Source organism: Podarcis vaucheri (assembly GCF_965113315.1).
Source record: "Podarcis vaucheri genome assembly, chromosome: 3".
NCBI lineage: Eukaryota > Metazoa > Chordata > Lepidosauria > Squamata > Lacertidae > Podarcis > Podarcis vaucheri.
The window spans coordinates 68,115,298-68,238,771 of NC_138761.1; the positions used below are offsets into that span (position 1 = coordinate 68,115,298).

Consider the following 123,474-nt stretch of genomic DNA (forward strand, 5'->3'; position numbering starts at 1 on the left):
GAGATCCAGTCACAATCTTCTCTGCCTCATCTAGTTTAGTTTGGCTTTAAGTGGTGTTGGACACGTCACTCTTACCCTCTGTCCTGGCCGGCCCAAGACCTTTTAGTGCCTGAGGCAAAGTGCCACTGAGGTTCCCCCTCCCCCACAGTTCTGGGCCCATGTGCCTGGGGGTGAAAGAAGAATGCTGCCCAAGGCAGGTCGCCTCAGGTCACCTCCTTGGTGTGCCAGCCATGCTAGGGCAGCAAGTTAGCTTAAGGGCTGCAGGGCAGACTACGTGGCACACATTTCTATTTTTAAAAAATATTTTTTTATTAAATTTTACATAACAAATTTAAATTCAAGCATTAAACATCCACATCAGCATTGAGGATTCCCTGAATCCTTCGACTCCCCTCCACCCTTCCATGGTTACCATTATCAATCTTCTCTTCCAACTGCTTCCCTTATTTTCTCTATTTTTAAAAGAAAAATAATCTATTTTTATCATAGGTTTTTTTTTTACATTACAAGCATTACTCAAATCCTGCCAAAGTTTTTAGTTGTTTACAGTGTTCTCTTAAATACATTATTTTTTCCCCCATTCTTTCTTAAAATTCTTCTCTTCCTGGTTTCTAATTTTCCCAGTCAGTTTTGCCATTTCGGTGTAGTCCATCATCTTCATCAACCATTCGTCTCTGGTCGGGACTTTATCTCTTTCCATCTCTGGGCCAGTAGTATCCGTGCAGCTGCCGTTGCATACATAAATAGTCATTTCTGTTCCTTCAGAATTTCTGTACCTAAAATACCTAGTAAAAAAAGCCTCTTTTTTCCACAAATGTTATTTTAATCATTTTTTTCAACTCATTGTAAATCATTTCCCAGAATGCTTTTGTTATCTTGCGCATCCACCACGTATGGTAGAATGTGCCTTCCTTATCCTTGCATTTCCAACAAACATTGGAAGCAGTTCTATACATCTTTGTTCATTTTACAGGTGCTAAATACCACCGATACATCATTTTCATGCAGTTCTCCTTCAACGCACAGCACGCTGTAAATTTTAAATCTTCCCTCCATAATTTCCCCAAAGATGAAAATTGGATATTGTGACATGGCAGGCCTTTCTAGACACTTTCTTTGTTGGCATGCGTCTGTCTCAGGGGACAATGGAGGAGTTCGCCTTTGGGGTGAAGTCAAACCATTGGGGAGTTACAGCGCCTGCTGTGCCTATAGAGACCGATACAACTGCGGTGATGCAGGTGCACCAGAATGTTTCTACTTTCTGTGCTCCTCCCAGCAGTCATTCTACTTTTCATCCCTCATAATTTGCCGTCTGAGGCAGCTGCCCCACAGTAGGGCCAGCCCTGCCCTCTGTTCCCTGATTATTATTTTAAACATTTTTAGGATAGGAATTTCAAACAGGAAAAAGAGAAACATAAAGGATTTTGCATCAGAAACTTTCATAATATGAAAACAATAGAAGAAGAAGTAGTATGCCTTTTGGTTGCTTTAGTTCCAACGTTCTTTGGAAAATATGCTTTATTATAATTCCAGTGAAACTTTTACTACCACGATTAACAGCCTGATGGTTCTTTTAAAGAAGAGGTTGCTGATCTTTCTATGAGAGCTCACAACCACTTGTTTCAGTCCAGTCTCAGGAGAATAGCCGTGTTAAGCTGTTGCAGAAACAACCAACATTTATGTTGGCGTTTATATTAGCCACACAGGTCAGTTTCTTGGGGGGGGGTGTGAAAAAAGGACACAGAACATTAAAAATAGTACATAGGCATAAATTACATTACACTGCAGTAATGGAGTCCCATTACAATTTTCTTCACTTTTTCCAAAACCTAAAGCTGTGGGGCAGATTACATCTGAATAAACGGTCAATAGAAAGTGGTCCCTCTGGTTCTTCTTACCTCAACATGGCCTTCTGACTTCTCCACATTGCTTTTTCTTTGTGTGGGAAAGCAATAACAAAAAGGGGGCACTGGTTGTTTTTTCCTGGCCAAAAGTATACCATTGGAGGGCACAAAATCAATCCACAAGATTCTTATATGCAATTAATGGTCCCAGTTCATAAATTTAGGAAACAGGAAGGCATATGATCAGAAAGCAATTGGTCAATCAAATGATTAATTAGTTCATGAAAGCACAAACCATGCCAAACTTGCAAAATTCTTAAGCATGACAAATAAAACTTTAAAAGAAACCCAGAACCCTTTTTTATGCTTTACTAATCCAGGCTACTATTATTCTAAATACAGTATTGTCCCCCTACAGACTTGTCTGTGTAGAGACAGTGAAAAAGCAGGTGTTTGCCCATCTTATACTGTATCCCTCCGAAATGTGACTTCTGGAATAAGAATTGGGACAAGGGGAGGGAAGCATCTTAAAGATATTTAGAAATGTTAAGATGTTAAACCACAAAAGTGCTAAACTAAGATGGGGATTTGGCATTTCAAAATCTCTTCCTATTCCTATAAAGTCACAAGGCATAAAAGTGTCTCTTCCTGCAACTTTCAGAAATATGCTACGAATATAAATGATGAAGTTTTTTCTTATCAATATGGTACTTGCATTAAAGTATAAATCAAGTATAATATATGGTACTTGCATTAAAGTATAAATCAAGTCAGATGGACTCCCCCTCATGTCCCCACATAGTCTTCATGCTGTTATAATCATGAATTAGTTCTTCTGAAAAGGGGGAACACACATCCATGTAGATTCAGAACAACTGTGTTGTTAAACACTTACCCAAATCCTGAAAAGTCCAGCAGTAGTGCTATAGGGCTTGGGCTGCAATCCTATACCGACTTATATGAGAGTAAGACCCATTAAACTTCCCAATGTGCAGTTTGCGCTGTTTCCTTTGGACAAGAGAACAGGATGATGCTGTTGCAATATCTTTTTTATTGACAACTTTACATAATGGGAGGAGATGAGCTCCAAAATCAGGCAGAACTACTGCTAATCCTACTTCAGATACCTCAGACTGGGAATCTGAATCTCCCATCAAAACTCACAAGTTCTCTCTGTCTCAGTCAGTGTCTAAATCAAAATTGCCAAATGTTTTCTTTTCTTTTTTTCAATAAAAATATTTGAAATAAAATATACAAAGGTTAATATAAAATATTCATTTTTAATCAAAGATTTAAAAAACCTAATCTAAATATAAACACAAACCAAAAGGTTTGTCAACTTTGCCATCTCAGCTAAGTCCAAAAATTTTACCAATAATTTTAACAACCATTCCTCCATCATAGCTAATGACGAATCTTTCTGTCTGTGCATATAAATGTCTCACAAATGTTCTCATTTCTCACATACAATCCAGGAGACAAGAGTCTCAGACTCTACCCAGAATATTGGTTATTCCTTTGAGGGGAAATTGTCATACCGGTAGCACTTGAGGAAATATTAGGCATTGTTTCCTCTGAATTAACTATCAGCTTAACCAATGATGGTCTCCCAGAAGCCCTCATAACACTTTGCTTTTATAGACTGTAGCATCATATTTTCATATTTGTTAACAAATATGGATATCCAGCAACACACTGCAAAACTATTTTAGTGTAATGCATTTTAGTAGGGTGCTGCAGGATTCTATCCTGGGCCCATTGTTGTTCAATGTCTTTATAAACAACTTGAATGAAGGAATTGAGGGGTGTTCATCAAATTTGCTGACGACACGAAACTGGGAATGGTGGCTAATGCGTCAGAAGACAGATTCAAAATTCAAAATGAGCTTAACAGATTGGAGAACTGGGCACAAGCTAACAAAATGAATTTCAATAGGGACAAATGAAGGTTCTATATTTAGGCAGGAAGAACCAGCTGAATGCATATAAGATGGGGGACATCTGGCATCCTAGCAGTACATGTGAAAAGGATCTAGGGGTCTTGATGGACCACAAACCTGAGTAAACAGTATGATGCAACAGCAAAAAAGAAAAAGAAAATAAAAGAAATGCTATTCTAGACTGCCTCAACAGAAGTATAGTGTTCAGATCAAGGGAAGTATGGTAATAGTACCACTCTATTCTGCCTTGGTCAGACTACACCTGGAATACTGTGTCCACTTCTGGGCACCACAATTTAAGAAGGATGTTGACAAGCTCAAAAGTGTGCAGAGGAGGGCAATCAAGATGATCAAGGGTCTGGAAACCAAGCCTTATGAGGAATGGTTGAAGGAGCTGGGTATGTTTAGCCTGGAAAAGAGGAGACTGAGAGGCAATATGATAGCCATTTTCAAATATCTAAAGGGCTATCACATGGAAGATGGAGCAAGCTTGTTTTCTCCTGCTTTGGAAGGTAGGACTTGAACCAATGGCTTCAAGTTACAAGAAAGGAGATTCTGACAAAACGTGTAGGAAAACTTTCTGGCAGTAACAGCTGTTTGACAGTGGAACAGTCTCCCTCGAGAGGTTGTGGACTCTCCTTCCTTGGAGGTTTTCAAGCAGAGGTTGGATGGCCATCTATCATGGATGCATTAGCTGAGATTCATGCATTGCAGGGGGTTGGACTAGATGGCCCCTTGGGTCCCTTCCAACTCTATGATTCCTTCCATTCTACATATCAGCCTTGCTCCGTGTCCCCCCCCCCCAAAAAAAAAATCTGGTAAAAAGTGAAGCAACAAACTAGGAAGCCAAAATATACCGTATTTTTCACCCTATAGGACGCACTTTTTCCCCTCCAAAAATGAAGGGGAAATGTGTGTGCGTCCTATGGGGCGAATGCAGGCTTTCGCCGAAGCCTGGAGAGCGAGAGGGGTCGGTGCGCACCGACCCCTCTTGCTCTCCAGGCTTCAGGAGAGCCCCGTCGCCAGCCCCGCAAACTCGGGGGACAGCGGGAGAGGCGCAGCGCGCCTTTCCCACTGTCCCCCGACTTGGCTAGAAGGCTGGCGGGGGGAGAAGCCTGCTCCTCCCCGTCGCCAGCCCCGCAAACTCGGGGGACAGCGGGAGAAGGCTGGCGGAGGGCTTTCCCCTCCTCCAGCCCCGCAAGCTCCCAGAGCGATGCCAAAGCTGCCAACGCCGGAGCTTCCCCAGCCCCACGCCTGGGGGGGGATAATTTTTTTCCCTTTATTCCCCCCCCCCAATCTAGGTGCGTCCTATGGGCCGGTGCATCCTATAGGGCGAAAAATACGGTAAATTGTCCTGTTACCTATGTATCCTTTGTGTGTGAGATAGTTTTGTAATAAATTAGTTTTGTAATAAATTATGTATTTAAATTTTACTTGGGTTATTTCACTATAAATTAACAAGTGCAATAGAAATACATTTTTCATATCCATCTTTATTTCAAGGATTCGTTGTGGGTATAGGGGAACAGTAGTTGAGAAATTCTACTCCATCCTGGAAACAAAAATGCAGGCTGTCATGACAGCTAACAGGATAGGTCAGAGACATGGTGTTGTCTTACCTCTCACCTTTAACAGAGTGTCACTCATCACAGAGAGAATTATTTTCTAGGAGAACAAATAGAGAAACTTTGAAAAATAATCTGCTCTGCGTATGCTGCAGTGACTCTATCCTCACCCCACCCCCGCCGCCACCCATCTCATGCTGATGTGCTGCACCCTCTGAAGAAGACTAACTCGGACCCACTGAGATGTTGTGGCACTTTTTTTCCACACCTTGTCACCGTTTTGCTGAGTGACAGAACTGGTTCTAAAGGACCCTCTCTTCCATAAAGGAAGTGTCATCACTGCTCTAGATTTCAGATTTGGTCAAGTATAGCTGAAAGCAATGCAGAAGAGAATTAAGGTTCAATTCTTGGGTCACTCACCAAGTAAAGCCTATCAAAAAAAGCAAACAAGCAATGTAAAATCTCTCAGAATATCATTATGCTTAATAATCTGAACTGCTGCGAAGGCAGGTGAAAAGAGCCTATGTTAAAAAGTTCACTGCAAGGGCCATAAGGTAGATCAGTAGATTTATCATGGCGTAAACTATTTTATTTTTATTTATTGTGACACTTACATCCCATGTTTCCTCCAAGGAGTTCAATGAGGCATTTATGGTTTATCCTCAAAACAACCCTGTCAGGTAGGCTAGACTGAGAGACAGTGACTGGCTTAAGGTGTAAAAAGCTTGTTTCTCTCAAAATATGCATTTTTAAAGAGCTGAAACACTGGGGAAGTGTGGCATCTGGTGAAATGTGCAGGTCAGGTTAGTTTGATTGATCAGAATTCACAAAGACTGAGTGTCGTAACGTTAACAAGTGTTGTAGGATGGTGCTGTATTTAAGCAAAGGTCACACTGAGACTACAACTGTATATCCATTTACCTGAGAGCAAGCCCCAGTGGACTCAATGGGACTTCATTCTGAGCAGATTTAAGTCACCGTAAAATAAAATTAATTGTATATTGTTATGTTTGACATTTACATATGTAACATTTACCTACCTACCTATATCCTCTACAATTAATTATGTTAGTGTGCATGTTTTATTTATTTTGTTAAACAGAACCTTCTGAAAATGGAATTTTTGAATATTAAAAATGGAGTATTCTTTCATGCAGTTAGAATTCCAAAGCCCAAGGAAGAGATATAGCTAACAACTGAGATTACCAAATTATCCTGTGTTTATTTATATTGCCTCAGCAGATAAGAGCTGCAAGAATACTAGATGCTGTGGGGCCTCAGCATTTCTTTTGCCAGGATTTTCAGTTTGAGGCTTCCAAACATATACTTTAATCCAAATTAGTAGGAGCTTCAGAAAAGCACTTTGGCAAGGTCACAGCTGGAAGGATTTTTGTCATTGATTTTGCCAAATGTAAGAAAAACAGGCGTTAAAAAGGAGGCAGAAAGGAAACTCTTGGCACTGGCATTCCTTTTACTTTTTAATATAATTTTAGAATCAGGTTTAATTATGAAACATTCCATAATTTTGTTCACTCCATAATCTTCATGCATTGGTGAAGAGGCTGTTAAGAAAGCTTCTTTCTTTTTAGAATTAGGAATAGTTATCTTTGTATTGTGTAATAGCAATTCATAAATCCAACCTCTTTCACACACCTTTTCATTTCTGAAAGGTTGTTCCCTGGATAAAACTTGTATAGTTAACTTAATTTTCCACCCTCACTGTGTCAAACCTGGAATTCAATTTGATGGGCAGACATGTACTTTCATGTGAAACCACTGGTAAATCTGTAGGGCAATCCAAATGCATTACTTAGCATTACCTGCAAGCAATCTCAGTTAATAGCAGGTACTGATGAAAATTTCTGAGATCCAGCACAATTAACAAAGTACGGTAGGCCTTCGCTTCCTATACAGTACTGTGTAAGATTCCCTTCCACCACCAGCAGTTAGGGTCAGATCCTCCTGAGGTGGTTTTGGGTCCATCTCAAGCGACATAATGCAGTTCCCTGACTTTACCTCAGTGGAATGAGCTTTTTCCCATTCTATTCCAGTCACATCAGAAGAGCAAAATCACATAAAGAAGCAAAGTTGCCACTACACTTAGGACCACACTCCACAGTTATGACCCAAACTCTTTCTGTCATTATAGACCTGTCATAACCTGGATCAGGGGTCAGCAACCTTTTTCAGCCATGGGCTGGTCCACCGTCCCTCAGACCATGTGGTGGGCTGGACTATATTTTTTGGGGGGGAGGGGGGGAATGAACGAATTCCTATGCCCCACAAATAACCCAGAGATACATTTTAAATAAAAGGACACATTCTACTCAGGGAAAAACACGCTGATTCCTGGACCGTCCATGGGCCGGATTGAGAAGCAATTGGGCTGCATCCGGCCCACGGACCTTAGGTTGCCTACCCTTGACCTGGATCATTTCCCCAACTCTTCATTTTCATGGGTGGCCCCCTATGTCATGCAATTGTCTCCTCACAGAGGTGTGCCTCACATCTTCCTTATGTACGTTCTATGGTGTGCTGAAGAACCTCTTTACCCTCACTTTTGGCATGTGTGTGTAGGTAAAAAAGGTAAAAGGTAAAGGATCCCTGGATGGTTAGGTCCAGTCAAAGGCGACTATCGGGTTATGGTTCTTATCTCACTTTCAGGCCGAGAGAGCCGGCGTTTGTCTACAGACAGCTTTCTGGGTCATGTGGCCAGCGTCACTAAACCGCTTCTGGCGCAACAGAACACCATGATGGAAACCAGATATGCCATTTACCTTCCCTCTGCAGCGGTACCTATTTATCTACTTGCACTGGCGTGCTTTCGAACTACTAGGTTGGCAGTAGACCCAGGTGTGTCTCAGAAGAGATGGCAAGCAAGGCATTTGGACTTGCAGCATACCATTGATCTCTGTGGCCATGCCAATAGCAGCACACTGCAGCTTTGATTAGATAAACTGCCACTTTAGCAGTTAGGAAGGACACTCCCTGTATTGTCTTACACTCCTTTGTCCATGTCAAAACAGGATTTTCAGTGGGAAACTTAAAGCTCCATTTGCCCTGGTTAGCTATGGCAAAATAGAACTTCTTGAGCCAAGGCACCATTAACAGGACACACAAAATGGTGGTGGGACTGCAGCACCATGCTTTGTGGACTTTTCAGAACCCCCACACCCACCTAAAGCTCCATCTTGGAAAAGTAAGAGTTCAGTGAACACAACGAGACTCTTGGAAGAGTGGCCTCGTCAACCTAAAAATGCTAGTTCTTCATCCCTAGTGGCTAGAGATGAGGAAGGGATTGAAGTCTCAAAGCAACTACAGAGTAATGGTTTTACCAGATAAGATTTTTTTAAAAAAGCTTGGCAGAAATTGGACATACCTTGCTCTCTTGATAAGAGGGCAAAAAACCTTACTGATATTTGCCATTCTCTGCAACAAGAGGGCCAAATCTCTTTTCTTTCCTTGCATACGGCAGCAATAAAAGAGCAGTAAGAAAAGAGAGAGAAAAAGTGGTCCAAAAACAATATTTTTAAAACATTGGAAAAATCTTCAAAGCACCCCAAAGAACTGTCAAAGACAATGATTTCAGAGCAGGCTTCTGAACAGAGCGTCTCCGCCAGGGGTAAGAGGCTGGAATTTAACACAGGCTGGAGTCAGTTTGGCTAGGAGGCTGCTGCAAATGACCAGTTTCTGGCAAGGGAAAGCATCTATCCATCTCTCATGGAGGCAAGAGGTCACAGAGAACTTGCAAGGATATGAATAAGAGAGGCCCTGATTCAGGCACTTTATTTTTGAGCAAAATAAATCTACCGCTGCCCAAGGCAATGCTTTCTCTGCGGTGGCACTGCTGATTTGGAAAAGCCTCTCAGGGGAGCCCACCTTATTGCTTTGTTTTAAGAGTGCCACTAAAACCTTATTACCAGTAATTTCAGCAAACAGGTTAAGGTCCTTTTCTCTGTCGTGCTAATGTCTTCTCTCTCTCTCCATCACTGCTGATGGCTGCCTTCAGATATGCTTACTGTATGGGGGATCTTATTTTGGTTACACCAACACCATGCATTTAAAGCACATGGCTTTCCCTGCCCCAAAGACTCCTGGGAAATGTAGTTGCTAAGGGTGATGGGATTGTAGCTGTCGTGGGGGAAGCTATGATTTTAGAAGTGGTATAAATGTGACTTGTATCTATCATGTCCTGTTTAAGAGAAGCAAACAATCAACTAAAAGGAGGCAAAGCCTACCTTCCATTTCTCTCATGTCAACCTATTCTTCCTTCCCTGAAAAGCCCGCCACATATTAGCACTAGGAGACAAACACATCGTTCATTCCATTGTCCACCTTACCTCAAAAAATCCCAAGTTAAAATATTAATTGTATTGCCAAAATACTTACTTATTCTTTGATATCGGTGCTATGCCTTGGGGATTACTCTGCAACAGTGGGAATGGATCTTCGGCCTAGGATTCCTAGTACTGATTATATTATCTTAATTTATCCTTACCTCAAGTCAGAAATTAAGGTTATAACTGCCCATGGCCATGAAAACCACATTACAACTGCCCCTAAACGAACATAGTTGAGGGGATGGTAGCTTTTCCAGTTGCCAGACAAAAGGTGGTGATGATTAAGTTTTGCATAAGCAAGTTACTACTGGAAATTGATTTTCAAACTGTGATAACATAAAAGGTACAGCTAGCACCTAGTGAGACATGGAAAATGGTTAGAAACAAGAGTAAATATTTATAATGCAGACTGGAGCCAATTCAGCTAGGAGACATAAACTCTTATACAAGTAACTAGTTTCTGGCAGGCAGAGGAGAATCTGTCCATCTGTAATGAATGATACAGAGACCAAATATCCATGTTCTATGTATTGTGCATGATTTCTTGTCTTACAGCCAAAACTGTAAAAAAAAAGGGTCCAGTGAGTCATAGGTACCCAGCATTGATATAATACTGTAAAAGCACGGATGAAGAGTGGTATATAAATTTAAAGTGAAATAATAATGTGTGGCTTAAATTTTCATCATTGCCAGAACTTATTCTTATCTGATCACATCACTGCTGCCTGAGAATCTTATTCCATGTTTAGGCAACTAAGGGCAACTAGCTTGCACTAAGGTTAGATTGAGTGTTAAATACATAAAAAGTCATAAACACAATGTTTAATGCTTTCCAGACATCATAAATTGTAAGTATCAGATAATTTTCACTGAAAAGCAAAATCTTCTTGCTGTTGTGTTGACCATCATGATGCTGAATTAAGCCAGCGAGCTCACATGAATGTGCACTGTCCTATATAGCAATAAACTTGCATGGGGTCCTGCAATTCATAGAACAATACAGAATTGTTATGAGCCACTAAATTTAAATAACAGTGATGTAAAGGAAACTGGAAATAATGTATTTTTCCAATATCCCATGGGGAGATAGGCACAAAAAGCAGAACACAGGTTTCATGGTTTTCAAAAGCAAGATGTTGTTATGGATTCCTTATTCCAGATTTGAGGAAGTATTAGTAAGCATTCACTGGCCGCATTTGTACTTACTAATTTATCAGCTTCCAATTCCAAATGCAAAAGTAGACAGATGAGCTTCAGGTGTATAATGGATTGAAAAAGTTTAATAGCCTCTGGATCCTAGACCTGGGTGCGGGAAGGGAGCGGGTTTATGGTCCCAGAAATGTTGGTAAGAAATGATAAACTGCTGCTGTATGCAACTCAATTTTTAAAATGCACAACAATTCTTACTGACTTTATTGCATATCAAATACAAAAAAGAAAACAAATGAAATCAATCTTCTTAATAATAAAATAATCTTAATCATTGCATTATGTCTATTTAAGACTTCCAGATGTTCACAGTTTAAGAAGCCAAACAATACTATTAGTTTTTTTCTAGAGGTAATGGGTTAAAAAAAATTGTGATAAAAAATGTAGTCAATTATCATTTGAACTTTAAGTACAAAAATAAATTAAATAAGGGTCAAAAAACCTTGTGCAATAATCTGGTATAAACAAAGTTAATGAAAAAGAACTGTTCTTAACTTGTGGTTTTTGCTTTGAGTTTTTAAAAAATTCAAAACAGTATTTGTTCTCTGAAGTATCCATATAATGTTGAGGTCCAGATGTGCGTTCTTTGCTTTTAGTCATATATATAATTATTTTTGGCTGTCTTTTTCTTCCTTGGCAATCCTCTTTGTCACTCCACTGAAATATTTCTCACGAAAGCTATTGTGACTTTTGTATGGCAGGTACTGGCTGTCCAATATGTGAGAATCACGGTCTTCATCCTGGTGTTAAAATACATTGTTTAGACATACAGTATATATTGCATCAGTGCGACTCAACAATTTTCTTCAGAATTTATCTACAAGATCTCAAAGGAACTATTAAAAACAAGCTTGTAGCTTGGTCCTAGGAACTGCTGTAATGGCAAATAACAATTTTGGATGGAATGTATGCCATTATATTATCAGCACTGTCACAAATTTTGCAAGTCTCCACCCCATGCTGTAGTCAAATGCACCTGTAGTTGGATCAGGCACAAAATCTGTTGTTGTAAAGGCACAACGACAGCTTTGCCATGCATTTTCTGTGAATCAGTGTGCTACTTTTGTCATCAGATATGGGAATCATCATCATCAAATGTTTCACATATATTATCTCAGCAATCCTTGCAAAAATCATGCAGGTAGGTCATTATTATATACCATATATTGCAGGTGATGTAATAATGCTCGCCCAAAGCCACCTAATGAGTTCACAGCAGAGACTAGATTCAAATCCAGCCCAGCCACTCAGACACTATGCTATCATCAGCTTATTTTAGACTGAGTTTTTGAAGGTTTGAAACTTATTCCACTCCCATCCTCCTTGATTGGTCTAGCTATGTGACTTCTTCCTGCAACATGTCTGGGTCTTCAACTGAAGTCTGTTCATCATGTCAAATTAAGCCTCAGGTCCATTTAAGCCCACCAGTTTACTTCCCTGACCAAAAAAGTAGGAAGGTTATTTGTTTATGTGCAGTTTGGAAAGACTGCAGTGATCCACCACTCATCTTGTTCAGCGGCATTACTTTACCTTTAGAAAGCTTAAGTGCCAAGTTATATTCCAGTCTTTTGACTTTATCAGTAGGCAAGGGCTTCCAACATACATAAAAAGGTAAAGGGACCCCTGACCATTAGATCCAGTCGTGACCGACTCTGGGGTTGCAGCGCTCATCTCGCTTTATTGGTCAAGAGAGCCGGCATACAGCTTCCGGGTCCTGTGGCCAGCATGACTAAGCCGCTTCTGGCAAAGCAGAGCAGCGCATGGAAACACGTTTACCTTCCCGCTGGAGCGGTACCTATTTATCTACTTGCACTTTGACGTGCTTTCGAACTGCTAGGTTGGCAGGAGCAGGGACTGAGCAATGGGAGCTCACCCCGTTGCGGGGATTCGAACCGCCAACCTTCTGATCGGCAAGTCCTAGGCTCTGTGGTTTAACCCACAGCGCCACCCGCGTCCCTTCTAACATACATACTCTTGAATAAATCAGTTGACAGCTCTTGAGCATGGTAGATTTACAATCCTTTCATCAACGTCTGGAGAACACCACACAGACTACCCTGGTTTACTAAAACAACTTCAAACCTTGGCTTATTAACCTGGCGTATTTCAATGAACTATAAAGATTAATGACAATTCATTGCTGTGTTCAAATGTAGCCATTAATTTTACGTCTGGTCGAAAAACATTGCTGGAGTTTGATGAAACACACCCCAGAATAAGTTATAATCTGCATAAACAGAACTGCTTTGTTTACTTATTGCCTTTATATTCCAACTCTTCTCCAAGGAGCTCATGGTAGTAGTGTACATGGTTCTTCCCCAACCTCATTTAATCCCCACAACAACCTTGAGAGGTAGGTTAGGCTGAGAGGCAGTAGCAGGCTCAAGGTCTGCCACTCAGTGGACTGGGGATTTGAACCCTGGTCTCTGAGGTCCTAGTACAACAGTCTAACCAACACTGTAGCTTTATGTCTAGGCACTAAAACATGCTTCCTCAACCTTAGCCCTCCAGATGTTTTTGGCATACAACTCCCATGATCACTAGTTAGCAGGACCAGTGGTCAGGGATGATGGGAATTGTAGTCTCAAAACATCTGGAGGGCCGAGGTTGAGGAAGCCTGCACTAAAACTTAACATACATGGATTTTATACTCAAGGGCTACAGCGGACTGGGGAGTTAATGGGGAAAGCCCAGTAGTGATTGCCTCTTTATCCTTTGCTTTTTGATTTTCAGCAAACTCTAAAATTAAAACAAAACGCCTTGAAAAGAGCAGTTTAGAACCTAGCTTTGTTATTTAAAAAAACAACCCTGCTGCTATAAAAAAGAAGAAGAAGAATTTGGCAATGATTTCTGTTTATTTAATTTCACCAGAATTTCGGATACATACATGTACCTCTAAGAGATGTACTGTTGCAGTTACACAGGTTTATATGCTCAAAGCAATGCAAAGTGGTTTTTTTAAAAGAGAGACTGAATAGTGAAACACAAATCTATTAAAACAAAACAGAAGAAGAAAAAACAATACAAAAGCCAGTTTTTCACCCTCTATCTCAGTTTTCCTGTTTTTGCAGTATGTATATTCAAATACAAGTGCTTAGAATAGGTTACTGATGTGAAAAATGAAGGTTTTTATTTAAATAAATATTTACAGTGTGCTAGTCAGGTGTGTATGCACATTGCATTCATTCATGAGTTACAGTAGTAATAAATCAGTTCTATTCCTTTAAATTTTTAAATGTTTCCTTCTTTAATTATTCCTGAGCTTAAACTGCAGACAAACGCAAATTTCACTTAAGGGAATAAAATCTGCAAACGCTCACATCTCTCCAGGCACTACATCCCACATGCTTCTGAGTCTGATTTCTGAAACAACTCATATGCTGAGAGAGGTTAGAGTCAGCAGAAAAAGGATTATGTGGCTAAATCCTTGAGAGAATGCAGAGTATAAAGGAAACTCAACCTGCCAGTCAAACGTTCTCAAGGGAAGATTATTATGTGTTTGCTGCCCTAATAGCAGGCTCTCTTGTGCTGAGATCTCAGAATTTGATCAATCAACACAGATACAATTTTCAAGTGAAGTAAGGAACCACTCTGCTTTTTAAAACAATCTCTTTCAAAACTGTATTTACAGCCCAAGATGAAACTAGCTGGTGTAATGGTGGAATACCTCCTCAGCAACCTTAGCATAGCGTTCACCAAGTACTACACTAGGACTACTCACAAGGAGCCACCTCAGCTCAGTATAATCGGGATAGGTATGTGTGCATAAATATATGGAAACTGTTTCCGTGGTATTATAGCTGTCATATAAACAGTAACTTAAGACAGCAATACTCATTTATTATGCTCAGAGTGCCAAGAGTTTGTCTGCTGAGTTCGGTGCAATTTCTGACCATGGGAATATTAATCTCTGCACTATGTTCAGCAAGGGCTTGGAATGTTCCATAAAATGAAGCAAAGGCAGAAGTTATTCCACCAACAGTATAGGCAAATAGTAAGGTAGAGGGACCCCTGACGGTTAGGTCCAGTCGCGGACGACTCTGGGGTTGCGGCGCTCATCTCGCTTTACTGACTAAGCCGCTTCTGGCAAACCAGAGCAGCGCATGGAAACACCGTTTACCTTCCCGCCAGAGCGGTACCTATTTAGCTACTTGCACTTCGTGCTTTCGAACTGCTATGTTGGCAGGAGCAGGGACCGAGCAATGGGCGCTCACCCCGTCACGGGGATTCAAGCTGCCAACCTTCTGATCAGCAAGCCCTAGGCTCTGTGGTTTAACCCACGGTGCCACCCACATCCCTAGTATAGGTAAATAGTTTACTGCTAAATATGCCATGTTTTGGACATTATCAAACAGACCCCTGTGCATTTGTTGCAATATTTTCCCTTCCAAATACAGCTTCTCGTGATGTAGCAGACGACCATCTAAAATGTCCTTTGGGGTTTATTTTACGAGCTACTGTGCTGGAATGAGAAAGTTTTGGAGTGTGACTTTTAGGATTCTGTTCTTGTTGTCCCTACCATGCATTTCCACGTATAAAAACCATGTATTTCCATGTATTAAAGTTGGATAAAGAAGGCAAAATAAGATAATGCATGGTTTTATCTTTCCATTTTAAAGAAAATATTGTCACCACATCTGCAAAGGAACATGCATACATCTGAGAGTGCACATATCTCTTAATAAAATCTCTTAATAAACTGCATTAGGAATTGATGTGCTGGTATGCCCTTGTAGATGAAGGTAGGAACTGATGGTCAACTATCAGATAAAATCCCAGTCACAAACAGAACACAGCAAGGATGCATTTTTACTTGATATCTGAGCAGTGTGGTAGTTTATTTAGAGGGAGGCCACTCATTTCCAGAAAAAGTTGGAAACAGCTGACGCTGTCATATAATTCATGTTCTGTTAAATGTGCTTAAGGCCAGCAACACTGGACATATAGGAAACTTTTCTTGAAGTATTACTATGGGTTTGTGTAATTTAATAGTGGTGTAGAAGTTGGCATATCTCTTCACAGGGTGTGAATCAGACATGAGACTACAAGGCAATTCTATTCTGATCATTATTGTTAAAGTTTAGAAGGAATGCCAGCCGTGAGAAATTAATGCATTTACTGGCTAAACGGGTAAGACATGTTCAGAACTGCAAAATCAATTGCAATAGCTCTGGAAAAAGCATTCAAATTTTAACAAATCTAGAAAAGGGTGTGCAAGTGAAATTTCTGGTTAGGGTTATTCATCTGTATTTTATGAACACAGCCGTAGGAAGTGTCTATTTGTTCATTATGCTCATTTGTATTTTATTTCTTTTTCAGTATGCATGAGTTTATTTTTTGGGTTATAATGATCCATATGAAACTAAATTGCTGTAAGATCTTTTTTTTCCCCCTCCCAGGGAAATTGAATAATGGCTTGTTGCTAAAAATGTAATAAAATATTGTTCTAAATCTAAAGAATCTTTTCGTCAATGGGGCCCAATGTATTTGGGGTGTGGACCAATCATTGGGTGTCTAGCAGCAGAGGGAGGATGCAAATACATCTGGCATGGACCAGGTAGTGGATGCATCCTCTTTTGGGGGCTGCTGTCAGAGGAAGAATCTACCTCCGATGACTCCTACTGATAAACTTATATTCTTCTCCATTTGTGTTTACTGAGATCTTAATTATTTTTTTATCCTGATAATTTCTGGTCGCTTTTTAAGCGGTCTATTATTATTTATTTATTTTAAAAGGGAACTTCAAAGCTGATAATCAGACCCTTCACCCTGTACAAAGCCCTATCTTAGTGCTGCATTTAGACGACCCCAAAATGTAATAAAAGTTGCTGAGGGGAGAACAGAGGCTTCAAGGAATGTAGGACTAAAATCCATACAAAATGCAGGAATATCCTCCTAACTGAACTTTAAAATCCAGCTAGGAATGGACTGGAAGCTGTTGTTCACCTTTGACTAAAAAATGCTTGCAAACTGCGCTCCTTTTAGAAGACGACAACATTTATTTCTTTATGCTGCATTGCAAAGTAATGCTCAGATATGTATTTTTTTTTTCTTTTAAACTGGGCTTGCTGTCTTCAAGGTGAGGGGCACAGAAAAAATACATAGCATGAGCAGTTATGCATATTGACTAAATAGCAGGTCCTATTTGGGAACTTTGAGCCAAGTAACACACATGGTTTTCTGCATATGATAATGACGATGATTGATTACCTACCCTTACCAGGGCGGGTTACGACAATGAAAACACAATGTTAAAAACAACGTACATAGAATAAGGTGTTTCACTCTCTTCTACACCCCTAGCAGGTATTTACAAAAATATTTCTATACAGAAGTTTTACCGATTTCAGTGGGGCTTGCAACTACATCTTGCAACATAGTATAATAGAAACAGCAAAATTAACCATTCTCGTTACTTCAGTTCTAACCAGGCAGCACCTCAAAACCGAAATAATAAAAATAGAACAGGAAATTCCCCTGCCTCAGTATTAACAAGTTTACTTAACACACACATACAAGTAAGACAAGTGTCCTTCAATCACATGTACATCAGTGCAACAAGTACTTTGGCTTCCTGTTTTGGCATTTATGACTCTTTTACAAACCTTCTAAAACCAACTTATAAAAGTGCTTTACGGCACACTGAGTCTGGTATGGTGAATTCTCTCCGTTTCTACAGTAGAAAAACCTGTTCCGAATCTGACAACTGCTATTTTGCGAGAAAGCCATCAAAACAATTACCTCAAAATCTTTCACTTTTTCCATGGTTATCAGGTGTCTCGACGTGTGGCTGGAAAGCATCTGTTCACAGTTGCTAATAAGTTTCAGGCATGGGTGTCGGGGTATAATCTCTTCTGTATATCTGGAAGAAATAAACAGTCAAAGAGCTACAAGAGCTTAGGAACTGTAATAAGTGAATCTGAAACAGAACAGCCAGAGGGCTGATTCAAACTGAGTTAAACTGTACACTTCCACATGGTTCACGGCCTTATTAAATTTCCCAGAAACAATGTATGCTAATTGCTTTCAGAATCCACAGCCACATGTGTAGCACAAAGAGAGAACAAAACAAAAGACAGGATGCAGGTGAAAGTTTGGCTGCAAACAGGAAAAGGACGTTTCATGTGGGTTTCTCTTGCACTTCAGCACCCAAACCATTTAAAGAGATTATGAAAAGATGTCTGCCAGCAAGCATTCCAATCAGAACTGTCCTCTATACAATGCTTAGCTGCTTTTCAGCTCTACATCCAGCAAATATACTACTGCCATCCTGAGCTCTTTGGAGGAAAGGCAGGATACAAATGAGATAAAAGGCAGACTGCTCGGTCGGTAAATTCCTTACCAAACTACCCCCACCCCCAAAAAAATGACCACCAGAAATTATTTCATCTGCAATTAAATCTAGCCACACCTAAATTCCTTAGCAGTCACCAATGTATCCTCAATTCCAAAGCAACCAGTACACTAATATGCAGTACAAATGTTTGTCACTCGTTCTGATACTAGCTAGTATACGGTGCAGCATAAAACTGCTAGCACCTTTGCAAAGCTAAGAAGGGTCCAGAATGGTTTAAAATTGGATGGGGGGCCATGTGTTGAGATTCCTGCATTTTCAGGGGTTGGACTAGATGACCCTTGGGGTCCCTTCCAATGCTACGATTCTATAATTCCATGTCATCCACAGAGTTGAGAACGACCCCATTCTTGCTGCTTCCCAACCACTGTCTAGGACACCCTTTCCTAACCTGGGGCCCTCCAGATGTTGGATCGTAACTCCATGATAACTGGTCATACTGCCTGGAGCTAATGGGAGATAAATGCTACTTGCTAAACTAGCTCATGCATTTACCATATATTATTGATATGTTATGGTACCCTGCAGACACTATTTATTTATTAATTTGTTTGATGTCTTTAAATCCCACCTTTCTCCCACATTGGGACTCAAGGAGGCTCACAACATGTTTAAAACATTCTTATAAAACCCGATGTAATGAAAACAAACTAGTTAAAAACAAGAGTCAAAATAAAAACAAAATGTATCTAAAGCCAGCATTAAGATAGCAATTGCCCTGATATCAGTTCAGTGGCCAATATCATCTGCTCCTGGTTTTCAAAGGGCTGTCAGAATAGGAAGGTCTTAGCCTGCCAGTGGAAAGATAACAAGGAGCGAGGCAAGCTCACCTCTCTTGGAAGGGAATTCCACCGTATGGGAGCAGCCACAGAAAAAGCCTTTGGCTCTCTCTCATGTCACGAGCAACCGTGCCTCTGATGCTGATGAGACCGAGAGAAGGTGCTCACTTAAGGATAAGTCTGCCCCAGGGTTCCCCTAGACCATGCCCATCCTTAAAGTCTGCAGAAGTTACCATGTAACATATTAAAGACATTCAGTGTATCTGAATATATACATACTCTGGTTTATACACAGGAAGCCAGTAGACCAGTCTTCCTCCAAGTACCAAGTATTCAGCTGCAAATTTTAACAGGTCGAAAAGGATGTCACTCAGATGATAATTGGAAGAAATTGAGATGTGATTTTCTGCGCTGGGTAAAATTTTGAAAAAATAACTAATTGGTAGCAGCTTCATTGTTATTTTGTACTATTTAAACACAGTGTGCTGATTTCATAATAAGAACAGAACCTAGCGTATAGCATCCATCACAGGTTTGTCAGGTCTCTCTCCCAATTTTGCTAAGGTTAAAAAAAAATACATTGAAATATGACCTAGATTTATGCTGCCCACAGAAAGAAACCAGGATTGCACCAGAACTTCATATAAAATTATTACTGTGGGTAAAAACAGAAAGCAGTTCTAGAGGGGAAAACAAAATACAGTGAAAGCAGGGATTATCAGAGTTGAAGCCTGACAAATTCCCACAGGTTCCAAATCTGAGTCAAAAGTAAGCTAAAGACAACATTGTATGTGTGGGCAGTTGCATGGTAGAAAGGGAAGAGGCAGTGCATATTAAAATAAGGCTGTGTTGAGAAATGACAGTACAATACCACTTCGTTTCAATTTCAGGAAAACTGCCTTTCTGTCCAAGTTTTAATGCAATGCACCATCACAGTAGGATGCAGATTATAATGCGAAATATAGAACTGGGCCATAGCAAACCCTGATTTGGCAGCAGGCAGCAGGCACTGTCCTCATAATTTACTGAACGTTGTATTAGTTTAGTTAATTAATTACATTTATCGCTTCACACAGCCTGAAGGAGTCATAAAGCAACATACAAAAATAATGAAATACAGTCGTACCTTGGAAGTCAAACGGAATCCGTTCCGGAAGTCCGTTCGACTTCCAAAACGTTCGCAAACCAAATTGCAGCTTCTGATTGGCTGCAGGAAGCTCTAGCAGCCAATCAGAAGCTGTGGAAGCCCCATTTGATGTTCAACTTCCAAAAATAGTTCACAAACGGGAACAGTCACTTCTGGGTTTGTGACGTTCGGGAGCCAAAACATTAGGGAACTAAGCCGTTTGAAAACCAAGGTACGACTGTACAAGAATATAATGATGTATCCATCACAACAATAGAGACAGACTAAAATATTTGGGATTTCAGGCACTAAAAGGGTTGCTACCTGCTATCCCAAGTCCGAAAAGCCACCACGTCATAGTGGCGAGGCATGGGGTTAAGATTCAGAAGGAAACCTCCACTGACATTACAGAACAACTTTCCCCACCAGTTTTCTACCTGCTACTGTGTAACTGCATCAAGAGGCACACTAGGTGCCAGACTCCGATGTCAAAATCAGAATAAAAGAGGCTCCCCATTTTCCATATGGGAAACATGTAGTAGTCAGATTCCTAATCCCTGTGTTTTAAAAACTCGAGAGACACACTGACAGAGTGGTTGCTACGTACATACAAGCAACGTAATTAAAAACAGCCCTGTCGGATTTGTCGCTGGTTTGGCAGAAGGCTGGAATGTTTAGCAAAATGCAAAAAGGCTTCTGAAGCCACAGCTGTTTTTCTATTCAGACACCTGCATTCTCAACCCACCGTTTACCTACCCTCTTTCTGCCATCTTTGCCATTTCCTTCTGCGAACCGGTTCTTCTGGTGGCTTCTCGTATGCCGTATGGAGCTGCACAGATCAAGAATGTACGACACGTATCCATCAGTACAACCTGTTCAGAAACTCTAGCTGGGGCTGAAGGCAACAGTGAGCGTTCAAGACAAAGCCTGATCCCTGGAGCCTGAAACTATGCTATCTATAGAGGTTTCAGATTCATTTCAGCCCAATTCAAGACACTTTCAAAGCCCTCCATGCCTCCTCCCACACATGAATGGGCGCATCCACTCAGGAATAGGCGAATCTCCACATCTTGCAGCCATCAGAGACACGACTAATGGTGATGGGAGAGAGGCAGCTTTCTCTATAGTAGCATGGAAGTCTGTCGCAGAAAAATCTGCTTGGCTTCTAGATAGACAGGGCACCAACACCACCCTGTAGCCTTTTTATTTCTTTTCAATTTTTTCAGCAGACTATGTTTTTATCTCACTGTTAGTACTTGGTTCCTTCCTTTGTTTTTCAGACTGTTGTATGTGATATGTTGCTTGCCATTCACATTTCATCATTGTGTTTGAGCTTCGGACAGCTCAAATGATCTGGCAAACTAAGATACAAATAAAATAATTATCATAATTTATTCACCCTTAAAGCACAGGGTCTCATTAGATGTATAGCATAAATCTGATGCCTTTTCTTTCTTTTTAGTAAATCTTAATAAGTTGTGCTTATTAAGAAATTATAAAATTTATTACAGTATTAGATTGCTTTTACATCAAATGAATTATAACACTTCAGCAACTGTAGACAACGCCTCTTAAACTTGATGCAATGATTAAAATGTGTATTTTTAACAGATCACACGTCCTACTGTTGGAAAAGCATCCATGCATTTTCTAAGCTATTAGTATGTTTTTCTCCATCCATAGCTAGTGTACTGTTTTATTAAGAAAATATATGCCTTTCATACTTGTATGTGGAAACTGTAAAATTTAGAAACTTGGTATGTATTTTCTTCAGATATTATATATTCCATGTTCAGATATAACTGCATGGTGTCAAAGTGCTAGCTGAACATTATTCACAGTCTTAAAAGCTGCTTAAGGCTTTCCAAAGACACTTGGGGGAATATTTTCGGAGTCACTAATTAGAGAGGGGTGTTTAATTCACACTGACTTGCAATTAACATTATGAAGTTAATTTCCAGTTCTGCATCTGAAGAACATTTCTCTGCTTCCCAAATATTGCCAACACCTACAAGCATTGCCTTGTAAAGGCTGTGTATTCAAAAGAAGGAGATCAAAGAGTGAATTCTCCTGTTTGATAAGAAATGGCATATCTTTTTCATGAACAGCTTCAACAACCAATACATAGTGAGAGATGGTTATGTTTTGTTTTCCGAAGCTTCCTGTTTATGAATAGGCATGAAAGAACATTTAAATTCTTTAACAAATTACTGGCAAGCTAATGTATAACCAAACTGGAAACCAAGAATTTTCAGTATGGAAACACTCCAGTAAGCAACTGTCTATTAAGATCACTGCCACATTTAAAATGGCTTCAAAGTGCTAATCTCAGAAACAAAAAAGAGACAAATTGAGTGTTTCCCAAAAAAAGATACAACTCTTAATAATATACACATTCAATGTAAAGAAATTTACATTTACATAAAAGTTTATTCAGTGAATACTTGCAGGTGGTCAAACTACAGACCACAATCTTTTTTTACAATGCGAAAGCTGCCAGCTTCAATATAAGGGGTCTAGATGTCAGTATGAGATTTGCGTTTAAGGCTACACAGAAGCATGTTTATATCCATTATGAGGTTGAGATGCAATCAGGGAAAATATGCTTACTCTCAGGGGAAAACGCTATTTTAGCACTACTAGTCCCAACTGCTCCTGCAAGACTTCGTTCTTCGTAACATAAAAGATGCATGAACTGAGGGGCAATTGGCTCACTACCTCCTTGCACACAAGTCAGCAAATTCCATTCAGTCTGGATGTTATTGCTCTAGCATTCTCTTTGGAAGAGCAAACTGTATGACAAGCTTGCAGATGTTTCCATTATCACTACAAACTGAATTTATGAATCATACATATTTTAGGCTGTGCATTAACTTACGGTCTGTAATTACTGCATCAAACTTCACCCCCTTCCTCCATATGGCTTTTGATGCATCAGAAACTAATACGTCAAGGTAGTGCTTCTCCAAACCATACTGACGGAGGTTCGCTCTGATATTTTCGTCAGGTCCTCTCCACTTCTGGTTCTTTCTGCTAGCTTTGCCTGGGAGCAGTGGGGAGTAAATAACGCCAACTCAATTTCATGCCATATTGGATTCAAATGATTACCTGTGGCCTTCAATTCCTGCCATAATTTATTTCAGTTCCGCTCATATAAGGTATCTCTTCCCATTTTTAATCTATAACAAACACAGCTACTGAACACATCCCATATCAGCAATAAGTACAAGAAACTTAAAAGTTATTCTAATACAGTGGTACCTCAGGTTACATACGCTTCAGGTTACAGACTCTGCTAACCCAGAAATAGTGCTTCAGGTTAAGAACTTTGCTTCAGGATGAGAACAGAAATCGTTCTCCGGCGGCGCGGCAGCAGCAGGAGGCCCCATTAGCTAAAGTGGTGCTTCAGGTTAAGATCAGTTTCAGGTTAAGAACGGACCTCCGGAACAAATTAAGTACTTAACCCGAGGTACCACTGTAGTGTAAGAAAAGGAAGTAAATGTCATGGACATAGTTTGGATGCCATTTAACCCTTAGAGCTGCAGCTGTATTTATCAAGTGGCTTTGGAACTTCAAAAAAGGTAAAGGACCTCTGGATGGTTAAGTCCACCAGTCAAAGGCGACTATGGGGTTGCGGCGCTCATCTCACTTTCAGGCCGAGGGAGGCGGCGTTTGTCCACAGACAGCTTTCCGGGTCATGTGGCCAGCATGACTAAACCACTTCTGGTGCAACGGAACACCGTGACAGAAACCTGATCGCATGGAAATGCCGTTTACCTTCCCACCACAGCGGTACCTATTTATCTACATGCACTGGCGTGCTTTTGAACTGCTAGGTAGGCAGGAGCTGGGACAGAGCAACAGGGGCTCACCCCATTGTGCGGATTTGAACTGATCAAGCTTCTTATCAGCAAGCCCAAGAGGCTCAGTGGTTTAGACCACAGTGCCACCCGCATCAAAGAAACATTGGCAAAGGTAGAAGTGACTTCTTCTTTGATAGCGGTAACATGAAAAACTGGAACTCATCCATCCCTTTCTCTGCTGTGATATGTGAGCTCAACACATATCTGTAATTTGTGTGTCTTCTGGACAACCTAAGCATGAGTTCTGTATCTTGGAGGTCATACATCTCATCGTGCAGCAGATGCACAGGGATCACGTAAAAAAGGAAACTCCAACATGTGCAGGCATCTCATAGGGCAATCACGTGTAGGGATCTGTACATTGTGACTGCAAAATCCATAGGGAAAGCTCTACAATATAGTGAATGCAATATAGTGTGTTCTCTTGTGAAAAGTGCTACTCAAAATCAAAGCATTTTAGGAAAAACTTTAGTAGGGTTTTTGACAGTTACCTTAATTTCGTCTTAGGTTTGGGTGTAGGTAGTTACCTGACAAACGCGAATCAAAAGCAAACCCCAAGAAAACTTGCACTCTCATTTGCATCATCCACTGCAGTGCCATTAAAAAAAAAAATCCTTTCTGCAGTCAACTTGCCTGTTGCCCATGATCCACTATGCCCAGGAGCGCATAGATATAGAGGGTAGGTTTAAGTGAATGCGCCCGTCTCTGACCAAGCTTGAACAGGAAGATCTCTGATTCTTTTCCAAGATCAAGCAGTTGCTAAACTTGTGTAATAAACCAAATAATTACATTTTCACTGCTAAGAACTGAAAGCAACATACCCAGTCCATGTACGGTGTTATAATCTATATCTGTCCCACATACGTACGCTCCAAAGTGGGCTGAAGCAATAAGAAGTCCACCTGCAAAATAAAGAAAAAAATCACTCGGTGCTGACGATGCAACTATTTGGGAATACAACAGCAAAAGGTATTTGATACATGTATTTCATATTGCAGAAATACAGCAGAGAAGCAAATAGATGTGTGCCAAAACAAATAACGCCCCTCAATGCCACATGTTGCCTGGCATACACAACTGTTTCACACACATATTATTTAAGAAGGGTGTGAAGCGTTGCCGGCTAGAAGGACAAAGGCAAGAGCCTATTTCTGAATCTAAATCAAATCTCATACTTGACATCAGCCCCAAACTTGATACAGCACCATTTGCCTTTAATCCCTTGAACGTCTTATGTCTTCTGCCAGAAAGCCTTCTCTTCTCATATTATTGCAATTGCTTTTAAACTCCCTTTATGCCCATTGCTACTTGTGGTTTATCTTGTCTTGAAAATACACACACACACACACACACACACACACACACACACACACACATATATATATTTCACAGAGCTGCTTCTAAATGAACAATATAAATGGGATAAACTCGCCCCCTGCTGGTATATCAGAAAAAGGTCATCAAAGGAAGAAAATAGGTTTTCTATCAAGCCTACAGAATGTGAAGGAGTATTTCCTGCCTACAAACCTGGAAACATGATTGCAGTGTTTGTTCCTATATGTGCTACCGACACTCCCAGTCTCCAGAGAAAGCTCTGTTGAACATTCACTTTCTGTTCCTTGACTTCCAATGTACCACTTATTAGAACTGAAGTAGATGTATTAAGAGTACCGCTCCCTGAGCAGGCAAGTGAGGATAACAAAGGGCTCTATTGTTCTTTCAACACCAGAGATTGCTCACATGAACTGTCACAGGATAAGGACAGATCACAAATGGCCAAGCAGTAATATGGAACCAGTGTTGTCATGGGTGAGGTATACTTAAGAAAAACAAATTATTCTAACACGTCAAGAGAAAGGATAGAACCCAGGGACATAACATATACAAATTTGACAGGCAACTTTACACATGGTGCAGGCTGTATACAAATTAATTGGAGGAGGGGGGAAAATACCTGTTCCCACAAATGGATCAAAAACAACATCATTTGGTTTCACTCTCCCATGGTTTGCCATAAGAAAAGCCAAGCAGGCATCCATGCTTGTATTCCCAATAAAATGTCTCCTTTTTACACTGTATGACTCAATAAGGTCCCTTTGTCCATCGGCAATCTGTGGCAAGGTAAAGAGAGAAAGGAACCATTAACTTTGGTTACCAATAACTACTCAAAATACTCAGAACTGTACTGGTACCTTGGTTTCCAAAAGCAAACACACATGCTACGCCGGCTCATTACACTGACTGACTAGCACTCTAATACGCTTTCTTGTCCAAAACTAAACTTTAAAAAAACAAAAAAACAAAAAGCCCTAGAATCCTAGAGTTCAGCCAATAGGTCTAAATTTTATAAAGCATGCTAGGCATCTCTTAACCTGGGGCAGGTGGGCTGTGACCCTCAAGATGTTGCTGGATTCCACCTCCCATCAGCACCAACCAGTATGGACACACTATGTCTTTAACTGATGAGATGTAAGTAATCTCAGCTGGAGCAACTGTTTAAGAATGTAAGAACTGACTATCTGGATTAGGCCAAAGTCACATAGTTCAACTTTCTTTGCTAGACAGCTGATTAAGGTTGGACATCTGCCCATTACTGCTATTTAGTGCCGTAAATGAAAAATGTGTGTCAGAAATATTAATATGCTGATAACTGGGATGGCAAGATTTCAGGCAGGATCTCTTTGGATTCCGCCCCCCCTCCCCCAAACCCTAAGATCCACCGACAGGAACTGGGTACAAAATAATTATGAAAGCCTAGGAATTTGTTTTGTGTTATCTGAACTGAGCTTGCAGTCCTTCCACACAAAAATACACTCCTAGTTAAGCCTGTCCTCCAATCAGCTTTATTTTGGTAGTATAATTTGGAGTGGGGGTTGGGGGGAAGGGAAAGACTCGTTTTGTTGCTGCCATGGTTCAAACAATTGGGAGTTAGAAATCCTTGCTGAGCTACTTCAAATCATTCAGATCTTTGAGTAAGTCCCAGTCTGACTTTGCCTACCACCTGCTTATGGTATTAAAAAGATCTATGATCAAAATATGAAGAAATCATGCCCCACTATCAACTTATTCTCAGCTATCATTTCTCTTTCATGCTGTAACAATTCTTTAATTATTAATAAAATGACTCTACTCACCCATCTCCCAAAATATAAATCAAGGGGCTGTTCTGGGATATTGTTTGGATCCATTCCATAATCTTCCAGAAGCCAAAATATATGATTTGGTTTCTTTAAATTTACTTTTCCTTCAAATGGTAAAAATTCTAAAGACTGTATTAAGGAGCGGGAGAGGGAGGGGGAGGGGGAGAAACACATAAATATAAGTAACTATTATTGAAAAATAAAATGAGTACTGGCTTACTAAACCCAAATAATTACTAAAAGTATTCAGATTATAGTTTTAAATATGTATATGGTGCCTTTCCAACAAGTTACCAAAGGAGGTGTGAAAATCAAAAACACTATCACTCATTAAGGAAGAGCACAAATATAAGAAATGATTTCAAGAAATTGCAGTCTACTTACATCTATCTTCTGAATCTTCTCTTCTTGTGTTAGTGTTTTGTTAAAAGTGTGAACATTTATTTTGTAAGTTAGATTGGACTGTAAAAATGGGGCCTAAAACAAAGCAAAACAAGATTTGATTAGAACAAGCAGCAATACACTATTGGGTACAACTGTGTAACAGGCTCCAAAAAGACGGAACAAAATCCAAACCAGCTTCTCTTATACAAACCATTTTCTCTGCTGGATAGTTCTTCAGTGAAGAGTACAGTTCTTCTGCGGATTTCCCATGACCCCACAGTTCAAATACAGATCTGAAAGTATTGTAACAGGTTACATTCAGCAAAGGGGAAAAAATATTCATAAATGCTTTTCCTAGTTCCCTTATAAATCTTCTGATTCAACATGCTCTTGAACTCCACAATTTTACTTTTCATGATTTACTTTCAAGTTCTAATGAAAACATTCAATGGGGCATATGCATAAGTAACTTTGAAATATTTTCAGGTAACAAGACTGAACAAAATGTTGCCACACACCAAGAACCCCCCCCCCCCACGTAGTCCTTATATTTGGTTTATTAACTTGTACAGCAAATGAGCTTTTCAAGAGTTAAAGCTCCAGAAACAATTTCTGCTTCAGCACAGAAGCAGAGCTACATCCCAAATAACAGAAGAATGAGATGGCAAAACTTAGATGGAAACTTAGGACGCAGGCTGTTTCTTTTTTCAAAAAGCATAGCCCTTACTTTGCACACACTGTTCGCTTCATCAGTCCTCTTGCCATCTCTTCTGAAGGCATGCTAAGAATCCAAAATGGAGACTGGAAAGAAAGAAAGAAAGAAAGAAAGAAAGAAAGAAAGAGAAAAAAAGATCAATAATGCTAAGGAAAAGGCACTGTAAAGAATGACAACTGGACTGCTTGTGCCACAATAGGGCAAGGATGGGCAACCTGTGGCCCTTCTGACATCGTCGGACTCCCAACTCCCATCAGCACCAGCCAGCATGCCCAATGGTCAGGGGTCATGTGAACTGCTGTCCAGCAAAATCCACTGACATAGGGAGAAGACAAATGGAACTACAAGAGGAAAGCTTAAAACGTGTGTTCTTCAGTTGTCACGGAATTGACAGACAAGCATGTCAACTAATCCAGTGTTCCTAGACCCTCTCTTCAGCTTCTGCCTTCCTTATTGTTGCCATCACTTCTACCACTTTCCCCTGCAGAAAGGTAACAAAATGCAATAATCTTTCTACCTCAGATATCTGTGTCCAGCCCAAGCAGGAAGTGGCGTTTGGCGGGGCAGGGCGGGGGGGGGGGCAAGCTAAGACAGACAGCTTTGAATATTTGGCTTTCATTTCAGTTTGTGAAGAGGGGTTCCGTATTGCGTGAACACGCTATAAGTCTCTATATTTTATGTCCGGCTTCTTACACAGAAGGCTCTATCACCACCTAGACCTTGTTTGTGATTGTGCGCCTTCTGGTTGTTTACTTAGTCTGTCACTTCAGGCCTGAATCACTGTTACAAAAAGACAGCAGGACCCTAGGATAGAATTCAAGTCAACCTCTATATAGAAGGTCCTTTAATGTATGTTTCAATGCATCCTTCACGAGATGATTCTGTTCTGCTGGCAGCATGCAGCAAAAGCTGAGTTTAGGAAATTTGGTTTCCTCTAACAAACCTTGACTATACGTAGATCGTGGTTAAGGAGGGGAGAGTGATCCCATGTCTAGATAACACACTATGTCAAACTTTAGTTTGCCTCCTATGCAACACAGAGCTAAAAATACCTGGGAAGACCAAAGTGCAAGTTCAGGATATGGAGCCTGCAAGTTCACACTAAACCATGGTTTGGCTAAGTGTTATGTGGAAACGCAGCCACTGAAAAATGAATCATCTATACAGCACAACAATAGCAAGGTAACAAAATATTGTGCAAGGTACTAGATCCTTCAGCAGACTCACGGTGTGTGTACAAGCCCTTTGATGCACATCTGAAAATTATTATTCATATTTGTTAGTTGCCTTCCTCATGCAAGTGACCCATAACAACACAATATAAACAGTAAAACCAACTGCAACAAATGCAACCAATAAAAACCTAAAAACGTATCTTTACAAATAAAAACCCCACTAAAAGAGGCCACAAGCACTTTGAAACAAAAATCGGTGTAAATGATGGGCCACTGTAGATTTAGTGTTTGGCTTTGCAAACCCATTCTTGCTTGGCTGCAAAATAAATAGTAAATCTATAGTGGCCTATTATTTACACAGATTGCCAAGTGCTAAAAGAGATAAAATAGCACATTAATTCCTTCATTGGCTCTTATATAACCATAAAGGGATTAAGAATTTTGCAGAGGTCCATGCATAGAGAGGCGTAATCTTTGCATCCTAGGGAGCACAGTGGGAATGAACAGGCAGCAGTGATATTCTAACAAGAGTAACCCCCAGCAAAAACTACAGCTAGGACACAGAACTACACTCAGTGGAATGATACTCAGGCTCATTCTGTGGGTTGCATGAACTTGGTTGCTGCATGTGCTTTGTTTGATTTCATTGTTGGTCAGGAAGCGAGTTTTCCAGCAGATGGCACTATGAATTTTAAAAACTGAATACAACCCACTAAGCAAAGATCATAACGCACACCAGAGAAAGCACTGTCCACTGATCCATCCTTATTCCTGACAGATCTCTCCAGTGTCTGACAGCCAATCACAAACAAACAATCACACCCTAGGCCAACCCCAACCTCTCTCACCACCAAAGGAACACAAGCGGCTAGTAAAGAGAACCTTCACAAGCGATGCTGACACAACCCCCCCCCACACACACACATTAAGTAGAATAGAAGCATTGCCACCTGACCCCATCCCCACCATGGCCCCTCCACCTCTTTCCCCCTTTTCTTCCTAATGTAGCACTAATGTCTCAACAAATGAAACTGATCTGTAGAAAATGTAACTTGAAAAAAGAGACATTGCACATAATTTTGTAACCAATAAATCTTTAATAAAAAATATGTTTTAAAAAAAGAAAGCACTGTCCACAAAACAGTTCAATTTTCAGCATTTCAAATAATAATAATAATAATAATAATAATAATAATAATAAAAATAAAAAATTGATTTCTGTATTCTACATTTCAGATAATTTTATGCAAAAGACTACATCCTAATATTAATTATGAAGCCAATGTAGGCACATTCAATTCTAGAACAATATCTCTTCCAGGTCTGTTTCTATCCAAAGAATTTTAATAATAATGCAACTAAGATTCAAGCTTAGCTCTAAAATACATATTTCACTAAAGTTTTTTTGGGAAATAATAAACCACACAGGAGCTGAAGATTCACAGACTTATTCACAATCTAATACTTACATTTAATCTCAATTCCTGTTCATCGCTGAATCGTCCACCACAGAGGGAAACCAGAGATTTTATTTCCTAGGAGAAAGGATTACAAAACATATATTTTTAAAGAACATAGGAAGGTCATCAGGCAACCCTTTCTGAGGAGAGCATTCCACATAGGCTCTGACCACTGAGAAAGCTCTCTCCCTAGTAGCCCACCTACATAAACTCAGTGGGACTTAGTGGCACTTACTCCAAGGTCTGCAGATACGAGAGTACAGCTCTGAGAATCACAGAGAACTGCATACAACAGAAAGCATCCAAAAATCAGTGTCCATATACACTTGGTATATATAAACACTCATCACACTAGCTAGATAAAGTGAGAGCATGCAATTTCAATGAGGTGGGCAATCCTATGCAACTGTTACTTTGAAGTATCATAAACTCATTCTGTTCAATATGTTTTCTCCTAGGTGAATGTAAATAGGATTGCAGTAAGAAAGATGCTCAGCTTTGGCTGGAATAAAAGGCTCACATTTTCAGTATGTACATTAAAGGTACCTCCTAAAAATCAAACCTATGGAAAAACCAGAGACACCCTACTGATGAGGCTATCTTTACACAAAACAGTGAAAGCTAAAGCTGGGGGAGTTGATCTTTTTAGTCAAGTGAAGACCACTAGAAAACATTCATCTGTGCTCTTTCTTACAGGCATCTAGGGAGCTTTCTTGATTGAATTTATTCACTGCAGCACATCTTGTCAAGAGGATGCAGTTCCAAATCCTGTCGTATCATGTTTCAATGTGCAGACATCAGAGTGGGAGATACCTTCTCCCTTTCTAAGCTATCAGGCATGAGTTCTTCCTTTTCCCCCCAAGCTCAAATGGGCTATCAGATCTGCAGATTGTGAACCAATGGCCGCACATACCTCAAGTACCGCCTCTCCTCATCTTAACTGACCCAGATCCTGCAGTCCTCATCCGAGGCCCTTCTTCGTGTGCCTCCTCCATGAAAGATCCAGAGGGTGGCAACATGAGAATGGGCCTTTTCTGTGGTGGCTCCCCATTTGTGGAATGGTCTCCCCAGGGAGGCTCGCCGGGCGCCTTCCTTACATATCTTTAGGCAAAAGCATTTCTCTTCTCCCAGGCCTTTGGCTAATTAAAAAATGTACGCCCCCGCCACAATCTATCATATTGGCCCGAATATAAGCTGCACCTTTAAAACTGGAAGGGGGGGAGAAAAAAGGGGGAAATAGCTGAATATAAGCCACTCCCTTCCTCGCTGTTCCTGGCTGCATACTAGGGGGGGGGGGAGATCCGTGCTGTGTTTCCCCTTCCTGTCTCCCTTCCCGGCCTTGGGTGAGAGAACAGGGGACTACGCACGGGGAGGGTACTGCTTTGCCCCGCTCCTGGCACTGTTTGCCCCGCGCTCCTTGCTGCATATTGTAAGGTCGTGAATGTAAGCCGCACTTAAACTTTTCACGGTTGGAACGGGGGGGGGGCGGGGAGTGAGGCTTATATTCAGGCCAATACAGTATGTGTGGTGGGGGTACTGCTTTTGGTTGTTACTGCGGCACAGGGCCGGATTTAGGCTTGATGAGGCCCTAAGCTACCGAAGGTGATGGGGCCCTTTATATGTCCAGCTGTCCTTTGCCAACAACAAATTGTCGCTTTTTTGTGTTGAATATATGCTATATGGTAATTTATGGACCTAATAGGTATCTAAAGCCATTTGCACATAACAAAATACGTATTTTATCAAAGTACATCCAGTTTTTTCCCCTTTAATTTTTTTGGAAGCCCCCAAGAGAGTGGGGCCCTAAGCTATAGCTTGCTTAGCTTATACATAAATCCGGCATTGCCCATTACTTACATCATAGGAGCCTACACAACACAAAATACTGTTGCTGTATGTAGGTTTTATTTTATTTTATACTTTGGAAATGTACATCCAGGTTTTCCCCTTTAATTTATTTTGGGGGCCCCCAACAGAGTGGGGCCCTAAACTACAGCTTGTTCAGCTTATACAGTACGCAAATCCGGCGCTGCTATAGCACACGTATCTGTGTTTCTATACGGTACATAGAAATCCAATGTATGAATCAACATTTCATTGGCACATCGCTGCTACCACAATGAAACTAACGGGCTCTTCCGCCATGTCAAGGAAACGGGGGTTTGCAGCAGCCCCGCTCGAGTGTGATTTGTACACGGAAGGAGGGCCTTTGAAAAGCCCGGGGCTCGTTCGTAAACAATGCATTTTGCCAGCAGCCTGGAAAGCAAAGGCTCCTTCCTTCCTTCGCTTGTCCTGTCCTTGGGGTGGGGGAGAAACAGCCGCGGCTCCGCGCGCGCGCTCTGCTTTCCGGGCGTCGCTGCGGCTCTCGCGCTCAGGACTCACCGGCAGCCGGAATTCCAGGTTCTCTTGCGCCAGCAGCAGCAGGTAGCGCGGAAGACCCGCGCTGGGCAGCGCCATCGCCACGCCGCCTCCGCCTCCCGAAGCCCGCATGCGCGCGGAGGAAGAAGAGCAGCATCACGGCGGGAAGGCGGCGCTTGAGGGCGAGGGGAGGAGCAGGGAAGCCGGGGAAGGAATGGCGGGCGGGAGGAGGGAGCCCGGGACAGGGGGCTGCAGCGCTTAGACCCCCAGGAAGTGTCTCCTTCCTTTCTTCTCCTTAAGGAGAGCCCGTCAATTATATATACGTGCTAGAAAAGCGACCGCAGCCTGCGCCACGGGATTAAGGTGAGGATGTTTGCAATAAAAATTCCTTTCTATAACACTCCTTTTTTCCACCGCGGAGTGGAAGAGAATGTGTAGCATTCCGCTACTCTACATGCATCCTTGTCATCAGCTGCATGCAGCGCTTTGAAATGCGATTCCAAGCAACGTGCATTTAGTTCGCATGTAGGAATCGGCGCCATAGAAATCAGTGCGACTTCTTATGATAAATACAGTATGCTGCAGAGGTAGATGGTTTGGAGGCACAAATAGGCAAGCGGCTACAAAGCCTGAAAACTTAATACAGCGGCTGTCAGAGGCGCACGCGCAATACGTGTGGATCAAGGCGAAAGCTAGGAATCCAGCTTAGAAAATGAGCGCCTGCTGTTTTACACAGGCTTATCATAAACTAGTTACCTGGTGAACATGCATTTAGCTACATGCTAATTTTCTAGAAATCTGAGGACTTGCACCCATCATAAAATGTTTGCTGCTATTCATGTACAATGAATTTGCACTGCAGGAGTGCTGGAACCTTTTTACTAGAGTTATAGAAACACGAATAGCTAAGCTGACGTTGGTCTGTTTCCATTTTCTACCTATTAAAGTAGGGGTTTTGAAGACTGCACTCACAAGCCTTTACAGAAATTGTTTTTATATACCTGGTGCTATCTTATATCAAGTGGAACATATTCTGTAGTTAAAAACCTACAGAAACCTCAAATAGAATCTTGTATGTGCTTTCCACCTTAAAAAATGCACAGCTGTAGAAGGAATCACCACCCCTTTGTGACAATTAATAAGGTGACTGTACTCTGGTTAACTGTGACTTCTATCAAGGAAGGTGCTACAAAGAGGTCAACAAGGCGATACATCGTAATTATTAGCATGCTACAGAGGTGACAATTCAAATTTCACTCACAGAAAAGAGGAACTCTACAAGATAAGCATATATTTAAATATAATGTTAGCTTTTCCAAGGGCACATTGATCCAGACCAAGCAATCAATACCTTTGGTGTTACCTTGAGCAAATGCACATAATTGTTTCACTTGAATATATCTAGCATGTAGGAAAGTTGGTGCAATCCTGTGCACATTGGTAACACCATTGACTATAAAGGGACCTGCTTCCAAATGACATGTATTGAGTCTGTAACCTATGTGTATATAAACTTGGGAGTAAGTGAGGAGAAAAGCAGAAGTGGGATGGTTAGAACAAACTGGGTTATGCCCACCTGAAATTTGAGGAGGTTATAGGTCTGTCTGAAAAGTGGAATGGCACCCACCACATCCTACTCCACTGGACCCATGCTCTATTTAACTTGGTGAGATTTCAATATAAACATGCATAGAATTATGTCTAAGTAACCAAACTTGTATAAAGGATAGTACAGGGTTGGCCTACTGTTTTATCTTTCAGGTCATGCAACTATACAGTGAAAACGGGTGCAACAGGCTGGGTATGATCTGAATTGCTATTACGAATAGAAGGCAAGTAGAGCACTATTAAGGGATGTGGGTTAAACCATTGAGCCTAGGACTTGCCAATCAGAAGGTTGGCAGTTCGAACCCCCGCAATGGGGTGAGCTCCCGTTGCTCGGTCCCTTGCTCCTACCCACCTAGCAGTTTGAAAGCACATCAAAGTGCAAGTAGATAAATAGGTACCGCTCCGGCGGGAAGGTAAACGGCATTTCCGTGCGCTGCTCTGGTTTCGCCAGAAGTGGCTTAGTCATGCTGGCCACATGACCTGGAAGCTGTACGCCAGCTCTCTCGGCCAATAAAGTGAGATGAGCGCCACAACCCCAGAGTCGGCCACGACTGGACCTAATGGTCAGGGGTCCCTTTACCTTTAGAGCACTATTTATGACAAGCAGATGCCTTGTGGTAACTTAGACTTAATGTGTAAAAACTACTCTTTAAGATGCTCTAAGGCTTGTTTTTTGTTGTATCAGACTAACATGCCTACTCCTTTGAATATATATGTGCTGTTTTACTACCAATATTAATTGATGCCTTTATATACCACAAAAATATTGATACAGCACAGTGGTACCTTGGTTTACGAACTTAATCCGTTACGGAAGTCCATTCTTAAACCAAAGCGTTCTTAAACCAAGGCGTGCTTTCCCATAGCAGCAGGGGACTCAATTTACAAATGGAGTCAACAGGAAGTGGAACATGTTCTGCTCCTAAGGCAAAGTTCACAAACCAAAACACCTACTTCCAGGTTTGCAGCATTCTTAATCCAAGTTGTTCATAAACTAAGCTGTTCTTAAACCAAGGTACTACTGTATACGAATTGGCTAAAATAAATGTGTGTGTTTGTTGGTATCCACAGCTGCAATTTCAGAGCTCTGCTTTTTTGTTATTTCACAGCCTCAATACATGGAAGCAAAATGCAGAGTACCAAAGCTGTAAGAACTGATCTTAGCTTTGTGGGAGAACTGGCAAGAGACTGGCAGAGCCGGTCAGAGGTTCATGCTGATTATCAGAGACGGAACCCCTTCAGCAGCAACAAGCCAGTAACTCGGCGTACTGAGAGAGGAGATCCCACCTATGGGAGGCCCCCCGAAGGCTCCAAAACAGAACGAAGAGGAAAGGATGCCCACACACACATAGGCAAGGAAGTGGAAGAATTATGCTTGGTCATAAGTAGTGTTGGAGAGAGAGGGCAAGATGGACAAGTAAGAATAACATTTAAACAGCTCTTTGACAGATATGTAACTATATCCAACAAAGTAGTAGGTGTCCTACTGAGGGCAAGGAAGCACGGCCGCGTTGATTTTGAAGGCGAAATGCTTTGGCAAGGAAAAGATGATGATGTAGTTATCACCTTACTTGAATGAGATGGTTGGATAAGCATGATTGCATTTGGCAACTCCTTTAAAAGCCTTAATCAACAATGTCGGCTGGCCAGGATGTGATGAAGAAAATGCTATCTGGTGGAAACAGGTTAAAAACAAAAATGAAGTAGAAGTTATGCATATTTTACTTGTGTCCATTCACTTTTACATGTGTGAAAATTAAAAAAGAAAATGGAAAGGAGGTGGGGTTATGGGAGAAATGTCTTCAGCAATTCCACCCACCATTGAATACAGTGTTTTGAATATACACGGTTTTGGCTTTAGGTGTGATCCCTGCGCAAGTTGCAGGCTTACGGTACCTGTCATGTTTTTTCCCTCCATGGTCATTGCCTATACAAGGGCAATGTGATAAGGGCTTATTATAAGACAACAGAGTGATAACTCTTCTGAGTGTACATGAACTGGAAATCTGTTTGGCTGCAAAGTGGATGTATTTCACACGAGTCATGGCACTGGAAATGTAGATGCTAAAAAATGGAAGTGATGTGAACACATTAAAAATATTTAGCATTTTCTTGAGGTAAGTGTTGTTGTACCACCACTGATATTCTAAAAGTATTTCTTACTTTCCAGTTAGCAACATTTTCCACTCCAAAATGGATGTTTTTAACATTACAAACTTTGGAAAAGTAGATGAGTAACTATTTTAAGAGTAGCTAGTTTCAAATTCATGCAGAAAAGCTACTTCTTAAAAGTTTGATTTTAGAAATGGTCTATAAACATTCAAATGAGTTTGGCAAAATGTTTTAAGATTATAACTAACGTTACGTTGTTTGACTAGATGGCAGGCTTATCATACATAGAGTTCCTGAGATGTTGAAATATAAAGGTGCCAGTTCACAAACAATATTCTCAAATTCAGATACAATAACATTCAAGAGGTTCATCTCTACACGTTGATTTTTATTAGCTTCTTTTTCAAACAGTATTAAGGTTGCTGTTATGTTTCCAATGGTACATAAACTCACAATCACAACTGCTTTTCATACATAACACATTTCAACATGGTATAAATACAACTACTACTCCACTAAAGGAAGACATTTGTTGATTATTTTAACCAACAGTAGTTAGAATCCAGACTCAAGTATCAAAACGAATACATGCCAACAAATACAAGGATTAAAATGCTAAAGCCATAAAGGAACATAAAGGGTTCTTGTATTTTGGCATACTTTGAACACTACGATGTAAAACTGTGCTAAATAATTGGATGTTGCTTTAGTAATGCAGTAGGTACCAGAATGCACAATTTCGGCAAGTGCTTGTTCAAGTTAATTTTTCAGTAAGAAATCCAATTAGATTTGAAATGTGCTTTAGAAGCCATTTCATGCCAAGTCTTAAAAGCAACTGCAATCTTGACATTAAGGCTGTGGAGGTAGACTAAGAACAAGATAATTTTTGTTGGAAGAGACGACTTAGCTAATGTTGTGGCCATGTAAGGTGGACAAGCAGTGTGCTATATAAGCAACTCCGATGCCTCTACTGATGGGCACTTGGATGAAGGCTTTAGGTAGTCAAAATGGGACATCTGTGAATAATGTATATCCCTCTAAAATTTGATAAACAGATTTGGATAATCTACCCTTAAGAATGGGTTTAGTGCTTTATGTTTGATTTTAAAGAAAACAGAACCAGGCGATATTCATGAATTCACATACTAATAAACTCTTTGTTGTAAGATGTTCTGGGTACTTAACTATTGTATAAATACTAATAAATAACCATTCCAAGGTCTGTCTGCATAGTGGTAGTTTCCCACAGTAGGCAATGCCTCCCAACATGCTTAATATTTCCCAAATATCCAAAGTTATAGTTATGGTTCCAAGTTTAGTTTCAGCATAAGCCTCTTATACTTCGTATATCGGATACCTTTCACTAGTAACAAAGTAAAAAGAAACCATTGCTCTGTGTAAACTTGCACTGCAATTCACCTTCTAGCTATTCTTAATTACATGCATTTAACTGGTTACAATTGTTTACAGTGGTCCACATTCAAACAATCTTATCCTAGACCAACATACTAATGGTGTGATGTCTCACATTATAAGTACAGATGGAAGACATACTCTGGTCACAATGGCTTGTTAAGAGCTCTTGCTGTGCATACAGTCATGTACATGTGTGCGGTAAGTGATTTAGCACCAAGACATCATAGCTATCACTAGCATTGCAATGCCAAAAATGTCACTAATGTGTTGTATAGGCACAAACCTCTTGCATTGTTTAGACAAAGAACAGTCAAACCCAGAGGCATATATTAAACTTTAATTATATCTTTTTTTACAAGATCAGTATTTTCTTTCAGAGAAGGATAGGTATTTTTACTTTCCGATTGGTAGATATGGATGTTCTAGAAAGTGCTCAGTTTTTTCAGGTATTTGCCTGAGACATGTATTGTACAACGCTCTTTAACAATGAGTTCAACCACTGTATAGCAGCAGATTCAAGTGCCATTTTTCACACACCTGGCATATTAACAATTACATCCAACCCTATAATCAGCAGTCACAGTTCACAGAGATGTGTGATCTGGAACAAGTGCTTTTCAGATAGTAGCACTTTCAGCCTTCAGACGTTCCAAGAGTTGCTCAGCCTGTTAAAGAGATGTTTATGTTGCATGTTAATATTTCCCAGAGATTACTTGCTGCCCCCTTGAAACTGGGGAGATAAGTAACAGAAACCACTGAGCAGTAGTACCATTCCCTCACTGCCAGCCTAGATGCAAAAGCATCTGTCGTAACAACTTTCAGGAAGGCCATTTTAGAAGGGGGGGCGGGCGCGAAGCATCATTTACAAAGGGCCCATGCAAGGCCATTTTCCTGGGGTGTCTTCTATTACAATGAAGAAAATATGAAAGATGGCTTCTAAGTTAGTTAAAATCTAGACATCATTAACAGTTGTTAAGAAGTTGACAGGACTATTTCAAACTGAGTTAATTCAATATCAGACAGTAAACAGTAAGGCTGAGAGTTACAAAAAGAGGAGAAACAGTGCAAGTTTTTCAAAAGGAGTAGTCGGGGGTCAGGCACAGTGCCTTGGAAATGGAATAATGGCAGCACCTCATGCCTTTTGACTGCAAAATGGTAACATCTTAGAATTCACCGGCACAAGAAGTAGAAAAGGGAGCCACCAAGTTTTGCACTGGTGGTGTCCAGTTCTTTCTTTGCAGCGGAAGGGAAATGGGGATCAACAAACTAACTGGAATACTTACTGTTATAAACCAGTACGAATTGATTCTGTAAACCATTCGGGACAAGAATCCCAACTGACTAGCTGGAGCTAGGACATGAAGATGTAAATGGGCTATTGAGCAGAACGGAGGCCAGTGAAAACCCATCCTTGAGAAATGGAGGAGAAAAAGAATCAGTTACCAACTACTTAGTGTTCTTTTGAGTGAAGCATGTGAAAGCTCTTAAGGACTTAAAACAGTAAGCAGGTCTGTGCATCGCACTAATGCAAAATTCTAAGACCTCCAGCTATTATTTCATACAACATAACCAAATTACAGTGGTGCCCTGCAAGATGAATGCCTCGCAAGACGGAAAACTCGCTAGACGAAAGAGTTTTCCGTTTTGGAGGTGCTTCGCAAAACGAATTTCCTATGGGCTTGCTTTGCAAGACGGCAATGTCTTGTGAGTTCCTGCTGGGTTTTTCCCCTCCCCCCTTTTTCTAAGCCACTAAGCCGCTTATCAGCTGATCCGATCAGCAGATAAGCCGCTAATCCGCTAATGGGCTTGCTTCGCAAGATGAAAAAACCGCTAGACGAAGAGAATCACAGAACGGATTCTTTTCGTCTTGCGAGGCACCACTGTACATGCACTTTCCTTATGTATTATGCAGCTCTATTATAATGAACATTACCATATACTTCCCTTTCTAGAAACATACCTTATGTCATTCAAGTCATTAAATTTATTCCGCTGAAGGACAGTCTTTCCGACTGCCATCATTCTTTCCACTGTCAGATCAGGGAGAAAAGAATAAAATCAGATTTCATAGAATAGAATCATAGAATCATAGAGTTGGAAGAGACCACAAGGACCATCGAGTCCAACCCCCTGCCAAGCAGGAAACACCATCAGAGCACTCCTGACATATGGTTGTCAAGCCTCTGCTTAAAGACCTCCAAAGAAGGAGACTCCACCACACTCCTTGGCAGCAAATTCCACTGTCAAACAGCTCTTACTGTCAGGAAGTTCTTCCTAATGTTTAGGTGGAATCTTCTTTCTTATAGTTTGGATCCATTGCTCCGTGTCCGCTTCTCTGGAGCAGCAGAAAACAACCTTTCTCCCTCCTCTATGTGACATCCTTTTATATATTTGAACATGGCTATCATATCACCCCTTAACCTCGTCTTCTCCAGATTTAAAGCTTATTAGATTTCCGATGCATTATATTCTTACCAGCTTAGTCCTAAACTGAAACTAATGCAAACTCTGTTGATTTCAGTAGAATTTATTCCAAAGTAAGCCTGGCTAACTTAATAATGGGCCTCTCTTTTTAGCTATAAAGAAGCATACATATTATGTACAAATTTTAACATTTATTCTTAGTGATAATGTAACCTACAAAAACATAGGCCAAAGCAGGCTGAACCACAAGGGATCTGTAAAGGGCAGATAACCATATGGTGAAAATACCCACAACAGGTTATGCAAGTTGAAGCAGCTCCTCTTTTCCTTCTCAACCTTCACCTTTTCTTGCTTTTCTACCCAGGTCTAACCTTACTGACAATGAAGACTGCTCCCCACAAATTTGCCCAATGCAGGTTTAAGAACTGGGCAATTTTCTGTGTTTTGTACACTACTTGGTTCACTACTGGTGCTATGCACACAACAAGTGTGATGGACAGCCAGTCTTCAGGCATCCTTTCTGACTAGTTCCAATATACTATGCCTAGGATTTGCTTATACCAAGAAAACTGTTTTGAAGAACATATTCATGGGGGGAAACAGGAGTCTTCGGCTCCACATAGCCATATGCTGCTGGCATGTAAGGAAGAGTAATGGCTCCCGAATTAAGTTCAATCCAAGCGGAGCTGCAAATATGCTGGATCCCCAGTGCAAAACCATGCAAGTTGAGTAAGCATTCAGACAGAACTTAGCATCCCAAAAAGGTCTCAGCTTCCATTAAAAACCACACATGGTCATTTTATACGCGGCAAGGCTTAAATGTGGGTGGTCCGTGTCCTGTGAAATCCCCACAGCAATGGGTGTGGGTGGATGGTACAGGGTATCAGTCAGGAGTCATCAGGGAGTGGGACATCAAATATATAGAGTTGAAATGGCATGTGGGTAGGTCAAAGCTACCCAGAGAATCTATGACAGAAACTCTGTTTAAGACCCATATCTGACAGGATCCACTCCAATGCTTTGTCGGTGGCCACCCTAGAAGTAGTTTCATGGAAGAGACACTTTCAAAATGGGATGGAAGATGGCAGACATGTCTCCTTGTCAATCCCCCAAAGTGAATGCTAGCAAGTTGCCACAGCTACCGCCTTCTACCTCTTGGTAAGCAACAGGGTGGGGCAGGTGTATGTGTGTGCTGGGAAACCCAGCCAGATGGGCGGGGTATAAATAATAAATTGTTATTACTTGCAGTACAGATGGGATCCAAGGGCTCCAGTAGCTGAGATCCATTCTAACTGCTAATTATATAGACCCTTGTTTTGCAGCTAATTGCATTCAACAATAACGCACTGTTGTCGTTATGTTTTATTCATTTACTTTCAGTTCCAGTATTCTGAGTGCTCGGTCCAGACTTACCTAATGGTATATGCTCACTCTTTAGAGTCTTGCAATTTCCTATATGGTTTTTTGGCACCACTAAATAATGATGTGGAGCTCCAGGCCTGATATCTCTGAAGCACACCAAGTCTTCATGCTAAAAAATAAAGAGAAGAAAAGCTTGATAATAGCAGGTCGTGTAAGAAACAGTTTTGCAGGTACCCATCTGAGATAGCCATGCATGTCAGTAAGTAAAGCTAGCAAGCTAGTACCAACCGACAATATTAATTGTGCAAGTGGCTTCAGCCTTTCAGATGATCAGTCTGAACTATGAGATAACAGTAGAAGAATTCAGATGTATCTTCCCCTTAAGCATACAAAGAACGTTTGTCCCAGTCCCCAATTTCCGACACCTATGTAATATCTGTTCTCATACAGACTGATGGATATAACTTAAGTAACACTGGAGCCCTTATTTGTTAGACCACTTTGTAGGCCAATATTTGTAAACCATGCAGCAACACCTAGTAACATTTCAAAGGCTATATTTTAGTCCCATCAGAGCCATGTTCCAGCACTATCAGCCAATCCCACTCATTTATTTTTCTTTCCATAAATGCCACTATCCATTAACCCTGGTTAGGTAGGCAGGGAGAAAAGTTGGGGGGAGGGGAACCTGACTAGCATATAGCTGCAACAAGAGATGTATGTATGAGGGAAACACAATTAGGATGATGTGTGAAAAGCAAAGGATGAAAGGATGAGGTAATGGGAGAGAAGCAGAAGTGTGTTAGCACTTAAAGGACTGAGATAAATGAATCATGTTTTCACCCTCAAATTTCTAGCACATTGGGGGTTAGAACGTTCTTTTTGCTTAAGAAGCACATATATTTTATTGATGTCATTATATAAACAATAATCTATGTTATATTAAGGTTACTGATCCTGGTATTTATGAGGATAAGTGGTGTGCAAACATTAAGAATAAATCCACAACTGAATGTGGGTTGGGGCTGAAAACCAGAGGCCATGCTTCTTTTCACTATCACAATTTATTTGTATATTTAATAAGCTTTCATAGAAAAAGCTTCCTGGGCAGTTTTCCAAGAGAAATCATGCAGCCATAAATTACCTAGCACAATATAAAACGATGAACAGCCTAAAACCCATAGAACAAACAGCACCAAGCTTCAAATCCATACAGTAACTCTTTTATTTTCAATCACGGAGTAAGCACGCAAGACCTGGTGATGAAAACCGGCTTTAAAGGTTTCTCACCTAAGTCTATCAATGACTATAAGCCGTAAAACCTCAATGGAACCTCCAGCTCCAGTGGCAGTTGCCAAGAAAGAGGAGGCCAAGGAGCGAGTGTGGGGCTCCCCGCTTCCATGCCCTGCAAGGGGAAAGAGGGGGTTGGTTGCCCACCGTGGGAAACGGGCTGAGCGGGGCTAGAACTTGAAGGGAAGGCGGGGGCGAGCAAGCGGCCTTGCAGCTGTTGCCGGACTACAACTCCCATCGTCCCTGGCTCCTGGCCACGCTGGGAGGGGCTGATGGGAGTTGGAGTCCATTCGCCCATCCCTAGCACTAGATGCGCCTCCAGCCCGAGCCTGAGCTCTTCTTCGCGGCTCGGCTGCAGCCTTTGGACGTGAGGATGTGAAGCACCCGCCCGGCTCCCTTCTGCTCGCTGCGCCTCACCTCGCAAGGCAGCAGCTCCGTGCCCGCCTCCTCTCCGTGCGTGATCCGGCAGAAAACGCACTTGCCGTCGTAGGCAGCGCCGCTGCCGCCTCCAGCGCCCTCTCCGCCAGCCGCGCCAGCCTCTCCGCCGCCGGGACTGGGCTCCGCCGCCGGAGACGAGCCCGAGCTGCCTCCTTCCTCGCCGGCCATCGGGATCCTTCTCTCGGGCGGCCTTTGGCCGGGGAAACGGGGCGGAGCGGTCCTCGGGAGACGGGCCCGCCCAGTGGCTCCAGCGACTCCGCCCTTTGCCGGCCCCGGGTGCGCGCAGGCGGAGCGCAGGCTGCGGCGCGGCGCGGAGGGCGGTCCGCTCGCCTTGGCCCCGCCCTGGGCTCCGGGACGTCGCCGCCGCCGCGACGCAGAGATGTACACCGGGGCGGGCTTGGAAGGCGAGGGCGAGGAGTTTGCGCCCGATCCAGAAGTGCGCAAGAAACCAGGTGCAGGCAGCAGTGGAAGGAGTGGTGTCGCATGATCAGAGCAACAAGAGAGGGGGATGATTTGGGCATCAGTAGATTGGCTAGACGGGAAGCAACGGAAGAGCAGAGAACGGAATATTTCAGTAGTCTAAGCAAGAGGTAGTCAGGGTGTGGTGGACCAGAGTTTTTGCCTAGTAGTGCACAGAGAGGAAGGGCCATAATCCTGCAGTACTGTAAAGGGGAAAGTAACATGTCTAGGGACTGGGCGCGAGAGGCAAAAGAGAAAGGGGCGAAACCCTGTGCCTGCCCAACAGAATGAGCAGGTAACATTGCCATGGATTGGGCAAATGAGCAAAAAGAGAACGAACAAAAGACAAGCTCTCTTTGTTTACTGTTGCATTTCTACCCCGTTCTCTTTCTTCGTCACCAGAATTAAACCAAAATTGCTATGAGTGGAAAAGGAGATTAAGACCCCAGTTCCCCTGCCTACTTGGAAATAAATCCCATTAAACTCTGTTGAATTCGTTTCTTAATAAATGGGTCATAGGACTGCACTTCACAGTGTGGAAGGGCTGCTTACCTTGCAAGATGTTGAATACGAATCCTATGTGTGGAGGGTACACAGGATTCCTTCATTTCCAATGGCTTTGGATTCATTAAGCATCTTCACTAGTGAGTAGGGCAGACACACAGGGGACAAGGTGAAAATAATCATATATGCAGATAGGTTGGATGTGATATAGAGCACTGCCACTTGGACACACAGCATCCAAGCTACAATGTTTTTCCGAAGAGAGTTTCAAAGTGGTTCAGAGTTCAGCGCGAGGAATGTGTAATCCCTTTGTCATTTGTACCAGCTACTCTCTTGCCTACTATTACACATTGCCAAATTCCAGAACTAGTGCCTTCTTGCTCCAGATGTAGCAAATGCCCACTGTGTCACTAGCAGTTTGATAAAGGCAATTTCTGGGGAAATCCAACATTTAGAAGTTTGAGTGGAAACGTCAATAATTATCCCTCTGAAGTATTATAGATCAAATATGGGAAGCTAGCCTTTAGTGCTCCTAGCTCTGTCACCTTTGACTATTAAGTCTGGAGTGGGGAGAGAAATTTCACGTCAAACATATGAATGCATAAATTCCTTTATTGAAAATGTTGCGATAGCACTGCATTACATATATTAAATATCCATAGTTTTCTGAAGGGTCACAGAATCTTGAGAGGACAACACTGTTTCGAATATAGAACACAAACTTTAGATATGCTCTGACAAGTACAATATAATGAAATGAACTGTGTATAACAGTAGTGAAATACGTCCATTATTTTTTAAAAAACCCTTTTGCTTACAACCTGCAAGTGTCTCGTCCTTGTTAAAACCGTCTTTCAAGGTTCCCTGGAATGTCTCCAAAGTATTATGCTAATATGTAATGGTGAAAATCTGTCAGAGTAGAACTGATGGTAAGAAGAGTGAAAAGTGTAGGCTGCAGGTGTTAACAAAATGCCCTAAAGCGGTTTTGTACATGAAGGCTATTACTTCTGTGTAGAGAATTATGTGCCTACCACATGTGATGTTTTCTATCTGCAGCAAGCCCAAATTGTTAGTGTGCAGCACTACGCACGCCAAAGCAGACATGTGTGTGTCTGCCCCATGTCACTTGTGTACGGAGTTTCCTACACAGAAGCAATATATATGTGAAGGAAATTACTCTTTGTAATCTGGATCAGGTTGAGCAGGCCATATAGCACAAGATGGATGGTCCTAGTTATTTTCAAGTCATTTGGAAGCAATGCCATCATGAGCAGGGGAAGACCTTCTTAATATGTAAGGATGCAGCCTAGGTTGACACAGGTGGCCTTGTGAAGGCATCCTAAAGGGTGACAAGCATAGTGTATTGACCGATACTTTTTCAGGAGCATAGGAAGTACCGTTTGGTTTTTTAAAAAAATACCCCTTCTCTCATGTTGACTTTTTTTGCTTTTTTAAAAGGCTTATCAAGGGCTCCCAAAAGTTAAGAGAATGTCAGCATTTCAGGAAGGAATAGCACTGTCTTTTCATATCTTCCTTTTCCTAACAAAATATTTTTTAGAAGTGGCAAATAACCAAAAATGGTTTCCAGTTTCAATTAACTGGCAGCACTTAGTCTTTCTTACTGAATTTGGGCCCAGTGCTCTCAAGTACTGCTTCATTACGCCATTAAGAATAATAATAAGCGGGGGGGGGGGGGGGAGTGACTGCTTAAAAAGCAGAATGCAACCACAGGGTTCAACTCTTATTCAAGAAAGAGAACATTTTCCAAGAAAAAAGAAGAAGGGCAAAGCTAGTCTGGCATGACACTTATAGTTTCTCTAACAAAGAGTTTCAAATAATTTATAGGGCACAGTTTAAGAATCTGTTTTTTGCCCCATAACAATGCCACTGTTTCAAAAGGTATTTCTTTATTGTTAAGCCTCTTAAAAAGAGGATCTGTCTCCAGCACGCGACCAGAAAGCTGTGTTTGATAATGGAAACTGACAATGCACCGCTTTCCAACAATCCAAAGTAATGTGTTCTGCCCAAAAACAAGATTCCTAAAATAATAAGAACAAAGCAACAACGAAGTCTTTTACAAAAATTAAAAAAACCAGCAAAGTATAAAAAATACCTAAGAAATGAAATGATTCATCACCACCACTTAAGACATTTACTTCAGTCAATAAATCTTCCTAGCAAATTTTGAAATTAAAATATTAAAAGAAAAAACATGCCTACATTTCATAAAAATGTACTATACAAACAATAAATACTTTCCTTTAAAAATGCTCCCTTTAAGTGCTGTATACTGATTTGAAAGACTAACCCCCTTTCTCATGGAAACCATCACTATACGCAGTAGAATTTGCTAACCCAACTTTTACTTCTTTTTGGTTTTCATGTAAGCAGAATAAAAATACACATGGAATGTACTATACAGGTCTATGTTTTTCCACCAGTATTCTTTCACAGTTACAAAAAATAATGAGACTGCTTTAAACAAACTTGTATATCGCAAATGCCTTCCATAAACATCTTGCATCCATGCTGTAAGATCACCGGCAGGGCAGAAATACGACATAAACGAGGTCATTTTTAAAAATGCAATTAAGTCTTTCCACTTTTTGACCTAAAATCTTCTTGTGCAGTCAGGCTGTGACCAGATTTCATGGGCAGGAGAAGCATGTTCTATTGTGAGGCAGTCTACATTCCAATATTCAACATCCACTGAGTCCTCAGTAAACTTTTTAAGGCAGCATGTACATCACTCAAATGTCCATACTTCCACATCTTGTATGACAAAGTCTTCTTTTTTGGATAAGATATCATTATTGAATGTGCTGCAACAATTGCTCCGACCATGATATAAATCAGCATCTAGCCATAAACCAAACCTGGCACTGCAAGGAGAAGAAAATTAGCTGAAAACTTTGTTTTATTCAGTTTTGATTTATTAAAAATGATGACACAAGTTGCCCAATTTAACTTTCTGTTTCTTTCAGCTAGAGGGTTAAACATTTGCTTGGCCTTCTTCCCATGAAGTCAACACGACTTAAAAACCTTTGGTTGAATCCTGTCTGCCGGTTTTTGCCCCGAAGCAGACAGGAGAGGATTGTTGCTTTTTTAAAAAAGGAACATGGCAACATAGCCTTTTTCCAGATACAGTCATACCTCGGGTTGCGAACGTGATCAGTGCAGGAGGCACGTCCACAACCCACAGCGCCGCGTCTGCGCACGCGCGTGAGGCAATTCGCTGCTTCTGCGCATGCGTAAAGCACGATTTAGTGCTTCTGCACATGTGCCGAAACCCGGAAGTAACCCGTTCCGGTACTTCCAGGTTCGGTGCGGTCCGTAACCCAAAAACGCGCAACCAGCAGCATTCGCAACCCAAGGTATGACTATATATGGAACCTGGATATAGGCTTCTGCACATGTGTGCATGGTTCTTCTGACCTCAATGGACTGGGGCAAAAACTCATGTGGTTCTTTTATTTACTGTCCTGGATTATTTAACTGAAATAAATACCGTATTTTTCGCTCCATAGGACGCACCGGACCATAGGACACACTGGACCATAGCAGGGGGAGAACAGGAAAAAAACATTCTCCCCCTTTCTACTCAGCGCCCCTTCAGCGAAGCGGCAGGAGAAACGGAGTCCCTTCCATTTCTCCTGCCGCTTCGCTGAAGGGGCGCTGTGCAGAGAGGGAAAACTGTGCAGCGCCTCTCCAGCGAAGCAAAGCCTGGAGAGCAAGAGGGATCAGTGTGCACCGACCCCTCTCGCTCTCCAGGCTTCAGGCAGCTATCCGCAAGCCTTCGGAGCGCAGCGGGAAGCCTTCGGAGCACAAGGGGGGAAAGTGCGTCTTATAGAGCAAAAAATACGGTAATTAAAGGCTGCAATTCAGTGAGAGAGCACCTGCTTTGAATGCAGAAAGTTCTGGGTTCAACCCCCGGCATCTCTAGGTGAAGCTGGGAGAGACCCACCGGAAACCCTGGAGAGCTGCTGCCAATCTGTGCAGACAATACTGAACCAGATGAACAAAGTGTCTTAACTTTGCATAAGGCAGCTTCCTATATTCCTTTGCCCACAAGTCAGTGCAGCTATGTGCGCAAGAGCCATGCACGCATTCAGAGATTTTGTTCACGTCAAGTTCTGATGGTTGAAGAGATTAACCCATTCTTAAACCAAATAGCTGTTTTTGCCCTGTCAGTAAAGGAAGAGGTTGCCCATAGAGGGTTTTCAACAATATGATTAATAAAGAAACTTATTCAACTTACTCTCCACCACCAAGTTCTAGGGAAGTTACATCTCCGTTGATAAAGTAGGTGTTTTCTCCACTCCACTTAAAGACCTAAGGGAGAAGAGTATAATATCATGGTTATTCAACACAGTTGCTTGCAACTGTGGCAGAATGACAGTAAGCACTTGTTAGGGGGGAGAAGTGCAAGAGACACATGGTTTGTGTCAAAAATTCACCATCTTTGCCTTTGATGGAATAAGGGCCTGCTCCTGCTCAGAATAAGAGAACAAGGGAGGTGTTCATGGTGAGTTCTGGCACCTCTTTTTCTAGAAAAACAGCACTGCTCAAGACTTTTTAGGTAGAAACATTTTCAATCCTTGAGAAGCATTCAACTTTCCCTTACAATGGTCCCCCTGAGAGGTGCCAGAACTAAGTTCCGGTGAGCTCTGGCTGGAAAAAAAAACCCTGGTCTTAAGTAAAAAAAAAAAAGTTGTCCCAAGCACGTTTTAACAAGAAGCTTTAAACATTCCCTATGGTGATTCTGATATAGTCTTCTTTTTTCTTGAGTTGTTTTTGATCCTCTCTATTTGTGTGTCAATTCATGCTCCTAGGTGTGAATCTTATTAAAAGCAGAATATTTTGCAATGTTACAATGTGGCTGCTTTCGCTTTCCTCATTTTTCTGTTTTCCTATTGCAGAAATTAAGTCAGCTATTCTCAGTATTGACAAGTCACTGTAGCTCCTACAGTCTTGTATGTCCTCTTTTACATTCCCTGTAACCCACAGATGATTTGTACAATTTCCGCCTGAACAGCCATGTTAAAAAAATGTGGCCTCTGTCAGAAAATGCAACCTTTCCTATTTATTTTATGTGGTTCTTCCTCCAAGAAGCCCAGACTTACATAGGATCCGCTCACATCCAGACACCAACAAAGCTGAAGCTTGTTCAGCTGTGTCAATACAGCAGCATCAGTATATTTAAGCCCTTTCATTGGTGTGTTTAATAATGCATTCAGAAATGCACCTTTGAGCTTTGGTACAAGTCTCAGCATCATTTTGCATAAACAAGCATATGGTGTAAGAAAAGTGTTAGGACTATCCTCAGTGCACCTTACCTTGAAAAGAGGATCAAATGTGTATAGGAAAGTTTCTCCAGTGCCATAATAGTGATCACTGAAGTGGAAAGGATGCGTTGCATAAGCCCCAAAAACCTGCCGAAACAAAATTATGTTTATATTGGAAGATAATTCCCACATTTAAAGGCATTCAAAAACATTTCAAACACGTTTACTGTTGTTTTTACTTACTTAACCAACCTATGAAAAGCAAACATTGATGAAAATTTTCATATCCCTTAAGCGCTGGTCATTTATTCTGTATTTTATTATTTTAAAAATTTTATAATATGTTTCGATGATTTCATAGCATGCACAATGGTTTGTATTGAGTTGGTAGTTTATAAATATTCGTAAATAAATATGACTGCAGTTCAGAAATGGATAAGGAGACATAGATGCCTTCATTCTGCTGAATTATCAGGAGCTGAAAGCTCAAACATCTGAAGCATGCACACATAGAAATAGCCCCAATAAAAGGAACAGAGAGGTTCTATCAGTCCTCTCACACCTATCTTAGTGTCAGTTTTCAAGAAACAGATTGGCTTTTAATACCATCCTTCCGGACATCAAAAAGCTGATGGAACTAGACCTTTCTTCTACCATCTGTGACTGGATTAAAGACTTTCTGAGGGATCGGACACAAACAGTGAGGACTGGGCCTGATACATCTACCTCCCTGAAGCTCAGCACTGGCACCCACAGGGATGTGTGCTGAGTCCCTACCTGTACTCGCTCTATACATATGACTGTATTTCATCTGATCCATCTACTGCAGTTATTAAGTTTGCAGATGATACTACCATAATGGGTCTAATTGCAGGTGGAGATGAATCAGCGTACAGAGGGGAGGTTCAAAAAGTATCTACATGGTGCCTAGAGAATAACTTGCACCTAAATATTAGCAAGACAAAGGAGATGGTGTTGGACTTTCAGAGGAAGAGAGGGGAACTAGCCCCGTTGTATATCAGGGGGGTTGTGTGGAGAGAGTCTCTTCCTTTAAATTCCTGGGAGTTTACCTTAGTGAAGACCTCACTTGGAAAAACAATATAACTCAGGTGGTTAGGAAGGCCCAACAGAGACTCAGTTTCCTTAGGGTTTTGCGAAAGAACAATGTTAAACAACAATTGATGACCTCCTTCTACTGGTCCACAATAGAAAGTGTCCTCTCATATTGTATCACAGGGTGGTACGTTGGCTTGACAGCCACGGACAGAAAGTCTTTACAGAGGGGGGTGAACACAGCACATGATATCATGGGCTGTCCCCTGAGCCCACTAGATGACATCACAAGGGATCGATGCCTTAGGAGAGCGAGAAAAATTCTCAGGGATGATTCACACCCTGGCCAGCACCTCTTTAATCTTCTACACTCAGGCAGGAAATATAGAAGTATAATCAGTCGTACCAACAGGCTAAAAAACAGTTTCTATCTGTGGGCTGTTAGGCTGCTGAACAGAAAATAATATAGTGCAACTGACTTTCGGGGTTGGTGTGTTGTGCGATAAGCACACAGAGCGTAATAAGATTGAGTGTTTGTATGGGGGGTGAGGCTTGGTTAATTTCATTGTACACAGTTTGTACATTGACTGTAAAGGTATTACTATTACTATTATTATTATTATTATTAATTTTTCTTCTTGTGCAAAAGTTACAAGTACTCTAAGTTGCTTCTCCATCTAAACCCCTAGCAAAATCCAATGTAGAATGAGCAGATGTCCACTAGGGCAACAGGGTTTTCATTCCAGCCCCTGCATGCCCCAAAATTGCTCTTGAGAGCTGGTGAACCTTCCAGAGCAGTTTCTGGGGAGCAGGCTGGAGGATAAGAAACCAGAAGTCCCATTGAAAAGTGGGGCACAAGCAGGCAGACATAATTAGATCTCAACCATTTTAAGACAGAAGAACAATGGCATCAATAAACTTGTGCTTTTTTATGCCAATGTAATCTAAAAATGAACACGAAGCAAAAGTACTTTTCACACTATGAAGCACTCAGATAACTTGAAGCCACAAGACAGAGATCAATTGCGCTTTTTGTTAACACAAGACTTATTTTAAGCTACACTCCTACTGAAATACCTGGAAACAAGACGGAAAACAAAACACAATTAAACAGGATTTGTTGTGGCGCCTAACCTGATTGTCCATGTCTTTGATGACAAGCAGGACAGGGCTATCAAGAGATGCCGATTTACGATACAGTGTTTTCAAGCTGGTTCCATGTTCTTGTGTGCTGTAGACTAGCCTCCAGGGATATCCCTGAACCCTTGCTGGCAGGCACTGGGCGAGCTAGAAGATAAAAGAAAGCATTGTAGTTAGTGTAAAATGCAACTGATGTGGCACTAGAAATTTCATTCTGTCCTGTATGAGAACTGAATAGTTCAGCCTATAATCAGAGCTGTACCTCTGTACAATGAGGTGCAAGAACAAGTTCCATAGGACGGGGCTCCCTGATTGCCATTTATAAAGCACCAAAAATTAATATGGGTTGCACAAAATTAAGAAGTGTTTGGATTTGAAGAAGAGTTTGGATTTGATATCCCACTTTATCACTACCCGAAGGAGTAGCGGCTAACATTCTTCTTTCCCTTCCTCCCCCACAACAAATACTCTGTGAGGTAAGTGGGGCTGAGAGACTTCAGAGAAGTATGACTGGCCCAAGGTCACCCAGCAGTTGCATGTGGAGGAGCGGAGACGCGAACCCGGTTCCCCAGATTATGAGTCTACCGCTCTTAACCACTACACCACACAAAACATGTTCTGATTTTATATATATATATAAAACACACACACACACACACAAACACACACGTATATATATATACACACACACATACATTCTCCCCTTTATAAACTTTACCTGTTCTATATGCATATTTTCTAAGAGCACACTCTGGTTTTTTAAGACAGGCAAAGCATCTTCATCTTCTTCACTGCATCGATCATCTTCTTCACAATAGCTGCAAATGCTCTTTCGCCGTTTTGCCTCTTCTACAGTAATAATCTAAAAAGGGTTTAAAAAAGAGATACTTTTTTTCAAAAAAAAAGTCTGACAATAGTTTTATTCCATAATGCTAGATCAGTGGTACTCAAATGTTTTTATAAGAGAGAAAGTGACCCAGCACAGGGAAGGCTAGGGAAGCAAAACCATCTATTCATACCTTTTGGGGGATATACTATGTGCATCTTGAAATTTACTTATTTGATTGATGCAGTACACAGTGTGTGAAAAGAAATGTTCTATAAAAGAGCAAACTAATGCCCAGGTAACAATGGCATAGCTCTATCTCATTCAGAACAGGTTTACCTAGTCACGGGCAAAAATTAGGCAAACTAAATTGTGAGGGAAACACAGTAAAGGGCTGCTTTTAGCATCAGCTATTCCCCCCCACCCTTCTTTGGAGCAACTGAGTTTGTAAACAGTACCACAAACTAAATATCTCTTACTAAAATCTGCAAGAATTAAAATACTTAACTTTGGCTGGGATTGTGCTCTTACTTTTTAAAATGGGAGGATAAAAGGGGAGGCCTAAAATAAGAATGTGTGGCTGGCATTCCACTAATAGTGCTAGGGGAATGTGATTTCTCATATCTGTTCCACAGCACTCAGGGAACCTGTAGAGGGGGAGGAGAGGGGGAGAACATTCTGCTGTGCAAGGAGAAATCCTTGTGCTGATGGAACAAGTGATTAATCCCTATATTGAATACAACCCTATGCCCCCAATCCCGGCACCCTGAAGGGCTCACAAACCAAGGAACAATTCTCTTGTGTTTGCTGTGATCTGTACAAGGGGACTCTTCCGGATTATCTAGCCAACAATAGTCAAATACTGTTAACTGGATGGCAACTGACTGGCCTTATAACTAAGCCTAGAGGACTCTTTTGACCCTAACCTGTAAGATCCATTCAGCAATGGAAGAAGTTGCCTTATTTAACATGTATGGTAAGGAATTGTTCTGTAACGGGTAGAGAGTTCTTAGAGAGGATGATATTATAATGCGGAGGAGTTTGCTCTCTGGCTTTTATCCATGCCACCACATTATTCCAACCACATGGCCTCTCATAGAATCACATCAGATATGACTAATCTAATAGCTATAGGGGTTGTTTTATGGTAATGGACATCCATATATATTGATCTAATTTGTTCGCTACATTATATTTGACTGTCAAAGAAAGAGGACAGTGTAAAATAAACACGGACATTTATTGGCTTATGGTCAAATTAGGTCATCGTATTTGAAATGTTTTCCATTACAGCTCCTATGCTGTGACCCTCCAACTTCTACTACCATTGTAAAAACGAGGGAAATGTTTTTAAAGGATTTACTATTTAGATAGCTTTTTGTTTGATGGAAACCTGTAATATACTTTTTTATTTTTTTTTATTTCATTAATTTTTTGTCATGTTTCAGAATAAAAGCCTGCTCGAGGTAGTTCAGTCATAAAAGCATTAAACATTAAAACAACTGCAAAACACATACCCCAATCTAAATTAAACCTAATAAACAACTTAATGTGATTTAACACCTCATATATGCTACTTGTCCTTCAGAGGAGTGTGTCTGCCTTTTTCAAGTCCAGGAAGGAAGTGCTCAGGGACGGCTTATGGAAATACTCGAACTGATTAATTAAAATCTCAAGGTACAATAATGAAAACAAGATAAAAACAATGAACAGAAAAACAGAAGATAGAAGAGCCAGTATGTTTCCCAAGTTGGGAACAAAATGTTGACTATGTGCACCTGCAATAGAGATGCAAAATATGCATTTTATTTGCATGTGAAGAGGCAGTTGCATACACACTGAAGGACAGGATTAAAAACAAACAGCAACAGCAGAAACTCATTTTACAGCTCTTTTAGTGCCGTAATCCTATACACAGAGAATAAGTGTGACTCAATAGTACGTACTTCAGAGTAGGCATATGTACCAAGATGAGAAATCACAATTTCAACAGAAATGCATTCTACAACTTAAGGGCAACAACATGATCTCACACCATGTGCAGCACTGCATTTGTCGTGCATATAAAAAATGATATGCAACGTATCTTAACTGCAACTACATTTCAATATGGTCTATGATGAGAACAGTTTTATTAACCAGGAAACAGCACTCCCATTCTGAACGTTCTGTGTTGAGAATTGGCAAACAAAAGAACTAAAAGACAACAACTTTCATTTTAACCTACCTTCACGAAGGGCTCCTGGTCAGGCTTGGCACAGAATATTATTTGAAAATTCACAGCCGTTTCCTTTTGTCTGTCTCTTATGATTTTCATTTTTTTATTACCTTCTGATTTCTCACCACAAGTGAAGCTCCTGTCTCTACAGCTAACTCTGAAACAAGCTGCTTTCTAAACTGCCTTATATACCAAACTTACTTTCGTTTTCTCTAGAACGAGCCCAAGGGCAGCCTGGCAACAGATTCAACGCAAAAAGACTTTATTGTAAATAGGGTATGAGTCAGATAGCAGCAGCAGTCCATTTTCAGATTAGGTTTTGCAACAACTTTTACTTTTATTGCCATTTCCATGCACTACCTAAACATAAATTTACAGTGGCTCCAAGATTTCACAAGAAAAGGCTCTCTTACCTATTCCCCAAAAATTGCAGGAATCCCAGGATTCTCTTGTACACTCTTTATCACCTGTCAATGCACTTTTCCTCTAAACCCAACTGATTAAACATCCACTGATCAGCATTAGATAAGGGACATCACTTCCTAATAGCTGCAGTGTCCTTTCTTGATTTCACTTATCTCCAGCCACCTCAAGGAACGCTTCTCTCTTAAGTAAGGCTGTCATAATAACATTTTTAAAAGGTAAAGGGCCCCCAACATTTAAGTCCAGTCGCAGACGACTCTGGGGTTGCGGCGCTCATCTCGCTTTACAGGCCGAGGGAGCCATTTGTCCGCAGACAGTTTTTCTGGGTCATGTGGCCAGCATGACTAAGCCGCTTCTGGCGCAATGCAACACCGAAACCAGAGCAGCACATGGAAATGCTGTTTACCTTCCTGCCGGAGCGGTACCTATTTAGCTACAGTGGTACCTCAGGTTACATATGCTTCAGGTTACATACGTTTCAGGTTACAGACTCCGCTAGCCCAGAAATAGTACCTCAGGTTAAGAATTTTACTTCAGGATGAGAAGAGAAATCGTGCTCCAGCGGCGCAGCAGCAGTGGGAGGCACCATTAGCTAAAGTGGTGCTTCAGGTTAAGAACAGTTTCAGGTTAAGTACGGACCTCAGGAACGAATTCCTGGGTTCAGGAAACTATATGTCTATCAAGGGCATGCTAATAATGGCCAGAATATGTAGAAAAGAATATGGGAGTCTTCCCAAAATAAGCTTCAGGCCACTCCAGATCATACACCCACATATATAGGATCCCGTCTTCTGTGTGATGGCAAATACCGTAATTGCTTCAAGTGATTTCTCTGTTTGGTCTCAATATGCAGTCAAGCCTCCCTCTACCATGCCACCACAGGTCATATGTACCCACAACCTGAGAAAAGTGGGTGGCATTCAACTAAATACAGGTAGGTAGCCGTGTTGGTCTGCCGTAGTCAAAACAAAATAAAAAAATTCCTTCCAGTAGCACCTTAGAGACCAACTACCGTACGTTTGTTATTGGTATGAGCTTTTGCTTGTTTTTTCCTGTAAGACCAATTGCAGTTGTTAACAGTCGTCAACCATTCCCACCACCCTTCTGAGTAAATACCCCTCCCCAACCTCTCACTATCTATATCTATATCTATCTATCTATCTATCTATCTATCTATCTATCTATCTATCTATCTATGGGTCTGGTGACTTCTGTTTCAGTGTATCTGAAGAAGTGTGCAGGCACACGAAAGCTCATATCAATAACAAATTTAGTTGGTCTCTAAGGTGCTACTGGAAGGAATTCAACTAAATAGTTCCACTAGTGCACTGATTACCGCTAGCGGGATGGAATTTCTTCCCTCTTTTCCTCCCACATGTTTTCTGCACTATCCCCAATCTGCTGTGAAGGGATGGGGGAATTCTCAGAATAGATTTCATTGGGGGAGGGAAGGGGGCAAATGTTCTATTGTGCAAGGAAGAATCCTTGCCCTGACTGTTCCACTTAGTGCTACGCTGAACACATCCCTATGTCACTTGCAGTTTCTTTAACTAGTTTGTTCTCTTTTTTATCAGAGATTGTTTTTAAAAAATGCAAGTGAAGATTTTTTTTAAAAAAACCCTGATTTTAAAGTTCAAAACTGATTTAAGATGAATGAAATCAAATCCAATTAAAACAGGTTAAACCCATCTTTCTTTAAACTTATCACTGTGCAATTGATATTAAATCAGCATATATAATGTAATCATTTAGGCTCCCTGTCCTGGGTCACGATTTGGAGTAGCCCAAATTTTCCATTACCTCATTTATGAGTATTGAGGTGATTTAGAAAATTACTGTGCATCTCAAAAGAGATAGTCTCCTAGTCATAGGGGTGTGATACTTATAAGAATATAAACTGCCAACTCATAAAAATATCAAGGTAGTATACAGTAAAATCATTAAAACATATTGTATGTAGTAGACCAAGCTTATTTTGGAGTTCAGGGGTATATAAACTCTTGTTTCTTTTTATGCTTTCTGACTGAGTTGTGAACTTTCAACACAAGGAAGAACTTGAAATTGGTAACCAACGTCAGCACTGAGCTCAGAAAGTGGAAGGGCACATGGTAAACATCTGTGTGCTCTCACTGCTAGTCTCTATATCTTTTGCATGCGGCAACTTGAATGGCCCAACCAATACGTCATGCATTGCTGCCACTCACAGTTTCCAGTGCTTGATTAATTCCCTGTAACAATTAACACTTTTCCAGGTATGCCCAGACAAAGCTAGCCCCTCCCATTTTTTGGAAACAGGTAAACTGTTTTCTGGAGTTTAGGCTAAAACAGCACCTCAGAGGAGCACACACACTGGATAAACGGATAGCCTACTGTAGATTTTACTTATTTTAAACTAATGTTTATGGCAGTGAATTAATTTTATAATGAATGATTTTAGAGTGTTGTTTGTGTTGTACTTTTGTACTGTTTTATTGTTGTTAGCCACCCTGAGCCCGGCTTTGGTTGGGGAGGGCAGAATATAAATAAAATTTATTATTATTATTAGTTTATTATTAGTTATCTTATAGCTTCATATCATCCAAATCAGTTTAATTTTCTGCTCTAAGTTAGAGGAAAGGAAGGACACCAACACATCTTAGTGGCCCGCTGCCAGGAAATCAGCAGCGGGATGGATACCTGCCTACCTGTAGCAACTTGAATGGCCTTTATCCTGCCTTTTGCTTTCCAGCCTTGATTCATATCCTGTAACAATTAACAGTTTCCCAGGTATTCCTAGACAAAGCTTGTCCCTCCCATTATTTGGCAACAGCTAAGCTGCTTCTGGCAGTTTATGCTAAAACAGCAAGTCTGAACCTATTGACTTTTTTAAAAAATGTAAAAGTTTACGATTATCACACACCTTTATATCAATAGCCACCCTCGGCTTCCAGTCAGAGGAATATAAAAACATTTATATAAATGAAATTAAAGGAAATAATAAGGTTCTTTGAAATTTTTTAAGCAGCCCTGTAAAGATTGTGTGTGTGTGTGTGTCTATATTATATATATATATATATATCTTACAAAGAAAATAACTAAATGATTGAGATAGCAATTGTGCCAACTTTAGGCTTCTGTGGGGAAAACAGAAACGACTCCTAATGGTACCTTCCTGTTCATCTCATATGTATATTCATATTCTCTCTCTCTCTCTCTCTCTCTCTCTCTCTCTCTCACACACACACACACACACACACTCACACACACACACACACACACACACACACACACAGGTTGTCTATGGACGGGACACATTCTCACTGCCACCACATGCAAACAACGTAGTAGAACCAGTAGTTCTCTTGCCTCAAAGACCATCTCCCATTCCTTCCTTCCATAGTGTAGTGAGTAGCTGCAGGATCAGTGAAGCTTAGACTACAAACAGGGCAAATTTATCTCCCCAAAGATGATTTCTTTAAAAATCAATTTATTTTTTTATTCACAAAATGCCTCAGTCTGGATCAGGATCTCCCTTCATATTGTTTTCCTGACAATTTTTTTCCCCAACTTCACCACTACCACCACGAAAATCAGGGCACACAGCAGTTTTAGGGAGTGATGTTTTAGGCTGTGATGTTTGCTGTGAGATTGGCCACCTCAGGGATTCCTGCCTGAGCTGAGAGCTGAACAGGAATTTTCTGCCCATAGGTCATACTCCTAATCGGTATAATCCACTAGCTTTCTAACTCTATGCTTTTTGGTACATTTAGTATAGGAGCCTCACGTTTATTGAGAACACAGGCGCCACTGTCCAGAGTTATTTGAGTTAGCAGGGATTATGTTCCTCAAGCTACATGTGATTTCTTTCTGAATGTTTTGATTTGCTTTAATGTAACAATGCTTTAATTGTTTTTATAAATCAAATATAGAAATACTACCGGGAAGAAATAAACGGGAAAGGGGTCGTTAGTTTTTATCAACTGTCCAAACCAGTTGTTCCAAAACTACACAGAATGTGGGACAGGGAGTCACTTAAAAGGTCAGGAAAAACAAGGAAATGAACGAGGAAGAAAGGAGCTCTGATAGGGCAGATTCAAGAGGCAGCAGGGGCTGCACAAAATGAGTTTGCAGATGCCCAATTGTGCATTAAGATACATGTCATTCTTTTATTGGTGTCCACTGCTTCTTGTCCTTCATGAGCTAATGTGTTCTGAAAAAAATTGTTCTGTATCATAATAAAACAGGTGTTGTGGTTTTATGTTGTACACCGATCAGATCTCTGCATATTTACCATACATGTTTCATGGCTGCCAGGGAGGTGGTCATAAAGTCATTTTGAAATTCAGGGATTTGTATGTGGATTTTTTCAATAAATTCCCACTGCAGAAGAAACTCATTCGATGGCAAGTAAATTGAACAATAATTCTAAAATAAAATAAAACTCTATTTCTTTTTAAGGATCCTATGTTTTAGAGCTGAAGGAATATCATATCCCATTGTTTCCTCAATTTTATCCAACAAATCCCTCCAAAATCTTTGCATAAAAAATTGCTTCGATAGAGCTGCATCTCTCCCCCCCCCCCATTTCAAAAAAAATCCTGAATGTGTGTATGCCTCTGAATCAAAGATTCTAACAATTTATCTTACAGGAAGATCTTGCAAGTTAACATCTGATCCTCAACTACATAACCTTTATTGTTGTTTTTTTGTCCTGTTGATGACACAAATTTTAACTCACCCTACAAATCCTTTGATTTGTGTGAATTTAAAGTATCTGTCTACAAAAATTAATGGCAGTAATAAAGTGTGTATCTGATCTAGACAATTTTGTTAAACACAAGAAACTTTGCTTCAAGATTAAATAATAAATATTTAACCGTATAATTATGTAACTGTTGCTCTGGGCTCCTTTGGGAGAAAGGGCAAGATATAAATTTAATACACAAACAAAATGAAGTGTTTTGCAGGGATGCCAACAAGAACAAGAAGAAATTATAGTAACAACTCATAGAAAGATTGTTTCTGTAGTGGACAAATTATTTGACCATGAATGAGCCTCACATGGTTGCTATGAAGATAAAACTGCATGCCCTGAGCTCCTAGGAATAGGGATAAGATAAGACATGGGACTGATTAAATGTTTGGGATTTATTTTGCACAAGTGAACCTGAATATATTTGACTGAAATATATTTTGCTAGAATTCATAGTCTTTGTGTTGTATCCAGTTGTATCTCTTTCCCTTGTAGCATATTTTACATAAGTATAAAGTTTTAAATCTATCAATGTTTAATTGTATTTTCCAGTTTTTAGCCATTCTGGTTTTTGTCTGTAAACTGCCTTCAGTCCCATTAGGGGAAAAGGCGAGGTACAAATTATTAATAATAGTAATAACAGGGAGTTTATGTCTGGTTTCAGGAGCACTCACTTGCCAGGAAATATGAGAGGAAACAGGCCTCGAAATGGCTACTGAAAAATCAGAGTGGAGTGTATATGTTTATAATGAATTTATTAGTACTACAAAAGAAAAATATTCTATAGAAAAATGGAGTATTTTCATATTATACTGGAACCCAAATGTATAAAATACAGTAATTCATTTTATTATATTTGGAGTAATTTTTAAAAATTGTAATATGTTTACGTATTTGTTGATGTATTTATTTGTTGATTTTGGAATTATTAAGTTGAATAAATAATAAATACATTTTTCTTGTCACAAATGCATGTAGTTCTTTATTTGAACTCTACAGTTAACCTGCGATATTCAGTATAAAACTAACATAGGAGTGTATTATCCATTTATTCATTGTAGCCGAGTCCATGAAAAGCAGAATTTGTACTTTGTAACACATGGTCCAACCATGCATGCAACCATGAGGACTATGAACTTACTTTAGAAGAGGCCAACGACAGGTTACAATCAGTAGGAATAAATCTCCTTGGCAGCCAGATGTGTTGTTATAGATCAATCCTGCCATGGAGTTTCAAATACTTCTGATTTGAAAACAGATACCACTCACCTCCCAGCTTTTTGTTGAGGGTTCACTGAAGAAGTTGTCTATCATGTCAAGCTCCTCCTTTTCCACCACAACAAAGCCCTGTTCTTTAGCATCTTTGCCATACACATCTGGTGACCACTGTACAAAGAAGGTATACAGGTGATCGACCCTGTGAAGTGAAAGCAAAAAGATAGGGGCTGAGCATTCCAAAACCCTTCGTGGGAGGCAGATTCACTAACAGTAAAACTCTGTGCACATCTTCTCAAAGGTAAGCCCAAATCAGTTAAGTAGAACTTACTCCTAGGCAAGTGTAAAATACTAACACCACTTGCCAACTACCTAAATGAAGCTTTTTTGAACATGTTCAGTGAATGTGGCAGCAGCTCTTGATTTTGACCAAATATTTGGTGAGAACTGGACTGAACCTCAGGCTTACACTTTCTCCCTACTCCTACCTCACAGAACACCCAAACTGCAAAATACTGCATACTGCAGTTATTCAACGTTGAATCTCTCTTATCCCTCGATTTTGAAGCAGCTTTGCATTCAGTATACGGATTCAAGGGTATTCCTGCATTCAGAGAGCACAGGAAACAAACCATCCTTTGAAGCTGCAATTATCAAGTGATAAACATATATGAAAATAAAAACTCATCAAGAGACAATGGGCCACTCTTGCTGAGACCAAAGGCCCAGCTCAGCCAGTATTTTGTTCTTCCAGCGGCCAGCCAGCTTGTGATCCGCAGCCTGAGTTTTGGTTTTCCATGAGAAACAGAGGGAAGGCAGGTGCAATTTTATCTAATCTTTCTGCAACCACTTCCTACCAATCCACAGTGCACTACCCATGATTGAGTTATTCCACCGGGGCGGGGGGAATCCCTCTAGAAATGCAAGTGACTCACTTAATGTCTTTCCACATGATGTTTCACTGTTTCATTTTGTGTCACTGTAGCCTTTCCCAGCCTGGTGAGTGCCAAACAGTTTGGACTACAGTTTCCATCAGTCCCAGCCACCATTGCCAATGGTCAGTAATTCTTGGAACCTGGAGCCCCAAACAACTGGAGGGCAGCAGAATGGGGAAGACTGTTCGCAAAATGTATATACCACTTGATTTTTTTGGGGGGGATACCCCCCAAAAAATCTCAAAGCGGTTTACAAAAAGGATAAAACAAGAAAATCAAGCAAAAACTACATACGAAAGTTAAAATACTAAAACAGACTAAAATTACCTCAACTTCCTAAGTACCTGCTTCCATAACAGATCAACTTGCCTATTTTCAAAGTGATATATTAAGTAACTAATTTCTAGAGAACCAGACAGAAACATAAACCTGCTGAGGGAAAGGCAATCACTTAGTTAAAGACTATCAAATCGTAAACATTTTACTGCATGTGAATTCTGGTAGCCAACTATTAATCTTGTCACGGTTCTTAGATAAAAAGATAAACATACAAATCACTTCCATATACACATTTAAGGCAAGAGTCTCAAGCCCTTGTAAGCAAATCCTTCCGGCATATTTTCAAGCAATTGTTTTGGTAATCAAGCATAAGACAATTTCAAGAAACACATATACAGCACTGATATATTTCTGCAAGATACCAATTTGGAGCAAACAGTATATTACCATTATTCTATCCCACCCTTCTTCCCAAAGGATCCCAGGATAGCAAACTACAAAAACAAGAAAAATGACACAGTTATTGTTGTTTCCTCAAATATCCTCACAAATAAGTAATTTCATTACTTATGGATCCCGCTCGCTGTTTTGGCTTCCCCTTTAGCCCCGTGCTGCTTTTCCTTGTCGGGAGACGCTGCGCAGGGCTTTCCTGGCTTTCCTGGGAGGTGGGGGGATTCCCGCAAAACCGGCAGAAGCCGTGGACACTTTAAAAGGGCTGCACGGCTTCTCCTGGCTTTCCTGGGAGGTGGGGGGATTCCCTCACCTCTCCCAAAAGCCTGCAGAAGCCGTGCAACCCCTTTAAAGAGATCGCAGCTTCTCCTGGCTTTTCTGGGAAGTGGGAGAAGGGACTGATGCGGCCAGTCAGTCCCTTCTCCCTCCTGTGGAAAAGCCCGCAAGAGCGCACGGAGCTTGTGTGCGGCTCTTGGGGGCTTTTCCCGCCTGCCTCCCCCCTGCATTTGCTCAATAGGACACACACACATTTTCCCTTGCTTTTTAGGAGGGAAAAAGTGCGTCCTATGGTGTGAAAAATACGGTATTTTGGAAATGTACACCCAGGTTTTTTTCCTTTAAATTTAAAGAAAGAAATTTAAAGAAAGTGGGACCCTAAGCTATAGCTTGTTCAGCTTATACATAAATCCAGCATTGGATAGGTGGGAGAAGAGCTAACATACTGCTTTATCTTTCAAGAAAAAAGTTATTTTGTTCTCCTCTGCATTATACTACCACTCCCGCACTGCCAAAATATCAGAAATAACTTTAAGGTCCCTCCCTTCTTCAAAACCAAGGCTGGTACTATTCAAATGTTGTTGGAGCTGAACTGCCATCATTCATAGCCAGCATTGCCGGTGATCAGGATGATGAAAGTTGCTGCCCAGCTACTTCTGAAAGGCTACAAGTTCCCCACCTTTGCAAACAAAAAAACTCTGTTTTGTGTGTGCACACAAACTTCCTTTTGAAAAAGAAACACCATGCCAGTCTATGACCCGTAGTCCTTGATTCCAATGCGTTCCCAACTGTATCAATCCTTACAGAGCACTGTTTAAAATTGTTGTTGTTGTTTAGTCATTTAGTCATGTCCGACTCTTCGTGACCCCATGGACCAGAGCATGCCAGGCACTCCTGTCTTCCACCGCCTCCTGCAGTTTGGGCAAACTCATGCTGGTAGCTTCGAGAGCACTATCCAACCATCTCGTCCTCTGTCGTCCCCTTCTCCTCGTGCCCTCAATCTTTTCCAACATCAGGGTCTTTTCCAGGGAGTCTTCTGGGCACCACAGTTCAAGAAGGACACTGACAAACTGGAACGTGTCCAGAGGAGGGCAACCAAAATGGTCAAAATGGTCAAAGGCCTGGAAACGATGCCTTATGAGGAACGGCTAAGGGAGCTGGGCATGTTTAGCCTGGAGAAGAGGAGGTTAAGGGGTGATATGATAGCCATGTTCAAATATATAAAAGGATGTCACCTAGAGGAGGGAGAAAGGTTGTTTTCTGCTGCTCCAAAGAAGCAGACACGGAGCAATGGATCCAAACTACAAGAAAGAAGATTCCACCTAAACATTAGGAAGAACTTCCTGACAGTAAGAGCTGTTCGACAGTGGAATTTGCTGCCAAGGAGTGTGGTGGAGTCTCCTTCTTTGGAGGTCTTTAAGCAGAGGCTTGACAACCATATGTCAGGAGTGCTCTGATGGTGTTTCCTGCTTGGCAGGGGGTTGGACTCGATGGCCCTTGTGGTCTCTTCCAACTCTATGATTCTATGATTCTCTTCTCATGAGGTGACCAAAGTATTGGAACCTCAGCTTCAGGATCTGTCCTTCCAGTCAGTCCTTCCAATCACTCAGGGCTGATTTCCTTAAGAATGGATAGGTTTGATCTTCTTGCAGTCCATGGGACTCTCAAGAGTCTCCTCCAGCACCATAATTCAAAAGCATCAATTTTTTGGCGATCAGACTTCTTTATGGTCCAGCTCTCACTTCCATACATCACTACTGGGAAAACCATAGCTTTAAGTATACGGACCTTTGTTGGCAAGGTGATGCCTGGATTCACCTAATGAACTTCCAATTGCACTATGGACTTCCCTGTGTCTCTCAACATGAAGCAGGACAAAATGGTCATTCCATCTGGCATATTGAAATGCCTGAAAGATGGCATGTTTGTAATAGGAACCATGTACTCTTCCCTAAATTGTTTCATTCCAATATTGTACCGGGGGGGGGGTGTGCTCTCTGGTGGGAGTGGGCAAATTTAATCGTGGCTGGAGAGAGAAGAATTCAATCTCTCCTTCCTTCATGCTGCAGTCCTGATCCAGATCAGGGCCCATCCTTACTCCTGAGTAAATGAAACACATATGCAGACTTGCATAATTACTGCTATGTATTCTTCGACTCAAATCACTCACCATGTTATTGGCTCAGTGTTTTGGTGCACAAGCAGAAGCAAGCAGAGGACTCTAGTGAAAGGCTGCTTTGTTTTCACAGCATCTTTTCACACATGTATTAAATGCATAGCACAGGATACAGACGGAGGGGATTAGATGTGCTTCACCACTGATATTTTAAAGGATGTAAAAACGAGTAATTTAAATTGTCAACTGATCTCTGAAGTAAGTGCTATGCCATTAAGACCATGTACCATTACTCAGTACCCCCTCTCTAATATTACCTGAACCATAACATTCTGCAGCAGGGGCTGCTTTGCAATTTGCCAGTGCTTTATAAGCACTGGTAACTCTCTCTAGTCATCACTGCTTTTAACTCACTGGCAAATGGAAAGCAGGCACTACTGCAGAGGTTTATAGATACAAACTACTAGCCTATTATTCTTCAAACATAACAAGCACATGCAAAAGTAACACAGCCTATTTATACTTATACATCCTATGCCCTTTAAAAATGTGGGGTTTTGGGGGGGGAGGGGGTTATTGGGTTGTTTTTAATCTGATTATGTATTTTGTGGTTTTATATTTTGATTTTATTCTGTGAACTGCCCTGAGACCTGAGGGAGATATATAAATTCAATAAATAAATAAATAATATACTTACCCTCTAGAACTGTTGAAATTCCCCATTGCAAGATACACAATGAAGGACTTTCAGTAAGCTGGCTAGATGCAGTGGTACAACTGGGTCAACATAAAGATTCACGCAGAGCAAAGAAGGACCCTTATAAAGCATACCTCCCTAATGATTATTGCTTCTAGAGTTTCGTGCCAAAGATAAGGGCTCCTCCTATTTCACAATCACAAAGGCAACAGTGGCCAAAGTCACTGATTAACCAGTTACATTGTCTACGCTGACAAAGTAAGATATGCTTTGGGAGAGAGCGCTTGCTGCATGTCCAAAGTCACATAGGAGACAGACGTGTCCAGCAGAAGACGCCAAGAACTGCAGCTGTGGCACATTGTACCTTATTGCAAAGGCAGTTATGAAGATGGGCTGCATGATCCACCAACAAGCTTATCAGCTACATGACCTCGTTTCCAGGATGGATGGCATTGCTAGTCTGTTGTGGTAAGAACAGCCAAGAGTCTTGTAGTACTTTAAACACATCTATATATAAACTTGCAAGGAACTGACTCCATCATTTCATCAAATGGTTTCATTTTGTTCTTGGAACTTTTAAGAATGCTGTTATGGGTCATGCTTCAATATCAAGAGATGTGTTGCAACATAAATAAAATGCAACACAGCTCTTAATAATAAAACATCACCTTGGAACAATTCTAAGAACTCAAATGAAATATCTGACACACACACAGGAGCTGCAGCTGTGTTACATTTTAAATACTCTTGCTACTAATAGAGTCACTCCATTAGTTCACTCTTTATCTTGGGGAAAAGTCTAGAGTGCTTCCTTCCTTAGACTTAATCTGCTTTCCGCCAAGTCTTTTCTGGACTATTATTCCCCTTAAACTATTTTTGCCACCCATTTATTTTAGGCTTTCCCCCATTCATTCTTGATGAAGCTGTTTGAAGGCAGGGGAGAAAAAGGGAGTTTTTTTATATATAGTGGCTGCCAGGGAGGGGATTTTTTTTATCAGGACCATTGTGCAAAGAGACAGGAAATACCATCATTTCCTCTACCATGACTGTTGTGATAAAAACCACCCTCCTCCCCCACTAGCCCACAAAGCTGTTCTGGAGAGAAACTTCCATTAGGTCTTCTCCATGTGCACCTTGGGGTTTCTTGTATACATATAAAAAAGAAGTTCAGCTGACATCATCGCAAGTGACACATGTAGCTTTGAATCTAGTTTGGCCTCTGTTACTTGAAATTCTGTGAACATCAGTTGTTGCTTTTAACTCAATTTTTAAGCGAGAAATCCAAACCCCAGATCTGCTAGGATAGGCGTAATTATGCTGGCAAACCTTTTAAAGGTTTGTTTTCCCTCTGTCAGGCTTACACCGGGTCAGCCAGCAAGAGCTACAGAGTTTGTAATGGGGTTTGTGATACTTATCACTAATCACATCACACAGTTACCAGCCAGGCTGTGTTATCACATTCCACAAAGCAATAAGAATAAGCTGACTGTGCCTTGGACAGAAGAAAACACCACGTATCTGCAGGGACAAACCACCCTGTTCGGTTCCATTTGCATGATGTTGGCAACAAAACAACAACAAGGATATCTGGAAAATGAAAGGCTTCTCTAACAGAAGCACTAATCACACAGCTGGTGGGCAAGAAATGTAGTTCTTATAAACTCTGGAATGGTCCTGAAAAGTGACAGCTTACCTTTCTCGTGGAACAGCAAACCAGTACTCCGGTTGCTTTCTTCTTTTATTATATTGCTGAGCCATTGTGGAGCTTTGAGAAGTAAAGGACTTCCTCATAGGCTTGCCAACTTTGATGCACAGAAACATCGGAGGGGACTTGCTTTTCTCTTCCTTTGAAGGAAGCATATCTGAATCCAAAAGACCACAGAGTTAGAACATAGCAAATGGAGCACAGTGGCCAGGCCTGCAGCACAACTTAGCCTTTATCAAGGAGTGACTTAAGAAATGCAGAATACGGTTTTGAATTTATTATATTTAAATGTATATTCTGTGAACATTCTGTACTGACTGCCCTTCAGTGTATTTCAACTGCTTTTAATACTGTATTTTAAAATTATTGCAACGCACCCTGCAACATCATGGTGAAGGTCTGGTAGGAAATTATTAGGCTTATTATTCTCAGCTTACATAAAAATATATATAAATTGCAGCCGGTTTTCCTCCAAGACTAACTTAAGGGAATCAACAAAAATACTTTGCAGAAAGAAAAGGAAAAAACAACTTATGAAATAACTTCGATACTTTGACCTGCAGAAAAAGAAGTTCAAGTGGGTTTTAATGTAGCCCCTACAATTAAGAAAATTCAATTTTTTGACACATTCCCACTTCTCAACTATATTCAAGTCATAAGAAAGAAAGAAAAACCCAAGAGTATTCCACTTCTCTAGAAACAACTGCAGAAAGAGATTAGAATCAAGAGCAGACTCGTTAATTTTTTGTAGGACATAACTGTGCTGTTAAGCAATCTGTAATGAAAACAAGGTTGAAGAGAACTATTGGAAACGGAAAGAGAATTTGTGTCCTTCATTAACATAGGGTGCTACAGTGACACAATGGCAAGCAGGCCTACCTTCAATGGGCACTTGGATTCTCTGCAGCAGCCAGAGTCTGATTTCAGACTTATTATCTAGCTGAGATGGCAATGAAGAGGTTATTGATCCTTCGTGCTCCTTCTTCTCTGCTGTTGCGCCAACTTCTGGTGATGCCTCTTTCCTTCCATTAGAACACAAATCTGGCCCTTCTCTTTTGCCTTTCACAAATTTATTGGCTTGGGAATGTGAAGAGCTAAGGGTGAGGTCTATGCCTCCTGGTATACTGTTCCCCTCTTCCTTGACGTTAGCCTTACATAAGTCATCAGTAGTCTGTGGCTCATCCTTATCTTTACTGAGGTAAAATTCAATAAGTTTGTCTTTATTCAGCTCCTTGTTTGCATCCAGAGTTGTTTCCACCTTATTTGTTGGTGAACTACCCCCCTTGTTTATTTCAGGCACCACATCTAGCTTCTCACAGGACTCTAAATCAAGGACATCTTTAAGAACTTCATGCTTTGTCCCTGATTGGTCACAATTTTCTTTATTTGTTGCTTGCAACCAAACTTCCTTTCTCATTTTAGAGTCATTGGGAACACCAACTGTTCCAACATCTGTGCTCTTTACTTTGCTATCAGTCTGTGATGAAGTCTCTTCCAATTCAATAAAACCATCTTCTTCCAGAAGGGAATTATCTTTGGATAGGTCCAGACTAACACTCTCTACAGAATGTTCCGTGGTACATTCCAAAGCCACCCTTTTTGAAGGCTCGGGAGTGTTGGAGTCCCTTTGCGTTTCCTCCGACTTGGAGGTCACCAAGGAAGAACTTTCAGGAGGTTTAAGTTCAAGATCTGTAGACTTCTCCTTCTCCGTGGGCTTTATTGGTGTGGAATTCAGGGTGACAAAGTTGTCCGCTTTGGGCTTCTTCTTCTCCTTGTTTATGGATTTAAATTTGCTGAAAGGGTTGATATCCTTCTCAGAAGCAAGGTCTTCCCACTCACCAGGCCTGTACAAAGGACAAAGATCCTTTGGAATGTCGCTGTCAGGAAAGATGGTGGATGCATATGGAATGTTAAAATGGAGAACAAAATGATAACAAAATGAAAACTCAATAAATACTAAAATAAATAAACAAAACAAATGGCAAAAAGGAGCTTTCAACTAAAATACACCAAAGCAACATTGAAATAATTTGAAACAAACCAATTTTGCTTCTCGCAAAATAAAATGCAAGCCAACTGAAATAAGTAATTATGGAGTTGAAAGAATTGGTATAACAAAATATTTGTATTTTGAAGTTCATGTTGTGAAAGTGGAGAGATGGATGTATCATTAGGTACTCTGCAGGTATTTTTAAGGCTGAGGGGGCAAAAGACAAGACCCAGCCTGAGTCTTCAAGTTACTACAAAAGGAGCAACAGAATGACTATAAACTGTATAATTTCTTTTCTGTGATGGTTTTCAGGCCACTGATAGCAAACAAATCCCATCTCATCAGCTGAGTCTGATACAAAAGACTAGAAGCAGACTTAAGAAATCCAAGCTCAAAAACATGAGAAGGCCTCAGAAATCATAAGATCTACTATTCTATTATTTTCAAGGGTCTTGAAATTTTCCTTCTCTCAGCTGACAGCCTTTGAATGAGCCAAGATTCATGCTCTCAAGCTTTTCTCAGCAATCACAAATACATTTTTTTTAAAAGAGAAATTTTTAAATAGTTCAGCAAACTGCCCAACCTTGCTTCAAATAAATAAACTGAAGCCTGTGCATACGTATAAGCTCTCATTTTCTCATCCAGTATACAGAGATTAATTACGAATAATTTCAAGCCACTGGAAGAATCCCTGTATTTGCAAAGTGATTTCACAACTCCAGCGCTTCTCACTACTGGAGTAAATGTTCAGTTAAGACATGAAGATCCCTCTCATTACCTATGTGGTCATTATCTGTGATGATATGAATTATGCAATTGCAGCTGTACCTGTAAAGTAGCTGTATAGCATTATTACCATTAATACAATCATAGGAAGAGATTCAAGGACATTAGTCCTAACAGTCTGTCTTCAGAGGAAGATCCTACATATATCTACTCCTATACAGATCAGTCTACATCATTTAATATGCCAATAATTTGGAGCTCACAGCAGTGAATTATCTAAGCATTATCCTTTAATTAATGTTGTGGGACATTCTGCTGAAAAACCCATTCAAATAAAGAAACTAGCCTTACTAGATCCTTGACACTTAATTTCATTCCCCAGTTCCTTTCCCCACCCCCACCCCTTTTCACTGAATCTGTGCTTCTTAATTCAAAAATTAAGATTTAAGGCCAGTTTACATGTCCAGAACAAGAAGGAGGTCCTGTCATCTGGACAGCCCAGGACCTCCATACACACTACATGCTTGCTTGCATGTGGTATTTTCTGGGCAGCAATGTATAGACAAGCTGTGGAGGGCTTTCCTCCCTCCACAAAGAGGGTCACTGTATACAGCCTCACCACTTGAAAAAAGTGTGACCTGGGCCTAGTCTATATCACCATTCCTAATGAATGCAGAACTATTCTGCATCTCCCTTCCCTCCCACCCTCATTAGCTGTTTTGCTCCTCAATTTCTTCAAAGTTCTCCTTTCACTTCCCACTGGTTGTCCTCCACATCCCACTGGTTACATTCAAACATGGTCAACAAAGAATACTTCTTACGATGGCAGGGCATCTTTAATCTTCATGTGAGAGATATCGTTGTAGAGTGCAATCGAAACAACCTCATCCATGGGGCAAATGAGCCCGTACTCTTCACAGCCATTCTCAATTACCAGAGGGTCTGATTTGTGAGGATCAAACATGATGGTGTTGGGAGTGACTATCATGACCCCTCCTACCACACCCTTAAAATAAAAATAAATGAATTAGCACATCATATTTTCAAGACATGTTGTCCCTTATGTTCCCTCTCCCAAATTCCTTATACTCCCCTCATTGTCGTTCCCCCACCCCGCCCTTGCAATCATGTTTTCTACCAAAGTGCTCACTCTGAACAGACAACAGGTCAATACCCTACTGATACCAAGCAGTGATAAGGATTCCAAGTGCTCAAAGCACATCTATCTTCAGCAGACAAGGCCAGGGTTATAAAAGGGGATCAAGGTATTTAAATTTTATCCTTAGCTGCAATGAAATGGGAGCGACAGCTTGTTAATTAACTAGAGTCAAAATATTAGAATTCACGAGTCAAGCAAAAACCATTCTTCTCTGATCTTGGCTGCTTCCATGAACCTATCAAAGCTAGCAGGCCTCCTTTCTCATGTTAGCATGACTTCATTTCTTATGCTGATAATTCCCAACAGGAGACTTGGATGGCTATAGCACACTGAAGGCAAAATGGCAAATGGCTCTGCCTTAGAGCTTAGGTACATGTAATATGCATACTCATGAAATAAAAGATTTGGAACACTGAAGGAGGTGAATTTGCGGCAGGCACACAATTGGTGGAAAAACAGTGTAGTACTCCTTCCCTTCCTATGAGGCTTCTCTGTTCCAAATTACCTGCTCTTGCAGCTGCTGTCACCTAGTAAAAGCTGCTGCTAGACCCTAGCTATGTTTCTATGTGCATAATGTGTAGTTTCCTATTGAATCTTATGTGCCCAGAACCCCAAGCACACTCACAAGAACCATCTACAAAACAGCCCATTTTAGACTGTGGTCAGCCTACTTAGTAAAGCTAATTTTCAAATGCAAATAGATTTGTAGACAATAGAGATTAACAGTTCCAACATCTGCACACCTTATGATACTCTATTTGTTATTTGCCTATCATACACACACACCCCACACCCCCACACCCCTGTTGCAAAATAAATCACCAAAGCCTTCTACCTTGCCATCTGTGAAGTATCGACAGTTCATTTTCAAAAACTTGACAACAACTGGCTCATCTTCTTCTGAGGTGGAAGACAGGACTCTTTGGATTGGTCTGCAAACCCTTCTTGCTAAGTCAGCATCCTTGAATGATAAAGGTTTTTTAAAAAATAAAAAACCAGCAGACATTTGTGCGCCACAGTTCCTTGTGCAGGTGGCCGAGGCCACCACAGATTTCCCATTGTTTGCTGGTTTCTAGCGGCATGAAGAAAACCAGCCGTTCAAGCAGAGAGCCATGGCAAGCAAACAACGGAATATGTGGCAAATAGCCATGGAACTACTATCAAGTGACCCTTATGACATGCAAAGTGTTCCCATGTCAATTGCAAATATGATAAGCAATTTTACACTTTTCAAGGAAATCAAGAGCCATAATATCAAAAGATAGTATATACACTTAACTGACTAGACAGTACTTTCTAAACAACAGAGTCTGTATAACGTCTTACTGGAAAAGTAACACAAAAAATCTTGTGCAACCTTAAACTCTAACTAATTTATTGTGGCATAAGTTTTTGTGGACCAGAGCCCACTCCCTGAAATGCTATGCCAGAAAAAAAGGATTAAGATGCTTCTTGGCTAAAACTGACTCTAACATGAAAGTCTTACCGGAAGTTTATCATACTCTGCATCTGATGAGGAAGGTGAAACAGTAGCGCCAGGGCTTGAAGAAGCTAGTTTCGCAGCAGCAGAAAGAGGCTCACTATCTGGCACATACAGAACCTAGGCCAACCCCCCACAAAAGAAACAAGATTATTACAACAACATACACTGTGAAGACAACCGATTTACAAAGCATTATTTTAAAGCACCAAGCTACACACACACACACACACACACACACACACACCTATTAGCTTCTTGAATTTTGTCCCTCTCTCATTGCAGGATAGTGACAATCCTGACTTTCATTCCTGACTTAACACAAACAACTAGTGAAGTGATTATGCACCTATAAATGTGTTTAAAATCACCTTAAATTATATATATATATATATATATATATATATATATATATATATATATATATATATATATATATATTTGCTTTCGTAGATTTTCACGGGTACAGGAATGCAGGTTTTGGTGTCTTCGGGTGTCTTCCCGTGTAAGAGTCGGGGTGTCTGTGCGACGTTTCGACGAGGTCTTACTCGTCATCTTCAGGCTGGTGCTTTCGGCTTCTTGTTACTGGAACAGAGCTCTGTTCCAGTAACAAGAAGCCGAAAGCACCAGCCTGAAGATGACGAGTAAGACCTCGTCGAAACGTCGCACAGACACCCCGACTCTTACACGGGAAGACACCCGAAGACACCAAAACCTGCATATATGTGTATATATATATATATATATATATATATATATATATTTGCTTTCGTAGATTTTCACGGGTATAGGAATGCAGGTTTTGGTGTCTTCGGGTGTCTTCCCGTGTAAGAGTCGGGGTGTCTGTGCGACGTTTCGACGAGGTCTCACTCGTCATCTTCAGGCTGGTGCTTTCGGCTTCTTGTTACTGGAACAGAGCAGAGTCTGGTGTTTGAGTTCCTATAAATACTGTTGAGGGGTGTGGTGTATAGCCTCCAACGTTCTGGGCAGAGAGGAAGTTCCTAGATTAGTGTGCCTTTTCTTCTTTTGTTCCTTAATTACTTGAGGGATATCTTGGGTGATTTCATGAGTGATATTCTGAATACCACTGGGTGGGTCATTAAGTGTAGATTAGTTGCTAAAGCTTTCGTGTCTTGACCTCTTGAGCTTGTGAAGAGTTTTTCTGAGAAGATGGCTGTGCTGCATTTAGTTGTGCTTTGGCTTGGCTTCGTGTATAGGGGCGAGCTGTGGTTTTGTGCCTTGTGCCAGCCAGATCTGTGTAGGGATTGCAGGGGGGTGCAGCATCCGGAGGTGCCACTATAGTTTGGCTACTGGATGGAGTCTGTAATATGTCTGTGGAGAGGGTCTGGGTTTGGGTCTGGTGTGGTTGATTGGTGACGGCGTTCTGTGTGCCTCTGGTTCTGGTGTCGGTTTTTGTGGGGAGGGCTAATTTCCAGATGTCTGGCAGGCGGGACGTGTCGTCACGCTTGTTCATGTTGTGAGGGTGTTTCTCTATCTCGATGGCTTCCATGATTATTCTCTTGTGGTGATGTTCCATATTAAAGAGCAATTTGGAATCTGCAAAATTAATTTCGTGTCCTGTTTCTTTCATGTGTTGGAAAAGAGAGGAAGTTTTTTCTTCTTTTTTGACGGCATTCTTGTGTTCTGCGATACGTGCATTTATTCGTCTGTTTGTTTGTCCAATGTACGTGGCTGGGCAGACTTTGCAGGGTATTTCATAGACCCCTTGGTTTTCCAGCTGGATTTTGTCTTTTGGGTTTCTGAGGATATTGGCTATTTTTTGGTTGGTGCAGAAGGCTGTTTTGATATTGTGTTTATGGAGGATTTTGCTGATTTTGTCTGTAGTGCCCTTGATATAAGGAAGGAGGGCCATGCCATTGTTTTCTTCTGTGTCTTGGTTTTTGGGGGGTGTTTCTTTTTGGATTAGCTTAGTAACCCTGTTTTTCTGGTATCCATTGGCGATTAACACATTTGAGAGATTCTGTAACTCAGTTGTCAAGTGGTCTTTGTCAGCCAGGTGTTTGGTTCTGGAGATGAGAGTCTTGGCTACGGAGTTTATTTGTGCAGGGTGGTGGTGTGATTGTGCATGTAAGTAGCGGTTGGTGTGTGTTTTTTTCCGGTAGATAGTGTGTCCTAGGGAGCCATCAGGTTTTTTGTAGATTAGGACGTCAAGAAAGGGGAGTTGGTTGTTGTCTTCTATTTCCATAGTGAATTGTATTTTGGGGTGTAGGCTGTTGAGATGTGTGAGGAAGCTATCTAGTTTTTCTTTCCCGTGTGGCCAAATTACAAAGGTGTCGTCAACATATCTGAGCCAAACAAACAGACGAATAAATGCACGTATCGCAGAACACAAGAATGCCGTCAAAAAAGAAGAAAAAACTTCCTCTCTTTTCCAACACATGAAAGAAACAGGACACGAAATTAATTTTGCAGATTCCAAATTGCTCTTTAATATGGAACATCACCACAAGAGAATAATCATGGAAGCCATCGAGATAGAGAAACACCCTCACAACATGAACAAGCGTGACGACACGTCCCGCCTGCCAGACATCTGGAAATTAGCCCTCCCCACAAAAACCGACACCAGAACCAGAGGCACACAGAACGCCGTCACCAATCAACCACACCAGACCCAAACCCAGACCCTCTCCACAGACATATTACAGACTCCATCCAGTAGCCAAACTATAGTGGCACCTCCGGATGCTGCACCCCCCTGCAATCCCTACACAGATCTGGCTGGCACAAGGCACAAAACCACAGCTCGCCCCTATACACGAAGCCAAGCCAAAGCACAACTAAATGCAGCACAGCCATCTTCTCAGAAAAACTCTTCACAAGCTCAAGAGGTCAAGACACGAAAGCTTTAGCAACTAATCTACACTTAATGACCCACCCAGTGGTATTCAGAATATCACTCATGAAATCACCCAAGATATCCCTCAAGTAATTAAGGAACAAAAGAAGAAAAGGCACACTAATCTAGGAACTTCCTCTCTGCCCAGAACGTTGGAGGCTATACACCACACCCCTCAACAGTATTTATAGGAACTCAAACACCAGACTCTGCTCTGTTCCAGTAACAAGAAGCCGAAAGCACCAGCCTGAAGATGACGAGTGAGACCTCGTCGAAACGTCGCACAGACACCCCGACTCTTACACGGGAAGACACCCGAAGACACCAAAACCTGCATTCCTGTACCCGTGAAAATCTACGAAAGCATATATATATATATATATATATATATATATATATATATATATATATATAACAACAACAATATTTACAGTGCAATCCTATACATACCCTCTCAGAAGTAAACACTGTTAATTCAATGCAGTTTACTCCCAGGTAAAGGGGTATAGGATTGCAGCCTTAAGCACATATAACTGGTACAGGATTTCAGCCCAGTGCAGAAGTTATCACAGGTCTGCCTGCACAGATACATGCAAAGGGTCCCAGGTTCAGTTTCAGGCATCCCCAGATGTGTCTGGGAAACACTCTTACCTGAAACCACAGACAGCTGCTTCCAAGCAGTATAGGAAATGCTCTGCTAGTTGGACATATGATCTGAGCATATAAAGTTGTGTTCTTATAAAACCAGTGTTATTTTGCATGCAGACAGGAGGGAGGGGTTGTGCCACTCACTTGACTTCTCACTGGCTGCATAACGGCTGCATACCAGGAGGCAGCAGCAAGGTTGGTGTGGTGCAAACTCGCCAGCAGGTGCAAAAGATTGGATCCACCAGCATGTCTGCACTGCGTCACCCCTTCCTTTATTGCTGCGTCACTTTATGCAGCAGCAGCACAGCTCCACCATGCTATCCACCACTGTGCCCAGTGCATGTGGCTCTGAAGCCACTCCATGCCTACGATCACTTACGAGGGTATGGTGTCATTCCATTGTTCTAGTTATTTCAAAATGATACTAGAAGAGCCTTCTTTAACTAGTACAGATCACATCTTTTAGAAAATTGGATTTAATCACAACCCGGTTACCTGGCCCGGAACAATTGTGTGTGTGAAGAGCCTGTTGAGTTCCACAAGTTTATTTGGAGTGATGTTAAACTTCAGAGCGATGCTGTTCAGAGTATCTTGGCTTCCAGCCTGAGGGAGGGAAGATAGAAAGATTAAAATGTTATTGCACTGTCCTCGATCATGCCTGTTTAAAAACAACAAATATAAAACCTAGAGAGCCAGTGTGGTGTAGTGGTTAAGAGTGGTAAACTCGTAATCTGGGGAACTGGGTTCGCGTCTCCGCTCCTCCGCATGCAGCTGCTGGGTGACCTTGGGCCAGTCACACTTCTCTGAAGTCTCTCAGCCCCACTCACCTCACAGAGTGTTTGTTGTGGGGGAGGAAGGGAAAGGAGAATGTTAGCCGCTTTGAGACTCCTTAAAGGGAGTGGTGAAAGGCGGGATATCAAATCCAAACACTTCTCTTCTTCTCTTCTTCTAATTTTAAGATGACCATTTCCTCTATGCAGGGGGAAATAACCAAACTATGTAGCATTTCAAAAACCACCACACATTTCTAAGAAGGCTCTAGTCACAAAACAAAGTAGATTCTGGTGCACAAAAGCTTCTGCTGTAATAAATTATTAGCCTTTAAAATGCAATGGAACGTGCACTTATTTTTTGCTGCAAGAATTATTGACGGGAGAGGAATGGCAGACAAAGATGATGGACTATGCAGAATTAGCAAAGCTGACGGGGAAAATCCAAAAGCAGAGTGAACAAGCATTCCAGAGAGAGTGGAGTAAATGTATTCAATATATAGACAATCACTGTAAACACATAAAGACACCAGCCGGGCTGCATTAAATCTTGCAATGTTTATTAAGAGGAACTTTTCTACAAATGTGCTTAAAAACTAATATAATATTAAGAAAAATGTAGAATTGTGATGATATAAATGTGAGGAAATATGAGGTAGTTATATAAAAACCAGATGACGAGATGGAGGAAAGTCGATTGATTAGCTCACTAAAGCTTAAAATTTGCAAAAGTAAATAAGATGTTATATCAATGTTAAAAATGGAAAATCAATAAAAAATATTAGTTAAAAAAATACAGTTATTTTTTGCTGCAACTGATTAACATGGCAATGCCTCTGGAAATATATTTTCGCAGAATGTGTGCAACACTACAGAATAAAGTGGATTTATTAGCTACAAATTACCCAGTCTCTCTTACATGAGAATGCTCATGGCTTAAAGTGGATTCAAAGTTGTTGTTAATCTAACTCCCATTCAAACCCAGAGCCCTAACTTTTCTTGTATGCATTCTCTGGTGCTTGCATTTGACCTCTGGGAGCAGCCAAGATCAATCTAGCCTGCCAACACATAAAAGTATCTTATCTTTGCAATACACGTGAGGCTTGTGGAAAATACTCCCATCTTTTGAATCTGGACTGGAGGGAGAATTTAATTGAAGGAACCTAAGTGAAAACAAACACTCATATACAACAGATCAATAGGATTGGCCCACTTGAGTCTCTGTTTATAGCTAGTTAAGTCAATCCTTTATTGGCTTTACAAGATAAGAGGAAGTTGTATCCAGAGCAAACTTGTTTTCTAACCATTGTACATAATCCACTGAACCACAGCATGTGTACTAGAGCTTGAGCATGTAACAGCGTCTTGTACTTTTCACCCCATTCCTTCTTCTTGCTAATCTATTAATTTAGAAGCTTCTTTAGAACAGACCCTGGAGCTTTGTGGACAATGAAAACATCAATTCTAGGTGAAGTGGTGATTTTTTTATAAAAAGACAAATCTGATTGCTAGAGATCAGAAAGGCTCCGACAGCCACCACCTACTCATACAGTCAAGGCTAGACCTACCCAACAAGGAGGCCAGTAGGCACAATTCCCACCTTCCCTACACGCCGTGAGTCTGTAGCCAAGATTATATGTGTAGAAATCCTTGACATGAAGGGAGATTCTCAAAGGCCAAGTACTCGTGCAGAAGGATGGTACACACACAGAACCGCTTTGAGCATGTGATGAATGTACAGGCAGATGGGTGTGCAACCATCAAGCACACGGGATGTTGGATTAGCCTGAATAGTTCCACAACACCTTCACAGGTTCCTTTAACATGTTTGGGGTGAGGACTGTCAGAACTCTTCTATCATTTGGAAAGAGACTGAAAATAAAAACAGCCAGGATCCTAACAAATGTATATGGCAGTCATATTTGAATTACTTTGTTCAGTTCTGGCCATCACAGCTTAAAAAAAGAAAAGAAAAAGAAAAGGCAAGCATGGAAAATGGCAACCGAAAAAGATCAAAACTAAAAAGAAGCATATGAAACTAGTTTAGCATGATGCACAAACCAGGCTGCTTTCTCCTCCACTAGCCCACTTGGTAGAAGGAATCTACACACACACACACACACACACTTTTTTTTTACTGGACTGCAAAGGGAAAGGATTCCATACTGGGCACAGATAAGGGACTTCCCCCTCTTCCACAGGCAACATGGAAACTACTTGAAGCAGGGTAGAAAAAAAATATGTTTGCAGGCTAGTAACTTTTTGCAAGGCTGGGGGGGGGGTTAACACAGTTAAACTGACTGGCAATAAATTCAAGGCAGGAAAAAAAATACTCTTGCATAATTAAGTTATTAAGGCTGCAATCCCAGACACAATTATCTGGGAGTAACCCATATTGTACTTAATGCAGCTTACTTCTGAGTAGACACACACTGTATTGCACTGTGAACCTGCTGTTGTACGATTTGTTGATAGCTATGGTTCATGATAGCTAAAAGGAACCTCCAGGATTCAGAAATAGTATACCAATTACCAGAGAAGGGAGGGGAGGCTGTTGAGTTCAAGATACGCATTATTACTACTACTACTACTATTTTTATTATTTACTATGTATGTGAATCAGATACAGGATATATTAAAAGTTATTTATACTGTGCAGCATCTGGGCAGCAGTGTCTGGGCAGAAATCGGTAAAATGTCCAAACTTTTCTGTCCGGATTTTCAGTTTGAAATATGGCAACCCTACTATAATTTTCCCCTTCTCCCAAAGAAGAGAAATAACTTCACTCTAAGATGAAGCACACAACAGCAGCTTTCAAAGGCCAAAGTATGTAGGGCAACTGCATTATTATGAGTGGGGAAACTGATGCTAGGCTACAGATTCTGCTTTAAGGATATTTATGAAACTTATTTCCCGGTATGTATATACCTATTGTACAGATTTAGTGAGATTTCCATGAGCCAATCAGGAACGTTGGGGCAGAACAAGCAACTTTATGAAAATTGGGTTTCTGGTTCACATCTAGGAAAAGACATATGCCATGTTATAAGTGACACAGTCCTCTATTTCAGGGGTCACCCAACCTTCTGGACCAGTGAGCACACCGGGAATTCTGAGACTGTGCATGGGGTGCCCCAGCTTTGCTCTTATTATTGCAAAACTACTATTGCATATCACTTTGAATTTTAATATATGTGCTGCCGAAGCGAGCACTATTGCATATCACTTTGAAATGAAATAGTGCCTGCCATTGCTTGCATGCTCAGTGAGGTGGGTAGCTGCAGCAGCGAGGACAACCCTGTGTTGGGCAGGTGGCTTCAGGGATTGGCACTGGGACTGGGCCCCCACTAGGCCTTGGAAGATGCCCAGTGATTCTAACCCCTGCTGCTGGGCCTGGATCCATCCCCTGCCCTATTGCTTGATTTGAGAGGCACTCCTCTCACATTTTGTTCTTGAGAACAGTTACTTGAAATGTGGTTATGTTTAAGAGGGGGTACTCAGTATAGGTAAGACTGAGCTAGTGCATGCAGGAACCAGGCCGGAAGAGGAAACAACCTCTTGTATATTGTGGATATTTAGTGAGACCTTTAGTGGATAGATACCATTGGTGGTACTAGTGGAGACACAGGTGGCTCCTGCCCGGTTATACTCAGGAAAAGGATCACTTCCTCTTGTGAATAGGATAAAAACAACAAATTAGGATGTAGAGGAATAGCATAGCATGGGGAAATAGAATGGGCATACCACTCCCAAAAATATTCATGCAATAGATTCCGAGCAGCTACTCTTACCGTGTATTCTATTGTACCATGTGGCTTCTGAGAGACCATTTTCTTTTCTTTCTTCTCATTGGTTTTGGTTTGATTGTCCTCTGAAAGAGAAACCCCAAGACCGATTACCTAAAATGTGAACAACTTTCAAATCACTAATTGGTAAACATAAGCAAAATAATATTAAACCAGGTTTGTCTCGGCCAAACATGAAAACTGGTGATTAACGAATCATAAATAATAATTTTATTATTTATACCACACCCATCTGGATGGCTTACAACATATATAAAAACATTATAAAACCTCAAATATTAAAAACTTTTCGATACAGGGCTGCCTGTCACAGAAAAGCTATTATTGACAATATTTTTAACAGTAATGCTTGAGTGTTGCATTAAGTAAGGGAAGTATCATTGATCTTTTATTGGTAGGCTAGTAGCCACAAGTGAGTTATGCCCTAAGCTAAGGTGGGTCACCAACATTTTCTTATCTGTTTGTGTTTTTAGCAAGGAGAAAGAGGAAGAAAAACAGGCATGCTGTATATGGTAAAGAATTAAAAGTGGGTCAACGGTTGCAAGTTGAGGCTAAATGTGGGTGTTACGTCAGGAAAAGTTGAAATACACTGTGACAAATGTTAACGGCAAAAAACCCCGCCACTATCTACCTGAGGTGTACACAGCGTGCCTAAGGGCTTGGACAAAGTTGAGATCATGACAGGACAAATCACTCAGGCATTTGCAATATCAACAAGAATTGTGCGTTCTGCTGATGTCACAACTGCCTATGTGCGCTCTTTCCAGTCATCCAAGATTTTTATGGTTGGGGCTACTGGGCTCAGCAGGACTCTGCAGAAGACCTTGTATGGGCATTAGTCTTTTGCAAGATCAGAAAACAAAACTTATTTCAAAAGGATATCCTTTGTGTTCTGCTAGATGCTTTTGTTGAGGACACACATAAGCGGTTACGGTAATTGTACAAAACTGAAGCTTGAAACTGTCAGGCCATATTCACACATAAGCAGTAAAGGCACCTCTGCTACTAACAGAACTAAAACATTCTAACATTGCCCGCATTAAACAAAGTTGTACATCAGAATAGCCTTATTATTTTTATTTCTAGAACCACCCTTCAGCTGATGATTGCGGGGCAGCACGGCAATACATAAAATCTTCCACTAAAAGAAACACAAATGAAACCAAATGCAGCCTTGAAACATCATAAAATATATTAATATCACCTCCAAAGTTCTAAGTGTCAGATAGACCCTTGTTATCTCTGCTTCTTCCAAATGCTAAATGACTGAACCAGTGCATCTTTAGATGGGAGGCAAAAAGAAAATATTGAGGGGGTCAGGAAAACAAAATGGGGAATGATGGGTCCATCTAGCCTACAACTCCTCTGAATGGCAGCAACTTTTGAGGGTCTTCTTGGGCCTTTTCCAGACATCCAGCATCTCTTTAACTGGAGATGCCAAGGACTGAACACACAAAACTATGGCTGTTTCTCCCACTTTGAATATCCCACACAGGATCTGGCATATCTGCTACGAGAACCTACCTAAGGGCCAAACAAATTATTTTAAAAAATGTCTATCCCGGGATAAACATTATGTAGGGTAGTATATAAATGTCTTAAGCAAAGAAGCAAGCATTTCTTTGAAGGTTCTTTCTTTCTTTTTAACCAACACCAGCCTCTGAGGTTAGAAATTTCAGTTGAAAAGGAGCAGATAAAGGGGGCCAGGCAGGAAGAAAGCAGCTGTTTAACTCTTTCTCTTCCAACCATTTTGAAGCTCAGATTCTTCCTGCCCAACTTGCTTTTTACTTTGTAGAGGGGAAATACAGGGCTGTATATTTTCTTCCTTGGTGGAAACAAACAAACAAACAAACCAGCATGAGATGGGAGATTTGAAGTGAAAAACCTGCTAGAAGGGAAAGGTATGAGGCCAATTTATCTTTCTTTCTCCACGGACACACACCTCCAACTAAAATCAACTTCAGAGTCAATTTTTCATATATATATTTTTATAAAGAAAACATCAGAGAGAAGATACATGTGCCTGTGTTTAATGTGCAATCCATCAGAATTACTATATGAATTTTTAACAATAAAGCATTGAGGTTCCATTTTTTTCAATAAGAGTTGCTTCAGCATTATATTTACCATGGGAGTTGAGACTCAAGCTAGCTGCCCAATGATGGTTGCTTAATGTCTTAAAACACTTTTAAAAAATAAACATTAAATGTACATTTCTAGGTGATTGTCATTATCACATGTGCACACATAGTAGCGGATATGTCATGTTTTCTGTGGGAGAGCTGTAGATGTAAAAAGCTGTAATGAAAAATATGGTTAGGTATCCTCAGATAGCTCTGAAAGCCCATTCACCTTGTCTAGTTTCCCAAGTTCTATTCTCCCTGAGCCCCACTCCTCCTCCATGTCTGATAACCATCAGCAGACAGGAATCAGTGGTTTGCATACCTAACAACAGGTAAGGCTGCCTGTAATCCACACACCAGGAAAAATGCTTTGGGGCTGAAAAGCTGTGCATAACCTTTAGGAACTTCTTCTTTGCCATCTCACTGTGATCAATGGCCACAGCTTCTGGCAGAGACTCACAGCTGTCCCCGGTTGCAGAACTGTAGCCTGAAGATGGCAAGCCCTCCTCCCATTCCACCTTGATTATTCTCCCCGGGAGTTTACAGGCGGCAGGGACAGCAGCAGCAGCAGCAGCAGCTTGGCAGGCCTTCCCGGACACTTCCGGCAAACAGCTCTTGCAGAATCCTCCTGGATGGTGGGCACAGCAACACTCGACCGCAAACATCTTCAAGCGCAGGAATGCCAACAAGTCACCTAAATCATGTGTCCAAAAGTCCTGAGTTTCCCCTTTTACAACTTTCTTTTTTTAAAAAAAAAAAAAGCAAGGGAAAGGTTCTTTGCCACGCCTCTGCTAAATCAGCCTCGCTGGACTTGAAAGCAAGCAAGGCTGACAGAGAACGGAAAATAAGCCACAGCAAAATCACTCAGAATACAAATCGGCCAGTTTCCCCCCACTCAGAGAAAATTAGAATCTAATAGTGCCATTACTTGTGTGTGTTTGCGCGTGTGCACACACACACACTCTCAAACACACAAAATCCCCATCTTTTTCAAAGCCTCTGCTAAGGAAGTGGCTGAGGAAGGGGCTTGTCCAAGTCTGTGGAATCCAGCTCTGAGGAAAGGGAAGCAGATTAGTGTAATTCTGCATACTCCACCCCTCAGCTGAAATATGAGCACAGTCCCCTTGTAGCAAAGGGAACAGGAGGCTCCCGAGGCACAGAGAGGGCACGTAGTGTGCTGAGTTTTCACAAGCAGGGCTTACGCTAATTTTGGTATCTCTCACAACTTGATCGTAATGAGATTTATATAGAAATTTCCACAGCTGGTAACTTTACAAGCGCTTTTGCATTCCCACCGTATGTAATGCAAATGTAAAACATGTACAGAGGACTAGCTAACACATTGGGAAGATGGGCATGGAATGTTGGGGGGTTGTTTAACACTGGGGTGGCAAATCTCCAGTTTGGAGGCTGATCCAGTGCCCTCCCCCACCCAGCAAATTTTCCTGGACTTTCGATAAGATCCCATCAATTTTGACAGTGGTGGTGAAAATGAAATGAAGTGAAGTGAAGCAGGCACAGCACTGGTTGTTGCTGGGTGGTGTCGAATGCTCTGTTGAGGATGCAAATCACCCCCTCCCCAGAAATCTTAACAATCATCTGATGAGTGTAGAGGTAGAAATGTCCTCTCTAACATGATCTGCAAGGATCAGCTGAGTAAGGTGTATGTGTGGGGTCACATCCACCACTGTCTCTTTGGCCAAAAATGTCCAGCCCCACCCCTGGTTTAGTGTTATGAAGATAAGCCACAGTGAGTCTCAGACTCACACACTTTTCCTTTCTCCTCCTCCAGGATGGTCATGAGATTACAGTGGTACCTCGAGATGCGAACAGGATCCGTTCCGGAGCCCTGTTCACATCCTGAATGGAACGTAAGACGTGACGGCGCATCTGCGTGTGCCATGTTTTGACGCTTCCACGCACGCACATGATGTTATTTTGAGTGTCTGCGCATGCACGAGCAGCGAAACCCGGAAGTAACGCGCTCTGTTACTTCCGGCTTGCCGCGGAACGCAACCCAAAAGCGTTCAGCCTGAAGCACATTCAATCCGAGGTATGACTGTATCTTTATATTCACACACAATATATAACAAGTTAGACCAATGGTCCATCAAATCCAGAACTCTCTTCATTGCCCTGGTGAGCACTAGCTCTTCAGGATTCTCAGGCAAAAATCATCACAAGATCTATTAATTGAGATGTTTTGGGACTGAATCATGACCTCATACCATCAAAACTTTGGGCTCCACCACAGAGCTACAGCTCCTCCTAAGCATCAGTTACCAGCTTTCTGACTTTTACATACAATCTAACATATTTGTTAACAAATATTGACTAGACAAGTGTTATTTATTCGGATAGTCAGGAAGTGTATTTACAACCTGGAAATAGGTTGAACATTTTGATCTCATGCCAAAAAACAACGCAGCCCCAATCACCACAGGGATGACTAGAGGGGGAAAGATTTGAATGCCACTACAATGCTAGCTTTGAAATTATTTGTTTTTACTTGTTAGAGCAGCAGGTTTGTGGTTACTGATTTACAATGTTACGCCTTTAAACTTTGCCCCTTTGGTGGAAAGAACTGTGTGAGGAAACAAGGCAATAGCTTCTAAAGATGACATTGAAGGAAGCTACAACATAATTGTTAACTAGAAAAGCTGAATCCAACTTAGGTTTTTGGTTTGCCAGCCCAGCCAGTTGAGGCTCTAAAATGGACCATCATAAAAAATAATAGCAAAGGAATAAACCCACCACTGTGCCCTCAGAAGATGGCCACAAATCAGACATTTCAGCCAAGTTCAAATCGTGGTGCACTTGTTCTGTACCCAGTGTTTGAAGCTATTGGTTCCTAATGAGAAGCAATATAACCAGACCTTCAGTATCCAGCTACGTCACTGGCAATTGGAACAACTTCCGTAAACACAACAGAACTGCCCCTCTGTCTCCTCCCACTGCACATGGCCCAAATCTGCTTCAGGGAGCAATTTTCAGGTTGCAGGGCACAATAGGAATATTACGTTTTAAAACCTGGCATCATACTACCATTTGATGGAAGCCTTAACTCCTACCAGGTATGTCTGTAACTCTACATAGATGTGTAGGTAAAAGTAAACACACTATGTTTTTCACATACCTTCCCCCACCCCAAATACAGCCTTCAGTCCTGTATTACCTATTGCCCCAGTGGACCTCCCAACTCTGAGAAGCATATTTTGGGCAACCATGGAGTGCAGCAGTGCATAATGGAGAATTGAGAAAAATGTGGTGTTGGCACCACCTTGTGAAAACAGAAACGCTTTCTGCTTGCATAACGCCACTACAGGATGCAACTCAGAGACTGGTTAAAACCCGTATTAACCAGCATCAAATATGGAGCAGGGACAAACAACATTGCACCCATCAAATGTTATGGACTATAGCTCCCCAGGTTGGGGAGAATGGGAGTTGCACTTCAAAATTTCTGGAAGGCACCACATTAGCTACCCCTGCTCTGGGTATACCATCAAACAATATTTGGGGGTTTTTCCTATATCAACAGGTATTTTGTATTGCTTTAGTGGCAAAAACGAAACAGGTGATTTTGTAAAAATGCACACACAGATATCTATTATTTCTCTGATGCTCCAATTCAAATTTAAAGTGGCATCAGAACCTTCATTATCAGACTGCTGGAGAAAGGCACAACCATGGGATCTCTAGCAATGGAAGAAGCTAATGGTCCCTTTTCAAGGTTGCTAAGAAGGCTGAAATTGCACTGTTGCCATGTAAATGCTAAACAGATTCATTATGCTAGCAAAATGTTTTATGGCTCTCCTGGATAGCTGTCTTACAAGCTCCACTCCAGTTATTTGGAATCTTTCCCAACTTCACAGGCAGACATTATCCTTGTAGTGTCCTGCCAAATGATGGAGTCATTTTTGCAGATTCTGTTTACTCTTTAGACGGTTAATGGGCCATCATAAAAGTTACTTGGGTTGGGCAACACATGCCGTTCTTCATATTCTTCCCAACAAGGAAAAGCTAGAGCAGTGGGGCATTTTTACCTTGCGGGGGGGGGGGGGAGAGGAATAATAAACGGTATAATGAAGATTGAGACAGATACTTGCTACTCAAGAGTCTTTTACTAAAACTGATTAGCAGTAGATTGGGGATAGAAAAAAGTAAGTGCTTTTTCACAGAATGCACAGTTAAATCATGGAATTCACAGCTGCGGGATTTGGCAATTGCTTTCAACTTTAAATGCTTCAGAGAGGAATTAGACAAGATTATGGTCCGTCAATGGTTAATTAGTCATGGTGGCTATAGGATCTTACGTGTTCAGAGACAATATAGAACTGAATACAGCTGGTTAAAGAGGCAACAGCAGAAGAAATACTTTTCTCCATGACCTGCTTACTTAGTGATCTTCCCAGGGTATCTGGTTGACCATTGTAGGAAGAAGGATAAGATATGATCTTAGTGGGATTATTATTATGTTCTTAAGTCTTAAAAGACGTGTGTGTGTGTGTGTGTGTGTGTGTGTGTGTGCATGCACATTCAAAAACCTCCACACTGCTAACTAACTATTTCAATAGTGTTATATTTCACTTGGTTAAAATATATTTTATATTAAAAATAGAATGTTTTCAACAAAATGAAAAACTCATAAGAAGCAGAGAGATTAGGTGAATTCCTTGTGGCTAGGAATACTTTCAAACAGTTACACTCATTCCACTATGCTTTACCTTCCCCAGTCTAGCTTGAACCAACCTCCACTTACAAGGTGCAAGATTGGAGACAGGTGCCCATTCTGAAGGTAAAAGCCAACCCATTCATCCACTACATTCAAATACGTAAAAAGATATTTTATTTTGATGCTAAGAAACTTCTGTCATTTCTAATACATAGAATCTGTGCTTGCAGATGGACTTCGCACACTTAACCAGTCCTGCCAAGACTCAGCAATGTTACAGAATCCAAATGGGAGCTTATCAAACTAAAACATGTTTATATATTCCATATTGACTTACAGAAGGTTACTGAAAGTATAGCAGCAATATAATGAGAAGAAAAAACACAACACCACAGACTGTTACATTTTAAAAGTACTTAAAAGATTTCAAAGAGGTAATACAGTATTTGCCTTAAACTCACCAATACTATAGTATCGCTTAAGATCTGTGCGCCTAATATCCTTTGGCTGACTGCTTTTCTTCTTCTTTTTCTCCAAGTCCTCCTTTTCCCCAGACTTTTTGCCGTTTTCTTGAGAGCCATTGGTCTGCACCAGAACAGCTTTACTTCCATCATCTCTTCCAGCCTGAGTGCTACCTGTGGGGATCCCACAAGCATTTGAGGAGGCTGCCTCTGAATTTTGCTTAGCTAGCCTCTTCTTCTTCAAACTAGAAAAAAGAAACACAATAAAGCAATATAGACAATAAGCTAATTTGCAGAAATCTCATTGGCTAACCATTGATCATTATAATTTTATGTACCTTGATGCTGCTAAATTGCAATGATCAGAATAACAATTCTTCATTTATCTAATTTAGCACACCCTCCAACATTTCTCTGATGAAATTCCATAATAATAATTTTACTATTTACACCCCTGTGATTATCTTAGACCTGCACCAGAGTGGTAAAAGAAACAATACATATGACATTTTCAATTTTGTCTACTGCTTCTGCCCCTTGGTGCTGATGTTATTAATGTTATTTCTGTTGTCTGATCTTTGACCATAATAGAATGGCTGATTGATCAATCAATTGAATACATCACATAAATATTCAGTGAAAGTGACAGTGTGACTTTATTAACCTAGATTTCTGCAAACTACTTCTACATTTTATATTGAGTAAATATATATTAGCATATAAATAACGTAAATATACTTGAACTGGTTTTTAATTGATAAAAATGCACGTGGTGCCTTGTTCCTAAAATAACGAAGGCCTAAAATAATCACAGGCCAAAACACCTTGGGCTTTTTCTTTTTACAAATAAAATCCCAATTGTGGCTAAACTTGAGGTTTTATCTCTCTCGCTTTTTGAACGTACTTTACATGGCAAAGTAGTCTTCATTTCAGCAGGTTATGTGCTGCTGCAACATGTCATCTTATCACGCTGCTCGGGTAACATCAGGAGTTTGCGTGCAAGTGTGAGGATCTGCATATCCTTCCCATGCCAACGTCACTTGACCAAGAAACTGAGAAACTGCTGGGATAGGAGGAGCAGTGGCAAGGTGACTCCTCCCACGTGAGCTTGGATGTATGACGTTACTGGAGCAACACGGGACCAGTTTCTGATGGAAGCAAAGCCGGCTCCAGCCCATATGAGCCTAAATAAGGTTCTATGTTAATCCCCATCTCAAACAATACTACACTGATTAATATATTTGGCCAGCATCTATTCGTTATGTCATCGTCTAAACTTATAATTTCACAGTCAGCTGCCCAGGCTTTATTATTAGCTTTGTTTTCACATAAACATGTCATTCATTCAAGGTTATCTAAATCAGTGCCCTCTAATACATGTTTGTTCTGAGGCTCTTATAAACATCTACAAAAAGAGAGAGATCTGAACGACTCCATTGATGTATGAAGAATAACCTTTTCTTTCAAAAGTGAGATCTAATATTCCCCCCTATTTCTGTACTACATCTTCATTAATTACGTTATTGTTTTTAATTATAGTGGTAAGTCACCTTGAGCCAAAGAGAAAGTAGGAAACGGAAGGGCTGAAGTGGAATGGCACAGCACATGCTTTGAATGCCCAAAGGACCCAGGGTCAACCCCAAGTATCTCTAGAAAGGACTGAAAAAGGGTCCTGTTTTGAGTTTCTGGATAGCTACTCTGCTGGTCAGTGTCGTAACTATATTGGGTAGAGGAAGGGAAGAAGAAATTTGGAGACTCAAGTCAGGCCAGCAATGAGTAGAGCCAACTAATTCTACTTTCGTAGAATTGTAGAGCTGGAAGGGACCCAAAGGTATATATGCTTCTGTAATGGCCTATCACCAGGGAAAGAGGCTAAGGATGCAGAGTGAAACTGCTCTCTGGGCCAGCCGCAGATGACACTACTAACTACTATCAGCACAAGAGGAGCCTGGTGTGCTGGGACCTCTACAATCCAAGAATGCTGCCTTGCCCCTCCATCCGTGCACAAGACAGAGGTTTCAGTAGGCTTGGAGGAACCCCAAGTTTAGAAGCACACAAAGACTTTGCAAAAACGTTGGGGCCCTCAGAGTAACAGAGTAAGAGCTGTCCATGGTCCTGCAACTTCTGACCAGACCCCTCTTGCCGCTTTCTGCGTGGGATCCAGCATCAGACCCGTACACAACATATGGTACAACTTTGGGAATACAGACACACCTTCAGGAACCCTGCCATTACTAGGCACTGTCAGGAGCTAGCAGTCCTTAACAGGATAAAGAATCAACGCAACGTACTCCAACTGCAGCTCAGGAGTACAACATCTGCTATCCATGCAGATGGTCTCAGGCTCAATCCTTGTCATCTCCAAATAGGGCTGGGTAAGAGCCCTGTCTGAAGAGATGGAGAGCCACTGCCAGGAATTGCTGAGCTAGATGGATGGATGTCTGACTGACTCAGTTTAAGGTAGGCTCCTATGCGCCAAATATGTGTAACTCCTTCTTAGGTTATTCAACCTGGTGACAACAAAACGTTGTAAAGTGGTTTTTACTTTGCAAAAAGTGCAAAAACTAGCCCCCAAATATGCCAGGTGTTCTATAAAATTTATTAGGAAGTAAGCCTGAAGGGGAGAAAAGAGTTTTATAGTATACAACTAAGAGGAACTACCTTGCTATTCTCATCCATAATTGCCCACTGAAGTCCCTTGTCCCAAAATAGGGCACCTTGCAGAATGAAAACAGGTAAGTCAAACCTGTTCCATGCACACACAAAAGGAACAAATGTTTTTTAAACCATATGCTTAGCATCCGGCTTTTGAAGGCCAGAGCAAGTGGATCCTTGCTATGCAACGTTTTCAAAATGTTTTTTTTCTTTCCCTTTCATTTTAACACAACATTTCTACCAAGAAACTGGCTTTCCCCTACAAGAGAAAATCAACACTATCAGAGGCTAAAGCTACACAGAAAGAGAGCACAGGCAAAACAGACAAGGTTTCCCTCCCATTTATGAAACTGTTTATTTCAAGTACCTAGTAGAGATTATCCTGTTATTTGTTTACTGAACTCAAAGGGAGCAATTGGAATAATCATTGTTGTGGTTTAGCTTTTGGGATCTGCCCCACTTTTCCTTACAAAACTCAGAGCAGATTTTTTTTTGGGGGGGGAGGTGCTGGGGAGGAAGACGAGAAGTTCCTCTGCACAAGTTGAAGTCCTTGTACTAATGGGACAACTTCACTGGATAGTCTATAGTTTCCAAGTCAGGAGAAGTAATAGTTCCCCTTTACAGTGGTACCTCGGGTTACATATGCTTCAGGTTACAGACTCTGCTAACCCAGAAATAGTATCTTGGGTTAAGAACTTTGCTTCAGGATGAGAACAGAAATCGTGCTCCGGTGGCGGAGCAGCAGCAGGAGGCCCCATTAGCTAAAGTGGTACCTTAGGTTAAGAACAGTTTCAGGTTAAGAACGGACCTCTGGAACGAATTAAGTACTTAACCCGAGGTACCACTGTATTTCCCTTTATTCATTCGTAGAACAATTTCCAGTTCTAAATGCCACACTTTAAGAAGGAAATACAAACTGGAACAAGTTCAAAGGAGGGCAATTAAGATGGTCAGGGGTATGAAAATGAAGAAGGAAAGGTTGCAGGAACTGGGCATGCTTAGCCTGGATAAGAGAAGACTGAGGGGGTACTTGACAGCAGTCTTCAAATACCTGAGGGGCACAGAAGACGGCAAATAATACTTGTTATCTACTGCCTCTGAACACAGCTAGATCTAAGTTACAGAAGAGCAGAGATTTTGACTGAGCATTAGAAGAAACTTCTTGGTGCTAAGAGCAACTTGACAATGGAACCAATAATTCAGTAAGGGTGGGAGGCTCTCCCTTGCTGGAGATCTTCAAGAAGAAGCTGGACTGCTATCTCTTGGTTGTGATCTCTATCTCTGAATATCCTGCAGTGAGCTAGAGTCTGGGTCAATGGCCTACAACACTCCCCCCCCCCCAGGACAACAGTTCTGAGTATACACATTGTCCTTGCTTGCTCACTAGACTAGGCCACAGCCTCAGAATCCTTGCCACAGGCTCTTTCGAAACAGATCAATTATCCCACAGTTTTAACCGTGATCTGAAATTTCACCAGGAGGGAGAAAACAAGAGTGTCTGGCAGATAAAACTATTTACAGTATGCAGACATTGTGCTTACAAAACCAATTATTATTTCAGTCTACAGCAAAGGCAAAAAAGAAAACAGGGGAAAGGGAGGGGACACCCAATTATGAGCAAAACTAAAGCACACAGATACCTTGCGGGGGCAACAATAAAAACATTCCAGAGAGAGAAGGGTTCTGTTCTAGAAAAGACACTCTATTTTTAAACAAAAAATGACTCCATATTTTTAAATTAAAAATGAGGTGCATATAATGTCCAAAGATATACAGTGGTATCTCGGGTTACATACACTTCTGGTTACAGACTCCACTAACCCAGAAATAGTGCTTCAGGTTAAGAACTTTGCTTCAGGATAGGAACAGAAATCGTGCTCCGGCGGCGCGGCGGCAGCAGGAGGCCCCATTAGCTAAAGTGGTGCTTCAGGTTAAGAACAGTTTCAGGTTAAGAACAGACCTCCAGAATGAATTAAGTACTTAACCCAAGGTACCACTATACTCTCAAACACAAGAAACACATAAGAATGCATTTTAGACCCAGAGCAGATCTGTGGGTACATTTTTCACATAAAGAAGAAGAAGAAGAAGAAGAGTTTGGATTTGATATCCCGCCTTTCACTCCCCTTCAGGAGTCTCAAAGCGGCTAACATTCTCCTTTCCCTTCCTCCGCCACAACAAACACTCTGTGAGGTGAGTGGGGCTGAGAGACTTCAGAGAAGTGTGACTAGCCCAAGGTCACCCAGCAGCTGCATGTGGAGGAGCGGAGACACGAACCCGGTTCCCCAGATTATGAGACTACCGCTCTTAACCACTACACCACTACACCAATGTGTGGTGCGCTTGTACCGACTGGTGACTTTTTCTGAGCTGTGCCTAAGGTTGTTACAGGAAATAGTAGGAATCAAAGATTTTGGTTGTGCTTTTGTGTAGGGAAACACTTCATGTTTTTTTAAAAAAACTAGCTGTTTCGAAACCAAGGTTTCCAAAATAGGAAACAGCTTCCATGAGCAAGGAGCAAAAAAATCTGTCATTCAGGCATAAAAATAAGTCTGAAACTAGCTTAGAGGGGAAAACCTAATACAACTCACCTACACCTAAACAAAGCATGGGGGGGGGCGGTGCAGTGAGCCACAGAGAGAAAGGAAGTTGCTGCTGATTTGGCCAAGGGGATTGTTTATTCACAAAATGTAAAGGTAAAGGTAAAGGTACCCCTGCCCAAACGGGCCAGTCTTGCCAGACTCTGGGGTTTGTGCGCCCATCTCACATTTATTGGCCGGGGGCCAGCGCTGTCCGGAGACACTTCCGGGTCACGTGGCCAGCGTGACAAAGCTGCATCTGGCGAGCCAGAGCCACACACGGAACGCCGTTTACCTTCCCGCTGGTAAGCGGTACCTATTTATCTACTTGCCCCCGGGGGTGCTTTCGAACTGCTAGGTGGGCAGGCGCTGGGACCGAGCAGCGGGAGTGCACCCCGCCGCGGGGATTCGAACTGCCGACCTTTCGATCGGCAAGCCCTAGGCGCTGAGGCTTTAACCCACAGCGCCACCCGCGTCACAAAATGTACTGCACAGCAACTCTCGACTATAAGGGTCTGTTTGGTGGCAGTTCCCAGTTTGTGGAATTTGAAATTATCAGCTGTGATTAGTTTTAGATGTTTCTATTTTACTTTAATTATATTATTTCAATACTATTGTGTTTGCCACCCTGGACTCCCCTGAGAGAAAGGTTAGGATGTAAAATTTATTAAATAAAACAAACAAAAACATAGCAAGCCACATTCGGTGCTGGGCATCACCACTTGTTCTGCCTTCACAGGATTACAGGATCGTGACAAGATTAGGCTCACCATGCTGACTGAGCCAATAATAACCAAACCTGCTCAGAGTTGCCACAGAGCAATATTAAGCACTCAACACGCCAAAACTGACTGCCTGTTTTCTAAATCAATCAATAAATAAATAAATTTTATTTATACGCCACCCATCCAGCTGGGTTTTCCCAGCCACTCTGGGCGGCTCCCAACAGAACATTATTAATAATAACAAAAAAGCGATAAAACATCAAACATTAAAAACTTCCCTAAAAAGGGCTGCCTTCAGGTGTCTTCTAAAAGTCAGATAAGTTGTTTATTTCCTTGACATCTGATGGGAGGGTGCCACCACCGAGAAGGCCCTCTGCCTGGCTCCCTGTAGCTTCACTTCTCGCAGTGAGGGAACCGCCAGAAGGCCCTAGGAGCTGGACCTCAGTGTCCAGGCTGAACGATGGAAGTGGAGATGCTAGTTTCACCCTAGTGCCTTGCCTTACTGGAATCAGTAGTATTATGGAGCAAGGTGTTGAGAGGGATGGCCTGGGAGAGGATTGGCCAGAGAGGCCTGTAGGAGTGCTTTGGCCCCTAAGTCTGAGTTTGCTTTCATAGAGTGTCTATCACTGGCAACGTGCTAAATATTTCTCTAGGAATATGGTTTCTTCAGAATGAGTGTTCCCCAATTCACAGCATTTGATCACTTCTGTGGGTATTTCAAAAAATAATAATGGGGGGGGGACAACCCTGGAAATCTTAACAACTTTGCTGCCTTTCAATTCACAAATTATTTCATGACCTTCAAATGCACTTCTTTTTCTTCCAAAAAGGTGTCATAACAGCACGTTTGCACAGTTAAATAATCCTTAAAAGATCTACCGCACTTTAACTACAGTTTACATTCCACCGTGGCGATCTGGTTTTGTTACATCGAGGAGTGTGTTTATAATTCACCTACAATAAACACAGAATGAAGAGCAGAGATGGCACAGAACCACCACAGCAGCTTTTTGCTGATGCTACAGCAGATTTAAAACAAAAACAAAACTGTATGTTTAAAGGAACAAAAACAGATTTCCCCCCTTTCACTTTTCAACCAAGAAAGCTGTATAATTTGATCATAGCAAGTTAAATATACCTATTATTTAAAATGAAGGTCAACTTCCTAAGAAAAGACTTTAGGCTTTGATGGGAAGTAAAATTCAAAAGCCATGGCTCAAGTATAACAAACCTGTGTTAAAGTTAATAAAAATGTTTATTTTTATATACCATGGTAAAAAAAATAAAAATGAAATGTTGCCATTCACACATGCAGCACAATCCTAAGCATATTTACTAAGAAAACTACACTGACTGCAATGTAACTTATTCCCGAGTACTGTACCAATGCACTGGATAGTAGCCAATAAGCTGTAGGTAACTAAGCCTAATTACTAATTTTAATTCCCATATATTTTATTTTAGTAGTCTGCAGAGGTGCATGAAATACCAGTGTTATTAGTCATTTCTGTTTCAAGTTAATATTCTCCCTTTTATGAACACTGACGTGTGCTGTACTCAGAAACCTTCCTTGCAACATTAGGGGTCAAGGACCCTCAGGCTTTCAGATGTTGTGGTACTACAAGTCCCATCAGCTCCAGCCAGGGATGATGGGAGTAGTAATCCAGCAACCTCTGGAAGGCCACAGATTCCCCACCCTTGCACTACATTCTTGGTGGAAAAGACTTGTGACTTGCACCCTGGTTCCACCAGGGTTAAACAGGTTCGACAGGAAGCAGATCCCTAACGTCCAGATTCAACATACAGTAGCAATAAAATAAAAAGATTCAAAGCAGTTTGAAATTAGTTGCACTCTGGGGGCTCTAACTTGTACGTGTCACAGAAGTGTGGATACTCAGAGACAACAAAGAAAAAGAAAGCAAAGCGTAACTCACTTAGCAAGTAGAAAAATGCCGTCAGAGTATTTGCCCTAGATTAAAACGTTACGACCGACAGAGGGGAAAGTCCACAGTTGCATTTTGAAACAACGGAAAGAGCAGCAAGTAGCTTACCGGGCAAAATAGCCTTGTCTTCGTTCTTTTTTCTCTTCCTTGATCTCCATTGTAAACAAATAGTAAAAAGTGTAAGGTGAAGTGGCTGAGCTTCTGAACTTCCAGTTAGTGTCTCATGTTCACACACGATCCATGCAGTTATCACTGAGGAAGGGGAAAAGAGGAAGCTCAGAAATTAACATGTCGACAACACCTGATTTGCTGCTGCTGCTGCTTTTTTTTTGAAGACTTACAGTGCATAGTCCCACAGCATGGTAAATTAAACCAGTGAAAGCACTGTCACATGACAAAGCTTATTGTACCAAAAACAAAAGAAAAGAAAAACAATAGTCATGGCTTAATTCACTGCATGGGGAACACAAGGTTCCTTAAAATAGAAACACAAATAGGGAAACACAAGTTGCACATGGGATTTTATGTGTGTGTATATATGTGTCAAATAAAAACAGAAGTCTGACATCAACGTTACTGAACTGCCTTTAAAACCACTTCACAAAGAATTCATTCACCATCTAACTGCAATTATTTTAATGCACTGTGCTGCAGTTCTATCAACAGGTTAAACATCTCTGTCTATATATCCACAAAAGACAAGAAACCTGGAAAGAATGAACAACCTGAGTGCTGTTTGTTTGCTTCTGTTGTTGTTTTTTTAATGCTCAGAAAGAAACACACACACACAAAGACAGAACATTCAAGGCATCTGAACTAAAACAAAACACAAATTTGAGGGGTGTTCACTTGTGGTAGAAAATAGATCTGGCAATTTGCATCTTTGTTTCACAGAGCGTGCACCGTTTTCCCACATAGCACTGTTAGTGCAAATAATATGCAGTCTGTCTAAATCACAGAGGTCCAACACACAACCCCAAGGCTGCATTTGGCCCTTGATGCCATTTGCATGGCCCTGGAACCAGCCAAACCAAGGTTGTCCAATACAATCACTACATTGCTTAAAAAAAATAATCCAGAAAGCATTTTACAATTGAGCCTTCTGTTTTTATTGTGGGCCACATAATATATATTTCTTGACTTTCACTTAGAATAGTAGCCAGTATGATTATAACTGTGGATATTCCAATACTCTCCTCAATATTTTTGCGCTGTGTATAAAAAGGTAGAAGGTAAAGGACCCCTGGACAGTTAACTTCAGTCAAAGGTGACTATGGGGTTGAAGCACTCATCTCGCTTCAGGCTGAGGGAGTTGGTGTTTGTTCACGTACAGCTAAACTGCTTGGAAACACCATTTACCTTCCTGCCACACTGGTACCTATTTATCTACTTGCACTGGTGTGCTTTCAAACTGCTAAGTTGGCAGAAGCTGGGACAGAGCAACAGGAGCTTACACCATCGTACAAATTCGAACTGCTAACCTTCTGGTCAGCAAGCCAAAAAGACTCAGTGGTTTAGACCACAGCACCACCCATTCCCAATTATACTGTGTACTGTGTTTTTAATCATTATACAGTGGTACCTCTGGATGCGAACGGGATACGTTCCGGAGCCCCGTTTGCATCCTGAAGCGAACGCAACCCGTGTCTGAATGTGTGCGGGTCACGATTCACCACTTCCGCGCATGCACGTGATGTCATTTTGAGCGTCTGCGCATGTGGTGAAACCCGGAAATAACGCGTTCCATTACTTCCACGTTGCTGCAGAGCGCAACCCAAAAATGCTCAACCCAAAGCTACTTCAGCCCAAGGTATGACTGTAGTGCCTTTATTTTTAGTTGTTTGGAAGATTAATCTGAAAAGTTGGTTAAAAAAAAAACCAATTTAGAAAAATAATACAGTACCATTAGAACTCTCTGTAGAATAAAAATAATGTCCTAAAAGGGCTAACCTCTTCAAAACTGGAGAACTATTCTAATAAACAAAAGGACTAAGTATATCTTCAAAGATTCAGTGGAAGGAAGTCAGATCACTCCCATGTACTCTAAAGAAAAAGAAACAATAATCAAAGGTGGGAGGAGACAGTTTGGAGAAGGCATTAGTAATCTCCCTGCAACCATAAATTAAGGTTACCATATCTAGTGTTCCTCTTTTCTTTCCCCACTTCTTTTTTTTAATTTCCTAGTCCGCTCTCTGAAAAGAACAACAAGTAGGAGTCAAAGGGATAACTACCGAACTTTTAAGATAGATACAATAAAATACACATCACTTTCCACAATTGCTGTATTACTACCACTGAAACTAATTGGTCAACATTTACTTCAGAATCAAGAGATAACCAAGAACTGCTTTTGTGCCAAAACAGGCCAGCATTCTCAAGCCTCTTTGCTGTATTCAACCTAGAGACAGCTTTTCCTCAACAGCATACCACTGCTGAATGATTGACAAGGTTTCCTGCATACTCTTTAGAACTAATGTGGTTCAGGGTGATGACTATACAGTTTTGAGCAGGGGTTGGCAACGTGCGGCCTAAGAAGCCTGTTTTACCACCCCACGAGCTGCCCCCGAACTGAGCCACCCACTCAGTGAGTCCCACCCGCGCTGCGCTAAACAAGCGCCACCAAAAATCGCATCTGCGCATGTCCAGACGCTGAAAGATGCTTCTGTGCAGGTGTGATTTTCGGCATCTGGGCATGCACAGAAGCAATTTCCGGAGCCGCGGACATGCACAGATGCGATTTCCGGGGCCATGCTTCATGAGTCCGGCCCACGGATGATCTCCGTAGGAGTGATCCAGCCCATGGCTGGTTAACCTTGCCGACCCCTGGTTTTGAGTATATGTAGATGTTGTAAACAAAAATCTGTTGGTTAACAAATTGTAGGAACATTTGCCAGAAGCTGTATTCAAACTATTTGTCCTCAGGGAATCCAACACATTGGGCACAAAATATCTGCTCACCAATGAGGATTCTGGTACATGGTCCAGCTTTTGGGAAATGTTATCTTCAGCAAAGGTGGCTATCCTGAGGTCCTCTATGTTACTACACTGGAGCTCCCGTCAGTCCTAATGATTACTCATGCTGGCCAGGGCTGATGGGAGTCCAAAACTACTTGGAAGGCCACAGGTTAGCCATACCTGCCTGACACAAACAAGAATGAGCCCATGTGGATGACCATGGAAAGATCATTAATAGTGGCACAAGGGCATCCTGTCTGCAGGGATGGAGGAAGGGGGGGTGCGGTGGGAGCGGATGCCCTGGGAGTCACCACTGAGGGGGTGACAAAATGGCGGGCAGCACTCACCGGGAGTGATGCAGTGGCTTGGGCTCCCGCAGGCTCCACACTGCCCCAAACGGTCCATCCACAGCCTATCCCTCAGCTGCAGGGCAGCTGAGTGGGAGGAGGCAGACAGACTCCTTGGAGGCCCCGCAGAGCGTCCTGGCCCAGCTGGCCCGGCCCCTGGGCACAGGGCATGTGGGCCACCCCAGGCGCCCAATCGGCTTGCTCCGCCGCTGCCTGTCTGCCATTATTGACCTTCTCAACAAGAAGAACCTGAGGAAAACTAGGGCTTCACACACAATACAAAAACCATGGATATGGAAAAGTGTGGAAATAAATGGAATGAATAAATATAAATGCTTTTACTAACACAAGTTTAACCTTTCAATTCCATTTCTGCAAATTCAATAGCAGGCTGCACTGAATAGCATTGATACACACCATCCACAGTATTTTGCCCAATCAGTTTAGGCATAACATCAGTTTCCAGCTAACAATGCCATCTCACTAGCTTTAATCAGAGTCTGCAATTTAAGAACAACACTACAGTTGTGACAGACTGAAACAGCAGCAGAAACGCTACAACCAGTAGAAATCGGAGTAAGCCACCACTTACTTTGTTGTTTCTTCAGGCAAAATGCAGTCACCACAAATAAGACTGAAAGTTCATGAGAAACTGCCTGCCTAATTAGTGAGCGCAAAGTTAAAGTAAAATGGATGTACCATGGGCCAATATATGGAGAGTTCACAAGCAACCTGAAGAAAAGACAGGGAAAGTGTTGGTCACAGTGACATACTTGAAGTAATTCATCCATGAATTTAAGGGATGCTCTGGGAAACCACAAACAGATTCCTATCTAAGGCGGTCATAGGCAACAAGAGGAATTGTTGAATGCTTGTTTTTACTTGTGGCTAAAGAGAATTTCTTGAAGTTTGCCAGCTCAGTGGCTTCTCCAATGGCTTTAACCTCAAAACCAAGCTACAGAGATCAAGAAATCATATCTTCTATTTTCCGCAAGGTGAGTGGGGAAGGAGGAAGCCTTCTTTTGCATATACTAATTTACTTCAGTGTGTGCACACATTTCAGGTACATGATCCTTGCCTACTCTCAAGGCTAAATTAAAAGGGAAACAGATAGCTTTAGGTGGGTCGTGGATTCAAATTTAATAGATTATATCAATGTAGAAATCACCATGCTTGCTTCTATTTACCTCACAATTCTATACAGTACATATCTATTCAGAAGCAAGTCCCACAGGGTTCAATAGAGCTTACTCCCATGTCAGTGGGTATAGGATTACTAGCCTTATTTACCTTCTGGTATACAGGATTTCTTTACTATTACTAAAAGTTGCTGTTTGCATGCCAAGGGAAGCTCCCATTAGTACCAATAGAAGCTTCCTTTGAGATGCAAATCACCCTCCACCCTGCCACCATCCATTGCCCACTGCTATTGGTCCTAAAAAGAAAGACAGAAAATAGTAGCAACATTTTAAATGCCTGGGTAAATCAAACCATTTTTGCCTGTTGTCTGTAGGTACCAGATAAGCTTCCATGGGAAGGACATTTCACAAGAGGCCTGCCAAAGTAAAAGGGAAAAAAGTACCATATTGTTGACATCCATGTCACCTCAGAGAAGAAAAGAATGCATTGAAGGTCACTGGCACTTGTATTCTTTCCTCATGAAGCTTGTGAACCATCTTCAAAGGTAGACCCTCAATTTAACACACTGCAGCAATCTAAGCAGGTTACCATAGAAGGGATAGCCATAGCCCAATTATCCCAGGTCCAGGAGCAGCTGCCTTCAACAAATCAGTCATAATTGGTAAAAGACACTCGATGCCACAAAAGACCACATGGGCTTCTACTGCCAAAGCTGGATGTGGAATAACCCTGAAGCTGGTTTTTCAGGGAAAGTGCAACTTCATTAAGAACTCGTTGAATACTAACACACCTGGAAAGGAACGGAAGAAGCATCCAACCATATCATCTTCTTTTCAAGATAATGGAAGCACATACATTTTACCTCCAGTCGAACACGTGAAGGTATAAAGGTTATGCACTGCCAAAAACCCTGGCTTCTAAGGTAAGGTACACATGAAACAGTACACAGCCCCTTCACAGCCACATCTCTCCACCCTTTACACAAGCAGCTGAACAGAATATAAAATGTTAAGCCACAATTCCCAAGTCTGGATGCAGCAGGGAACTCTGGCTTAATTGAAGCCAGAATTTTGCACCAAAATATGACAAGAGGAGGATAGAGATGGGATAACAATTGTTCCTAGACTCATAGTGTTATCCCATCTCCCTCCTAGTCTTGCCATGTTTTGGTGGGAAGATTCTGGCTTTAATGGTTTGTGAACCAAGGAATGGTGATCTGAACTGGGCGAATACGACCACAGCTAAATGTCACAGCCAACATGTGGCTACCTCTGTCCCCAGTAATGTTCAGAAAGGCTACCTCTGTCCCCAGTAATGTTCAGAAAGGTTTCTTTCCGGCAAGGAATGCCATCACTGGACTGTTTACATACCTGCAGCAGCCAATGACTTTTTTTTTCATTTCCCATATTTCAGAAATAAGAGGAATAGGATGGGGAAACATGAAACATGTCAAATTATGCATTCTGGCTCACTTATTTTCAGTCCACCTAGGACCCCTTTTGCTTAAGGGCAGTCCATAAATATATGAAATAAATAAATAAATAAATAAATAAATAAATAAATAAATAAATAAGGATAGAAAAGAGAAGGAAAGATTGAACCCAAGCTTTTGGAAGCAGCCACACACTAAATGCAAATGTACAGTTCTGGCTCAATAAATTGAAATAGTAAGTAGGGAAGAAAGAAAGATAGCTTTAAAAAGTGGAACCAAGTATTAAAGGTTTGGGAAACACTTTTTAAGTCTGCACGTAAATGAGTAAAGAAAAAAATCCTGCTGTTATCTTCACTGATTGACCTCAGACCTACTGTAACGTTGTTTTAAAAACACATTTGCACATTATGTTTATTATACACACACAAGCCGGAAAAGAAGGGGTGCGCTATTCAAACAGAAACTCATAAGATACTAATATGAAACTAATAAGATCCAGGCTGCAAGTATTTCCAAGACTGGTTCTGTCGCCTTCCAGTCAATTTAAGAGAATGAGCAGCACCCTCTTGTGGATCCACTGCAAGTCCACATAATGGTTTTAATGTTAAAGAAAGTGAAACATAAAGGATGTAAATGTTTCTAAAAAGTTCACCCTGATTTTGGCAAAGTTACTGGATTCAGTGGGTGTAAGAGTCCCTTTCAAGTCACCTCTGTCATGTTTCTCCCACACACAAAGGATGGCTAAGAATGTGGACATCCCAGATTATATACAGTCAAAAATAAGTACAGGATTCTACTGCAAGGAAAACCCAAATATATCTAATACCTCATTTTCTTAAAACAAGAAGATTTGATCCCCTGTACTCAATGGAATTTTTGCACATGATGCTAGGATTTAAATCTGGGGTAGGCAACCTAAGGCCTGGGTGCCGGATGCGACCCAATCGCCTTCTCAATCTGGCCCATGGACGGTCCGGGAATCAGCATGTTTTTACATGAGTAGAATGTGTGCTTTTATCTAAAATGCATCTCTGGGTTATTTGTGGGGAATAGGAATGCGTTCATTTTCTTTCTTCAAAATATAATCCGGCCCACCACATGGTCTGAGGGATGGTAGACCGGCCTAAGGCTGAAAAAGGTTGCTGACCCCTGATTTAAATGGTATTTGCTTGCAACAAACCCCTACTGAACTCAGCAAAACTTACTTCTGAGTAAGCACATATATGATGGATGGGGAAGAAAACCTTTTAAGAGGAGATGCATCTCTGCATGACTTGTAAATGCTATTAATGTGGACAGAAAACAGAAGAGAGCTATTTTTCAGGTCAAACATACATTTTAGCCAACGTAGTCTTCAAAATTACAGATGCTTGAAAACTAATTTAAAAACATTTGAGAGACAGCCGGGGGTGGGGAGGGGAGAGTCAAAAAAGGTAGCCACCATATGTTGCAATGTATTATTATGCGTGCCAAAAAAGAGGGGGAAGAGAACCTGGAAACAACTACTATGGTAACTTAGCAATGCAGAGAATGCTATTTTTTGTACAGAGGCAGGCAGCTAAACCCTCCACAGATTATCCACATTATAAAGCCAAAGTTAAGGTTTCTATAGCAACTTTAATTCCAACACACTGCGCACAGTGTACTAATGCACAGCATGAAGGGTAAAACGTATATATATATATATATATATATGCTTTCGTAGATTTTCACGGGTACAGGAATGTAGGTTTTGGTGTCTTCGGGTGTCTTCCCGTGTAAGAGTCGGGGTGTCTGGGCGACGTTTCGACGAGGTCTCACTCGTCATCTTCAGGCTGGTGCTTTCGGCTTCTTGTTACTGGAACAGAGCAGTATCTGGTGTTTGAGTTCCTATAAATACTGTTGAGGGGTGTGGTGTATAGCCTCCAACGTTCTGGGCAGAGAGGAAGTTCCTAGATTAGTGTGCCTTTTCTTCTTTTGTTCCTTAATTACTTGAGGGATATCTTGAGTGATTTCATGAGTGATATTCTGAATACCACTGGGTGGGTCATTAAGTGTAGATTAGTTGCTAAAGCTTTCGTGTCTTGACCTCTTGAGCTTGTGAAGAGTTTTTCTGAGAAGATGGCTGTGCTGCATTTAGTTGTGCTCTGGCTTGGCTTCGTGTATAGGGGCGAGCTGTAATTTTGTGCCTTGTGCCAGCCAGATCTGTGTAGGGATTGCAGGGGGGTGCAGCATCCGGAGGTGCCACTATAGTTTGGCTACTGGATGGAGTCTGTAGTATGTCTGTGGAGAGGGTCTGGGTTTGGGTCTGGTGTGGTTGATTGGTGACGGCGTTCTGTGTGCCTCTGGTTCTGGTGTCGGTTTTTGTGGGGAGGGCTAATTTCCAGATGTCAGGCAGGCGGGACGTGTCGTCACGCTTGTTCATGTTGTGAGGGTGTTTCTCTATCTCGATGGCTTCCATGATTATTCTCTTGTGGTGATGTTCCATGTTAAAGAGCAATTTGGAATCTGCAAAATTAATTTCGTGTCCTGTTTCTTTCATGTGTTGGAAAAGAGAGGAAGTTTTTTCTTCTTTTTTGACGGCATTCTTGTGTTCTGCGATACGTGCATTTATTCGTCTGTTTGTTTGTCCAATGTACGTGGCTGGGCAGACTTTGCAGGGTATTTCATAGACCCCTTGGTTTTCGAGCTGGATTTTGTCTTTTGGGTTTCTGAGGATATTGGCTATTTTTTGGTTGGTGCAGAAGGCTGTTTTGATATTGTGTTTATGGAGGATTTTGCTAATGGCATGGCCCTCCTTCCTTATATCAAGGGCACTACAGACAAAATTAGCAAAATCCTCCATAAACACAATATCAAAACAGCCTTCTGCACCAACCAAAAAATAGCCAATATCCTCAGAAACCCAAAAGACAAAATCCAGCTCGAAAACCAAGGGGTCTATGAAATACCCTGCAAAGTCTGCCCAGCCACGTACATTGGACAAACAAACAGACGAATAAATGCACGTATCGCAGAACACAAGAATGCCGTCAAAAAAGAAGAAAAAACTTCCTCTCTTTTCCAACACATGAAAGAAACAGGACACGAAATTAATTTTGCAGATTCCAAATTGCTCTTTAACATGGAACATCACCACAAGAGAATAATCATGGAAGCCATCGAGATAGAGAAACACCCTCACAACATGAACAAGCGTGACGACACGTCCCGCCTGCCTGACATCTGGAAATTAGCCCTCCCCACAAAAACCGACACCAGAACCAGAGGCACACAGAACGCCGTCACCAATCAACCACACCAGACCCAAACCCAGACCCTCTCCACAGACATACTACAGACTCCATCCAGTAGCCAAACTATAGTGGCACCTCCGGATGCTGCACCCCCCTGCAATCCCTACACAGATCTGGCTGGCACAAGGCACAAAATTACAGCTCGCCCCTATACACGAAGCCAAGCCAGAGCACAACTAAATGCAGCACAGCCATCTTCTCAGAAAAACTCTTCACAAGCTCAAGAGGTCAAGACACGAAAGCTTTAGCAACTAATCTACACTTAATGACCCACCCAGTGGTATTCAGAATATCACTCATGAAATCACTCAAGATATCCCTCAAGTAATTAAGGAACAAAAGAAGAAAAGGCACACTAATCTAGGAACTTCCTCTCTGCCCAGAACGTTGGAGGCTATACACCACACCCCTCAACAGTATTTATAGGAACTCAAACACCAGATACTGCTCTGTTCCAGTAACAAGAAGCCGAAAGCACCAGCCTGAAGATGACGAGTGAGACCTCGTCGAAACGTCGCCCAGACACCCCGACTCTTACACGGGAAGACACCCGAAGACACCAAAACCTATATATATATATATATATATATGCGCAACTTGAGAAAATTCAAGATCTCTACATCAACATTCAGTTTTCATTTTCTGAGTTCATGCAGAATCACTGTACTAATCGGAGGCTTCTGGCAATTATTTTCCTTCTGTTCCATGAGTGCACCCTCAATATTATTTAATATGCATTGGTTACTTCTGGTAATCACCTAACCATCATGATATATTCACAATAAAAATGATTCCACAATGATAAAAGGGTAGAATCTTTCACTCTTCTAATGCATATTACAGTATATGTAAATTTGAGATTCTAATCCCCTTGGAGGTTTTTGAGTACAGAAGTAGCAGTTATTCTATCTAAAACAATTAATCATTTATTAGAGAAAGCATGATTTTATGCATGCTGCATATGCTCCCACATCTAGGAGGTTGTTCCTTATATTACTGGTAGTTGCAAACACAGGAATTAACTTTTTTCAGACCACAAGCAATTTGACCGGGCATACATATTTCCCCTTCCCTCTTTCTCTTTCAAGGAAGGTTACAAGTTTCTGTTTTCACTCGAAATTGGGGTGGTGAGCCTGCTGCTGGATTACAGCTCCCTTCAGCCCCATCTAGAATGGCCAATGGTCAGGGATGATGGGAATTGTAGTCCAGCAATATCCAGAAGGCCATAGGTTCCCTATCCCTGCCAATCTCACCAGGATATCAAACCATGGTTTGTTCCAGGTTTTAACTAAGCAGTTATAACACACCATGGTTCACCAAGTTTGCCCATAACAGGGACCTTTACTGTGTTAGACAGTGGTACCTCGGGTTACATACGCTTCAGGTTACAGACTCCACTAACCCAGAAATAGTACCTCGGGTTAAGAGCTTTGCTTCAGGATGAGAACAGAAATCATGCAGCAGCAGCGCAGCGGCAGCAGGAGGTCCCATTAGCTAAAGTGGTGCTTCAGGTTAAGAACAGTTTCAGGTTAAGAACAGACCTCCAGAACAAATTAAGTACTTAACCCGAGGTACCACTGTAAAGTGAAAGGTGACATGTTCACTCTCCTCTTTATGTGCATGATGGAAGAGAGAAGGGAGAAGCAGAGCCCCTTGATCAATGCAACTCGTTTCCAAACATCAAAGCCATGGCTAATTTCACTGTCCAAATTAGGTCCTTGTGCACTCCGTTCAGTCCATTGATCCCATGGATCCCATAAATTATTCTGTTATCAGTCCAAAAGACACATTTTGCTAAGCAAAAGGGGGGGGGCATTTCAACTTACGGAGGATTTGTATGCAATTCCATGATTCAAGTAAATATTATAAATCAAACTGGCAAAGAATCTGATAATTAAGGAGATTCAACATAAACCAGAAGAGCAGCACTCATTTCTTATTACATAATCGTAAGTGAGGAACTTAAGTTTATAACACATGTAGGAAGAGACTCCCCACGCACTGCCACATTTATTAAAATCTATCAGCTGTCTGGTAGTCACAAATGCCCTCAGCCTGCAGCACCTACTATCTTTCTAGCACATGGGAATTCCATAAATCTGGAATTGTTCATGTAGAATAAAGAGAAGGCCTTGAAAAAAACTTGCCCCTTTGCCACCTGTTATAACAAATGGATATCACAAAATTCTTTGAGTTCCTTGTAGCGACAGCACCTTGCAGACCACGAGTCTCTATCTTCAGCATGTAAACATGGCCTTGGTTACCTTCCAGATTAATCAAAGTGCAATTGAGTTCCACAACAGATAGCATTGTAGACTAACCTTGTTTCCTACAGCAGGAACAACTTTATTGACCAGTTAAATGAACTCCATTTGACTCATCACCAGTCTTTCTTCATTGAACTCACCAGCAAGCATGTAGTCACTGGCCACCAAGCAGTGTCAGAGTGATGTATTCATTGCCTAGACACATCCCCAAAATTTCCCCCCAGAAACAGACAAAAACTCACATATCACATACACCAAGCTATTTAATAGCTGGAAAGGAAGGGGCGTTTTTCTTGTTATGCTTTTAAAACCTCAGCTTTTGAAAATAGTAAGAAAAAAATATTTCCAATGTGCTTTTGCCCCTAGCCCATGGGATTTCAAAGAGAAGCTTGCAAGATGCGACTCTAGTAAGTTAATGTTTTAGTTCTCAAGAAGCTGTAATGATCACACTCACTTTAATCATCTGCACTTCTGAAATCAGCAGCCAAGGAGAGTAATGGAAAAGGGGGCCGATTGGCATTTGTACAGTAGATAGTACTTTAGCTTCCAGGCACTCAAGCCATTAGTATGATTCATTTCAACTACAGAAAGCACTTTAAAAACTGCCCACAGTAATGAAGCATCAAGCAAGCAGTTGCCAACAATAGATGCCAGCATTTCCAACTTAAATCACATTGGCTTTAAGCCAGAGATAGCCGTACCCAATGAAGTGTTATGCGCGACTAGTAATGTGTGAGTAACAGCAACATGCAAGTGGTCTCAGTCTGCAGGCTATATGAATTCCTATCTGCACGACATCCTATCAGAAGGCATGCCATCTATGCATGGAACTGGTTCGCACGTTACAACAGACGGTGGTTTTTAAGTCTTACTGTGGGAAGACCCACACCATACATTTAAAGCACATGACCCACCTCGCCCCCCCCAAAAAATCATGGTAACTGTAGCTTTCCCCTCACATTACAATTCCCAATACTCTTAACAAACTACAGTTCCTTTATGAGAAGGCATGCACTTTATATGTGCAAAATGCTAATAATGCACGCTCCTGTCTCTGAAACCAGGAGCAACAAACCACAAGCCTGGGCTTAGTGCTGTTGCACCCCTTCCTGGATGAGTTGGCCACATTCAATTACTAGATCACAGTCTTGTTGAAGCTGCCTTTTAAAAAAGCATCATAAATGTCAGCTGGTGGCTAGACTGACCTCTGGAACCCCTAAGTTCTAGCAACACTTGTTTCCAGGTCATTGTCAGCTGCAAATGCACATTCTGGCCTCTAAAGAACTAAGTGGTATATGGCCAGGATATCTAAAATATGGTTTTCTCCCATATGATTCTCCAGCTGCATTCAGCATCTGAAACCCAACACCTTCAGAGATAAGGTTGGTTGGTACACAGTAGCATCCAGTCACTTTTGTGTTTGTTAGGGCAACTTTACCAGCACATGCAGGGAATACACAGGGCCTATTTTGGCATTAATTGGGTCCCAAGAGGGAGAATGCTGTTTTGTTCAGCTTATTCCGTCCATGAAGGCAATTATTGTAAAGGACAGACACAACTTGATCTTGCTGTTCCTTGCACCACACATTGCTGTTGCAATGCATCTTGTTTGGCAGAAATCCATCTTGGCCCAGTTTTCCTTCAGGATAAGCCAGAAACAAGCAAGTACAAACCAAGGACTTGGTGACAGTGTACGCCTCACACTCACCACGTAGGGACCATTTGAAAGCACCACCATAGCTCTACACTGCAGCAGAAGCGTTTAGAGCAGCTTATTCTCATGAATGTTGGCATTGCATAGCACAGGCATCCCCAGGCTCAACCCTCCGGCTGTTTGGGGACTAAAATTCCCATCATCCCTGACCACTGGTCCTGTTAGCTAGGGATGTTGGGGAGCTGTAGTCCCAAAACAGCTGGAGAGCCGAGTTTGGGGATGCCTGGCATAGCATCTCTACACTACTTCTACATGTCATCAAAGGACATTGCACAAGCATGGAGGCAGACTCCCGTATGATGACGGTATGGAGGCTCATGCAATGACCATCTTATGATGGCCATGTGGGAAGTCAGTCCTTCATTACAATCTCAACATGGGCCCTGGGAATGGCAGTTTACTCCTCACAGAGCTATAATCCCCAGCACCCTTAACAAACTACACTTCCCAGGGTGAGGTGGGAGGGAATGCACTTCAAATGTATGAGGTGAATTCATTTCAAGAAAAACAAACCAGGATATTAGTTTGCCCACCATACTACCATTTTTGAAGATTGCAACACAAACATAAAATACAACAGATGATGTGTGGGACAGAAGCAGAATGTCAGTGACTACAAAAATTAAATGGAACTGCTTTAAAAACATCAAAACATTGTTGTCTAATGAGTCAAGGGTGGGCAGATCTGAAGTGGTTTTTGGTACAGATAAACCTATCGCTGCTTGCTTCAATTGTCATCACAAAAGCTAAAACTGTATTGGAGGGGAAAACAATACACAAATTGGAGTTAATATATAATTATGTAGCCGCCAATAGCTTTATCATCCATACATATGTCTAGTCCCCTTTCAAAGCTGTCCAAGTTGGTAACCATCACATCTTGTGGTAGAAAATCCCAATGTTAACTGATTTCAAGAGGCATTAAGCTAAATACATAGTAGGAATGGATCCTCTCAACCCCAGCTAGAACAACCAATGGAAGTTGTAAGCAAAAAATGTCTGGAAGGCCAGAGATTAGCCACCCCAGCAATTAACCTTATGCTGAACATATGTCTTAGCTCTAAGTCAGGCGTAAGGGGCCATGGGTTTGAACAGGATATTCTCTTTATTTTTATATACAAGCTATTATTCTTTTTGCTCAGCATATCTAGAAAGTTCCTTGAGCACACAGAAGCCATTACTGTACTTTGTATCTAGACAGCCCTATTTGGCTGCCAAACAGATAAGAATGGGACAAAATTCAACATAAGAAGAAAAGAATGGTATCACTAATGGCAATGAATTCAATCACTGCCTTAAACCACACTGCATTGTCCCTTTTTTTAAAAAAAAAAAAAAAGGTTTAATTAGCTTTCAATTCTTTGTTAAGTACCTTCTAGGTCGAGCACTTCTACTACATAAAGTATTCAAGCAGCTTTTAGAATAAGAATATATGGCATGATCAAAGCTGCCGCCTAAGAATGTGAGAGCAGCCCTGTTGGATCAATTCACAGAGTCTAGCATTCTTTTCCCAACAGTAGTGTTGGCCAGCCAGATGCCTCTGAGACACTCACAAGGCAGTAAGCGTTACTGCTCCCCAGTAACTGGTACCGATACTGCCTATGAACCTGGAAATCCCCTATTGCCACCATGACTAAGAGCCACTGACGGACCCAGCCTCTACAAATGTGTCCAAGGTCTTTTAAAGCCATCCAAGAACTGCTTCCTTTCATCTGCCCTGAATTTTCTGCCAATCGGTTTCATCGGTTGAATCGGAGTTCTACTATTGCGTGAGAGAGAACCTTCTCAATGCCCCTTCCCCACACACTACACAAGTTCAAGATAACTATTAGGTTCTTCCCCCAGTCACATTTTTCTTAACTAAAAAACCCCAGCCACTGCAACCTTACCTCATAGTCAAAGTGCCCCTGATTCATTCTGGGTACCCTTTTCTGTTCCTGTTTTTGAGATGGACAAACCAAAACTAAACACAGCATTTCAAGTGTAGCCAGACCAGAGATTTAATGGGAGTGCCATACTGACTGGTAGTTTTTCTATTTGATCCCTTTCCTAATCACCCTCACAAACCTGCCACACACTAGGTCAATGATTTCAATGAGCTACCCTCCACAATCCCAAGCTCTCTTTCCTGACAAGTCACCATCAGTTCCAGACCTTTCTATGTATATGTGAAGTTAGGTTTATGCAGCACAAACATGCATTACATTATTCTTATTTACACTGCACTCTATACGCCCATTGAGTTAGTTTGCCAAGCTCCTTCTGAAGCTGCACAATCTGCTTGGTTTTCACTACCCACACTAATTTGGTGCCACGTACAAACCTGGTCACCACACTGCTCACCCCTAACCATAAATGAACAAGTTTAAAATCACAGATCTTTTGAGATTAGATCTTTTTCCACCCTCCTTCTTACTCTTCTTCTTCCTACTCTGTCTTTCCTAGTCCTTTTATTATTGTTATTTATTAAATTTGTTGGTCAATATTTCTTGCCCCAGGCAACTCAATAAGACTTAAAAGCAAACAAACAAATCCCATATGGTGGTACCCTGGTTTACGAACTTAATCCATTCCGGAAGTCCATTCTTAAACCAAGGTGTGCTTTCCCATAGCAGCAGGGGACTCACTTTACAAATGGAACACACTCAACAGGAAGTGAAACATGTTCTGCTTCCAAGGCAAAGTTCACAAACCAAAACAGCTACTTTCGGGTTTTCAGCATTCTTAATCCAAGTTGTTCATAAACTAAGCTGTTCTTAAACCAAGGCACCACTGTATAGAGACATTAAAATCAGTGAGGGAAATACATTTAAAACATAATATAGTTATTTATTAATCCCTAAATCATGGTTAAGTATTGACCAGACTGCAGACCAGGGTGTGAAATCAAAGTTTCAATTGAGTTTGCAAAACATGTTTAAGCAACCCATATGCACCAAGCAAACCACAGTGAAGGTTATTCTCTGGCCTCTTTAGCCTGTCTGCTGGAAGGTGCTTAATTTGCCTCTCTTTATAAAGCGCCCACTGGTGTTTATATGCCACCCAGAAAATTAAAATGTTGTTTCACTGTATTTTGGACCGTACCTGGGATCATCAAGACAAACTATGGTTAAAACTAACTGGGATTGCTTTTACTTACTTATTTATAAAAGTATTTCCATACTGCCATTTTCATAAAATAGCAGGGTGGTGTACAACATTAAAATATAAAGCATCCTGAAAAACAATACAGATAAGCATTAAAATGACATGCTAATAAAAAAAATAATATTAATCTGCTACAGAGGCCTGTTGGCATAAAAAGGTCTTCAAGAGATGCTTCAAAGTCAAAAGTGAGGATGCAATCCTGTACAAGTCTATTTAGAAATAAGTGATGGCATTCAATGGGTCTTACTCCCAGGTAAGTAGGTATAGAATTTACCATGTCAAACACATACTTAATTCTTCACTACATCTTTACGGAAGTCTTCCACATTCAAAGCTTTGGGTAAAGTTTCCATTTTGACTTCTATGCTCACATTTGTGTGCTTCCTTAAATGACTTTTGACAGTTCAGTTTGTAACCTGACCTGGTGTCATCCTTTCTACAAACATTGATTTAGAAAGCTGCAAATATTTGCTCATGCGTTACACTAGGAAGACCCTCTTCAAAACGGCTGTTAAAGGTTGTTCAAGCATATACACACACTATTTCAGAATCAATTAGCTGTCAGATATTTACCATTTTAAATTAAAATCCGTTGCTCATTACAAAAGCTAGTGTAACAAAGACACAGTAAATGCAGTACAAAAATAACACCCACAACATACATATGTAATTGTGTATGTTTACTCAAAATGTAATGGTTGTCAAAATCAAATGAAGTCCAATTTAAATAACAAAATGCTATGCCAAAGGGTACCAGAGAATCTATTTTCTTTTTTAATTCTAGTAGGCCACCATGACAAACTCTGTAACTGGATATCAAACTTTGCTGTCATAACATATTTTTACAACTAATGAAAGCAAATGTATGTTTTATTTTACTTTTTTTGGGGGGAAACTTAAGTACTCTTTACTAGATCAGAACTAAACTGTATGTCAATTACAGTGGTGCCCCGCAAGACGAATGCCTCGCAAGACGGAAAACTCACTAGACGAAAGAGTTTTCCGTTTTGGAGGTGCTTCGCAAAACGAATCTCCTATGGGCTTGCTTCGCAAGACGAAAATGTCTTGCGAGTTCCTGCGGGTGTTCCCCCCCTTTTTCTAAGCCGCTAAACCGCTTATCAGCTGATCCAATGAGCCGATAAGCCGCTAAAAGCCGCTAATAGCGCTAATCCACTAATCCGTCAATGAGCTTGACGAAGAGAATCACAGAACGGATTATTTTCGTCTTGCGAGGCACCACTGTAACTTCCATTGTGTTCCTTTTCCCTTGCTTATCTATTAACATATATCATGATAAAGGTTATGTAACAACTCATGCCATCCTGTTTTTAAATTCGGGTAACAATAAGGTATTATCCTAGCCTAAACATTACATGTGTTATCAACAAAGCAGTTCTTATGCACCTTTACCACAGTGTAAGTCCTGACTATCAAGCAAGCAAACATACACATACAACTGCACAGATCAACCAGCAAACAGGGTTTACCAGTTCTGAAATAGCTGGGATAAAGAAAGAAGGGATAAACATTTTTAACTATTGGGCATTTCTTATTCTCCATTGCTCTATTTTCTTCTTCCACTTAAATAAATGCAAAATAAATGCTACCAGCAGGGGCGTAGCTAGCTGCTCTTGTACCCAGAGTGGTGGAGGTGGGGCAAGCTGCCCACAGGGGTGCTGCGGTGATCCGCGCACGGGGGGCAGGCACTGCACGGGGCGCCACAGTGATCCACCCAGGGGGGCAGGGCGGCGAGCTGACCATGGAGTTCGCCTGGCAGACGCAAGCCCCAGGCTGCCATTTCAGGCAAAGTGGGGCCTCAAGCCACCGCGTCACTCCCAGGAGAGGCGCATGGCTCAAGGACACTGCAGGCCAGGCCCTGTGGTAAGTGCTGCCCCCCGCGGTGTGCCATTTTGTCACCCCCTCAGGGATGACACCCGGGGTGAACGGCATCCCCCCCCCTTCCTACGCCCCTTGCTACCAGTAAAGTTAGAAGAATATTTTTAAAATTCCTTCCTTTCTTGTTCTGAAGTGTGCCTACTCATAGATTTTAAGTGTCTACCCCTAAGGTAGCGACCTGCCATATCTGTTTTGTGTAAAGTGCCATGGGCATAGTTGGTGTTATTTAAATGAACAAAGCGAAACAAAACTTTTTTTATTTACATGCTTAATATCTCTTAACACAACACTTCTCAAATCTCAAAGCTGCACCTTGTTTTTGTCCAGTCTATGTCCAAGGCCTGTGATGCACTGTATGCTAATATCCCCTCCCATTTTTTAATATAATAAATCTTTAGAAGTCAGGAAATCGTAAACAACCTGATTATGAGAATTCCAAAAATAGTCCATTTCCTTCTTTCAAAGTATGTTTTATCTGTAAGTGGCTAGCTAAGAGAATTGTTTCCCCTTGTAAATTACAGATGATTTGAAGTTCTGCTGAACAAGCTTAAATATTAGCTATACACCTCTCTCTGTACCTTCAGGCATAAACGAATCACTGCAGTGGATTCTTATCCACATTGCTGAGCATATTTTTTAAAGCCCATATTCATAAGCAATTCCTCCAAGCGTATGTGAACCAGGGTCACAAACATCACTCCTAGACCTCCACCTCAGTTCACCAAGCGAGAGATATTCTGGCTGGCTGTGTAGCTAAAGAAACATACTCTTCCATGTGAGAAACCGTAATAAAGTCGGGAGGGAAGGCAACTCCTGCATGATATATTTAAGATCACCGACTTGCAACAACAACAGCAGCAACGTGGGTGGGCGCCTGCAACAAACCTTTTCGACTGCGCGTTAACTTCGCACGTTGCTGTAGGCAGGGACTATTTGCAAAGCAAGGGAATCCATCATCCTAACCCTTTCAACGCCCCCGTGGAGACAGGATTCGTCGCTTGACAAGCGATTTCGGGAGGGAAAAAACGAGGAAGTGAGCGCCGGAGCCACACCCACCTCCTGGACCTGCATCTCGGAGCCGGGCAGCCCTTTGGCAAGCGCCTGCCGGGCAAGGCGGAGAAAAACAAGCTTTTGCAGCGGGAGGCAGCCAAGCGCAGGCGTTTCCTCCCCCCCCCCTCGCCTCATCCGCCCGCCTCCTCAAATGCTGATCAGAGAGCTGGTGGGAGGTTCAAAAACACACACACAAACACACACACTTTTTTTTTCTTGCAAAGAGGGAGCCTGTTTCTCTCCTCCCTGCCCCCAACTCCCCATCAACATCCCCATCCCCTTGATGCGCACCAGCATTTGATGTTTTCCAAAAGGCGCACAGCTGGGCGCTGCGGCGGCGGAGGTTGTCGCTTCTCCGGTGTCCAGCTCCGGAAGGTGTGCGGCAGTCTCCACGGGCCCCCTAGGCAGATTCTCCCTCGAGGATGCCCAGCTGAGATCCCCTCATTCTTCTACCAAGGAAGGGGCGCGTAGTAGACCAAAGCATCAGGAGACTGGCTGGCTGGCGGAGGGAAGGAGCTGCAGCTGCTGCTGCTGCAGCGACAGCCGCCGAAAGAAGAAAGCCGCGCTTGCCAAGGATCCACCCTCGCGCGCCGCTGCGGCTCAGCCGGCCGTCCGGGGCGCGCAGCTGCCTGAGGCCGCCCGCCGGCCTTGCAAGGGCTGCAGCAGCAGTCGCCGCAACGGCGGTAGCGGCAACAGCAGCATGCTTCCCCCGGCAGAAACAGGCACAAGCCGCCGCCCCTCTGTGCCCTGCGCGCACCCGCACGGCGACGCACACCCTCCCTCCCTCCCACTCTCGCTCGCTCCTTTCCCCACCGCCAGCTGAGCCCGGCAAAGCTCCTCAGAGCCCGCCTCGCCAGAGCGGCTCCCTCGGCCTCTCCCTGCCTCCCTCGCAGCCGGGCCCCGGCTCCGCCCACGTCGGAGCGGGGCGACCCCGCGGGGAAATGCGTAGAATCCCACAAGAAGCGGGGAAAGGGGAGGCAGAGGGTGCAGTCATTTCCTCGTGACGTGCTCCACTCTCCCTTCTCGCCCAGAATCAGTTCCTCCTCCTCCCCAAGACCGTATCTGGCAAAAACACGTCCATTCCTAATGATATTTATTAATCTGTCATTCTCTGGACGGTGCCGTGTACACACAAGTCTGTGAGCATGCGTGGAGCGTCCACATCTTATTAAACCGGGTTTGGGGTCGATTTCCCTCCAGTGCTTCTCCAAGCAAAAAGTTCTACTATAATCATGACCTGGCCAGTGGCCCCCCAACACGGCCTTGTTTGAAATGTGTGTGCTTTTTCAAGCCCAAGGCCTTTTGCTGCCTGAGGGCAGGCTGGGGGGAAAATGCCTTCTCCCAGAGGCAAGGTGTATAATACCCACATTATGTTGGCATTGGAGGTAGAATATGCCGCAAATGCCTCTCCTTGTGAGTAAAAATACCACAATAATCAAGTAGTTTAACACCTAAAAGCAGCCACTTTTAGACAGCTTCCTCAGTCTGTCAAATGGTAGAGCCAGCTCATATGCTGCCATTTACCTGCCTTCAACAACTTGTGTTTCTGAGCACCAGGAGCAAGGAAGCAGTCCCCCACCCACCCAGAAAATGCTCGTGACTATTGTCCATGCTGGCTGGGCTTGATGGCTGTTGGACTTGGGCAACATTCTGGAGGACCCTGGTTTCCCCACCCTTAGTTTAAACAAATAAGAGAGAAAGAGGGCTAACCTTCTGACTCTTTGCTTCAAGGGCTAGGCCCAAACCCACCAAAGTGTCATATCCCAAAACTAAGAAGCCCTTTGCCCCTCCTTGCGAATATTCCATAATATGCTTGTGCTTGCTCAGTTGTGAATAAGAAGGGTATTATCTGCGTTTTTCCTGACAGACTCCATTCGTTTCATTCCAGTGCAAGAGTTCAGTGTGTAGCTTTTTGCATAACTGCATCATTAGCTTGCACTTCTACCTGTTCAGCTATTGAAGGCACAAGAGCTTCAAGCAGAAAAAAAAATGTAAGGGAAATCATTTAAAAGCATTTTTTTGAGAACTGAGTTATTGCCCCTGAAAAGTAGATTTTCCCATCATGGGTTGTGACTTCTCATTTTCTTCTTGACAATGCACTTTGGGTTCTGTTGCAACTGCAGCACACAACTCCCCCCGCTTCACAACTCAGCCAAGATGATGGTTAGTGTTTCAGTAGTCAGAAGGGGCATGATGTTGGCCTGTTTATGGGAGATTTTGAGAAGGCAGGCAGGGAAAACAGGAAGAATTCCCAGAACTTGCCTCCTATCTCCCCTCAGCATCTCAGCCATTTAGCACGCTCCTCATGTTAGATCATATCTCAAAAAAAGGACAAACTACAAAGCAGGCACTGTTGGAAGAACAAGGTGATCAGATGCAAACAGTGTCCCTGTACCTTTAACAGTAGAGAACATTTTAAATTTGGGCAGGTGCAGTTTGTCATTCATGGGTAAAAAGGCTGCGTCTGCTGATATTATGCCTTCTGCATACCTGTGATAAGTCCAGAAGTCTTGTGCACCTCAACCCTGGGACTCCTTATGGAAACATTGTTAGTACCTTACAAGCCTAAGTGTGTTGTATATCCATATTTCTCAGTTGGATGTCAGCTTTTCCTATCCCTCCTGCACTCACAGTGCCTCACCACTTATCTCCAGCAGCCAGAAAAAACTTTATCTGCTCAATTTCTATTTTCCAGGCTGCCCTTAAAGGCACAAGAACAAGAGACATTAACGATATGGCAAACCAAATCCAGAGGGGTAAGGCCTCGAGTTGTTTTTAAGAAAACCCAGGGAGAAACACATATCTGTATTTGCTTTATAATTCAGTGGGAGTAAACATGCATATGGGATTAGGCCATGATACTATTTTGCTACATTTTTCTTCCTGTTTGAGGTACCTAAAAGAAGCCTACCTTAACATTGTGGCTGTCAAAGTATATGAAACTGTTCAGTAGCAGTAACTCAAAGAGTGACATCAGTAACCCAAAGAGCTACAATTTGGCTTTGGATCATTTTTGCTTCTTTACGAACCCATATATACCCTGCTGACTTGTTACAGAGCTACTGCAATTCTAATCATGTCTACTCTGATACATATTCAAGGGGACCTACTCCCAGGTAAGTGGACGATACCGTAGACTAACAACCCAATCCTAACCATGTCTATTCAAAAGTAAGTTCTACTGAGTCCAGTCGGGCTTACTCCTAGTTAAGTGAGGTTAGGATTGCATTTTATATAGTTTTGCAAATTTGCACTGTAACTTTAATGAAGTAATTCTGTGGTTAGGGGTAAAGCAGTGAGCTGGGCACACTAATGCAAAGGATGTTCTTCCAGAACTAGAAATGCTAGTAGAGGTGATGCTTGCATGTTTACATTTAATTAATTCATAGTTTAGTTTTTGTTTGCTAAATGTAATAAATCAATTATAATCTAAAATGTACTTTACTATGTTATTGCTTTGATACTGTAAACCAACAGCTGATGTAAGTAAAAGCAATCATGTATTTACATTTAATTTCACTTCCTGAAGTATTTATGTCACAGCTTTTATAGTGATCCTTCTATTATTTTGATATAATCATTTGTCTGATTCACAAATAGGTCTGCATGGCTGTTATTAACAGTCCCTTTACCTCTCCATTAAATAGGATACGTACATCATCACAATAATTCAGTAAATAAATTGGAAAACTGAATATGTACAACTTCATAAATGAGATAGGAGTGGACATGTTACAGTAGCTGCACTTAGATCAGTGTTTCCCAACCTTTTTTGGGCAAAGGCACACTTGTTTGATGAAAAAAATCTCGAGGCACACCACCATTACAGCCCCGTGACGTCAGCGTGCAGCGTCACGCCGGGAGGGACGCACAAAAGTGTAAGTTTCAATTTTTTTCCCTCCCCTCCTGTGTAAAGGGGAATGCACTCTGCTAAGTAAAGGCACTTGCCACAGCAGCGTCAACGTCACAGCACCCACCGGCACCCAAGAGAGAAGGGGTCTCAGCAGCCCTTTTGCCAGGAAGAGGAGCAAGAACGAGAGGAGGAGGAGGAAGAGGAAGAGTGTCCCCCCAAAAAAAAATTCTCCTTTTGATCTTCCTTATTTGCAATTCCTCATTGCAAAACAGCGGTTGATATACAGCTGATTTTTTTGTTATTACAGTCCCCACCCCCTCACCTAGAAAAACACCACCTGTCAATTTATTATTATTATTATTATTATTATTATTATTATTATTATTATTATTATTATTATTCCCCGCCACTCTGGGAGGCTGAAGCCCTTTAAGGCTTCCTTCTGTCCACTCTCTGTGAATTACCTGCCCGGAGCGGGTTTCGGGGGGGGGGGCGCTGCTGCCGGTGTCCTCCCCGTCGAGTCTCGCCTTGCCCGGCGCGTGGCAGCCGCCCTTTCCCACACTCTCCCGGCTGCGCTGCCAAGCCCCGCGGCTCGGCCTGTCAGCGTTACCGGGCTCGGCGGGCGGTAATTCCCGAAGAAAGCCGGCGGCGCTTGAAGAGCTGGCAAGCCCCCATTTGCATGTCTGTTTTCCGCAGCCCTTGGAGAGGATTAAGTTCCCTCCTTCCTGCCGGGAAACCTCCAAGCTTTGGGAGTAGGTGGGGAGGAGGCAGCAAAGCGAGGCAGGAAGGAGAGCGCGGCTTGGCTCCTCGCCGCCGCCGCCCCGCCTCTCGCCGCCGGACTCGCCCGCCTCCCTCCAGGCAACATCTCGTGGCACACCAGGCAACATCTCGCGGCACACTAGTGTGCCGCGGAACAGTGGTTGGGAAACACTGACTTAGATAAATGTGAAATAAGTTCCAATAAGAGATTTCACTGATATGAAAGAGCCACTCTTGTTTGGTATAAATTGCAATTACCATGCTCATTATTTCTATGGAATGTATAATTTAGCTATTGACTTTGGTCCAAGGTCTAGTGGTTAGGATTTGGTCCTCTCATTCTGCAGCCTGGGTTTGATTCCCAGCCAGGGAACAATTGAATTGGTCTAAATTTAAATTCCTCTTTAAAAAATATCATGTGGCTCCAAAAATAACAAAGTGTCTTACATAAATCAGACGAAGATACACTTTTTCAGTTCCCTGGTGGTCTAGTGGTTAGGATTCGGCGCTCTCACCGCCGCGGCCCGGGTTCGATTCCCGGTCAGGGAAGTTGTGTTTTTTCAAAAGTTTCATTTCGCTTCCCGTATTACTTTGAGGTTTTCTTCTCAATTAGTTCCCAGAGTGGTTTCACTCGCTCTGAGCAGAACTCACACCTGCAATATGGGTGCTGTGATTTCAGTATTTTAGGGTTTTATGATTTGGTGCTTTACTGCTTTAATTTCAGGCTGCTATGCTGTCCATGCATATTCCCAGGTGAACGGGGTTAAGATTGCAGTCTTAATTGGTTCCGTTATGACCTATCATTGCAAACAGTTTTGAGAACACGGTTCTGCTAAAACTCAGCGTGCAAATTTTAACGACCACAAAACCCCCTCAGATTTGCAGTACTGTATATTGCTTTAAAGTTGTCTGTCAATAGTCTCGTAGTTTAGAAAACTTTTGTATAATGTGCGAATGAATCCTCCTCCTTGGGACCTGTTAAATTTAAGAATAGTTAATTCTCGTCCCACCCGGAAATCTAGTTGTGTACTAACAAGAAAGTAGAAGTGTGTGAAAGTGACCTTTCTTGCACAGGGCTTGATAATCGCCTGCTTTATCAAATGAGTGATACACAGAGGTGTCGGTGAGAAGAAAGCTGGGCTGTGACAAAATGTTGACCTGTCAGGTAGTACAGGTTGATCCGTTGTGGATTTTCTGGGTTCAGATGCCATTGATCGGGTGCAGGAGAAATTATCTTTAGTCGTAACTACCTTCTTGCGCGCATTAAACCTCTATAATCCTAAAGTTGGGATCCTACGTTCTCGTATAGCCGCACGATAGGCAGAAATTGAGCCGGTTAACTGCACTCCTGACACGTGCCCACTCACCGTAAACAACAACATCCCATTGAGTTCATCAATGACACTTAATCCCAAGTAAGTGTAGGGGAAGTACAGGCTAAATCATCCTTCAGACCCAAATAGGGTGCTTAGGTGAAGGCAAGCTCCATCTGCTGGGTTCGTCTGTCAGAAGTACTGCTAGGTGATGTGACTTTTTTTTTAAGCAGCTGTAACTGTGCAGTGCAAAGTGAGCTCAGAGACCCCTTGGACCCTGCTCTACAGCAATAACGCATTCAGCTCCTCACCTTCACGATTTATTGTTCGAGATCCTTGTCTCGAAGGTTCAACGACACGGCGATGCGAGCATTCAGACAGTGCTGTGCAATTTAATACGTGTCCCAGCCCCCGTCTGCAGCGCCGCAGCTCTTTATAAAGGCAAAAAGAGAAAGGACTTTGTGTAATTATTCTCCCCACCCCCAAAATCAATTGCATCGAAATCCAGCAGATCGGCCTGAATAGAGGAATCGAATCGAACTGGTGGAGAAAGATGACCTGATGATCTACTGTGATGCAAAGAAACAAGCAAAGGAAACGCGAGGGAAAAAAATCCTCAAAATATATTTCGCATATATGTCTTGCTGATCGTGGTTATACTGGTAACGATAAAGATAGAGGAGGTCTTTGTTTATTACAGCCTTCTCTTCAATTCTATCCTTTAAAGGATTCCTTTATTCCAGAGAGAGAAAGATTGAGATCCAGGAGCCGGTTGCTTAACAACGCAACTGCAGCAACGCGCCCTATTCCTAACATTGGACGTGCAAGTTTTTCAATAGATGCAAGGAAGAAAGAGCGATGGGCATCCCGGGGACTGGAGAAGCCCTTTTCTCGGGCTCCATCCACCGGGCACGAGGAGGCGCTCAAACAGAAAGAAGTCGAGGCTCTGCGAAGGAAGACTCTCGTCCTCCTGCGCTGAGAAACCGCAGAGGCGAAGAAGGGAAGAGCCGCAAAATCAGGAGAGGGGCTTAGGGTGGTTTCGACTGCATCCCTGCGCAAGCTGCCTTGTGTGCAAGTTCGTGGCGGCGCACAAGTGCCTGCGTACAACTGAGAACTGGGTTTGGGCCAGGAGGGTTTGGGGTTTGTTTGCTTCCGAGGGATTCTCTGTGTGTGGACATTTTACTGGGAACCCAAGTCCAGCTTCAGCTTTGATCTGCAGCGATGTCACTGTTTCAGAGCTGTCCTCTCTCACGCACATCACCTTATCTGTAAATCTAGATTGTGTTTGTGGGTTGGGAGCCTTTATGAGCATCAGGTTTGGCAGATTTTATTATGGCCGCATAATTTTATTGATGCCGTACTAAATATTTTTGTTTTTGCGTTGCCACAATCAGCTGCTTTTTATCATTTTTTCTTTTGCAGTTACAAACCCATGCTGGAGTTATGTAGGTTTGACACTTGATGAGAATGTTTAAAGAGTAAACAAAAATGTTTTTTTGGGGGGCGAGGG

At 41.7% G+C, this 123,474-nt stretch overlaps 3 protein-coding genes and 1 long non-coding RNA gene across 6 annotated transcripts; 1 reads left to right on the top strand and 3 right to left on the bottom strand.

The window, feature by feature from the left end:
- Positions 1-10,202: 10,202 nt before the first annotated feature.
- TRMT11 (tRNA methyltransferase 11 homolog) lies at positions 10,203-33,384 on the bottom strand (the record flags this gene model as incomplete). The annotated part of the gene is made up of 13 exons (XM_082216139.1): positions 10,203-11,638; positions 17,640-17,760; positions 19,311-19,442; positions 20,914-20,986; positions 23,036-23,200; positions 24,842-24,922; positions 25,975-26,131; positions 27,155-27,289; positions 27,545-27,637; positions 27,756-27,837; positions 28,272-28,345; positions 30,904-30,969; positions 33,277-33,384. The coding sequence occupies 13 exons, from the start codon at positions 33,382-33,384 to the stop codon at positions 11,507-11,509; spliced, it is 1,419 nt and encodes a 472-aa protein (XP_082072265.1). The 3' UTR covers positions 10,203-11,506.
- Positions 33,385-33,456: 72 nt separating this feature from the next.
- Positions 33,457-36,976, top strand: LOC309528600. Its single transcript, XR_014217828.1, has 2 exons — positions 33,457-33,615; positions 35,932-36,976. It is a non-coding gene; the product is annotated as an uncharacterized lncRNA (long non-coding RNA).
- Positions 36,977-37,339: 363 nt separating this feature from the next.
- HINT3 (histidine triad nucleotide binding protein 3) lies at positions 37,340-44,175 on the bottom strand. Its single transcript, XM_082216193.1, has 5 exons — positions 43,882-44,175; positions 42,226-42,343; positions 40,349-40,418; positions 39,672-39,798; positions 37,340-39,053 (listed from the first exon to the last, which is right to left on the bottom strand). Exons 1-5 carry the CDS (start codon positions 44,068-44,070, stop codon positions 39,006-39,008), a joined length of 552 nt encoding a protein of 183 aa, XP_082072319.1. The 5' UTR covers positions 44,071-44,175; the 3' UTR covers positions 37,340-39,005.
- A 1,284-nt stretch (positions 44,176-45,459) lies between these two features.
- On the bottom strand, positions 45,460-117,120 carry NCOA7 (nuclear receptor coactivator 7). 3 transcript variants are annotated; one of them, XM_082216071.1, is made up of 16 exons: positions 116,331-117,120; positions 96,925-97,068; positions 88,915-89,159; positions 81,641-81,720; positions 77,574-77,681; positions 73,577-73,690; positions 72,926-73,051; positions 71,753-71,937; positions 69,095-70,059; positions 68,204-68,372; positions 61,812-61,959; positions 53,062-53,205; positions 52,338-52,490; positions 50,202-50,297; positions 49,124-49,197; positions 45,460-47,747 (listed from the first exon to the last, which is right to left on the bottom strand). In XM_082216071.1, exons 2-16 carry the CDS (start codon positions 96,972-96,974, stop codon positions 47,612-47,614), a joined length of 2,793 nt encoding a protein of 930 aa, XP_082072197.1. In that variant the 5' UTR covers positions 96,975-97,068; positions 116,331-117,120; the 3' UTR covers positions 45,460-47,611. The 3 variants fall into 3 exon arrangements, with proteins under 3 accessions (XP_082072197.1, XP_082072196.1, XP_082072198.1); XM_082216070.1 differs by having other exon boundaries at positions 69,095-70,092; XM_082216072.1 differs by lacking the exons at positions 61,812-61,959; positions 68,204-68,372; positions 69,095-70,059; ... (6 more) ...; positions 96,925-97,068; positions 116,331-117,120 and adding an exon at positions 55,397-55,940.
- Positions 117,121-123,474: the final 6,354 nt, after the last annotated feature.

What these genes read in the sequence shown, in the direction of transcription:
- NCOA7 (XM_082216070.1), bottom strand. Translation starts at nt 96,974, where the DNA reads ATGGAGATCAAGGAAGAGAAAAAAGAACGAAGACAAGGCTATTTTGCC. An exon ending in AAAATATGCATATAGAACAG is followed by an intron (nt 52,491 to 53,061) that starts GTAAAGTTTATA and finishes TTTATCTTCTAG; the next exon opens with CTCGCCCAGTGCCTGCCAGC. An exon ending in TCAAAGACATGGACAATCAG is followed by an intron (nt 50,298 to 52,337) that starts GTTAGGCGCCAC and finishes TTGTTTCGGCAG; the next exon opens with GTTTTTGGGGCTTATGCAAC.
- HINT3 (XM_082216193.1), bottom strand. Translation starts at nt 44,070, where the DNA reads ATGGCCGGCGAGGAAGGAGGCAGCTCGGGCTCGTCTCCGGCGGCGGAG. An exon ending in GAGTGAGCATATACCATTAG is followed by an intron (nt 40,419 to 42,225) that starts GTAAGTCTGGAC and finishes CTGATCTGACAG; the next exon opens with TGGAAAGAATGATGGCAGTC. An exon ending in AATGACTTGAATGACATAAG is followed by an intron (nt 39,799 to 40,348) that starts GTATGTTTCTAG and finishes CCATTTCTCAAG; the next exon opens with GATGGGTTTTCACTGGCCTC.